General features: G+C 43.2%; 1 protein-coding gene across 3 annotated transcripts; it reads right to left on the reverse strand.

The window, feature by feature from the left end:
- Window positions 1-1424: 1424 nt before the first annotated feature.
- On the reverse strand, window positions 1425-67972 carry LOC109890036 (heterogeneous nuclear ribonucleoprotein L-like). 3 transcript variants are annotated; one of them, XM_020482000.2, is made up of 13 exons: window positions 67587-67972; window positions 26371-26489; window positions 25070-25307; window positions 22137-22222; window positions 21787-21883; window positions 21596-21668; window positions 10150-10224; window positions 9179-9393; window positions 5249-5370; window positions 4849-5050; window positions 4248-4305; window positions 4046-4144; window positions 1425-3458 (listed from the first exon to the last, which is right to left on the reverse strand). In XM_020482000.2, the coding sequence occupies exons 1-13, from the start codon at window positions 67788-67790 to the stop codon at window positions 3403-3405; spliced, it is 1644 nt and encodes a 547-aa protein (XP_020337589.1). In that variant the 5' UTR covers window positions 67791-67972; the 3' UTR covers window positions 1425-3402. The 3 variants fall into 3 exon arrangements, with proteins under 3 accessions (XP_020337589.1, XP_031679571.1, XP_031679570.1); XM_031823711.1 differs by lacking the exon at window positions 67587-67972 and adding an exon at window positions 30445-30588 and having other exon boundaries at window positions 10150-10215; XM_031823710.1 differs by lacking the exon at window positions 67587-67972 and adding an exon at window positions 30445-30587.
- Window positions 67973-144179: the final 76207 nt, after the last annotated feature.

The raw sequence follows: 144179 nt of genomic DNA on the forward strand, positions 1-144179 counted from the left end.
CAGCTGTCCTCAAATAACCCCTCACTTAGCCATAAGAGATTTACTGGACCTGAGAAAAAGACTGCGGTCGGATATCCAGGCAGGTGGCACTGGATCAACACACACACACACACACACGTGATAAACACACACATAGGCCTACGCATGCACAAACACATACGTCCAATTGCCAGGACTACTGAGCCAGGAGATCCCATTTCCATCCCAGAATTAAATGTGACATTTTCAGTTCTCCCAAAGGCCTTTTCCCCGGTGTGAAACATGTTCTTCTGCAGTTATAAAATGTCATATATGTGGCTTTCATGTACAGAGAATCAGAGGTAGCTGTCAGTTTACAGGAGAGCTGTCAAGAGTGACATGTGAGGCTAGAATCATAATGGAGTGGTTAGTGGGAATCGCACCTTTGAAGAGACAAGTATCTCTCTGGGTATCTCTGGGCTCAAGGGCACCTGTTTACATAGATCGGCCTGCCTAACCTAGAAAACTGGGACACAAAGAGCTGGAGGACGTCTGTGCTTATTCTGACTTTCTTATTACAGTCCCTCCCTCTCTGCTCATGTGAAGTCTGTGTAAATTCATATGAGCTACTATCTTCCTCCTTCCTAAATCCTTGCTGTTTTTTTTAATCACCTTCAGTATAGCACTCATAATACTCTGATTAATTGCTGACCATAAGACCCAGTCATGATAAAAACACGCATACAGCCTTAATATGCTAATGAGCCTGTGACCTGCCCTCTGTTCCAAAGAGAAAAGAGAAACGGGTCAGTGGCTAAATAAAGAAAGCCAGGGAACTAGAAAAGGCCCCAGCAGAGAGAGAGAGGTACCCTCCTCGGCTCAGACTGGAGTAATCTGTGTCGCAGCACTGCTATTATTAGTGTCGCAGCCGGCTAGAGAAATATGAGAGACCCACACAGGGAACAGCAACAGGCAGCTGTAAATTTAGAGAGAGGGTCACGAGAGACCAGCGTTCCCCAACAGATTACTGGGCACCAAGGGTGTGTGTAGGAGTGTGCAGCAAAGCTAGAGACGAGGCTGGAGTGTGAAAAAGAGAGAGATAGGAGAGAGAGGTGTTTGTCAGTGTGTGCCCACATGGGTTTGTATAAGTTTGTGTTTTTCTTAGTGTTAAGAGTTGAAAGAGCAAGTCATGTTTGTTATTCAAGTACATGTCACTAGCTGAGCACAGGGAAAATAACTATCACTAATAATGTTACTGTGTGTGTCTCAGTTTCATCCTCGCCTGTCCTGTTCTTTCTCATATCCTCCCAACCAGCTCTCCCATTACAATGTAAAGGGCCTTCTTGTCAAGTCATGAAAAGTAAAGCTTTAGCTGTGGGAAGCTACGTTCCTTTATTGACAATAGGGACTCTGGAAAGCAAAGGCTGCAGTGTTCTATTTGAACAAGTTATGCCCTCAGAGATACATTTGTGTGCAGAGGGATCCTCTGAAGTTTATTTAAGGGAATTCATTGTAGTGTGTTCTCAAAGCTCATAGGGCAGGAGAATGCACAATCAGTAGTGTGCATGAGGATACTATTCTGGTGTCACTCCAGTGACTAACACTGGCACAGATCACAAAACTCCATAAAATCCACCACAAAGCCATAGATACAACGCCATTTAATGACCAGTCAGACATGGAAGTCATGGGATCTACCCACCTGAACATGCGTGTAGTGTCTTACATTTGATGATTTATTTATTTTATTTTATTTTACTAGGCAAGTCAGTTAAGAACAAATTCTTATTTTCAATGACGGCCTAGGAACAGTGGGTTAACTGCCTGTTCAGGGGCAGAACGACAGATTTGTACCATGTCAGCTCAGGGATTCAAACTTGCAACCTTTCGGTTACTAGTTCAACGCTCTAACCACTAGGCTACCCTGCCGCCCCAGGGTAGCCTAGTGATAACATGAACTTAAGCACAAGACTGCTGTTTATGGTAACTCCAGGCTTTTGAAATGGAAGTTGGAATGTGGAACAATTCTGGAATAATAAAATGTAAGAGGATCTGTAGACTGTTGAATGCTTAATGAATGTCACGTTCTCAGGATGCATCCAGAACCAATCAAACCTGATCCTGTGCCTGGAAAAGCCTCCCCTGCAGTAGATACAATAGCAATTTGCTACTTGCAGAAAGGTTGATTAACACCTTAAGGTTTGTACTGTATGTAATTGCTCATGTTATACAATAGTACATACAGAGTAGACCAATGGAATTTGGCTTTAACATGTAATTTCCTTATTTTGCAAGTAAAATGGAATTCCAAGTTTGTTGTGCTAAGAATTTGTAGTCATATTATTTGTTACACTCTTTGACAGGGCTGTTCCCAAATAACCTTAGGTATTTGAGGGATTAGGACATCTGAAAATGTCCATAAATGTTTTAAATATACTAATTAATATCAAAATATTTGCTAATTAATGAGGCAAAGAGCTAGGGGTGATGTATAATGATTCTGGATACAGCCATTTTGTGAACATAAGACATATCGGCGTGTCACTAAACACTAAAACAGTCTGAATGTACAAAACTACTGACACTGAACCAGTGCAGGCGAGCCATGATACTACACTGAACCCAGTACTAACATTCAAACAGTGTGCCCCAAAACACTGACATACTACACAGACCATGGGCTCTTCATGTGTAAACATCGTACAAACACAGTGTCTAAAACGCATCATTAAACGGTCCACTCCAAAGCAAAACACCTGCTGACACAATGACCTCAAATAAGATGAATAATATCACCCGATCCCCTGTCCCAACCCTCTATAGCAGAGCTTTCATTTCAATTATATACACATTTACATGTTACAGTGCGATTTTTAATTCATATTGACACATTGTTCCACTGAAGTACCGACTGAGTTTCTGCTGCTCAGCTAAATAAGGTGAGCATAAATGCAGCACTGTCAACCCATAAATATGGCGACCATTTTGGATAGTCTTTACCAGCATGGATGCATATTGGACGTCCTCTATTCAGTCTTCGAACACAATGCAAAAATTGGCAAGTAATCACATTCTGTCCACAACAAGTCTTTTCAGGGGTCATCTGTTACATTACAGTACCATGCTCAGCCCCAATGGATGCTGGGAAGAGAGGGTGTCGTCTCTCTGTTCTTAGTTCTGATTGGCTCTCTCTATATAGAGACAACTTAAAAACTAACAGAACAGAAAATACTAGAAAATAAGAGGTACAAGAGAAAACCTCTTCAGCAATTTTCCAGTGTTTCACACTTGTGTGTTTCAGTAGTCTTCTCCACTTCAACGGGAGACAGTGAGTCTCAGTGTCTTGTTAGCTCAGTACTCTGTCCCTCCCAGCCCCATCCTTTCTCTCTCTCCATCTCCTACTGGGCTCTGGTCAGTCCTGCTGGTGCCCTGGTCCTGAGTTCCTCAGAGGTGAGAGGAAGTGGAGAAGCACAGCTTCAGGGTGTAGGGGTTAGAGCCATCTGGAAAAGGTCAGACACACTGGGTTACACACCTACTATACACACATATTCCTACACATAACAAACACACATGCTCACATGGCATGCCCACACACATGTTCACCCTGTTGGGGACATTGGCAGGGAGAATTCTGAACACAGCAGCGTTAAGTCTGGTCCCCCCCCTCCCACACACACACACACACACACACACACACCTAGGGCCAGGCTGAAACACCTGTGGAGCCAACCAACAGAGAGGATAAATATTGTGAAAACCAACCACCTGCTTCTAGAACAGACAGCATTGACAGCATTCTCCCCCTTGGATTTTATAACATGTCCCCCATGCTATTTCACTCAGGAATAATAGTGGGGCAATAAGACAGACTAGGCCAGTGCAGTAAAGGGAAAGGGGTAGATTGAATGTAAGATAGGATTTAGTCTTCAGGTCTTCATGTAAATTTGGTCTGAATCCAATTTCTCTGGGCATTTCTCTGACTATGTGACACACTCAGTTATCCCACTGAGAGTGACTACTAACGGTGGAGTGTTTGGTGCTAGAGTGCGGTCACTGTTGAGGAAAGCAAGGCCATCTGGTCACTTACTTGGTATTCTGATCTGGTAGTGGTTTAGGACGGTCAAGACCTCAACCGCGTGCGTCTTGGAGTCAAATTCTAACAACCCAGAGATAGTTTTGGAGGAGGCTGATGACAAGAGAGGACAGTAGACAACTTAAGTATGGCAGTACAGCTAACTCCTTCAACAGCCTAACAAAATAAAAAAAAGTGAACAAAATTATAAACTTACGCTTTGCATCAAACATCTTGAACTTGGTGAAACCCGGCACATCATGCTCTGAGCATAGCTGTAAGAAATCAAACAACAGTCAACAAGGGCAGCTGAAACAGAGCTCATGTTTTTCTAACCACATCCACTAGATGGAGCTCTTTAATAGCGGTCAAACTACAGAGATCATTGACAGTGAATGACTGGTAGATACATCAGTGGTCCGCTTCTTCTATGGAAGTAATTGTTCAGCAAAAGAGTTTAATCTCTTAGGCCTCCTATCCACCAAACATCAGATATCCACCCTCCTTCCAAGATCCAGTTGGCCCTCTGAAATGTAGGGGGAGGGGCTTGTAATAGTGCAGCTCACAGAATGAGAGTCAACGCTAAACCCTACCCCATACAGACCTCAGAAACCCTTCTCTATTCCCCATTCCCCAGAAACCCTGTCATTCCAGCCATAACCTCAGCAGCTGGTACTTTCAGATGGGACGTTGCAGTAGCGCAGCTCACAGGATGGGAGTTAACCATAAACCTTACCTATATCCCCTAGCCTTGACCCACAAACCCTCAGGCTTCTGCTCACATCCTATCGCTACCATTGACATCATTACAGTCCTACCCTCAGTAGCTGGTCCTCTGAGATGCAGGGAGGAACGTTGTAGTAGTGCAACACACAGGAGGGTGGCTGGATGATGTTCTTGGAGGCCTGGCCTTGGCTGGTGAAGCGGTTGTTCCTGGTCATGGCAAAGTCCTTATAGCTGCTGCTGCCGTCCTCCAGTTCAAACACCTGACTGGGTATGACCGCATGCTGCTTGGACACACTGGAGAGAGAAAGAGAGAGAGAGAGAGCGAGAGAGAGAGAGAGAGAGAGAGAGAGAGAGAGAGAGAGAGAGAGAAATGGAGAGGAAGGGAATGGAATACAAAGAATGAGTAAAAAGATACTAGATAATAACATTAATTCCGTGGTTGAATACTGCAGGTGCTAAGATATCCTCTAACATGCTAACAAGGACACTCACCAGACATTAAGCCGCTTGCCAAACACCTTGATGCTGTTGAGGTGAGTGATGGCCCTGTCCACTGCATACTCATCCCCCATCTCTACTAGGGCAGTGCCCGGGACACTCTTCATGAACTTCACCTGCCACACACACAGATTTAGACACATGATGTGCATAGCAAGCCTCAAATACTATATAGCTACATACACCTTTAGCACAGTGGTTCTCAAACCTCTCCTCGGGCCAGCCAGACATTTCACAATTTTGTTTCACCCTGAACTAGCTAACCTGATTGACTTAGTCAAGGGCTTGATAATTAGTTGTCAATTTGAATCAAATCTAATTTTATTAGTCACATGCGCTGAATACAACAGTGAAATGCTTACTTGTAAGCCCCTAACCAACAATGCAGTTTAAAAAATACTAAGACTAAGAAATTAAATAAATAAAAGGAACAAGTAAGTAAATAACTGCAGCAGTAAAATAACAATAGCGAGACTACACCGGTTAGTCGAGGTAATATGTACATGTAGGTTGATTTATTTATTTAATTTAACCTTTATTTAACTAGGCATGTCATTTCAGAACAAATTCTTATTTACAACGACGGCCTAGGAAAAGTGGGTTAACTGCTTTGTTCAGGGGCAGAACAACAGATTTTTACCTTGTCAGCTCAGGGATTCAATCTAGCAACCTTTCAGTTACTGGCCCAACCCTCTAACCACTAGGCTACATGCCGGTAGAGTTATTAAAGTGACTATGCATAGATAATAACAGAGAGTAGCAGCAGCGTAAAAGAGGGGTTGGGGGGGCAATGGAAATAGTCTGGCTTGCCATTTGATTAGATGTTCAGGAGTCTTATGGCTTAGGGGTAGAAGCTGTTTAGAAGCCCCTTGGACATAGACTTGGCGGTCCGGTACCGCTCGCCGTGTGGTAGCAGAGAAAACAGTCTATGACGAGGATGTCTGGAGTATTTGACTATTTTTAGGGCCTTCCTCTGACAACGCCTGGGGTAGAGGTCCTGGATGGCAGGCAGCTTGGCACCAGTGATGTACTGGGCCGTACGCACTACCCTCTGTAGTGCCTTGCGGTCGGAGGCCGAGCAGTTGCCATACCAGGCAGTGATGCAACCAGTCAGGTTGCTCTCGATGTTGCAGCTGTAGAACCTTTTGAGGATCTCAGGACCCATGCCAAATCTTTTTAGTTTCCTGAGGGGGAATAGGTTTTGCCGTGCCCTCTTCACGACTGTCTTGGTGTGTTTGGACCATTGTAGTTTGTTGGTGATGTGGACACCAAGGAACTTGAAGTTCTCAACCTGCTCCACCACAGCCCCGTTGATGAGAATGGGGGCGTGCTCGGTCCTCCTTTTCCTGTAGTCCACAATCATCTCCTTTGTCTTGATCACGTTGAGGGAGAGGTTGTTGTCTCTGACCTCCTCCCTATAGGCTGTCTCGTCGTTGTCGGTGACCAGGCCTACTACTGTTGTGTCATCAGCAAACTTAATGATGGTGTTGGAGTCATGCCTGGCCGTGCAGTCATGAGTGAACAGGGAGTACAGGAGGGGACTGAGTACGCACCCCTGAGGGTACCCTGTTTTGAGGATCAGTGTGGCGGATGTGTTGTTACCTACCCTTACCACCTGGGGGTGGCCCGTCAGGAAGTCCAGGATCCAGTTGCAGAAGGAGGTGTTTAGTCCCAGGGTCCTTAGCTTAGTGATGAGCTTTGAGGGCACTATGGTGTTGAATGCTGAGCTGTGGTCAATGAATAGCATTCTCACATAGGTTTTCCTTTTGTCCAGGTGGGAAAGGACAGTGTGGAGTGCAATAGAGATTGTATCATCTGTGGATTTGTTAAGGCGGTACGCAAATTGGAATGGTTTCTGGGATAATGGTGTTGATGTGAACCATGATCAACTTTTCAAAGCACTTCATGGCTCCATACGTGAGTGCTACGGGTCGGTAGTCATTTAGGCAGGTTACCTTAGTGTTCTTGGGCACAGAGACTATGGTGGTCTGCTTAAAACATTACAGACTCGGACAGGGAGAGGTTGAAAATGTCAGTGAAGACACTTGCCAGTTGGTCAGCGCATGCTCGTAGTACACATCCTGATAATCCGTATAGCCCTGCAGCCTTGTGAATGTTGTCCTGTTTAAAGGTCTTACTCACATCGGGCTGCGGATAGCGTGATCACACAGTCGTCCAGAACAGCTGGTGCTCTCATGCATGTTTCAGTGTTGTTTGCCTCAAAGTGAGCATCAAAGTAGTTTAGCTCGTCTGATAGGCTCGTGTCACTGGGCAGCTCTCGGCTGTGCTTCCCTTTGTAGTCTGTAATGGTTTGTAAGCCCTGCCACACCTGACGAGCATCAGCATCACCAGAGCTGGTGTAGTACAATTCAATCTTAGTCCTGTATTGACACTTGCCTGTTTGATGGTTCATCAGAGGGCATAGTGGGATTTCTTATAAGCTTCCGGGTTAGAGTCCTGCTCCTTGAAAGCGGCAGCTCTAGCCTTTAGCTCAGTGCGGATGATGCCTGTAATCCATGGCTTCTGGTTGGGGTATGTACGTTTGGTCACTGTGGGGACGACGTCATCGATGCACTTATTGATGAAGCCAGTGACTGATGTGGTGTATTCCTCAATGCCATCAGAAGAATCCCGGAACATGTTCCAGTTTGTGATAGCGAAACAGTCCTGTAGCTTAGCATCTGCTTCATCTGACCACTTTTTTTATTGACCGAGTCACTGGTGCTTCCTGCTTTAATTTTTGCCTGTAAGCAGGAATAAGGAGGATGGAATTATGGTCAGTTTTGCCAAATGGAGGGCAAGGGAGAGGTTTGTACACGTCTCTGTGTGTGGAGTAAAGGTGGTCTCAAGTTTTCCCCCCTCTGGTTACACATTTAACATGCCGATATAAATTTTGTAAAGCGGATTTAAGTTTCCCTGCATTAATCTCCCGGCCACTAGGAGCGCCGCCTCTGGATGAGTGTTTTCCTGTTTGCTTATGGAGGAATACAGCTCAATGAGTGCGGTCTTAGTGCCAGCATTGGTTTGTGGTGGTATGTAGACAGCTACAAAAAATACAGATGAAAACTCTCTAGGTAGATTGTGTGGTCTACAGCTTATCATGAGATACTCTACCTCAGGCGAGCAAAACCTTGAGACTTTCTTAGAATTTGTTTACAAATATACATAGTCCGCCCCCCCTGTCTTACCAGACGCAGCTGTTCTATCCTGCTGATACAGTGTATAACCAGCCAGCTGTATGTTGATAATGTCGTTGTTCAGCCACGACTCAGTGAAGCATAAGATATTACAGTTTTTAAATGTCCTGTTGGTAGTTTAATCTTCCTCGTAGGTCATTGTTTTTTTTCTTCCAATGATTGCATGTCAGCTAGTAGAACAGAAGGCAGTGGGGGTTCATTCGATCGCCTACGAATTCTCACGCAAATTATGGGGATTTGGGCCTGTTCCCGGGAAAGCAGTATGTCTTTCACATCGGGCTCGTCGGACTCGTTAAAGAAAAAAAATATTTTGCCAGTTCATGGTGAGTTATCGCTGTTCTGATGTCCAGAAGTTATTTCCGGTCATAGCAACATTATGTACAGAATACGTTTTAAAAAATAAGTTACAAACAACGAAAAAAAATGAGAAAAAGAAAACACAGTTGGTTAGGAGCACGTAAAACATCAACCATCTTCTCCGGCGCCATGAATCAGATGTGCTCTGGAATAGATTATATCCATGGAACAGTTGTGGGTCCCCAGGAGAGAATTGAGAACTACTGCTTTAGCACACCTACTTCAAACAGAAATACTTCAAACAGAATAACACACACTGACAACAACAAAAAATGAATTCATCAAATAAATGTTCATTCACACTCAAACTATCACAAACACACACATGGATGCCCTCAAGTCCCTCCTAAGGTGGATCTCTGCTGCTGACCTTTTCGATGTTGCCATAGAGACAGAAAAGGTTGAAGATGCGGGTGCAGTTCATCTTGGTGGGGTGCAGGCCGCTCACCATGGCGACAGAGCTAGAGCCGTGGTTGTTGTAGGAGGAGCTTTGGGGCAGGGGGTAAGCCACCACCTCTGGGATGTCGTGGGAGCTCAGCTTGTACCTGCTGTTCCCTGGGAGAGGCAGCAGGGGGCAGTGTGACCCTGGAATACAAAACCCAAGGGGAAAGGAGGAGGAGGGGTTACAACTTTCACTTCCACCTGAGTTGTGTTCAGTAGGTGCTTTTACACCTGCATTGCTTGCTGTTTGGGGTTTTAGGCTGGGTTTCTGTACAGCACTTTGAGATATCAGCTGATGTAAGAAGGGCTATATAATTACATTTCATTTGATTTAGGCATGAAACGGGATAAAACATTTTGAAATGGAGGAGGCCAGCTACTACTTTCATATTCTGTTTGATCCTATTTGATCCTACTAAACACAACCCTGATGGTAAAACTAGTCTGGAGGTGGGTTACATATGGGTAGCCTCTGGAGACAAAGCAGGGTGGGAGGTCTGTACTCTCTACTCCTCTCACCTTCAGATAAGGTTGGGAATCTATACCATCCGAGGCATAGAGGTGGTTGGGCAGGGTTTCACCTGAGGAATGGGGAGTGTGGATAATGTAGCAGTCTGTATGGATGGGATGGATAATGTAGCAGTCTGTGTGGTTAGAGTGGATCATTTAGCAGTATGTGTGGATAGAGTGGATAATGTAGCAGTCTGTGTGGATAGAGTGGATACTGTAGCAGTCTGTGTGGATAGAGTGGATAATGTAGCAGTCTGTGTGGATAGAGTGGATAATGTAGCAGTCTGTGTGGATAGAGTGGATAAATGTAGCAGTCTGTGTCTAGAGATGGAGGAAGCCGATACACTAAGTAATATGGTAGTGTTTTGGTGCTGAGAGGCGGGATCTTACCGTATCCATTGTCTCCGTAAGAGGACGGGTGCTCCCCCAGTATGGCCTGCCTGCCCTTCCCACGCTCTGAAACATCAACACATTCACAACATAGGGAGAGAGTATGAGGTAAATGGCTCTGGGCTACAAATTGAAATAGGTGCTATTCACATAGACACACTGATAGAAAGGTCATTGGAAGTAAAGAAGCAGAATAATTAGAGGCGACAGAAACCCTGTGACATTACAGGTGAGTATGAGTACACCGACTGGGGAAACCCACTCTCTGTTGACATCTTACTTTACATTACATGTTCACATAGTAACAGTGCAGGCATAGGGCACAACAGGGCACAATAATGAAGTCAAAGCTACATATGGAAAAAATGCTATTGATTAACACGCATAATAATAATTTTTTGGGGGTGTTTATATTTGTCCTGTTAACACAAGTGTATAATGGAAATGTGCTTCTTGCATATCCCAACTCCCCCTGAGACACCCACAAAGAGTGGGGTCATCATTGTACAGCACCCCTAGAGCAATTAGGGTTAAGTGCCTTGCTCAAGGGCACAGCAACAGATTTTTCACCTTGTCGGCTCCAGTATTCAAACAAGCAACCTTTCAGTTACTGGCCCAACACCTGCCGCTCTATTAGAGCATGCTCCTGGTAATAATTTGCATTAGAAGGACTATAATGCATCCACAGTTGTACCTTTACCATAGTAGTACTTTAAATAGTAGTACTATGTTGTACTAATACACACAGAGAGAAGAAGACGCCAATACATGTTTTAAAAAGTAGGTCCTACTGTTAACCCCAACGGCAATTCACTTTAAAAAAATACAATTTAAATCCTTCACAACCTATAGACAAGGAACAGTAGAGAGAAAACACAAGAATAGAAAGAAACAACATAAAATATCACATTTTAAATCGGGGAAAAACATTGTTACATTTGTAATACAAAGATTGGTGGAGGAACAGTACCTGAATTACATCACTAGCGTGAACAGTCAGCAACCCTCTCACTGAGGTCTTGGCTTTATTGGCACAGGTTGTCTCTTTCAGCACAAGTGCACAACATCAACCTGTGTTACATCATCATACAGTCAGTTCACATCTGCCACAGAATCACAGTGAGATACATGGAGGCACAGGATGGACAAAGAGCAGCTGCAGTCCCATCTCCCACAAGAACAGTCCCAAAGGAGCCCTCAACATGCCTAATAATAGTTCAAATCAAATATTCAAATCAAATGTTATTTGTCACGTGCCACATGCAACAGGTGTAGGTAGACCTTACTGTGAAATGCTGACTTACAAGCCCTTATCCAACAATGCAGTTCAAGAAATAGAGTTAAGAAAAGATTGACTAAATAAAGTCTAATTATCGGCCAAACCCTCCCCTAACAGGACGATGCTGGGACAATTGTGCACCACCCAATGGGAAGTAAAAAATAAAGCTAAAAAATAAAAGCAAAAAGCAACACAAGAAAATGACATAAAATAACGAGACTATATACAGGGGTACCAGTACTGGATTATTGAGAGAGAGAAAGCTCATCAAACAGACAGTGACCTTCAGTCACAAATCAGGGATGTGCAGCAAGGTTCATTGTTTTATCTGCTGTGCAAGCATAAGTCACCTAAACCCCCCCTCCCATCTCACCCTACGGCCCCTCCCATCTCAAGCTACGGCCGCTCCCTCAACAATCAAGTCACGAATACCCTCAAATACCCACAAATCCCCCTATTTCCTCTACTCTCCTCGTCCTCTTGGTAGAAGGGAAAACTATCCATCATTAAGAACTCCCACGGAGAGACTGCAGACCCCTGCTGTACGCTCAGCTTTACACTGAGCAGCTGCCCATCCTCTAGCTTCCAGTTGTTTTGAACAACACGGACCGCGGAACGAGGAAGAGCTCGGTTTGTTGTTTTGGAAAGTTTTGAAAGTTTGGTTACTAGCTAGCTACCTTTTGAGTTTGAGTCCCGCGACACGGTTGGCATCAGTTGATGGGTCTGCTACTATCTGTCCAGGGATCCTGCCAACCAAGGCCGGGTCTGAGGAGCTGCTTGGTGTAGCAGCTAGCCTAAATGATAGCTAGCTGCCTATCAAGCTAGAGGTGTTTTCTTGAGAGTATAAACACAGCCAGCGATGCAGATAGCCATTGTGGCAGAGACCACGGATTGTCCCAGGTTTGTGGCTGTCTAGATCCCTGCTGTTTATTGTTTTCAATCTTCCCTGCGACCTGCCCTGTCTGGAAATGCGAGGAGTAACAGCGTAAACTACATTTTATTCATTTAACTAGGCAAGTCAGTTAAGAACAAATTATTATTTTCAATGATGGTCTAGGAACAGTGGGTTAACTGCCTTGTTCCAGGGAAGAACGATTTTTACCTTGTCAGGGATTCGATCTTGCAACCGTTCGGTTACAAGTCCCAACGCTCGAACCACTAGGCTACCTGCTGGTTACTGGCCCAACGCTCGAACCACTAGGCTACCTGCTGGTTACTGGCCCAACGCTCGTACCACTAGGCTACCTGCTGGTTACTGGCCCAACGCTCGAACCACTAGGCTACCTGCTGGTTACTGGCCCAACGCTCGAACCACTAGGCTACCTGCTAGTTACTGGCCCAACGCTCGAACCACTAGGCTACCTGCTGGTTACTGGCCCAACGCTCGAACCACTAGGCTACCTGCCGCCACATTGGTATCATAACAAAGACCAAAGCCGGTGGGAGTACCGTTGAGGACAGTAGTGTCTCTCTATCACAGGTGAAGGATCTATCTAGTTCCACAAGCAGTTGTTACAACAACAAGAAAATAGCTTCAAGTGTTTTGTCCGAATACTGGTTGATTCAACTAATACAAGAATGGACGACCTGACCAGAGAGGTCCAGATCCTGAAGGACAGTTTGCAGTTCTCCCAGGGTCAGTCCGATGAGTTGAAACAGGAGAATGGCAAGATGACAGCAATCTGTAAGTCATTGAGAGAGGACATCAGATCTGTGTGTGAATCCATGATAACAATGACGGAGAAATCAGACTCGAGGGACAATCAAGGCGGAACAACATGGTTGTGGATGGAATTGCAGAATCTCCACATGAGACCTGGACGGAGTCTGAGGACAAAGTGAGGGAAATGATCTCGGAGAAACTGAAGATGGACCACAGGAAGATTGAGGTGGAGCATGCCCACAGGACTTGGAAAACTCATCCCCGGCCCAGGTAACAGGCCTAGGCCGATAGTGGTAAAGTTCCTGAGGTTGAAGGTACATCTTCCTCAACGAAGACTATCCTAAAGCTGTGCGCCAGAAAAGAAAAGAACGCATCCCAGCCATGAAAACTGCCAGATTGTGTGGGGACATCTGCTATGACAGGCTCATTGTCCACCCTCCCTCCCAAAAGCCTGGAAAGGATGAAAGAGCCAAGCCTGTGGGTTCATAGCTTCAACCCTGCAACACACACACACACACACACACACACACACAAATTGATTCATGGATTGCTGAATGTATATTTATTTTCTTGCTTTGTTTGCTCTTTTACATATCATGTCTATCTCTGATACACTACCCAGGAAGGGGCTGAAAATGGCCCATGTTAATATATGTAGCCTTAGAAATAAGGTTAATCAAATCAATAACTTGCTAACATCAGATAACGTTAATATATTTGCCATTTCTGAGACTCAGATAATTCATTTGATGATACAGCAGTATCAGTACAATTATATAACATCTATAGAAGAGACAGAAATGCTTTTGGGGGAGATGTTGCTTTATATATTCAGAGCCATATCCCTGTAATGCTTAGAGAAGATCTTATGTCAAGTGTTATTGAAGTGTTGTGGTTGCAGGCTCACCTGGCACATCTAAAGCCTTTTATTTCAGGGCATTGCTATAGGCCACCAAGTCCTAGCAGTCAGTATCTAAATAATATGTGTGAAATGCTTGTTAGTGTATATGAAGTAAACAGAAATGTCTACTTTCTTGGGAACCTGAATATTGACTGGTTTTCATCAAGCTGTCTGCTTAAGAGGAAGTTTCTCACTGTTAGCAGTGCCTGTAATCTGGTTCAGGTTATTAATCAACCTACCAGGGTGTTTACAAACACTACAGGAACAAGATCATCCACATGTATTCATCACATTTTTACTAATACTGTAGAACTTTGTTCTAAAGCTGTATCCGTACCCATTGGATGCAGTGATCACAATATAGTGGCTATATCCAGGAAAACCACAGTTCCAACAGCTGGGCCTGAAGTAGTGTATTAAGATTTTGCTGTGACTCTTACGTGGATGATGTTACAAATATTTGTTTGTCTGATGTGATTAAAAAGAAGCATCCAGACGCTGCACTTGATTAATTTATTATTGATTAACATGCACCTGTTAAGAAACTGACTGTTAGAACTGTTAAGGCTCCATGGATTGATGAGGAAACAAAAAACAGTATGGTTGAAAGAGATGGGGGGGGGGCAAAGGAGTGGCTAATAAGTCTGGCTGTACATCTGACTGGCTGACTTACCGCAAATTGAGAAATGATGTGACTAAACTCAACAAAAAGAAGAAGAAACTGTATTATGAATCAAAGATCAATGATATAAAGAATGATGGAAAAAAAACTTTGGAATACTTTAAATTAAATTATGGCCCATCTATCTCTGAAGACCATCCAGTCCCAGCCTTCAGCTCCCCTCAACCCCTCCCATCTATCTCTGAAGACCATCCAGTCCCAGCCTTCAGCTCCCTTCAACCCCTCCCATCTATCTCTGAAGACCATCCAGTCCCAGCCTTCAACTCCCCTCAACCCCTCCCATCTATCTTTGAAGACCATCCAGTCCCAGCCTTCAGCTCCCCTCAACCCCTCCCATCTATCTCTGAAGACCATCCAGTCCCAGCCTTCAGCTCCCCTCAATCCCTCCCATCTATCTTTGAAGACCATCCAGTCCCAGCCTTCAACTCCCCTCAACCTCTCCCATCTATCTTCGAAGACCATCCAGTCCCAGCCTTCAGCTCCCCTCAACCCCTCCCATCTATCTCTGAAGACCATCCAGTCCCAGCCTTCAACTCCCCTCAACCCCTCCCATCCATCTCTGAAGACCATCTAGTTTAATTTCTAGCTGACATATATTTTTCCACTGTGCTGTGATGTTTCACAAATGTTCTGAACCTTTCAATTTTCATAGTATCTACAGATTGTAAAATCAAAGATAAACACCTTTTGCTAAGAGTATTAATATATTATTGATCGATTGACTATGACTTATCAAATCACCCAGCAATGCTATTTGCAGTTAGCTCCAAGTAGAACATTCCTGAACCTGCAACCAAAAACAAGCTGCAGTTGAGGTCGGAAGTTTACATTTAAACTCAGTTTCTCACAATTCCTGACATTTAACCCTAGTAAAAATGATCTGTCTTAGGTCAGTTAGGATCACCACTTTATTTTAAGATTGTGAAATGTCAGAACAATAGTAGAGAGAATGATTTATTTCAGCTTTTATTTCTTTCATCACATTCCCAGTGGGTCAGATGTTACCATACACTCAATTATTATTTGGTAGCATTGTCTTTAAATTGTTTAACTTGGGTCAAACGTTTCGGGTAGCCGTCCACAAGCTTTCTACAATTAGTTGGGTGAATTTTGGCCCATTCCTCCTGACAGAGCTGGTGTAACTGAGTCAGGTTTGCAGGCCTCCTTGTTCGCACACGCTTTTTTAGTTTTGTCCACAAATGTTCTATAGGGTTGAGGTCAGGGCTTTGTGATGGCCCTCCAATACCTTGACTTTGTTGTCCTTAAAAAGCCATTTTGCCTTTGGAAGCATGCTTGGGGTCATTGTCCAATTGGAAGACCCATTAGCGACCAAGCTTTAACTTCCTGACTGATGTCTAGAGATGTTGCTTCAATATATCCATGTCATTTTCCCTCCTCATGATACCTCTATTTTGTGAAGTGCACCAGTCCCTCCTGCAGCAAAGCACCCCGACAACATGATGCTGCCACCATCGCGCTTCACGGTTGGGATGGGGTTCTTCGGCTTGCAAGCCTCCCCCTTTTTCTTCCAAACATAACGATGGTCATTATGGCCAATCAGTTCTATTTTTGTTTCATCAGACCAGAGGACATTTCTCCAAAAAGTACGATCTTTGTCCCCATGTGCTGTTGCAAACCATAGTCTGGCTTTTTTATTGCAGTTCTGGAGCAGTGGCTTCTTCCTTGCTGAGTGGCCTTTCAGGTTAGGTCGAAAAAGGACTTGTTTTACTGCGGATGTAGATAGTTTTGTACCTGTTTCCTCCAGCATCTTCACACGGTCCTTTGCTGTTGTTCTGGGATTGATTTGCACTTTTCGCACCTAAGTACATTCCTCTCTAGGAGACAGCACCAAAGTGCGTTCATCTCTAGGAGACAGAATGAGTCTCCTTCCTGAGCATTATGACAGCTGCGTGGTCCCATGGTGTTTATACTTGTGTACTATTGTTTGTATAGATGAACGTGGTACCTTCAGGCATTTGGAAATTGCTGCCAAAGATGAACCAGACTTGTAGAAGTCTACAAATGTTTTTCTCAGGTCTTGGCTGATTTCTTTTGATATTCCCATGATGTCAAGCAAAGAGGCACTGAGTTTGAAAGTAGGCCTTGAAATACATCCTTAGGTAAACCTCCAATTGACTCAAATGATGTCAATTATCCTATCAGAAGCTTCTAAAGCCATGACATAATTTTCTGGAATTTTCCAATCTGTTTAAAGGCACAGTCAACTTAGTGCATGTAAACTTCTGACCCACTGGAATTGTGATACAGTTAATTATAAGTGAAGTAATCGGTCTGTAAACAATTATTGGAAAAATTACTTGTGTCATGGACAAAGTAGATGTCCTAACCGACTATCGTTTGTTAACAAGAAATGTGTGGAGTGGTTGAAAAACGAGTTTAATGACTCCAACCTAAGTGTATGTAAACTTCCGACTTCAACTGTATATATGGGCAGTACCAAAACCAATGATCTAATTATTCTGTCTCTTCACAGCAAAATCTGCAGAGCTGGGATCGTTTTATCCCCCATATATATAACATTCTATTGGTTGTAAGAATTTTGTATAACAATTGAAATGGAATGTTTTGAATCCGGCTGGTTTTGTGTTTCAGTTCATAAACCATGTGCCATGGAATCGGTACATCTAAAATCTCCCAACTATTTTGCAACCTATATAGTGCAGCTATATAATTTTGTAATTTTGGTCTTTAATGCAGGGCCAACAGACAAGTTCTTTACCTTCTCCCATTTCCACTTGCCTTCCCTTTTTTTGCTGCAGCTGGTTGTAATTTTGGATAGAACAGACATTTCCATATATTTTGGTTATTTGCGTGTGTGACATAACTCCACCATTCCTATTTATGATACAATTTACAAAGATTATACAGTTTCTAAAAATGTTCTTCCAAAAATAATGTTTTTTTTGTCAATTAGTATATTTGAGTTTAACCATAGTATTATTTGAATGATTACTTCATTGGCAAAGCAGGCAAAATGTAGCAGAAAATGCCAATAGCAAACACTGAGCCATCGTACTCATGCATGATAAAAGTAAGAATGAAAGAAAAGCATTGTACGTTTGAATTTTGGGAAGTTAGTGTGGAAGAGTTGGACAAATGATTGTTATTGATCAATAATGACAAACCTCCCGGCATTGACAACTGAGATGGAAAGCTACTGAGGATGGTAGGTGACTCTAAAGCCAATCTTCTCTGTCAAATCTTTAATCTGAGCCTAGAGGAAAGTCTTTGTCCACAGGCCTGGAGGGAAGCCAAAATCATTCCGTTCCCCAAGAGTGGTAAAGTGGCCATTACTGGTTCTAACAGCAGACCTATCATCTTGTTGCCAGCTCTGAGGAAACTGTTGGAAAAAAATGTGTTTGACCAAACACAATGCTATTTCTCTGTAAACAAATTAACAACAGACTTTCAGCATGCTTATAGAGAAGGGCACTCAACATGTACTGTACTGGTACAAATGACTGATGATTGGTTGAAATAAATTGATAAGAAGATTGTGGGAGCTGTACTGTTAGATTTAAGTGCAGCCTTTGATATTATTGACCATAAACTGTTTTTGAGAAAACGTATGTGTTATGGCTTTTTAACCTCTGCCATATAATGGATTCAGAACCATATATCTAATAGAACTCAGAGGGTTTTCTTAAATGGAAGGTTCTCTAATGTCAAACATGTAAAGTGTGGTGTACCGCAGGGCAGCTTTCTAGGCGCTCTACTCATTTCCATTTTTACCAATGACCTGCCTCAGGCATTAAACAAAGCATGTGTGTCCGTGTATGCTGATGATTCAACTATATCCGCATCAGCAACCACAGCTGGTGAAGTCACTGAAACCCTTAACAAAGAGTTGCAGTCTGTTTTGGAATAGGTGGCCAGTAACAAACCGCTCCTGAACATCTCTAAGACTAACAGCATTGTATTTGGTACAAATCATTCCCTAAATTCTCAACCTCAGCTGAATCTGGTAATGAATGGTGTGGCTGTTGAACAAGTTGAGGAGACTAATTTACTTGATGTTACCTTGTATTGTAAACTGTCATGGTCAAAACATATAGATGCAATGGTTGTAAAGATGGGGAGAGGTCTGAGGACTCCACAAAGCAAGTCCTGCAGGCTCTAGTTTTATCTTATCAAGATTATTGTCCAGTCAGATGGTCCAGTGCTGCAAAGAAAGACCTAGTTAATCTGCAGCTGGCCCAGAACAGAGCGGCACTTTTTGCTCTTCATTGTAATCAGAGGGCTAATAAAAAGGTCTACTACAGAGGTAGGATCTTAATTTGATCCCCCTGTTGCAGGAGAAGTTTCCTGCAATGCAGGAAATGTAAAACTTGTACTGTATTTCAGGCTTCTAAAGTTTGTAATTTATCAACCCCTACAAAAAAGCCATTAATTATAATCCACATAATATTTCACATTTGCTATTGCTGCAGGATTATTTTCTTGCTGTAGCAAACTGGCTCAAATGAAGATCTTTGCTGTAGGCTACAGCAATATGAACCCTGCTGCGGTTAAAGCATCTCAGAGGGGACGTGATGTCACAGAGAGCCTCTCTGGCTGGTCCCCTTGGGATGTAAAACAGACACTTTGTTGTTGCAGTTGGTAGAGCATCAAGCACTAACATGTAACACCATGTTTACACCTGTTCCTCAATGCCAGGGAAATGGGTTCTGTATGAGAAGGTGCTGCAGACCAGATGATAGATAGAGTAGAGGTCTGGGTTACTTCATTCTAGCTGATAGAGCTATGACTTATCAGCAGAACTTGACTTGGGCAGGAGCTCACAGGAACTGAGTACTGCTTGAGTTCCTGCAACTCTTCTAGAATATTGGATTAAAAGTATTGGGGAGTTCTGGCACCTAAATAATAAACAGTACCGGTACCCAAAATGAGTACCGACACTATTTCAGTCCAAGTTAAGCACTGTTTTATTAGCTCACTTAAATGGGCTGATATACAATCCAACACCCAGTATAATAAAGGTGTGAGGGTGCTTCAAAGTGAATTAAATATCAGTTCCTCTCAGGTAAGCATGTTACTTAAGCAGTCTGTCCCAAGGTAAGAGCTGTCCACAGAGGACAGTGGAGGAATACATTAGAATGCTGTGAGAACGCCAGAGCAGGAGGCTAACACACTCTCACTGGGGTTTCAAATGAGTTAGCGTCTTGCCTGAGTTTTCTAATTTAGCCACGCAGTAAAGGGAGATGTTCATCGTAAAGTAAACCTCCTAAGCAGGTTACTAATGGCCCCTGGTTAGTCTGAATATATAGATGCACTTTAAGAGACAAGGGGCTATGACATTCACAGAGCTGGGACTTTCAGATGGAGATAGAGAAGTTGGACCTCTGATAGAGGGACTCCAGGTCTCACAGAGCTGGGACTTTTAGATGGAGATAGAGAAGTTGGACCTCTGATAGAGGGACTCCAGGTCTCACAGAGATGGGACTTTACTAGGGAGTTGAGACAATCATAAAAGGAACTGTGACTCTCTTCATCCACACAATGTGCTTCCATTAACAGTGCATGCAATAATTATTATCTAAACATTTGTTTTCTAAACTTTTCTCTCTGCTAAAATAGGCATTGCAACACATTGACATTGTCAGAAATACTAGAATATAAAGTAGAGTTTATAGAATAAGATAGTGTCAATTTTGGTATTTAAGTAGATTACAGAGCATAGGTATGTATCTTATTTAACAGAATACAGGCTTTCTCTACCGGCTTGAAGACAGAGAGAAATGCACTCTCTGTCTCTAATGTTCCCATGTCCAGACTAGAGATTGTATCCACTAATACATCAATATTTCTACTACTGGTCATTTGGTGAGGGGATAGAAAGGGATTTAGCCAGTCAGAGCACTGACTGAATAAGATCAGGATGCAAGCAAGAGAAGAAAATAGGTCCAGTCTAAAAGCAGTCAGTCCTCCAGCCATGAGGTGGCACTGGCGGGTTCTCCTGGGCGTGTTGATGTTGAGGTTGCATGAGGTCAGGGTGAATGAGTAGTCTCTCTCCCTCTCTCTTGAGGTTTGGGTGAAGATGGATGCATGTTGTTGTGCAGGGTCAGCCTGTCGTCCATCCCTCTTTCTCTCTCTCTCTCTCTTTATTTCCATGGGTGGCAGGTGCAGGCTTGTGAGAGACGGATGTGAGAGTGTGTTGCTTGGAGAAGGACGTGCAGTGGGTCGATCTTGTGTTGGCTTGGTTGACTGCAGGTCTGTGGTCCATACTGGTCCTTAAACACCTTCCAATAGGTGCGCTATAGTGACAATGATGATTTCACATAGACAGGGCCATATCTCTGCTCTTTTTTCAAACAGCATCTGTGCTACTGTAACATTCCTCATACAATGATAAAACCACTTCTCCCACATCAGCCTCTGACTCAGTATCTCTCTGTCTCACATTTAGCAACGTTAGCGAGGATATAGAGAAGTATCGCCAAGTATCTGTTTAATTTTAGCTGATGCAGACTAAACTCAAGACAAACAGTCTTTCTCTCACTCTCTCTCTCCTCTCTCTGTCGCTCTCTCTCCTCTCTCTGTCGCTCTCTCTCCTCTCTCTGTCGCTCTCTCTCTCCAACAGCTAAGATCTGACTTATCTACAGCCTGCAGGAATGAAAAGAGAGAAAGAGCCACACATATTTGATATCCTTAATGCTTCTTTCCTGCTGTTCTGTTTGCAGCCTGGACAAATTTGAGTTACTGTGCCAGAGGGAGGAAAACCTGACTCTGCCCTGCAGGCTGAAAACCTGACTCTGCCCTGCAGGCTGAAAACCTGACTCTGCCCTGCAGGCTGCCCATGGACTCTCTGACAGCCCGATATGGCAGGTTTTAGTCCTAACACAGCAGCTTCTACACAATGAGAGTGCTCCATAGCCTACAGAACAAGAAGCAGATTGTTACCTCTTCGGACCAGGTAAGGCTTTGTGTAGTCCCAGCTCTCGTTGTCATTTCTGATCACGTTCAAGCGAGTTGGCTAAAGGGGGGAAACAACAGATATGTTGTTGCATGCTGAGGCTGATCATCAGGAAGTGCTCTGTTGTTTTAAACTAAAGCATTATATATGTGATTGCGTGTGGTGAATATAGACTTACCCTTGCATATTCGATTTTTAAGGTGCAGCAGCCGGCATAGATGTCGGCTCCATTGAGAGCAGCCTTAGCTTTCTGAGCACACTCGATGGACTCAAATGTGAGGAGGGCAAGTTAAGGACAACAGCAAAACAACCAACGAACCTCAAGCCTCAATTCACAATTACAAGTCCCCAGATAGAAGTTATAAAACCTCTAAACCCATCAACAAAAACAAGTCTATGCTTGTTGAATAATTTGACTTGGGGATACCTTTCTTATTGGCTCACCCTCCACCCCTAACACTGATACCCTAACAGACAGACAGACAGACCTGACAATCAGCCTGCCAGACAGACAGACAGAAAGGATATTCCACCATGGCCTGGATGCCGTTGCGTTTGAAGATGACGATGCGCATCACACTGCCGATGGGGTTGCAGACGGTGTAGAGAACGTCCTTGGAGACAACAGAGGGAGACAGAGAATGTTTTAGTCAGCTCTCACCAAGGCTGCAGACGGAAGATAAAAGTTCCAGTCAAATCAAATCCAATTCTATTTGTCACATGTGCCGAATACAACATGTGTAGACCTTACCGAGAAATGCTTACTTTACAAGCCCTTAACCAACAATGCAGTTCAAGAAATAGAGTTAAGAAAATATTTCCTAAATAAACTAAAGTAAGAAAATATCTAAAAGTAACACAAGAAAATTACATAACAACAATGAGACTATATTCAGGTACCAGTACCAGTGTTCCTTGCCTCGAAGCAAGCATAAAAGGCATTTAGCTCGTCTGGTAGGCTCGCCTCACTGGGCAGCTCACGGCTGGGTTTCCCTTTGTAGTCCGTAATAGTTTTCAAGTCCTGCCACATTCCACAAGTGTCAGAGCCGGTGTAGTATAATTCAATCTTAGTCCTATATTCACGCTTTGCCTGTTTGATGGTTCGTCTGAGGGCATGGCGGGATTTCTTATAAGCGTCCGTGTTAGAGTCCCGCTCTTTGAAAGTGGCAGATCTAGCCTTTAGCTCAGTGCGGATGTTGTCTGTAGTCCATGGCTTCTGTTTGGGATATGTACCTATGGTCATTGTGGGGACGACGTCGCCGATGCACTTATTGATGAAGCGGGTGACTGAGGTGGTATACTCTTCAATGCCATTGGATGAATCCGGGAACATATTCCAGTCTGTGCTAGCAAAATTGTACTGTAGCGTAGCATCCGCATCCTCTGACCACTTCCGTGTCTCTCTAAGCAGACTCTGTTTGACTCAATAATAAGACATTTCAACCCTATCCATGACCAGCGTGCATACTTCCTGCTTAAGTTTTTGCTTGTAAGCAGGAATAAGGAGGATAGAATTATGGTCAGATTTGCCAAATGGAAGGCGAGAGAGAGCTTTGTATGCGTCTCTGTGTGTGGAGTAAAAGTGGTCTAGAGTTTTGTTTCCTCTGGTGGAATTAGGCAAAACGGATTTAAGTTTCCCTGCATTAAAGTCCCCGGCCACTAGGCGCGCTGCTTCTGGATGAGCATTTTCTTGTTTGCTTATGGCCTTATAAACCTATCGGTTTGTGGTGGTGAATAGACGGCTACATAGATGAGAACTCTCTTGGTAGACAGTGTGGTCTAGCTTATCATGAGGTATTCTACCTCAGGTGAGCAATACCTCGAGATTACTTTAATATTAGACATTGCGCATCAGCAGTTATTGACAAATAGACACACACCCCGCCCATCATCTTACCAGAAATAGCTGCTCTGTTCTGCCAATGCACGGAGAAGCCAGCCAGCTCTATATTATCCGTGTCGTCGTTTAGCCACATCTTGTGAAACATAAGATATTACAGTTTCAAATGTCCCGTTGGTAGGATAGTCTTAATCGTAGATCGTCTAGTTTGTTTTCCAATGATTGCATGTTGGCCAATAATACGGAGAGTAGTGGTGGTTTACCTACTCGTCTGCAAATTCTCCGTCTTTTCTTCACACGGATGACGGGGATTTGGGCCTTGTCTCAACAAAGTAGTATATCCTTCACGTCGGACTCATTAAAGAAGAAATCGCTGTCCAGTTCGAGGTGAGTAATCGCTGTTCTGATGTCCAGAAGCTCTTTTCGGTCACAAGAGACGGTAGCAGCAACTTTATGTACAAAATGGGTTACAAACAATGCGAAAAAACAAACAAAATAGCACAGTTGGTTAGGAGCCCGTAAAACGGCAGCCATATCCTCCGGTGCCATTACACAATTATACAATAGCGAGAGCAATCTGGATGCAGGAACCTATATGTAATCCATTTTAAAGTTCCATTGGTCTTGATATAAGACACTCTAGTATGGCATTGCATGTCTATCTATAAGACTGAGTGTATATCTATGTGCATACATCTATCAGTCCTTTAGTGTGTGTTCATTCTTCCATAATGCTTGTATGTTCTAGCACAGTGACTGTGTCTCTCTAATCAGACTATGTTTGACTCAATAATAAGACAATTCAACCCTATCCATGACCAGCGTGCATATCTATTGTATTTCCTCTCTGCTCAGCTGGAATTAGACACAGGGAAGCAGTGCTGGATGCTTTCTCAGCCTAGTTGTTCATCCATATCTGAGGAAGACTGATATACGTGAGCTTCCTGGTATTCTAATCATCAGACACATGCTATCTGAACACATCTACAGACGCCCCGCTGAGATCCCTCTCTATCTATCAGCACCTGAGAGGGAGAAAGAGAGAAAGAGAGCAGGGGGAGATGAGAGAGAGAGCAACGGGGAGGGGGGATATGCAAACTCCGGGAGAAATAAACCTTGAAACAGCCCCAGGATGCTTTAAAACACGACTTTCTAAATGCAGCCCGTCGGCTCACATTAGGAGCGAGAGGGAGACAGAGAGAGATAACATTGAGATATAGAGGAGTGAGAGAGCAAGAAAGAGTACAAAAAATGATAATACACAATGCTTTAGATTCATATATTTTTTAAATTTGACTACTGTTAATATGGGCAATAATCAGGGACTCTCGTTAGCTGCTGTTACCATGGTGAGAGAATAGCATACATACAGTACCAGGGGCGTGGCACAGAGCGACTTCATAACTGCCACTGTGGTAATGGTTCTTTGTCGCTCAGTTGATAGAGTATGGTGCTTTTAATGCCTGGATAGTGGGTTTGATTCCTGGGACCACCCGTACGCAAAATGAACGAACACATGACTGTAAGTTGCTTTGGATAAAAGCGTTTGCTAAATGGCATATTATACATATATTTGATCATTGTAATGTATAATACAGTATGTATTTTCAGCACTGATTACCGTGGTGATGGGGTAGAGGGGATTCTGGATAGACAGGAGCAGGACTTTGTTGCCACTGTTGGGGTTGTCTGAGTTGGTGGGGCGAGTGATCCTCTTGCTGGTGGAGTAGTTGAAGAAGGCCTGCTGGCCTGCGATGTAGACGGCCTCGCTACTCCCACACGCCACACACTTATCAGCACTCTCCACCATCTCAAACTCCACCAGCGCCTGCCGCTTAAAGGGCATCATCATCACATAGCTGCCATCAACACAGAACAACAAGGAAGTCCATTAGAATTCAATTGACTGAGTGGAAAATGTGTCCATTACTCTGAATGGACTGAGGGTCAAATTACACCCTATTCCCTGCTGACTACTGTAATGCCATATAGAGAGCACTATTGGGAAGAGGGTCTCTTTGAGATTTCCCCAATAAGAACTCATGTCCTGAACTGACAGAATTTAAACTGCAAGTTTGGATTGTAAAACATTTCCTAGTCAAATTGTGAGGTTTTGGGCAACTGTCAAACAATTCTAGCAGAAAGGAAACTGCTCTATTTACTTCTTGTTTAAATGACCTTCAAAAAATGATCATAGATGCACTGGGCCTAAAGTGGCTCAACACAAAAGGACACAAAACAGAGGAGGGGAGAAACTACTGCTGTGACAATACTGTGGGCAGTGCTGGTCTAATTGGACAGTTACCATAGTTTCTACAGTTACCATGGTACGCTAGATTGTCCCTATGTTGTGGGTTACCCATGCTGTCGTATGCTGTTTCCACAGCTCTCTTAGGGTTGATGGGATGTTAATGAATATTGCACCACATAAGGAGCCTAAGTAACACTGAGATCTCTCTGTTACTCAAGGTCTCTGTGAGGTAGGGGAGAGTGGGGTTCTCTGAGCAATCTTTTCCATTCAGCATCACTCCGTCAAGGGAAACACATTATTCATTCTAACAAAGAAATGTACATATTTTAGGGTGTTGTTTATACCTGGAAATAATCAGAATTCATGTAACCGTTACAGTTTTGAGAACATATCTTGTCCAAAAAACGTGGTCTCTTGGCACAACTTACCCCAGGTATAGGGTAAGTTAAGCCGCCTACACATCTTTGTACTGTATGACATATTACCACTTCTTTTTTAAAACCATTTCTATCTCTTAAATATTTGGTAAAACAACTTTCTGTGCATATTTTCCTATGTTGAACAAAAGGATGGGATAAATGCCTTTTCGTTATTAGGTCTAACAATGAGGAAAACAAGGGGTTAAGGGGTGGGGTGCATATACCACCCAACACATTTGGGTGGATTCTTACCATATGGGTCCAAACTTCTCCAGGGCCTCCACCAGGTCAGCCTCCACCACAGCCTCACACAGCCCCCTGACATGGACGACTGGGGACTGTGCAATCCTGTGGGAGTCCTCCCCACTGTCCTGCAACACACACAAACAACATTGGTTAGAGACTAGAACACACAATACCTGGAATAGCGGCAGAGGTTATGTTGATCATAAATCAACCGTATTAAATCATATAACATCAGAAGTGCAATGTCCTGTATAATACCTATCTAAAATAGGAGTCATTTTGAAAAGAGTGTATGTAGAGGGGAGGTTTCAGGTTGAATAATTTAACTGTATCTAAAAATGGATGACCTCCAGTACAGGTTACCTTTCCCTAACTGGGACTGTACCCCTCTATGTGAGAGCGTTTAAGTACATCTATGAATGAGAGGATGGGTCGCTTCAAGGATTCCCGACTGAAATTTAATTTTTTATTATTTGTCATTTTTACAAATTGTTCTCCCCAATTTGGTGGTATCCAATTGGTAGTTACAGTCTTGTCTCATCGCTGCAACTCCCGTACGGACTCGGGAGAGGCAAAGGTTGAGAGCCGTGCATCCTCCAAAACACGACCCTGCCAAGCCGCACTGCTTCTTGACACTATGCTCGCTTAACCCGGAAGCCAGCCGCACCAATGTGTCAGAGGAAACACCATACACCTGTGTCAGCGTGCACTGTGCCCGGCCCGCCACAGGAGGTGCTAGTGCGCAATGGGACAAGGACATCCCTGCCGGCCAAACCCTCCCCTAACCCGGACGACGCTGTACCAATTGGGCGCCGCCCCATGGGTCTCCCGGTCGCAGCCAGATGCGACAGCCTGGACTCAAACCCACAATCTCTAGTGGCACAGCTAGTCCTGTGATGCAGTGCCTTAGACCACTGCCCCACTCGGGAGGCCCTGACGTGAAGGGTTTGCAAGTCAAGTCTCATTAGTGCCAAGGGTGCAAAAGGGACAGATTTTTGGGGGAGGTGGGCCGGAGATTTGGTTTAAAACTGCTAAATGTTCTCTCAGCCTCATGGCAAAATGTGTAGAATTGCAGGAAATTAGCTGGGCTTGAAACTGCAACATTTTATCTCAGTCTCATGACAAAATGTGTAGAAATGCAGAAAGTTAGCTGGGTGTGGTGGGGGCACCAAATGCATGGGCAAGATAAAAAAAATTGACGAAAAACCATGGCGTGCTCGGAGAATGTCCGATGGGTCTCTATTTCAGGCTTTAGCAACAGAGCGATGTTTACACTAGCTCTGTGATCTAATAGGTGCAGGCTGTAACTGGGTGGGGCTTAGCTGGCTTTCTCTAGCAGTAGTGGGTGGGAATCCATCTCTCTGTGATAATAATATGAATATGGTTACATTCCCATTCAATATATGACATGCAGGAATAATGGCCAAGACCTATGCCCAATGGACAAGGTGCTTGTGGAGCATAGAGTCAGTGGTGGAAAAAGTACTCAATTGTCATACTTGAGTAAAAGTAAAAAGTAAATGTTAAACATCAAACTCATTATATTAAGCAAAACAAAACTATCTTTATTTATAATTGTATTTACGGACGGCCAGGAGCACACTCCAACACTCAGACATAACTTACAAAAAGTAAAAAGTACATTATTTTCTTTAGGAATGTAGTGAAGTAAAAGTAAAAGCTGTCAAAAATATAAATAGTAAAGTACAGTACTTTTAAGTATCTGGAGTACTTTACAGAACTAAGCATAGTGTTAAAGCTCACCCTTCTCTTTCAAACACCTCTCTGTCTGCTGTGGCAATACATGTCCATCCCTATAGTGCAACAAAAACATCCCACTCTGCCCTTTCAGATGTCCTATTCCACTCAGTCTATAAGGGAGAGCCAGGCAGAGAAAGAGGAAAAGAGGCAGAGCGGGTGAGGTTGAAAGTCAACAGACAGCACTAAGAGAGAATGCAAGAAAAGGGGTGAAAAGGGGCCATGCAGATGTTTTTATCTTATTATCAAATCATTTTGGGGTAAAAATGAAGTACCTCATTGTGATTGATTTCAATTAAAATGGTCAAAAAGAAACAGAAAATGCCTCTTAGCAAAGAGCAATTTCTCAAGCAAGAATTTAGCTACGGCTGTCTGGGATTGGTCTGAGTTGAAGTTGGATGGGGAAAATGGAAAAACTGGCAGAGAGGTTTGGAACTCTTTTTTATTGGTCTATTAACTCATTTAATTGTAACTAATTGCACAGTATTACTCCAACCTCACAGTGTGGAAATATACACTGAAAAAATATCTAAACACAACATGTAAAGTGTTGGTCCCATGTTTCATGAGCTGAACTCTAAATCAATTATAATCTCTTGCATATTTGAATCATCTTTATGGAGTCAGATAAATATTTTAATAGGCTAATTGCTTATTCTAGCATGTGAGGTGTATAATACACATATCCAATATTACACCACTACACTGACAGATCATTTGTTTGTTCGACATGGTGGAATCTTTTTGTGTCTGTAAAATGTATTAAATGAAACGCATTTATGCGCAAAGCAAATATTGATATAATAACCATTATATCGAAGTAAACTTGGAGTCATGCAATGGTATGGTATGTGGTCCTTCCACTACGACTCAGCAAACCAAACACTTTATTAGGCTACAGATGAAATAATTTATGATGGACTTCACAGGGTGGTGAAAGTGCAAGGTGATCTTGATGGTCCTTTCCAATAAATATTTAGGGTCTTATTCTGGTGACATGATGATCGATGCGAATAACAAAATACAAGTGAAATGGGTTTCCATCACATTTTCAACTCTACTCATGGGTTTCTCACAAACAAATGTTGCGGTTTATAGAGCGAGTGTGCCCACTCTGGTATGGACATGGGCACTCTAGCAAACAGCTCGCAGACACTGTGGGTATAGCCTACCTGTTATTATCGACAAGAGAACGCGATCATTTTCATTTGTCAAACGGAAGCCAAGCATCGCTGATCATGCCATCAGAATAAGACCCTCGATGTTTATTGGAAAGGAGCATCAAGATCGTCACCTTGCACTTTCACCACCCTGTGAAGTTCATCAGCATGTATTTAATCTGTAGCCTAATAAACATGCTTTCCCGACGAGTCATAGTGGGAGGACCACAAAAGATGTCACCGCGTGACTCCAAGTTGATTTATTATATCAATATTTGCGCATATAAGCAGTTCCACTGACATTTCTCACATAATTTATTTTAACGACACATCAAAATCCCACTTTGTCGTATTTTTTGGGGTCGACGATTGGAAAGTTTACTGACACATTTTCTGTTTCCATCAGGCCTGTCGTGACATTTTTTATCTGAGGTGTACTTTATTTGCATAAAAGGATGGAAACCTGGTTAGAGACAGATATTTGGTGACAATCAGGTAAATAGAATGAGGTGGCTTTAAGATGGAAATAGTGGAAAAACTTTCTCTTTCCTGGGCTTTCTAACTTAGTCGCTCCTCTCCCGTTGTGGGATTTCAACATTCCTCATCACTTCTTAGGGAAATACTAATAACCTAGTGTGCAAGGATCAGTTGGCCACACAAGTGTGTGTGTCTGTATGTGTTTGTGTGTGTAGGCATGGGCAGATGGTTGCGCAAGGTTAAGTGGCAGTCCAATCCATCAGCAGACTCATTTTCCCAGAGTGCTGTTTTTTCAGTGTTTGTTAAAGTGGTGTGTGAGAGTGGCCTAGTGGCCTTGTATTCCAGCTCATTCCTCACTCTAATCCTGAATAATCCTCACTACAGCACAGGTAACCAGGGCTAAAATGAGGTTAAATGACTTCTCAGTCTCTCTACACTACTTTACCTTTCTCTCTCTTCTCTCTCTCAGTTATGAAGTGGTGGTGGACTACACTTCCTTGCTGAGCTGATGTCCTCAGCCTATTGTGTGTGTCAGTGTTTTACTGTCTGTGCTGTTCACGAAGACCCCGACAGTCTCAGAGGGAGGTGACCCCCCTGGCACAGACCGCAGCACCTGCCGTTTAGGGAGAGCAAGGCACCAGTTTGAGCATTGAGAGACAGAATAAATGTTACTTCCCATACATACCTTCACTGTGTGTACTCCTCTCACAACATCCCTGTGTTCTGCTATGCTGCTCTGACTGAGTGTGTTCCTCTCCCCTCTCTGATATTTATAGAACACTGCTGACATTTCAGAGTGGCTGCAGTAAAAATGTAGGCCATACAGGAAAAGGGCTGGTGCAGTGTATTGTGATAGGTGACCAATTAGCTTGCAGTATGGTAGTTGGTACTGGGAGGTGGGCGTGGTGAGTGTATATCTGTCTGATGAAAACCTCATACAAAATGTATTTTTGTATTTATTGAAAGTAGTAACTCCCTCAATGTACTCTGAACTTTCATGTATTCATAACAGATTCTGAAGTTTCAAAATGGTATGTTTGTTATTGGTAAAATATGTGAGTTAGGGACAATATTTTTGTATGTGTGTACATATGTGTGTATGTGTGTACATATGTGTGTATGTGTGTACATATGTGTGTATGTGTGTAGCTGCTAATAAAAAAAACTGCCATCAATGAAATGACTATGTGAAGAGTACTACAGTATGCTAAGAAACCAGGGGTCAACACATGTTTTTCTTATCATATAGCAAACATTTATTGAAATTTCATTGACTTAGAAACACCTTAGTATTATATTAACAATACTGAAAGGTCTGCACGATTGCTGATGTATTCCTAGTTATCTTAGCTATAGAATAGCTTTGGTTATTGCCCGATCTACAAGCTTCAATTGTTTTATTAAAGATAATTACCAGAGTATGAGCAGTAATTAGGAAAGTGGCAATCCCTAATGGTATATTTGAATATATTTCACTTAATATAAAGAATAGGAAAACATGCATTTGATTTGATGACATTCCTTTCAACCTCATCTTGTGTAGTAAGCAACAATCAACTCTAACACCAAAAAATCTAACACAATTTACAATAGCAGTAGCCAGTAGCCAACAGCAAAACAATTCAGCACGCTTATTCAAGTCCAGCATAAACTCAAACATTAAAGGTCAATGTCTGGAAAACATCACACACAGGTCAATGTGATAGCAGAGGGAAAAGGTGTTAGGCCTGTCTTTGGTTTGTTGCCATAGGTCTTCAGTTCAGGTTCTATGGTGATTCTCTGTTAGCAATAGTATCGTACACTGAGCGGCGAGGGTCTTTCTGAAGGGCTGTGTAGGTGTCATCCTGTAGGTCATCATGCTCATCAGGTTCATCCTGTATGTCATTGAACTCAGCAGCGTCAGCGTAGATATGATCTATGCTCTCCTTCTCACACACGTTGAGGCATCCTTACTGACATACTGGACTCTCAGTGTATCTGAGATCACTTTCTCCACGGATTCTCCATTCAGTGTGTAGTAGCTGAGGACTAGAAGAGTTCCAGCAGTCAGGACAGTCGCCACCCCCAGTACAGGAACCAAGACACTGGTCTATCATCTGTGGTCAGGTCCCAGGTACAGTTCTGAGCTCCAATCTCATTCTTAGTCTCACAGAAGTACTGGTCAATGTACCCAAGACTGACACTGGTGTAAATTTGTTTCTCCCTGTAAAACCGTCACTTCAGTTCCGTTCCTTCGGTACCAGGTGTATTTCTCCACTGGTGGGTTGGCATCACTGCTGCAGGTCAGAGTCACTGCACCGCCTTCCAATATTTTATTGACTGTCACAGTGGTGGAACTTGGAGGATATCTCACAATGAGCATAGCTGCAAGGGACCAGTCCTTTTCGAGGACAACCAATGCACAGGAGTAGCTGCCTACATCCTCACTGCTGACTGGGCCAAGGTATATGATACCCCAGTGTTGGTTTGGGCTGTCCTTATAGAAGATGTAGTTAATAGAGTTAAGGTTCAGAAAGCAGGAAGTCTCGAACAAGATCCGGACTTCCTCTCCCTCCATGACAATGTCAGGACTAACGTTTACACGTACATCTGTGACAGACAGAGTGACCTGAAATTGGTCATTGTAGTTCCCCTGTTGTGTTTGAAATCTAAAACTGTACTTGGCTGAGTCCCTCTGTCTCAGCTCTGTGACTTTCAGGGTGCAGTCAGTCTCCTTATCTCCACAGTACTGCACACAAGCTTTATTAAAAAATATATCTTTAAAAATTCACCTTGATTTAACCAGGTAGGCCAGCTGAGAACAAGTTCTCATTTACAACTACGACCTGGCCAAGATGAAGCAAAGCAGTGAGACAAAAACAACAGAGTTACACATGGAATAAACAAACGTACAGTTAATAACACAATAGAACAGTGTGTGCAAATGAGGTAAGATTAGGGAGGTGAGGCAATAAATAGGCCATAGTGGCAAAATAACTACAATATAGCAATTAAACACTGGAGTGATAGATGTGCAGAAGATGAATGTGCAAGTAGAGATACTGGGAGCAAAATAAAGAAGGAGCAAAATAACAATATGGGGATGAGGTATTACAGATGGGATATGTACAGGTGCAATAATCTGTAAACTGCTCTGACAGATGATGCTTAAAGTTAGTGAGGGTGATGAGTCTCCAGCTTCAGTGATTTTTCAGTTTGTTCCAGTCATTGGCAGCAGAGAACTGGAAGGAAAGGCGGCCAAGGGAGGAATTGGCTTTCGGGGTGACCAGTGAAATATACCTGTTGGAGCGCGTGCTACGGGTGGGTGCTGCTATGGTGACCAGTGAGCTGAGATAAGGCGGGGCTTAACCTAGCAAAGATTTAGAGATGACCTGGAGCCAGTGGGTTTGGCGACGAATATGTAGTGAGGGCCAGCCAACGAGAGCATACATGTCGCAGTGGTGGGCAGTATATGGGGCTTTGGTGACAAAATGGATGGCACTGTGACAGACTACATCCAGTTTGCTGAGTAGAGTGTTGGAGGCTATTTTGTAGCATGTTGTGAAATAGGAAGCAGATAATATATTTAATTTTGGATTGGGGATGTGAGTCTGGAAGGAGAGAGTACAGTCTAACCAGACACCTAGGTATTTATAGTTGTCCACATATTCTAAGTCAGAACTGTCCAGAGCAGTGATGCTAGACGGGTAGGCAGGTGCGGGCAGCGATCGGTTGAAGAGCATGCATTTAGTTTTACTTGCATTTAAGAGCATTTTGAGGCCACGGAAGGAGTGTTGGTTGGCATTGAAGCTCGTCTGGAGGTTAGTTAACACAGTGTCCAAAGGGCCAGAAGTATAAAAAATGGTGTTGTCTGCGTAGAGGTGGATCAGAGAATCACCAACAGCAAAAACAACATCATTGACGTACAGTTTAAGTCGGAAGTTTACATACACCTTAGCCAAATACATTTAAACTCAGTTTCTCACAATTCCTGACAATTAATCCTAGTAAAAATGTCCTGTCTTAGTTCAGTAAGGATCACCACTTTATTTTAAGATTATGAAATGTCAGAATAATAGTAGAGAGAATGATTTATTTCAGCCTTAATTTCTTTCATCACATTCCCAGTGGGTCAAGAGTTTACATACACTCAATTAGTATTTGGTAGCATTGCCTTTAAATGGTTTGACTTGGGTCAAACGTTTCAGGTAGCCTTCCACAAGCTTCCCACAATAAGTTGGGTGAATTTTGGCCCATTCCTCCTGACAGAGCTGGTGTAACGGAGTCAGGTTTGTAGGCCTCCTTGCTCACGCACACATTTTCAGTTCTGCCCACAAATATTCTATGGGACTGAGGTCAGGGATGGCCACTCCAATATCTTGACTTTGTTGTCCTGAAGGCATTTTGCCACAGCTTTGGAAGTATGCTTGGGGTCATTGTCAATTTGGAAGACCCATTTACGACCAAGCTTTAACTTCCTGACTGATGTCTTGAGATGTTGCTTCAATATATTCACATAATTTTCCTCCCTCATGATGCCATCTATTTTGTGAAGTGCACCAGTCCCTTCTGCAGCAAAGCACCACCACAACATGATGCTGCCACCGTGCTTCACAGTTGGGATGGGGTTCTTCGGCTTGCAAGCCTCACCCTTTTTCCTCCAAACATAACGATGGCCATTATGGCCAAACAGTCTGAGGTCTGCCATTTGTTTTCTGAGGTCTTGGCTGATTTCTTTTGATTTTCCCATGATGTCAAGCAGAGGCCCTGCGTTTGAGGGTAGGCCTTAAAATACATCCACAGGTACACCTCAAATTGACTCAAATGGTGTCAATTAGCCTATCAGAAGCTTCTAAAGCCATGACATAATTTTTATTTTATTTTCCAAGCTCTTTAAAGGCACAGTGAACTTAGTGTATGTAAACTTCTGACCTAATGGAATTGTGATACAGTGAGTTATAAGTGAAATAATCTGTCTGTAAACAATTGTTGTAAAAATGACTTGTGGCATGCACGAAGTAGATGTCCTTACCGACTTGCCAAAACTATAGTTTGTTAACTTCTATGGGACTGGGGGGCAGTATTGAGAAGCTTGGATGAATAAGGTGCCCAGAGTAAACAGCCTGCTACTCAGGCCCAGTTGCTAATATATGCACATCATTAGTAGATTTGGATAGAAACCACTCTGAAGTTTCTAAACCTGTTTGAATGATGTCTGTGAGTATAACAGAACTCATATGGCAGGCAAAAACCTGAGAAAAAAATCCAACCAGGAAGTGGGAAATCTGAGGTTTGTAGTTTTTCAAGTCATTGCCTATCGAATATACAGTGTCTATGGGGTCATATTGCACTTTCTAAGGCTTCCACTAGATGTCAACAGACTTTAGAACTCTGTTTGATGCTTCTACTGTGAAAGAGGGGGGAATGGGAGCTGAATGAGTCAGAGGTCTGCAAGAGTGGCATGAGCTGATCACGCGCGCTCATGTGAGAGTTAGCTTGCATTCCATTGCATTTCTACAGAAAAAGGAATTCTCCGGTTGGAACATTATTGAAGATTTATGATAAAAAAACATCCTAAAGATTGATTCTATACTTCGTTTGACATGTTTCTACAGACTGTAAAGTGACTTTTCATCTGAACTTTCGCCTGGACCTGCCTGCACATCGTGAGTTTGGATTGTGTACTAAACGTGCGAACAAAAAGGAGGTATTTGGACATAAATGATGGACTTTATCAAACAAATCAAACATTTATTGTAAACTGGGATTCCTGGGAGTGCGTTCTGATGAAGATCAAAGGTAAGTGAATATTTATAATGCTATTTCTCACTTTGTCGACTCCACAACATGGCAGATATCTGTATGGCTTGTTTTGTTGTCTGAGCGCTGTACTCAGATTATTGCATGGTGTGCTTTTTCAGTTAACCTTTTTTGAAATCTGACACAGCGGTTGCATTAAGGAGAAGTGGATCTAAAATTCCATGCATAACATTTGTATCTTTTAGCAATGTTTATTATGAGTATTTCTGTAAATTGATGTGGCTCTCTGCAAAATCACCGGATGTTTTGGAACTACTGAACGTAGCGCGCCAATGTAAACTGAGATTTTTGGATATAAATATGAACTTTATCGAACAAAACATACATGTATTGTGTAACATGAAGTCCTATGAGTGTCATCTGATGAAGATCATCAAAGATTAGTGATTCATTTTCTCTCTATTTCTCCTCTCTTTGGCTGGAAAAATGGCTGTGTTTTTCTGTAACTAGGTACTGACCTAACATAATCGTTTGGTGTGCTTTCATCGTAAAGCCTTTTTGAAATCGTACACTGTGGCTGGATATACAACAAGTTTATCTTTAAAATGGTGTGAAATACTTGTATGTTTGAGTCATTTTAATTATGGGATTTCTGTTGTTTTGAGTTTGGCGCCCTACACTTTCACTGGCTGTTGTTGAGGTGGAACGCTACCGTCCCGAATATCCCAGAGAGCTTAACAAGAAATTTGTGGAGTGGTTGAAAAACTGGTTTTAATGACTCCAACCTAAGTGTATGTTAACTTCCGACTTCAAATGTATACAGAGAAAAGAGCCAGCCCGAGAATTGAACACTGTGCACCCCCATAGAGACTGTCAAAGGTTTGGACAACAGGACCTCCAATTTGACACACTGAACTCTGTCTGAGAAGTAGTTGGTGAACCAGTCATTTGAGAAACCAAGGCTGTTGAGTCTGCCAATAAGAATGCGGTGATTGACAGAGTCGAAAGCCTTGGCCAGGTCGATGAATACAGCTGCACAGTATTGCCTTTTATCGATGGTGGTTTTGATGTCGTTTAAGACCTTGAGCGTGGCTGAAGTGCACCCATGACCAGCTTGGAAACCAAATTGCATAGCGGAGAAGGTACGGTGGGATTCGAAATCTGTTTGTTAATTTGGCTTTCGAAGACCTTAGAAAGACACTGTAAGATAAATATAGATCTGTAACATTTTGGGTCTAGGGTGTCTCCCCCTTTGAAGAGGGGGATGACCAAGGCAACTTTCCAATCTTTGGGGATCTCAGACAATACGATAGAGAGGTTGAGAAGGCTAGTAATAGGGGTTGCAACAATTGCGGCAGATCATTTTAGAAAGAGAGGGTCCAGATTGTCTAGCCCAGCTGATTTGTAGGGGTCCAGATTTTGCAGCTCTTTCAGAACAACAGCTGTCTGGATTTGGGTGAAGTAGAAATGGGGGAGGCTTGAGCAAGTTGCTGTGGGGGGTGCAGAGCTGTTGACCGGGGTAGTGGTAGCCAGGTGGAAAGCATTGCCAGCCTTAGAAAAATGCTTATTGAAATTCTCAATTATAGTGGATTTATCGGTGGGGACAGTGTTTCCTAGCCTCAGTGCAGTGGGCAGCTGGTTGGAAGTGCTCTTATTCTCCATGGACTTTACAGTGTCCCAGAACTTTTTGGAGTTGGTGCTACAGGATACAAATTTCTGTTTGAAAAAGCTAGCCTTTGATTTCCTAACTACCTGTGTATATTGGTTCTTAACTTCCCTGAAAAGTTACATATCGCGGGGCCTATTCGATGCTAATGCAGAACGCCACAGAATGTTTTTGTGCTGGTCAAGGGCAGTCAGGTCTGGAGTGAACCAAGGGCTATATCTGTTCCTGGTTCTATTTTTTTGGGATTGGGGCATGCTTATTTAAGATGGTGAGGAAAGCACTTTTAAAGAATAACCAGGCATCCTCTACTGACTGAATGAGGTCAATATCCTTCCAGGATACCCGGGCCAGGTCAATGAGAAAGGCCTGCTCATACTCCAAGTCTTCAGGCTTCCCCTTGGGATCCACAGTTTTTGACCAGAGAGTCTGTGTGATGGTCTGTCCACTCGGGTATGTGCAAGTGCAAGGCATGTCCACAGATGACCCTGTTATGGCGCAGATTGTCTTGTTTGTGTATCGCACATCCCAACCGTTATCCAGTACACAAAGTGCAGGAGAACAGAGATCATTTACAGCACAGGAGTAGCTGCCAGCATCCGTAATGTTGAATGGGTCTAGGTGCAGGCTAGTATTTAGGGTTTTTGGGTTGATTAGCTGTTGTCCGTTCTTGTACCAGATGTAGGTAGGGTTGAGGTTGTCACTCAGAGTACATTTGGTGCTGCAGGTCAGTGTTACTTTCTGTCCCTCTTTCACAGTGTCTGGATTCTTCCTTACCTTCAGACCTGTGACAAACAGTTGTCCCATATTCGCTGTTCTGCCATCCTGAGTTCTCTGAGTTAACTTATACTCAGCGGAGTCCCTCAGTCTCAAATCACTGATCTTAAGAGTATGGGAATATTGACCGGAACCCCCAACACCACCAGATCTCAAATGTCCTCCATACTCTGGATCTTTAATCAGATCCTCCGGAATGGTTGTGTCCTTCCATTTCTTCCTGTTGTCGTTGTTAAACCAGTAGAATTCTTTAAATTTACTTCCGGTTTCCTGGATTTCCAAATCGCAGGACAATTCTACAGACGATCCTAAGGTGCAAACACTCTCCTTTCTACAAAATAAAACTACCACAACTGCAGCCAGCAGACCTGGTATAAAGAGGAGAAGTCCTACAAACATACTTCCTGCCAACATCCACGGATACCTAAACCTGTACTGGTGGTGCAGTTGAACTAAATTCAAGTGTGAATCAAGTGATGTTATTTCTTAATACTTATAGGAGGGAGTGTACTCTTTTTGTGCAAGTCTAACTTCCTTCCTTTAAGAGATAAAGTTAATATCATGCTTGCTTACATAGTGAAGAGAAATCGAGAAAATGAAAAATGCAAGATATACTGTATATTTTTCTCAGACTATTGATGAAACGATAATGCGTGCGAGATGAAGAGGAATGACTTGAACATTTAAACATGTTAAGTGACAGGGCTACTATGTTCCAGGAGGATTAAAAGGTCTACTATGTTCCAGGAGGATTAAAAGGTCTGCTATGTTCCAGGAGGATTAAAAGGTCTACTATGTTCCAGGAGGATTAAAAGGTCTACTATGTTCAGGAGGATTAAAGGTCTGCTATGTTCCAGGATAATTAAAAGGTCTACTATGTTCCAGGACGATTAAAAGGTCTACTATGTTCCAGGAGGATTAAAAGGTCTACTATGTTCCAGGAGGATTAAAAGGTCTGCTATGTTCCAGGAGGATTAAAAGGTCTACTATGTTCCAGGAGGATTAAAAGGTCTACTATGTTCCAGGAGGATTAAAGGTCTGCTATGTTCCAGGAGAATTAAAAGGTCTACTATGTTCCAGGAGAATTAAAAGGTCTACTATGTTCCAGGAGGATTAAAAGGTCTACTATGTTCCAGGAGGATTAAAAGGTCTACTATGTTCCAGGAGGATTAAAAGGTCTACTATGTTCCAGGAGGATTAAAAGGTCTACTATGTTCCAGGACGATTAAAAGGTCTACTATGTTCCAGGACGATTAAAAGGTCTACTATGTTCCAGGAGGATTAAAAGGTCTACTATGTTCCAGGAGGATTAAAAGGTCTACTATGTTCCAGGAGGATTAAAAGGTCTACTATGTTCCAGGAGGATTAAAAGGTCTACTATGTTCCAGGAGGATTAAAAGGTCTACTATGTTCCAGGACGATTAAAAGGTATACTATGTTCCAGGAGGATTAAAAGGTCTACTATGTTCCAGGACGATTAAAAGGTCTACTATGTTCCAGGACGATTAAAAGGTCTACTATGTTCCAGGACGATTAAAAGGTCTACTATGTTCCAGGAGGATTAAAAGGTCTAGTATGTTCCAGGAGGATTAAAAGGTCTACTATGTTCCAGGACGATTAAAAGGTCTACTATGTTCCAGGACGATTAAAAGGTCTACTATGTTCCAGGACGATTAAAAGGTCTACTATGTTCCAGGACGATTAAAAGGTCTACTATGTTCCAGGACGATTAAAAGGTCTACTATGTTCCAGGACGATTAAAAGGTCTACTATGTTCCAGGACGATTAAAAGGTCTACTATGTTCCAGGAGGATTAAAAGGTCTACTATGTTCCAGGAAGATTAAAAGGTCTACTATGTTCCAGGACGATTAAAAGGTCTACTATGTTCCAGGACGATTAAAAGGCCTACGTAAGTAATACGTGTTTATACATCCACTTCCTCATAATAAACACAATATAACAGATATAGTGTCTGAGATAAGTACAGAATTTACATTCAATTCATGAGTTTAAAAATAACTTACTTTTCACTTCCTGAATTGCATGAGTTGAAAACAGAATTGACCCAACCCTGGTTTGAACCTGTTATACAGTCACATGCACGCACCCTGAACTGCTTCTACCCCCAAGCCATACGTGTAATGAATACTCAGGTAGAAAAAGGTATAGATTCACATGCAGAGTGCAGCAGGTGTTTATTTCACCTTCACAGAAGGCAGGAGTCGTGGTCACCGGACAAGCAATTGTCATACACAGGTAGGCAAACAGGCAGGTGAATCAAAACTAGGAATGAAGGCTATAACTGGTTCTCACAAACGAGCTAGGAAAAGGCTTCGTAGAGTCAAAACAAACAACACCTCACAAACAGAATGAACTGAATTAAATAAGGAGCTGATGAGACCAGGTGAGTAACTAACACAGGTGAAATCAATGAACAAAAATGAAAGACAGGGCTATATTCAAGAACACAAAGAAACAGGGCTACGTTCAAGAACACAACGAAACAGAAAAAGGTTGACTAAGAAAATAAATACAGAACCTTAAAATACGAAGGCTAAGTAGTTAACCAATAGCTACCCAGACATTGACCCCAACTCTTTTGACACATCACATACGCTACTGCTTATTATCTATCCTGTTGCCTAGTCGCTTTACCCCTGCCAATATGTACATATCTATCTCAATTACATCGTACCCCTGCACATTGACTTGGTACTGATACTTCCCCCATTTAGTCGACGGATCGAGTATTTGGTCGGTAGGCTGTTTTTCGACCTAGATTTATTTGATTGTTAGTGTCTATCAATTCCCTATTACATATCACCAGTAATACATTCTGTTAATCCCCATAATTTCTAATCTACAATGTTTGTTTGGTTACAGTAATTTCCCTTAATGCATTCAATATTATTCCAGTCTTTTACTGTTCTCATTGTTGGAGTTGTTTGCAGAGCGCACAACCTATGCTACACTTGTGAGAAACAAGTTTTGGTTTATTTCATTCCATTTACAAGTTTTGTCAATTTATTCAGTGTCTTTTGTTTGGAGAGCTCCTGTCAATGTTGTGTAAGGACACACACCTGATTATGCATGGCAGTAGGCCTAGGCTACCTGGCCTACTTGCAAATGTAAGCATATAAATGTGCCCATTTGGGGATCTGATAGTATTTCACCACCACTAATAAGCTGTGGAGCTTCTCAAAGTATTTTTTAAATATATATTTTTTAAACGTTTCATCTGCACCTCCTTGACTCTCAGTGTCTCCGTTATACCTACCTGATTACTACTTATCCCTTGCACATAGCTTAGCAGTGTCTGTCCGGAGCTCACTGGTGTGGGAAACTCTGAGGGCCCAGAATACTGTCCAACAGTTGCAAGTTTGATAGTGCAAGCACTAGGTCGGACCCAGTTGATAGTTGACACAATGTTTGAAGTTCATTGCAGACAGGTCACGCATAGCCAATGTGATTTATAGGATATTTATTTTCTCCCTGCAGGCAGCAATGTTTTTATTTGTTGGCCTTAGGTAGGCTATTTTTACATATTTTAGTGTGTTACTTTCTATTAAATGTGTTTATTGTATTTTCTATAAAATAAAATAGGAAATAAAACTCTGCATTGTTGGTTAAGGGCTTGTAGGTAAGTATTTCACGGTAAGTATTTCATGGTACCTGTTGTATTCGGTGCATGTGACATAACATTTGATTTGATTTTGATCAAACTTTCAATGGGTGAATTTGATGGTCTGCATGGTCTCCTCAGGCTAGACTCTCTACAACCTGTAGATAGACCAACTAAACATTATGCTGTTCTGGGAATACAAACAGCAGATCAGATTAATACATCTATGTCAGAAAATATATAAAGGCTGATGGGAGAAAGCAACACAGCAGATATGTGTTTGTGGTACTTCGTGGTACTTCAAACACATGGTTTCATGCCATTCCATTCACTCCGTTCCTGCCATTATTATGAGCCGTCTTCCTCTCAGCAGCCTCCACTGGTATATACCGTATACCGGGGTATTTGGAAATAGCCACGGGAGGGTTTTTCAATACCATGAATAACTTGAAACCATTTCTTTGAAGTTGTTCAATACATTTTTATATTTGTAGCTAATTTCTACGTAAATACCTGCAGTCAAATTGTGCAATATGTTAGGAGATAAAGCAGATTGCGTTCTTCGTTTCACCTGTCACATTATTTTACAAGCTTAGTTCCCCAGAACAGTTGAGCCAGTCATGTGTTTGTTCGTAAATAGCATAACGGGAGAAAGCGGGAGCAGGTCCAGCTGTGTATTAGGGGTCGCGTTTTATAATGAAAGTTACGTTTTTTTTCTCCTATAGTTTTCCTTCACATAAAATACATTAATGAAACACATTAGACAGAAAATACTTTCATTTTCATCAGATGACAACAGAAGTGCAACACTAATTGGCTGGCATAAGTAAATTAGCTTACAATGAAAAAGCAAGGTATTTTTAAAAATCAAAAACGATATATGTCCATCATATTTCTACTGTTTATCATAGAAAGAATGTAGCCAGCTACATTTCCTAATGTTTTGCTTAATGTTAATCTAGCATTTTACCTGAGAAAAGTAGTCTGGGTACACCAAGAAAAGTACTGGGGAAAAGTAGTCTGGCTGCACCAAGAAAAGTACTGGAGAAAAGTAGTCTGGCTACACCAAGAAAAGTACTGGAGAAAAGTAGTCTGGCTGCACCAAGAAAAGTACTGGAGAAAAGTAGTCTGGCTACACCAAGAAAAGTACTGGAGAAAAGTAGTGTGGCTACACCAAGAAAAGTACTGGAGAAAAGTAGTCTGGCTACACCAAGAAAAGTACTGGAGAAAAGTAATCTGGCTACACCAAGAAAAGTACTGGAGAAAAGTAGTCTGGCTACTCCAAGAAAAGTACTGGAGAAAAGTAGTCTGGCTACACCAAGAAAAGTACTGGAGAAAAGTAGTCTGGCTACACCAAGAAAAGTACTGGAGAAAAGTAGTCTGGCTACTCCAAGAAAAGTACTGGAGAAAAGTAGTCTGGCTACACCAAGAAAAGTACTGGAGCGAAGAAGTCTGGCTACACCAAGAAAAGTACTGGAGAAAAGTAGTCTGGCTACACCAAGAAAAGTACTGGAGAAAAGTAGTCTGGCTACACCAAGAAAAGTACTGGAGAAAAGTAGCTGTCTGCTGATAGAATGATGGAGAAAAGTAGCTCCACATCAGTCAGAGTGCTGTCTGCTGATAGAATGATGGAGAAAAGTTGCTCCACATCAGTCAAAGTGCTGTCTGCTGATAGAATGATGGAGAAAAGTAGCTCCACATCAGTCAAAGCTCTGTCTGCTGATAGAATGATGGAGAAAAGTAGCTCCACATCAGTCAAAGCGCTGTCTGCTGATAGAATGATGGAGAAAAGTAGCTCCACATCAGTCAAAGCTCTGTCTGCTGATAGAATGATGGAGAAAAGTAGCTCCACATCAGTCAAAGCGCTGTCTGCTGATAGAATGCCCGTTTGTGAATTCTCATCCAGTGGAGAAATGCAACTGAAGCACAAAATGAGTGTGATGCCGAGTAGAAATTACAATCACAAGCATTTTAAATCTGCATTTACAAAACACAGCAAGATGTTTCTAATCTGCTATATATTTTCTTCCTGCATGAAAAACGTAGAATTCTGCTTTAACCCAAACCCATAAATTTAACATATTAGTTATCTCAGTAAGTGGTTGAATAAATAAGGTGACGGGGCATCATATTGTGTTAGCTTTCTGTCGTGTTTGAGTCAAAGCCCTTTGGATGAGTTATTAATTTACTCCTCCCCCCTCTTCTCTGAGCAGACAGGCCTGTTGCCCTAGCGACTCCAGACAGTCACAGCGTGTAGCCTACACATGCTGCTCCAGAGACAGTACTGTTCTTCCTTCAGACAAGCATGCATAGACATTGTGCAAATTAACACATTTTTATAGCCGTCACAGAAATACGCTATTACTTGTTATAATACTGTTAGCATTGCGGTAATAGACGCTCAATAGGCTTTTTTTGCATTTTTGTGTACTAAGCCAGTAATACCAGTATGAAAGAAGGCCGGTATGACAATATGAAAATCTGGATACCACCCAAACATATAAAGTAGTACAGTATTTTTATAATATTATATTACAGCATTTTTAGGAGGAGAGAGTGTGTAACTGTGTTGGGAGCCTGTAGAGGCATTCTGAACATGTACTGGGGGAGTCTGTTAGCATGTTGAGAGTAAGGAGTGATGTTCCTTGGACTGTGAACATCAGCTTTCCAGGCCACGTCCCCTGGGAGAGTGTGTGGCCATGCAAGTGTGTGAGTAAGACGGAATTTGTTCTCAATTTGTGCTCAACATCAGCTTTCCAGGGTTTGCTTCCTAGGGGCTTGAACCTGTTTGTATATGTGTGTGTTTGTGTGAGTGGAGCGAAGCGAGGAGTGGAGAGGAGCTGGAGGAGCAGAGCGGAGCGGAGAGGGAGCGGAGCGAGGAGTGGAGAGGAGCTGGAGGAGCAGAGCGGAGAGGGAGCGGAGCAAGTAGAGCGGAGCGAGGAGTAGAGCGGAGCGAGGAGTAGAGAGGAGCGAGGAGTTGAGTGAAGTCGGAGTGGAGCTGGAGCAAGGAGCGGAGCTGGAGTGGAGCTGGAGTGGAACGAGGAGTAGAGCGGAGCGAGGAGTGGAGCGAAGTTGGAGTGGAGCTGGAGCGAGGAGCGGAGCTGGAGTGGAACGAGGAATAGAGCGGAGCGCGAGTTTCCCAAAGGCTGGAGCGTCGGCCTTCTCAGCTCCAATTTCTCTCAAGTAGCAGTCACTTCACGACCTCAGGACACGACCGGCCCAGCATGCATTTGTAGTCTACTTGTGTGCTGCTATAGACTCTTGCTTTAGCTACTGTCATCTAGTAGGCTAAATATTTTCATAAAGAAACTGAGAAAACACACAGGTGAAAAATCAAGGTGATTTACAAAGATGAGGACCAAGGGCAAGAGAGGGAGTAAAGAATGATTGTGGAATCTGAAAAGACAGGTATCCCGAAAGCATGATGGGGTACTTAGTATGTGTTCATGCTAACAGAAAGGAAGGAGGTCGGTAGCTAGCTAAGTGTGTCATTGTAGCAAAGTATTTATAAACCAAAAAATAATTTTCATTATATTATCTATTTAATAGGCCAACATTGATTTTGGCCCAATAGGCCTGGCATTTTACATCTTTCAAGTAGCTTTCTGTTTTGATAGGGTCATTTTACCTCAAATCCTTTAGGCCTAGCTATAGAAATATAATAAAACGACTACACATCCCTGCTCAGCCTGGCAAGAGCGTCCCAAAGGGTGTTCGGCATCCGCAGTGGTCCTGAAGCGCTGAGAGGGTATTCCACGCTGCTGACCTGCTCTCCAGGCACCATCACATGGGCCTGAATGTCACGACTTCCGCCGAGGTTTGCTCTCCTGCCCGTTCGGGCGGTGCTCGGCGTTCTTCGTCACCGTCCTACTAGCCACTACCGATCCCTTTTCGTGTATCTGTTGGTTTTGTCTGATTGGTTTCACCTGTGTGTTGTTTAGTTAATTAGTGTCTGTATATAATGTAGGTTGTCCCACCCTTGTTTTGTGCGGGATTGTTTATTTGGTCATTCATTTTCGTCTGTCGTGGTTATCGTGTTTTCTTATTCTCCGGTTAGTCTGTTATCCTGTGTTGGATAATTTCACCCTGTGTGTGTTTGGGTTGACCGTGTTTGTTTGTTCACCGGTTAGTCTGTTATCCTATGTTGGATAATTCACCCTGTGTGTGTTTGGGTTGACCGTGTTTGTTTGTTCACCGGTTAGTCTGTTATCCTATGTTGGATAATTTCACCCTGTGTGTGTTTGGGTTGACCGTGTTTGTTTGTTCACCGGAGAATAAACTTTATTATCGCATTCTGCTCTCTGCGCCTGATTCCACCCACCTTGATTAGACGTGACACTGAAACCACAGACTCCGGCCAAACTCATGTTTCTAAGAATGAATTCCTGTAGATGGAGCATAATAAAGCTTTTTTATTTCATTCGTATTTAATTCTAAGTAAATCACAACCTATATGTGTAGTTTATACGCTATGATACAACAAAATGTTGTTTAAATGCCGAGTGCTTAATGTCCCTGCCAGCCTAGTGTGTCGCACTTGCAAATGCTTCACAATGTGTTTGTTTGTCGGCTATAGCCTTGAAATAATAATTAATAATAATAATAAATAATGAATTTTCGTTCCTTCTTAGGCTCCCTGTCTGGCTCCTGACCTATTTACAGTTAGTTTAATACGACATGTAGCCTAGTTGAAATTATAAATGCTTCTTAGTCACCTTTTCCTGTTGTTTATTAAAATACTTTTCATTCAAATTGTACGGTTTGATTTTAAAACTTCAAAACCAAACGTTAGGTCCAGGTAGTCGCAATAATAGATGGGTTTTGGTTCAATTGCGATTTTAATGAATGGAATGAATTCGGAGCGGCTGTTTTTTATTTCTTTGAGCGAGGAGCAGGTTTTTAGCGAAGTGGTTCGAACAGAACGATGAGCAGGATTTACGACCACTCAACTCATCTCACATACTCTGGTGTATATGTGTTTGAGAGTGTGCGAATGGTTGAAACATGATTGCGTGTGTGTGTGTCCCTGTATGTGTTTGAGTGGCGAACATCGACTGTTGAGGCTTTGCTTCCCAGGAGCCCAAACCCCTTCCCCCACCCCCTCTCCCCTAGACGTCTGGGAGGAATATTATATCATCCACAGGACAGATATGTGTAAAATAAAAAACCTTGCTAGTGACAGCCCCTTCATTCCTCACTGAGACATATTCTCAAAGAGACATACTATTCAGTCTACTACAGCACATCATCCCTCTACAATTCCACCTCAGAGTTCCACCAGGCTTCAGTTGAAATGAGACCATTTCATTCTATAACAGACTGCATCCCTGAAAGACATAAGGACTTCACATTGACAGTTGAAATGAGACCATTTCATTCTATAACAGACTGCATCCCTGAAAGATATAAGGACTTCACATTGACGATAAACATCAGTTTCCCACAGAGCTCCATCCATAAAAACAACATTTGAGAATTCTACAGGGATTGTTGCTATGTGACAATGTTAGTCTACCATTCCATTTCACATGACCCTCATTAATCATACAGATTCCTCTCTTTCATATGATCAGCCTTACAGCACTTGGATTAACACACTTAATCCAGGTCGCAATTGTAAATGAGAACTTGTTCTCAACTTGCCTACCTGGTTAAATAAAGGTGAAATCAAATTTGAAAAATGTAAAAAATCCACATGACAGAAATACTGCCTGAATAATGATCATAATTTAGACCAGCCTCGACTATTTTATATGAATAACACCTTCAAATGAAAGATAGAACCTGTGATAATTATTTGAACAAAATGGACTTTGAAGTAATTTGTCATTCTGACTTAAATTATGCCAAAAACACTAACCATTCAATCAACCGAACACTTAAAAGGGTAATGTTTCAGCCCAACCCTGCTCTGACACCTGTGTCGCTGTCTGAGTAGATTAGCAATCAAGTCTCATCAAGTCTGGGACAATAACAGGCCTCTCACTGGCCCTTTCACAAGCATTTATTCTGAGTATACATCAGGCAATGTTTGGCATTTATGAATTTCAGCTGAATTCAGGCCTATTGTTTACTATAGAAGCCAATTACCAGTGTTGTGCTGTTTTGTCTGAGAAGAGTTCTGCCGTTATCTGAACACGGGCATTCATTTTTATGTTTTTTTCCTGATGCTTTCAGGATGCCTCACTAAGGTGTATTATCACACTCATTCTGCTGGGAAACGCTGAGAGGGCAGCTGTGATGAACAGACACACACACACTTGCACACGCAAGGACACAAGCACAGTTGCACACGCACACGTTTAGCTCCACAGCACTGGGGGCAAACACAGGACTTCCATTTGACACCTGCATTTTACCATGTTCAGTCAGACTAGGGCTGTGGCGGTCACACAATTTTGTCAGCCGGTGATTGTCAAGCAAATGGTCTCACGGTAATTGACCATTGATTAACATAAACAGATTTAGCATCTCCTGGCTTCCACACAGTCTAATAAATCCATGTAATATAGCCTACACCTTCACAATAAATCCATTATTTATTTTAGACAGGTCTAAAGAAACATGATATGAAGAAAATGTAGTCTATTTCAGAAGAACAAAATAGCATACATAAGTTGTCCTTATGTTAGGCCCTGATGTGGCTATGCCAAATGGCTGTGGGCTACACTAGTTCATTTAGCAGACAAGATTTGCTTATAATTCTGTGGCATTATTTTATGTTATTTTATAGTATGAAGAATACAATTGAACAAAGCTGAATAAAATATAAATATTTTCTCAATTATTTCAGGGAGTGCGCACATGCAGCTATTCTGTGTTGAGCGGTTAACAAAGAAATAGGTATTCCTATATGCTTAGGTTAGAGTTATTAATGTAACTTTAGTTGTTCTACAAACGGTGGACTATATGTTTAGATTTTTAATACATTGTAAGGCTGCATGATGAGACTCTAATGATGATTTGAAAAAGGTAGCTTGAAAGGCATGAGCTCTGCTTTGTTTTTTGAGCAGGCTGTCCACACTCCAATAGTCTCTCATTCACAATTTGACAATCACTTGATAATGCCTCAAATTTCAATGCGCCGTCACTTTGTGGCCGTAATGCACCCTTTTGCGGACCGGAGTGCTGCATTGTGCCCTTCTCCCCGAGAGTGCTGGCCAATCCGAGGTTCTCCATTCAGTGATTGGGTCTTTCTCAGAGGCTACAAGTGAAGACCGACACATCGGGGACGCAACTGCGCGTGTCCTTATCCAATTCCGAGGTGCATATTGAAGATATTGAAAGAACTGTCCACATTTAATTTTCGGCAGCCAACAAGATGAGGAGGCCTAATGAACAGCAAAAGCACTAGCCTATGTCAATCTACTATCCCTCATAGTACAAAAGCCGACATATTCTAATATTTTTTTAATCTCCCCAATTTCGTGGTATCCAATTGGTAGTTACAGTCTTGCCTCATCACAGCAACTCCCGTAAGGACTCGGGAGAGGTGTAGGTCCAAACTTGAATCTCATGTACTGTTTATGTCTGCCAGTTAGGCTCTACACCTCTTGTAGTGTGGATTCATGTGCTTCATTTTAAGATGTTTGTGATAAAGACCTTATTAAAACATATGGGCTAGGCTACATGAGGGCTACATGAGTGCTAGGCTACATGAGGGCTAGACTACATGAGGGCTACATGAGGGCTAGACTACATGAGGGCTACATGAGGGCTAGGCTACATGAGGGCTAGGCTACATGAGGGCTACATAAGGGCTAGGCTACATGAGGGCTACATGAGTGCTAGGCTACATGAGGGCTAGACTACATGAGGGCTACATGAGGGCTAGGCTACATGAGGGCTAGTCTACATGAGGGCTAGGCTACATGAGGGCTACATGAGGGCTAGGCTACATGAGGGCTAGGCTACATGAGGGCTACATGAGGGCTAGTCTACATGAGGGCTAGGCTACATGAGGGCTACATGAGGGCTACATGAGTGCTAGGCTACATGAGGGCTAGACTACATGAGGGCTACATGAGGGCTAGACTACACGAGGGCTACATGAGGGCTAGACAACATGAGGGCTACATGAGGGCTACATGAGGGCTAGGCTACATGAGGGCTACATGAGGGCTAGACTACATGGGGGATACATGAGGGCTAGGCTACATGAGGGCTACATAAGGGCTCAGATCAGAACAGTTAGCTTAAAATGTTGATAAACTATTAGGCTATTTCTTCACATTATAAGCGCAGCAATGCACACATGGTAGTGGGCTATAAGCGCAAATGTTCCATTAGCAGAAACACCAATATCGAAAGTGACCTCAAACAAAATGATGCATGTAATGCTTTTATTATAAAGCTGCATTTTTATGGTGAAAATGATCTTCCCCAAACTTGAATCTCATGTACTGTTTATGTCTGCCAGTTAGGCTCTACACCTCTTGTAGTGTGGATTCATGTGCTTCATTTTAAGATGTTTGTGATAAAGACCTTATTAAAACATATGGGCTAGGCTACATGAGGGCTACATGAGTGCTAGGCTACATGAGGGCTAGACTACATGAGGGCTACATGAGGGCTAGACTACATGAGGGCTACATGAGGGCTAGGCTACATGAGGGCTAGGCTACATGAGGGCTACATAAGGGCTAGGCTACATGAGGGCTACATGAGTGCTAGGCTACATGAGGGCTAGACTACATGAGGGCTACATGAGGGCTAGGCTACATGAGGGCTAGTCTACATGAGGGCTAGGCTACATGAGGGCTAGGCTACATGAGGGCTACATGAGGGCTAGGCTACATGAGGGCTAGGCTACATGAGGGCTACATGAGGGCTAGTCTACATGAGGGCTAGGCTACATGAGGGCTACATGAGGGCTACATGAGTGCTAGGCTACATGAGGGCTAGACTACATGAGGGCTACATGAGGGCTAGACTACACGAGGGCTACATGAGGGCTAGACAACATGAGGGCTACATGAGGGCTACATGAGGGCTAGGCTACATGAGGGCTACATGAGGGCTAGACTACATGGGGGATACATGAGGGCTAGGCTACATGAGGGCTACATAAGGGCTCAGATCAGAACAGTTAGCTTAAAATGTTGATAAACTATTAGGCTATTTCTTCACATTATAAGCGCAGCAATGCACACATGGTAGTGGGCTATAAGCGCAAATGTTCCATTAGCAGAAACACCAATATCGAAAGTGACCTCAAACGAAATGATGCATGTAATGCTTTTATTATAAAGCTGCATTTTTATGGTGAAAATGATCTTCCCCAAACTTGAATCTCATGTACTGTTTATGTCTGCCAGTTAGGCTCTACACCTCTTGTAGTGTGGATTCATGTGCTTCATTTTAAGATGTTTGTGATAAAGACCTTATTAAAACATATGGGCTAGGCTACATGAGGGCTACATGAGTGCTAGGCTACATGAGGGCTAGACTACATGAGGGCTACATGAGGGCTAGACTACATGAGGGCTACATGAGGGCTAGGCTACATGAGGGCTACATGAGGGCTAGACTACATGGGGGCTACATGAGGGCTACATGAGGGCTACATGAGGGCTAGGCTACATGAGGGCTACATAAGGGCTAGGCTACATGAGGGCTACATGAGTGCTATGCTACATGAGGGCTAGACTACATGAGGGCTACATGAGGGCTAGGCTACATGAGGGCTAGTCTACATGAGGGCTAGGCTACATGAGGGCTATATGAGGGCTAGGCTACATGAGGGCTAGTCTACATGAGGGCTAGGCTACATGAGGGCTACATGAGTGCTAGGCTACATGAGGGCTAGACTACATGAGGGCTACATGAGGGCTAGACTACACGAGGGCTACATGAGGGCTAGACTACATGAGGGCTACATGAGGGCTACATGAGGGCTACATGAGGGCTAGGCTACATTAGGGCTACATGAGGGCTAGACTACATGGGGGCTACATGAGGGCTAGGCTACATGAGGGCTACATGAGGGCTAGGCTACATGAGGGCTACATGAGTGCTAGGCTACATGAGGGCTAGACTACATGAGGGCTACATGAGGGCTAGGCTACATGAGGGCTACATGAGGGCTAGTCTACATGAGGGCTAGGCTAAATGAGGGCTACATGAGGGCTAGGCTACATGAGGGCTAGGCTACATGAGGGCTACATGAGGCCTAGGCTACATGAGGGCTAGGCTACATGAGGGCTAGGCTACATGAGGGCTAGGCTACATGAGGGCTACTTGAGGGCTAGACTACATGAGGGCTACATGAGGGCTAGGCTACATGAGGGCTACATGAGGGCTAGACTACATGAGGGCTACATGAGGGCTAGGCTACATGAGGGCTACATGAGGGCTAGGCTACATGATGGCTACATGAGTGATAGGCTACATGAGGGCTAGACTACATGAGGGCTAGGCTACATGAGGGCTACATGAGGGCTAGGCTACATGAGGGCTAGGCTATATGAGGGCTAGGCTACATGAGGGCTACATGAGGGCTAGGCTACATGAGGGCTAGACTACATGAGGGCTACATGAGGGCTAGACTACATGAGGGCTACATGAGGGCTAGGCTACATGAGGGCTACATGAGGGCTAGACTACATGGGGGCTACATGAGGGCTACATGAGGGCTAGGCTACATGAGGGCTACATAAGGGCTAGGCTACATGAGGGCTACATGAGTGCTAGGCTACATGAGGGCTAGACTACATGAGGGCTACATGAGGGCTAGGCTACATGAGGGCTAGTCTACATGAGGGCTAGGCTACATGAGGGCTACATGAGGGCTAGGCTACATGAGGGCTAGGCTACATGAGGGCTACATGAGGGCTAGTCTACATGAGGGCTAGGCTACATGAGGGCTACATGAGGGCTACATGAGTGCTAGGCTACATGAGGGCTAGACTACATGAGGGCTACATGAGGGCTAGACTACACGAGGGCTACATGAGGGCTAGACAACATGAGGGCTACATGAGGGCTACATGAGGGCTAGGCTACATGAGGGCTACATGAGGGCTAGGCTACATGAGGGCTAGGCTACATGAGGGCTACATGAGGCCTAGGCTACATGAGGGCTAGGCTACATGAGGGCTAGGCTACATGAGGGCTAGGCTACATGAGGGCTACTTGAGGGCTAGACTACATGAGGGCTACATGAGGGCTAGGCTACATGAGGGCTACATGAGGGCTAGACTACATGAGGGCTACATGAGGGCTAGGCTACATGAGGGCTACATGAGGGCTAGACTACATGAGGGCTAGGCTACATGAGGGCTACATGAGGGCTAGGCTACATGAGGGCTAGGCTATATGAGGGCTAGGCTACATGAGGGCTACATGAGGGCTAGGCTACATGAGGGCTAGACTACATGAGGGCTACATGAGGGCTAGACTACATGAGGGCTACATGAGGGCTAGGCTACATGAGGGCTACATGAGGGCTAGACTACATGGGGGCTACATGAGGGCTACATGAGGGCTAGGCTACATGAGGGCTACATAAGGGCTAGGCTACATGAGGGCTACATGAGTGCTAGGCTACATGAGGGCTAGACTACATGAGGGCTACATGAGGGCTAGGCTACATGAGGGCTAGTCTACATGAGGGCTAGGCTACATGAGGGCTACATGAGGGCTAGGCTACATGAGGGCTAGGCTACATGAGGGCTACATGAGGGCTAGTCTACATGAGGGCTAGGCTACATGAGGGCTACATGAGGGCTACATGAGTGCTAGGCTACATGAGGGCTAGACTACATGAGGGCTACATGAGGGCTAGACTACACGAGGGCTACATGAGGGCTAGACAACATGAGGGCTACATGAGGGCTACATGAGGGCTAGGCTACATGAGGGCTACATGAGGGCTAGACTACATGGGGGATACATGAGGGCTAGGCTACATGAGGGCTACATAAGGGCTCAGATCAGAACAGTTAGCTTAAAATGTTGATAAACTATTAGGCTATTTCTTCACATTATAAGCGCAGCAATGCACACATGGTAGTGGGCTATAAGCGCAAATGTTCCATTAGCAGAAACACCAATATCGAAAGTGACCTCAAACAAAATGATGCATGTAATGCTTTTATTATAAAGCTGCATTTTTATGGTGAAAATGATCTTCCCCAAACTTGAATCTCATGTACTGTTTATGTCTGCCAGTTAGGCTCTACACCTCTTGTAGTGTGGATTCATGTGCTTCATTTTAAGATGTTTGTGATAAAGACCTTATTAAAACATATGGGCTAGGCTACATGAGGGCTACATGAGTGCTAGTCTACATGAGGGCTAGGCTACATGAGGGCTAGGCTACATGAGGGCTACATGAGGGCTAGGCTACATGAGGGCTAGGCTACATGAGGGCTACATGAGGGCTAGTCTACATGAGGGCTAGGCTACATGAGGGCTACATGAGGGCTACATGAGTGCTAGGCTACATGAGGGCTAGACTACATGAGGGCTACATGAGGGCTAGACTACACGAGGGCTACATGAGGGCTAGACAACATGAGGGCTACATGAGGGCTACATGAGGGCTAGGCTACATGAGGGCTACATGAGGGCTAGACTACATGGGGGATACATGAGGGCTAGGCTACATGAGGGCTACATAAGGGCTCAGATCAGAACAGTTAGCTTAAAATGTTGATAAACTATTAGGCTATTTCTTCACATTATAAGCGCAGCAATGCACACATGGTAGTGGGCTATAAGCGCAAATGTTCCATTAGCAGAAACACCAATATCGAAAGTGACCTCAAACGAAATGATGCATGTAATGCTTTTATTATAAAGCTGCATTTTTATGGTGAAAATGATCTTCCCCAAACTTGAATCTCATGTACTGTTTATGTCTGCCAGTTAGGCTCTACACCTCTTGTAGTGTGGATTCATGTGCTTCATTTTAAGATGTTTGTGATAAAGACCTTATTAAAACATATGGGCTAGGCTACATGAGGGCTACATGAGTGCTAGGCTACATGAGGGCTAGACTACATGAGGGCTACATGAGGGCTAGACTACATGAGGGCTACATGAGGGCTAGGCTACATGAGGGCTACATGAGGGCTAGACTACATGGGGGCTACATGAGGGCTACATGAGGGCTACATGAGGGCTAGGCTACATGAGGGCTACATAAGGGCTAGGCTACATGAGGGCTACATGAGTGCTATGCTACATGAGGGCTAGACTACATGAGGGCTACATGAGGGCTAGGCTACATGAGGGCTAGTCTACATGAGGGCTAGGCTACATGAGGGCTATATGAGGGCTAGGCTACATGAGGGCTAGTCTACATGAGGGCTAGGCTACATGAGGGCTACATGAGTGCTAGGCTACATGAGGGCTAGACTACATGAGGGCTACATGAGGGCTAGACTACACGAGGGCTACATGAGGGCTAGACTACATGAGGGCTACATGAGGGCTACATGAGGGCTACATGAGGGCTAGGCTACATTAGGGCTACATGAGGGCTAGACTACATGGGGGCTACATGAGGGCTAGGCTACATGAGGGCTACATGAGGGCTAGGCTACATGAGGGCTACATGAGTGCTAGGCTACATGAGGGCTAGACTACATGAGGGCTACATGAGGGCTAGGCTACATGAGGGCTACATGAGGGCTAGTCTACATGAGGGCTAGGCTAAATGAGGGCTACATGAGGGCTAGGCTACATGAGGGCTAGGCTACATGAGGGCTACATGAGGCCTAGGCTACATGAGGGCTAGGCTACATGAGGGCTAGGCTACATGAGGGCTAGGCTACATGAGGGCTACTTGAGGGCTAGACTACATGAGGGCTACATGAGGGCTAGGCTACATGAGGGCTACATGAGGGCTAGACTACATGAGGGCTACATGAGGGCTAGGCTACATGAGGGCTACATGAGGGCTAGGCTACATGATGGCTACATGAGTGATAGGCTACATGAGGGCTAGACTACATGAGGGCTAGGCTACATGAGGGCTACATGAGGGCTAGGCTACATGAGGGCTAGGCTATATGAGGGCTAGGCTACATGAGGGCTACATGAGGGCTAGGCTACATGAGGGCTAGACTACATGAGGGCTACATGAGGGCTAGACTACATGAGGGCTACATGAGGGCTAGGCTACATGAGGGCTACATGAGGGCTAGACTACATGGGGGCTACATGAGGGCTACATGAGGGCTAGGCTACATGAGGGCTACATAAGGGCTAGGCTACATGAGGGCTACATGAGTGCTAGGCTACATGAGGGCTAGACTACATGAGGGCTACATGAGGGCTAGGCTACATGAGGGCTAGTCTACATGAGGGCTAGGCTACATGAGGGCTACATGAGGGCTAGGCTACATGAGGGCTAGGCTACATGAGGGCTACATGAGGGCTAGTCTACATGAGGGCTAGGCTACATGAGGGCTACATGAGTGCTAGGCTACATGAGGGCTAGACTACATGAGGGCTACATGAGGGCTAGACTACACGAGGGCTACATGAGGGCTAGACTACATGAGGGCTACATGAGGGCTACATGAGGGCTAGGCTACATTAGGGCTACATGAGGGCTAGACTACATGGGGGCTACATGAGGGCTAGGCTACATGAGGGCTACATAAGGGCTAGGCTACATGAGGGCTAGGTGAGTGCTAGGCTACATGAGGGCTAGACTACATGAGGGCTAGGCTACATGAGGGCTACATGAGGGCTAGTCTACATGAGGGCTAGGCTAAATGAGGGCTACATGAGGGCTAGGCTACATGAGGGCTAGGCTACATGAGGGCTACATGAGGGCTAGGCTACATGAGGGCTAGGCTACATGAGGGCTAGGCTACATGAGGGCTACACTACATGAGGGCTACTTGAGGGCTAGACTACATGAGGGCTACATGAGGGCTACATGAGGGCTAGGCTACATTAGGGCTACATGAGGGCTAGACTACATGGGGGCTACATGAGGGCTACATAAGGGCTAGGCTACATGAGGGCTACATGAGTGCTAGGCTACATGAGGGCTAGGCTACATGAGGGCTACATGAGGGCTAGTCTACATGAGGGCTAGGCTAAATGAGTGCTACATGAGGGCTAGGCTACATGAGGGCTAGGCTACATGAGGGCTACATGAGGCCTAGGCTACATGAGGGCTAGGCTACATGAGGGCTACATGAGGGCTAGGCTACATGAGGGCTACATGAGGGCTAGACTACATGGGGGCTACATGAGGGCTACATGAGGGCTAGGCTACATGAGGGCTACATAAGGGCTAGGCTACATGAGGGCTACATGAGGGCTAGACTACACGAGGGCTACATGAGGGCTAGACTACATGAGGGCTACATGAGGGCTACATGAGGGCTAGGCTACATTAGGGCTACATGAGGGCTAGACTACATGGGGGCTACATGAGGGCTAGGCTACATGAGGGCTACATAAGGGCTAGGCTACATGAGGGCTAGGTGAGTGCTAGGCTACATGAGGGCTAGACTACATGAGGGCTAGGCTACATGAGGGCTAGGCTACATGAGGGCTACACTACATGAGGGCTACTTGAGGGCTAGACTACATGAGGGCTACATGAGGGCTACATGAGGGCTAGGCTACATTAGGGCTACATGAGGGCTAGACTACATGGGGGCTACATGAGGGCTACATAAGGGCTAGGCTACATGAGGGCTACATGAGTGCTAGGCTACATGAGGGCTAGACTACATGAGGGCTACATGAGGGCTAGGCTACATGAGGGCTACATGAGGGCTAGTCTACATGAGGGCTAGGCTAAATGAGGGCTACATGAGGGCTAGGCTACATGAGGGCTAGGCTACATGAGGGCTACATGAGGCCTAGGCTACATGAGGGCTAGGCTACATGAGGGCTACTTGAGGGCTAGACTACATGAGGGCTACATGAGGGCTAGGCTACATGAGGGCTACATGAGGGCTAGACTACATGAGGGCTACATGAGGGCTAGGCTACATGAGGGCTACATGAGGGCTACATGAGTGATAGGCTACATGAGGGCTAGACTACATGAGGGCTAGGCTACATGAGGGATACATGAGGGCTAGGCTACATGAGGGCTAGGCTATATGAGGGCTAGGCTACATGAGGGCTAGGCTACATGAGGTGTGTGACTATGATTCAAACAAGTCGCAAAAAAAGGCTTTGTTTCTTATGCTGGGCATCATTTACAAGTGATAATATATATTTCACAAGTGATATGCTAATATTGTCACCCATCAGACTATTCTTGATTTAATCTTGTCTTTACATATACTAAATAATATATGTGTGACATTTGTTTTGATTTAGAATGGACCAATTATCATGCACCTGTATCGAAACAGGGGCAGCAGAAAAAATACATGTCATCTATGCAATTAAACAGTGAATGGAGAAGGCTTTTCCACATGGTTATTTTCATGCCAGCCAGGTAGGCTATACTCCTAAAGAGAAGCAATGTGCTTAACATTAGGAACGTTAAGAAATAAATATAGTAGCCCTAGCCTATAGAAAGCTGATGGGATCCTCCTCTTTTTATTATCGGCCATCACTCTGAGGAACAACACTCCCCTCTTACGAGGGGAATGGAGCCTTGTCACTTGAGTGTACATCAATCAAGCTTCTTTCTCCAGCAGTGAGGAGGGAGTAGAGAGAAAAGCCTAGACACACAGATACATAGACACAGACAGAGGACTCCACATCATAAACACAATGAACAGACCAGGCAGCATGTTAGGTCAACTTCAAATCAAATCAAATGTATTTGTCACATACACATGGTTAGCAGATGTTAAAGCGAGTGTAGCGAAACGCTTGTGCTTCTTGTTCCGACAATGCAGTAATAAGCAACGAGTAATCTAACCTAACAATTCCAAAACGACTACCTTATACACACAAGTGTAAAGGGATAAAGAATATGTACATAAAGATATATGAATGAGTGATGGTACAGAGCGGCATAGGCAAGATGCAGTAGATGGTATCGAGTACAGTATATACATATGAGATGAGTAATGTAGGGTATGTAAACAAAGTGGCATAGTTCAAAGTGGCTAGTGATACATGTATTACATAAAGATGCAGTAGATGATATAGGGTACAGTATATACATATACATATGAGATGAGTAATGTAGGGTATGTAAACATTATATTAAGTAGCATTGTTTAAAGTGGCTAGTGATATATTTGACATCAATTTCCATCAATTCCCATTATTAATGTGGCTGGAGTTGAGTCAGTGTGTTGGCAGCAGCCACTCAATGTTAGTGGTGGCTGTTTAACAGTCTGATGGCCTTGAGATAGAAGCTGTTTTTCAGTCTCTCGGTCCCTGCTTTGATGCACCTGTACTGACCTCGCCTTCTGGATGATAGCGGGGTGAACAGGCAGTGGCTCGGGTGGTTGTTGTCCTTGATGATCTTTATGGCCTTCCTGTGACATCGGGTGGTGTAGGTGTCCTGGAGGACAGGTAGTTTGCCCCCGGTGATGCATTGTGCAGACGTCACTACCCTCTGGAGAGCCTTATGGTTGTGGGCGGAGCAGTTGCCGTACCAGGCGGTGATACAGCCCGACAGGATGCTCTCGATTGTGCATCTGTAGAAGTTTGTGAGTGCTTTTGGTGACAAGCCGAATTTCTTCTGCCTCCTGAGGTTGAAGAGGCGCTGCTGCGCCTTCTTCACAACGCTGTCTGTGTGGATGGTCCAATTCAGTTTGTCCGTGATGTGTACGCCGAGGAACTTAAAACTTACTACCCTCTCCACTACTGTCCCATCGATGTGGATAGGGGGGTGCTCCCTCTGCTGTTTCCTGAAGTCCACAATCACCACCTTTGTTTTGTTGACGTTGAGTGTGAGGTTATTTTCCTGACACCACACTGAGGGCCCTCACCTCCTCCCTGTAGGCCATCTCGTCGTTGTTGGTAATCAAGCCTACCACTGTAGTGTCGTCCGCAAACTTGATGATTGAGTTGGGGGCGTGCATGGCCAACGCAGTCATGGGTGATCAGGGAGTACAGGAGAGGGCTCAGAACGCACCCTTGTGGGGCCCCAGTGTTGAGGATCAGCGGGGTGGAGTTGTTGTTACCTACCCTCACCACCTGGGGGGTGGCTCGTCAGGAAGTCCAGTACCCAGTTGCACAGGGTGGGGTCGAGACCCAGGGTCTCGAGCTTGATGACGAGCTTGGAGGCCACTATGGTGTTAAATGCTGAGCTGTAGTCGATGAACAGCATTCTCACATAAGTATTCCTCTTGTCCAGATGGATTAGGGCAGTGTGCAGTGTGGTTGAGATTGCATCGTCTGTGGACCTATTTGGGCGGTAAGCAAATTGGAGTGGGTCTAGGGTGTCAGGTAGGGTGAAGGTGATATGGTCCTTGACTAGTCTCTCAAAGCACTTCATGATGACGGAAGTGAGTGCTACGGGGCGGTAGTCGTTTAGCTCAGTTACCTTAGCTTTCTTGGGAACAGGGACAATGGTGGCCCTCTTGAAGCATGTGGGAACAGCAAACTGGGATAAGGATTGATTGAAATATGTCCGTAAACACACCATCCAGCTGGTCTGCGCCATTAAGAAAGACCAGGAAGGATACCTCCAGAAATACATGTTGTCTGTGAATTGAACAGAGTAATCTGCATAAGGGGTCATTGTGGAGTCGAAGGTTGATGCAAAACTTATAATGATATACTTTCATACACAAACTAATTAAACACACACAAATACACAAACTATGAACACATGCAAATACACAAACAAATTAAACACACACAAATACACAAGCAAATTAAACACACACAAATACACAAACTAATTAAACACACACAAATACACAAACTATGAACACATGCTGGACATACACATATAATCACACAAAATCACAATGTCAGTCAGTGCCTTTATCAATCCTTCTTTTCTACTCGCTGCAATTGCCGTGACTGATGTGAGCAGCTGCAAACCTTGAAGCATGTGATCACATGGTGACGGTCTAAAACACAATAATTGACCAAAACAAGGAGCATTGTTCCTAGTGCTCTAAAGACAGCTTCTACGTAAGACCCAGACTTCTAAAGCGCAGAAATACCTTTAGACTGTTAACTCAATCACATGGAATGAACAAAATGTGAGTAACAGGCATAGAACACTAGAATCATAGCACTCGCACACACATGCACACACGCACCTTCTCAGCATGCACACACACATGCACACACGCACCTTCTCAGCATGCACACGCACTTCCCTACGACACACAACATATACTGAACAATACAAATGCAACATGCAACAATTTCAACAATTTTACTGACTCTGACTCCGTCAGTTGAAATAACCCTCTACATGCTGCTTTTATATTTCTGCTCAGTATAGTTCTACATTAAGGGCATAGGGCAGACCGCACATACACAGTTCACTTCAACACCTCCTAACAAACAGGTTCTCAACAACATTAACATTTAAATCAAACTCATGGAAGACCCCAAGAAGATTAGCTAACTTTACAACGTTAGCTGATGGGGATCCTAACAAAATTATTATTATTTTTTTTTTAAATCAACAGGTTCCTTTGTGGGAGAGCACAGCTAATAAAAGATGGTGAGCACACTTAGTGAAATACAATTACACACACAACACACGCAGTCACCAACACACACACTATACACACACTCAATTCTTTCTCAGTTTGTCAAATAATTCAATTCGCACATCTCCAAAAGAGCCAGTGGGAAATCGAACACATATTTGCACTGTTCTTCTGGCAACAGTGGAAGACTTGAGATGCTGTAGAAGTCAGGAGGTCACTTCACAGCCTAAAGGAGGAAAACTGGAGACATATGAGAACAAAGTTCCCTCTCACATTCTCTCTAACCTAACAGTTGGGGGAGAAGAGGAGAGAGAGGGAGGAAGAAGGGAGGAATGGAAGCTAGAAAGCTGGAGTCTGTCACTGAGTAAATTCCCTGGGAGGAGGTTGTAATGGGAGGCTTTCTACAGAGTGGTCTGTAAGCAGCAGGAGGCTTCACACACACAAACACACTCTGTCAGCACTGCTAGAATTACCTAAGGCAGATCATGCTTTTGCACCACAGAAAGTTTGGAGCGCCTTTATCAAAATAACGTCAGCTTAAAAAGAACAACTTGAAATTGATATCTTTACCTTTATGGTTTTTTTTTTCAACCTTTGACCCTTTGTTGTGCCTTGGATATGACTTAAAATGTTTAATATATTCTGGCACACGAGGTAGGCTACAATATTTACACTGGTAAATAGGCTATTGAGTCAAGGTCATTAGGTCACTTACCTTTTACACACAAACTAAACAAATACACAAAACTACACCACTGAACAAACCATACACACATAACCACATTCACACTACAAAACCAAGCACTCGTGCTCAGCCTTCATCAAAACAGTGCTTACAGTGGAAATCAAACAAGACATCCAACTGCATAAGTTCAAATGTGCTTTAATGTTGTCTTGAAATAATATTGTTTTTCACTAATCTCAGAAATCGGGTTTTGATTTGGAACAGTCTAGTTGTCTCTTCCACAGACTTTCAGACAACTTGAAGAGGTGCTGTGCTTGTCTTCTCTCTTCTCTACTGGGTGCAGAGTGTCTCAACTAGGGATGTGCACGGTTATTCCAATATTCCAATATCTGACGGGTATTAGAATTCGAATTGTCTGACAAATAAAATATTGGCCTATTTTAACACTGAATAAGATTTTTTCTAAATTAAATAAAAATATAAATTTGACAATGTTACATACAAGGATATACCATGACATTTCAAATTATTAATTTAATAAAACTACAAACTTTTCAATGCAGATTTTATGGCGTGTGCCAGCTTGTTGTTTATGTTGGCCAATCGATGCGGCAAAGAGGCTCAATGTGTAGCAAGTGGAGTGGCGTCAGTAATGCAATGTAAGATTAAATACAATTTGTGAATTAAAGGTTAGCGAAATTAGAAGGAGTAGGATACAATGATCAACCAACAGTAGGCTGTTGTTTTATCTGAATGGGGTTGGAGAGAAAACGCAGCATATGGGCCTCAATTAGCCTAGCTAGCTATAGCTGGCTAGCTAGCTAGCTTCTCTAGGCTTCTCCAGTCAAGACAGGCACTGTTATATGGGATGATAGATAACATTGTGGTTGCTACAAGTTAGCTCGTCTTGGCTGTAGCCGGGTTGCCTTGGCTGCATCTCTCTCTCCCCCTCCTTCTGTTCGCTCCCATGCGATCACACGCTGGCCCCTCCGCAGCTGCAGCAATAGAGCGCCAGCCTCTATCCCTCGTGCAGCAGTGCTCATGTTAAAACTTAAGTTAAAAAAACAACATATGTATTTCGAATAACCGGATATCCGACAAAAATTCATGATAGTATTTGAATAGTGAAATTATTTTAAACCCCCCATCCCTAGTCTCAATTTCTGTTTGTTTGTAGCTTAATCTCTCCCTTCGTCAGGAGTCTCTCTTTTCCATCGTCTTCAAAGACGGTTTAATATATAAATACATTCTATGCCACAGGCTCAAACGCCATCTTTAAATGTATTTTTCTAATCATTTAGGTGTGACATTTCGTCATGGACTTGTCTGTCTCTGTCACTATGCCGATGGGGAAACCATTGACTTACTGTATACAAAAATGTTTTATAGCCCCCTCTCTCTAAAACCTCTCTCTCTCTCTTTCTTTATCTCTCGCTGTCTCTCTCTACCTCGTTATCTCTCTCTGTCTCTCTCCCTCTATGTCTTTATCTCTCTCTCTCCAGCCCATGGCTGGTTTTCAGTAGCAGTCCCAGCTGTCATATTACCAGTAGTGATGATTCAGAAGACACTCTGCCCTCTCAGGAGGTCACCCCCAGCCTCAGTCCATTTTATCCTGTCACCCTGCATCACACAGCAGCACCCAGTCCACACACACACACACACAAACCTGGTCTGTCTGCAGTCCATGCTGCCTGCAAGGTCGCTCTCACAAACACATGCGCACGCATGCAGGCACACGCACATACAAACACACTCACACACACAACCAAACACATCAGCAATGAGGAGAAGTCCCAGCACTATCTGCTGCCTGCATACCAGATTAGAAAATTAAAATCAATATGCAATTTCTTAGATATCCACATAACTGTTTATGGTGGGAACCAATCCCATTAAAGCGCATGGCAGGACGGAGAAAAATAAATTGTCATCATGTCGAATTCCAGGTGTTAACCATGCACAAACTCAGCATCAGCATCCAGCACTCAGATATCAGGTAGGCCTATATGCTACCTAATTGGGCAGCCTGGTCTCATAGACTAGACATAAATAGTCAATGTAAATCCTCCGAGACCCAAATTAGTATGATATGTTACGTTTAATGCAAACATCTAGCAACCCAAAGGTTACTCGTTCGAATCTCATCCCGGACAACCAATAACGCGAATGTCTAGCAACCCAGAGGTTGCGTGGTCGAATTTCATCAAGGACAACTTTAGAATTTTAGCTAATTAGCAACTTTGCAACTACTTACTATTTTTTTAGCTACTTTGCAACTATTTAGCAGGTAAGCTAACCCTAAACCAAACTTTTTAGCTAACCCTTCTCCTAACCATAACCATAACCCTTTAACCTAACTCCTACCCTTAACTCTAACCCCTAGCCTAGCTAACGCCACAAATTGTGGCTAAGCGCCAGTATAGAGTCAAAGTAGAGTCGCAATTCAACGGCTCAGACACAAGAGGTATGTGGCAGGGTCTACAGTCAATCACGGATTACAAAAAGAAAACCAGCCCCGTCGCGGACCAGGATCTCTTGCTCCCAGACAGACTAAATAACTTTTTTGCCCGCTTTGAGGACAATACAGTGCCACTGACACGGCCCGCAACCAAAACCTGCGGACTCTCCTTCACTGCAGCCGATGTGAGTAAAACATTTAAACGTGTTAACCCTCGCAAGGCTGCAGGACCAGACGGCATCCCCAGCCGCGTCTTCAGAGCATGCGCAGACCAGGTGGCTGGTGTGTTTACGGACATATTCAATCAACCCTTATCCCAGTCTGCTGTTCCCACATGCTTCAAGAGGGCCACCATTGTCCCTGTTCCCAAGGAAGCTAAGGTAACTGAGCTAAATGACTACCGCCCCGTAGCACTCACTTCCGTCATCATGAAGTGCTTTGTGTCCACCCTACCTGACACCCTAGACCCACTCCAATTTGCTTACCGCCCAAATAGGTCCATCCACAGACGACGCAATCGCAACCACACTGCACACTGCCCTGACCCATCTGGACAAGAGGAATACCTATGTGAGAATGCTGTTCATCGACTACAGCTCAGCATTTAACACCATAGTACCCTCCAAACTCGTCATCAAGCTCAAGACCCTGGGTCTCGACCCCGCCCTGTGCAACTGGGTACTGGACTTCCTGACAGGCCGCCCCCAGGTGGTGAGGGTAGGTAACAACATCTCCACCCCGCTGATCCTCAACACTGGGGACCCACAAGGGTGCATTCTGAGCCCTCTCCTGTACTCCCTGTTCACCCACGACTGTGTGGCCATGAACGCCTCCAACTCAATCATCACGTTTGCAGACGACACTACAGTGGTAGGCTTATTTACCAACAACGACGAGACGGCCTACAGGGAGGAGGTGAGGGCCCTCGGAGTGTGGTGTCTGGAAAATAACCTCACACTCAACGTCAACAAAACAAAGGAGATGATTGTGGACTTCAGGAAACAGCAGAGGGAGCACCCCCCTAACCACATCGACGGGACAGCAGTGGAGAGGGTAGTAAGTTTTAAGTTCCTCGGCATACACATCATGGACAAACTGAATTGGTCCACCCACACAGACAGCGTCGTGAAGAAGGCGCAGCAGCGCCTCTTCAACCTCAGGAGGCTGAAGAAATTCGGCTTGTCACCAAATGCACTCACAAACTTCTACAGATACACAATTGAGAGCATTCTGTCGGGCTGTATCACCGCCTGGTACAGCAACTGCTCCGCCCACAACCATAAGGCTCTCCAGAGGGTAGTGAGGTCTGCACAACGCATCACCGGGGGCAAACTACCTGCCCTCCAGGACACCTACACCACCCAATGTCACAGGAAGGCCATAAAGATCATCAAGGACAACAACCACCAGAGCCCTCTTTATGTACATATTCTTTGTCCCTTCACACTTGTGTCTATAAGGTAGTAGTTTTGGAATTGTTAGGTTAGATTACTCGTTGGTTATTACTGCATTGTCGGAACTAGAAGCACAAGCATTTCGCTACACTCGCATTAACATCTGCTAACCATGTGTATGTGACAAATACATTTGATTTGATTTGATCATACACTTTGCAAATTCGTAACATACAAAATGGATGTTGGACATCCACAAATGAATACATACCATACGAAACATAACATATTATACTAAATGGAGTGTCTCAGATTTTCGTATAGAATAATACAAAATGTTCTGAGTCCAGGTTGAATTGGGATGAATCTGATATGCCTAAAAATAAAAACATTACCTATGAAGCATATTTGGCAAACAGCATCTAATTGAAATGTGGAATCACATTAGCCTATTGTCAGGTGTTCACTGTTCACGTTCTAAGCTACATGTGTGGATGTGTGGACCACTGCGGATGTTCTTGTTGCTCGTCCATTTGATGTAGAAACATTATTTGTGAGAGAGCGCAGATAAGGTGCGTGCTCCACCGCAGGTTGTGACATCAGGCAGCTGAATCTGTCTTGCCGGTGGCAGACTCGTAGCTTTTCCATGGTGATAAGGGGAAAAGCCGATCAACGGACTAAAGATCTGCACTGCCTGAGGTAGCAAAGACCGAAACACTGCATAGCTAATCTAGATAATGCGTTCAATGCCTCCCCAGGCCAGGACCGGTTTATGATAATCTGCGGAGAAAATGTAGCAGAGATACGGACACAGAGCAGGGAGCTGGTTTCGCTTCCCACATTGCTGTTTGTTGTTGATCTCAAAGCAAGGCATGCTGGGCTGTATTCTGCACCCCGCGGAGGTTGAAGTGAGATAAATCAGATCTAAAACAACAGGATTCTCAGTTTCACTGGACAACTCAGTAGACTGGTTTACAATCCAAAGACTCTGTTCCCTCTTTTACACGGCGGGGTCCACTTCTCTTCTGCAGGGTTAAACGTGTTTCTGTAGACTTATTATACGTTTGTAGACTATTTACTTTTAATTATACTAAACTAGTCATGTCATGGTAAAGTCTGTTGCAGGGCATGAGCAGGTCTTCACATAACTCAATTCCAGACATTAGACAACAGAAGTGAAGATGTTCCCATTCGCATCTGTAGCCTATCCAAAGTAAGCAACCCCAAAGACTAGACTATACTCTGACAGTGTAGCACAGTCTACTGACTATGTAAGCATTGCAAATCACGTCATCATGTCAATATGTACTTTTACAAAAAGCAGTGGGTAGAGGACATTTCCTAAATGAATTGCTAATAACAGTGATATTAGGCCAAGTGACATCACTAACTTCACAAATGTCATTCAATATTCGTGACATGTCACTATCATAGCAGGCCTAAAACTACAGTAGTCAATGAGGGTTCAGTATGTTTCAACTCCTCTGTAAAGCACTTGCTTTTTCTGCAGTTTGATGTTATGCATCAATTGTCCAATAAATCAGTTATAATCCATGTAATTTGGATCATATTACAATCCCGTTTAACTTCAACACGTGGGCATCTAGTCTGAACACGATTTACACCTTGTCAGAGTAGAAAATAACTATAGGCTGCCCATACATTGTACGATGTTTACCTGGTGAGGGTACCCTACATGTGAAACAGCCTGTCAATAGACATATTGACTGCAAAGGGCAGACAGGTTATCAAACGCTGACGAACACAATGAATGAATAGCCTATATATAGGCTAGGCTAATATTTCAGTAGCAACACTGTCACCACTGTGTCACCATTGCCAAACAATCCTAGTAATGTTACGAAACATTGTAACAGATCAGATTCAGATATATATTCGATGGCCGCGCTTCCCTACCCGTCTTGCAGGTCCGTATTTCGTTGTGGTCCACAGGGCTTTTTTCTCGGCTCCTACATTCTCTACATCTCCGAGCAGCCCTGCAGACTCCGAGTCTGAGTCCTCTCCCTCCTCCAGCTCCTCGCCCTCCTCCACCTCTGCCGTCTTCAGTCGCTTCGGCGCTCTCCCATACTCCCCTTCCTCGTATTCTTCAACAAGTGACATGGCTCTTCAGATGGACAGCGATTGAACCCTTCTTAATCTGGAGATAGAGCGTGAAGACAGACTAGTGGTGCGTCGAAAGTTCCCTCTCGTTCTTTTTTGTAAATGTCTCTGGCGTAGCGTGCATCAATGAAACCTGAATGTCCTTCTGTAACGCGCCCTCCTCCGCGGTTCTGTACCAGAGAGCTGCCCAGAGAAGGTGAGTGGAGAGAACCCACCCAGCACCTTCGCCATTGGACAGTCTGTGCTTGCTACTTAGGAATACATCTACCGATTGGTCAGTCTTTGTGTGTCAACAGAGAAAGCCTTCGCTCTCCAGTTTCCACTTTATGCAGTAAAGAAGTACGCAGAAATGATTGCCGCTGCTCGAGCTGTCATATCTCCTGCGACATAAATAATGTTTGAATTCGAAAATTGCAACATAATTGTGATACCACTGCAATTGTATTCCTAGCTAAATGTTGCTGACATCACTGATGATTCTTTGGGCCTTTTAAAGATGGGAGAAAATATCTGAAGTCCTGAAACAACTCTCCTGCCCCAAGTTATAGCTGCAGATATGAGAATCTCCTAAAAGTACAGAAGAAGCCATTTTCCCCCAGTTGGGGAGATAACAATCACAACACCATCCACCTCCTTTGGTAGAGCCTTCTACCAAACCACAGAGCCACGGGCACCATCCTGGGACCCCTTTTCAACACTACCAGAAGTGTTGCCACAGCACCTGATAGTTGGTGTTGCACCTGGTCAGGGGTGGAATTTAAGAATTTGGGGAACTGGACAGACCTGACGAAGATCCGGTTTTGGATCGAAACATTGTCTGAAAAGTACTAGCTTTGGGCTAGTTTAATTTCCATATTTGCACCTGATATATGCATACTTTAGTCTATTGTCTGGTTCTCTAAAGTTCCCACTAACATGCTAGACTTGAGTGCATCCAAGAGCTGAGAAGATCCTCCAGCTCAGTGGAACAGCCGTCCGCTCCATATTCTTACAGCCAGTGGTATATTGTTGAGAATCATAACTACAGTCAAGAGAAAGCCTTCCCACGGTACTAGACTAGTAGATGTGACTGAAATATGTTTATCTATCTAACCAAGGTTGTAAATTGGCCGTTGGGCTTCCTGATTCTGCATTATGCTCAGATGAAACACACAATACCCAGTGTCCTCTGCTTAATCAATAGCTCTAAACAAAAGGTTCTGGATTCAGACTCTCTACACTTCAGGCTTGGGTGTGTCAGTTTCACATGTACAGAAACCCAATATTTCCTTACCTTCTCAGTTTTATATGCTGTCCTTGTGCGCTCTAGATTCTTTGCCCACCCAAGTAATACCGGTAGGCTAAACGCACTAGCTTAAAATGACAATCTATGCCTAATGTTCATTCAAAGTCCACCTCTCTTCTTCACAGAGAAAGCCTGGCTGTCCCTGGATGACATGGTAGCTGTGTTTGTTAAAGCTTCAAACGGAGGCCTCCGTCTGATAATCAGGGCTGTGTTGACGCCACGGGAGGCTGCTGAGGGAGGACTGCTAATAACAATGTCTGGAACCAGAAACCATGTATTTGATACCATTCCACTTTTTGCGCTCCAGCCATTACCACAAGCTGGTCCTCCCCAATTAAGTTGCCACCAATCTCCTGTTGTTGAAACCCCTGAGACACTCCCCTATAGACCCTGTTAAAGCGAGAGATATCACCTCATCATCATCTTCCTCTGACCCTACATACAGAGGAACCAAACAACTGGGTGTTTCCTTCATCTCCTCATCATGACCTGAGAGTCAGGTTACACCCCAGCACAAAGGGAAGCATGCGTTGCACTTAAATGTTTTGTATGGCACAGTTTAGTATGACACTGTTTTGTATGGCACAGTTTAGTATGACACTGTTTTGTATGGCACAGTTTAGTATGACACTGTTTTGTATGACACAGTTTAGTATGACACTGTTTTGTATGGCACAGTTTAGTATGACGCTGTTTTGTATGGCACAGTTTAGTATGACACTGTTTTGTATGGCACAGTTTAGTATGACGCTGTTTTGTATGGCACAGTTTAGTATGACGCTGTTTTGTATGGCACAGTTTAGTATGACACTGTTTTGTATGGCACAGTTTAGTATGACGCTGTTTTGTATGGCACAGTTTAGTATGACACTGTTTTGTATGGCACAGTTTAGTATGACACTGTTTTGTATGACACTGTTTTGTATGACACTGTTTTGTATGGCACTGTTTTGTATGGCGCTATTTTGTATGGTGCTGTTTTGTATGGCACTGTTTTGTATGACACGGTTTGGATGGCACTGTTTTGTATGACACTGTTTTGTATGACACGGTTTTGATGGCACTGTTTTGTATGACACGGTTTTGATGGCACTGTTTTGTATGACACTGTTTTGTATGACACGGTTTGTATGGCACTGTTTTGTATGACACGGTTTGGATGGCACTGTTTTGTATGACACGGTTTGGATGGCACTGTTTTGTATGACACGGTTTTGTATGACACGGTTTGGATGGCACTGTTTTGTATGACATGGTTTTGTGTGACACGGTTTGTATGACACTGTTTTGTATGACACTGTTTTGTATGACACGGTTTCTATGACACGGTTTTGATGGCACTGTTTTGCATGACACTGTTTTGTATGACACGGTTTGGATGGCACTGTTTTGTATGCCACTGTTTTGTATGACACGGTTTGGATGGCACTGTTTTGTATGACACGGTTTGGATGGCACTGTTTTGTATGACACGGTTTGGATGGCACTGTTTTGTATGACACGGTTTGGATGGCACTGTTTTGTATGCCACTGTTTTGTATGACACGGTTTGGATGGCACTGTTTTGTATGACACGGTTTGGATGGCACTGTTTTGTATGACACGGTTTGGATGGCACTGTTTTGTATGACACGGTTTTGTATGACACGGTTTCTATAACACGGTTTTGATGGCACTGCCTAAATTGTAGGGGCAGCAGAGTGGAGGCCAGGGGAGCTACCATATAAATGTTGTATGAGGTCTGTACAATTAATTTCTTCTCATTGATGTAGGAGGCGTTGAAAGGATATTCAAGGACTTGCTTCGTCGTTCCTTACTACTACATATAATATGATTAAATTATATATTATATATTATACATTAAAAACCAAAGTCTATCAGAATTCCATTCATTCCAATAAATGGAGGCCCATGGGCGGCGCACAATTGGCACAGCGTCGTCTGGGTTAGGGAGGGTTTGGCTGGCAGGGATATCCTTGTCTCATAATGCACTAGTGACTCCTGTGGTGGGAACAGTGCATGCTGACCGGGTGTATGGTGTTTCCTTAGACACATTGGTGTGGCTGGCTTTTGGGTTGGACGTGTCAAGAAGCAGCTTGGTTGGGTTGTGTTTCGCCTCTCCGTTTGGGAGTTGCAGCAATGAAACTAGACTGTAACTATTGGGGTAAAAAAAATATGGATTTTTTTTTAATCAGCATGAATTATATTGAGCAATAAATCCCCATTTTTATTCCATAGGCTGAGATCTGCACTAGGCAGCTTTCGCAAGAGCGCATTTTTCAATGGCTGTCCGCTGGTTTCAAAAACAATGATTGAAAGGCAGTTTAAACATCTTAAATTCAACCATTATTGGGTTCAAATACATATTTAGATTTGTGACAGCCATCCACAACAACCACAATCCATGAGGCACAAATAGCTAAATGAGAGAGCAGCACTGAGTCACATCAATGCGCTATGTAGATGTCAATAATAGGTGATATCCGTATCGCTGTAGACTAACCCATTGCACCATTGCAAGACATATATTGGACTGTAGCCTACAAAAGTCTATTCCTGCGCTTTTCCCAAACACATTGGTGTGTCATCATAGGGGTGTCTGACTTGTGGTGACTCGCTCAGTTGGAACAAACTTAAATGTGCTCCTTTTTTCAATGCTGATTTGAATGTTATTGAGAAAACAATAAGTGTCAAAGATTTTTTTTTTCTCGCAAACATTGTTTCTGAATTTGAAAGTAATCCTTGAAGTAATCATCTAGTATCTGCAATCTGATCACAATATTTTTGCTGGTAATGTAACACAGTTACTGTTTTTTGTAAACCTTTTACAAACCCTGTCCAGAGTACTCCAGGACCTTAGGGCCTTGAGTTCCTTTGTGTAATCACAATGACACTCTTATCCAGAGTGACTTACAGGAAGAATTAGGGTTAATTGCCTTGCTCAAGGACACACACACTATCCTCGTGCGGACCTAAAAGGTATTCAAAATCCCTAATTGTAACCCTAACCCTTAACCTTAAAATAGCCTTTCTCTTCATGGGGACATGAGGAAGTTCCCCATGAGGGAGAATTTTTCTTATTTTACTATCCTTGTGGGGACATTTGGGGGTTTCATAGAAGAACAAGATCACAAACACACACACACACACACACTCACATATACACAGGGTGAGGACATCTATTGCCTCACTTCCTCTTCAGTGTTAGGTGTTTTTTTTCTCCCAGTTGCAGTTCCTCATTTGAACAGCTTAAACATTATGAGTGAATCTTAATATGTGCGTGCTTAACTTGCATAACTTATATGAGTTTATGCCAATGGGAGATTTGCATATCTCAAGAGCCTTCAATAGCATTTTACATTTACGTAATTTAGCAGACGATACATCCAAAGCAATTTACAGTAGGTAATGAGCGCATACATTTTCGTACTGGTACCCCATGGGAATCAAACCCACAACCCTGGCATTGCAATCTCAGGAAGTGTAACTAGCATGTTTCACACACTTGTTGTAACATCTGCTTCCAACTCCCTCAACACCCTCAAACACCTAGATCTCCTCAACACAGCTCACTCTCCAGATCCCAATCACCTGAATTCTAATCACCTGTTCACACTCCTCCTGTATGTCATTATCACACACTATTTAGTTCTGTTCTTTGCACCCCATCATTGTGAGGTATTGTTTGTTTTGTGACACATGTCTTTCAGAGCGCTGGGTTTCCTGTGATTTACACCTCCCGTGTATGATAGTTTTTGCCTGCCTCAATGACAATGACTTTTTGCTTATTCCCTGTCTGTACTTTAGCCTATCGGATTTCCTGTTATCTACCTATTGCCTGATCTCCCAGACTACCTTACTAGCCTTTCCCTGCCTGTACTGTTGCTCTTTTGGACCCCTGTGTATGACCTTCTGCCTGCCCCTGGACCCAGCTACCTGCCTCCTCCTGTGGTCCTTTGCAATAAACACCTGCTGCGCCCTGTGCTTGAAACCAGCTATCTTTCTCCCCTCGTGTTCATGAGACTTGTTTTGATATCTCGGTCCTAAATGAAGGCAATCAAGCATGAAGTCCTACTTGTTGGGGGTGATTGTGACTGAGTAGTAGCTGTAACCCATGCTCATGTATCACTTACTCCAACCACCAGTTATTATGCTGTGTACTCTGTGGGCCTTTTCCTTACACAATCTCAGTCTCCACTCACCAACAAGACATTCCTTCCCAATCCGCCTGTTGAATGTCTTATCAGGTTGGAAATTAGATTTGTGTGTGGGGACGTGGATAAAGAAGGGTGTGGAGGTGTGTGTGTGTACACGTGTACATGCAAGCAACAAGATTGATATTATTCCTACAACAGACCAACAGGTGGCACACCACCCTCTGACACCCTGTCCAGTAGATCACCACTCTCTGACCCCCCTGTCCAGTAGATCACCACCCTCTGACCCCCCTGTCCAGTAGATCACTACCCTCTGACCCCCTTGTCCAGTAGATCACCACCTCTGACCCCCTGTCCAGTAGATCACCACTCTCTGACCCCCCTGTCCAGTAGATCACCACTCTCTCACCCCCCTGTCCAGTAGATCACTACCCTCTGACCCCCTGTCCAGTAGATCACTACCTTCTGACCCCCTGTCCAGTAGATCACTACCTTCTGACCCCCTGTCCAGTAGATCACTACCTTCTGACCCCCTGTCCAGTAGATCACTACCTTCTGACCCCCTGTCCAGTAGATCACTACCTTCTGACCCCAGTCCAGTAGATCACTACCTTCTGACCCCCCTGTCCAGTAGATCACTACAATCTGACCCCACCGTCCAGTAGATCACTACAATCTGATCCCCCTGTCCAGTAGATCACAACAATCTGATCCCCCTGTCCAGTAGATCAGTACCCCATTATGAGTCAAAACGGTTTTGGACAACAGTGCAACTTGATGTAACGTCTGCTTCCAACTCACACTCTCAAACACGTAGATCCCTTGAACACAGCTCACTTTCCAGCCCACTTTCCAGCTTACACTCTCAAACACATAGATCCACTGAATGCATTTCACTCTCCAGATCCCAATCACCTGAATTCTGATCACCTGTTCACACACGTGTATGTCATTTACACACTCTATTTAGTTCAGTTCTTTGCACCCCATCATTGATACACATTTCTATTCGGAGCTCTGTTTTTTCCCGTATTAGTCCTCCTGTGTATCATAGTTTTGGCCACCCTCACTAACAATGCCTTTTTGCCTATTCCCTGCCTGTACTTTTGCCTATCGGATTTCCTGTCATCAACCTCTTGCCTAATCTCCCGAACTACATTACTAGCCTTTTCTCTGCCTGACTTCTGTAACCGTAAATGCCTTGGGTTCATGCATGTTAACATCAGAAGCCTCCTCCCAAAGTTTGCTTTATTCACTGCTTTAGCGCACTCCGCCAACCCTGATGTACTAGCTATTTCTGAATCCTGGCTTAGGATTCACCAAAAATTCAGAAATTTCCATCCCCCAATTACAACATTTTCTGTCAAGATACAACTGCTAAAGGGGGAGGAGTTGCAATCTATTGTAGAGATAGCCTGCAGAGTTCTGTCCTACTATTCAGGTCTATGCCCAAACAATTCGAGGTACTACTTTTAAAAATCCATCTCTCCAGAAATAATTCTCTCACTGTTGTCGCTTGTTATTGACCCCCCTCAGCTTTCAGCTATGCCCTGGACACCATATGTGAATTGATTGCCCCCCGTCTATCTTCAGAGTTCGTACTGTTAGGTGATCTACACTGGGATATGCTTAACACCCTGACTTATTATCCTGACCAACTTGCCATCTAAATACACCTCATCCCATCAGTAGAGGATGCCTGGTTGTTCTCCTGGCTGGATGCCCACTCTAGCCCGTCCAATGCAGGGAGCTGGAATGTAGCGCACCGGGCTGTGAAAGCGTACTGGAGACACCGTGCGTTTCACCGCATAACATGGTGCCTGACCAGTACCATGCTCCACCAACCTCCCCGTGTGCCTCCCCAAATACATTTTTTGGTGTGGACTCCCGGTCTTCCTTGCCAGCCATGACCCTGTGTAACGCTGGGCCCCTTTACTAGCTGCCTCCGCCTTCCTCGCTGCTTCCACCTGTTCCACAGCAGGCGATCCCTTCCAGCCAGGATCTCCTCCCAAGTCCAGGATCCCTTTCCTTCCAGAATCCCATGTCCATTCTGTCTGCTCCTCCCAGCCATGCCGCTTGGTCCGTTTGCGGTGTGTAGTTCTGTCACGATCGCTGTCTTGAAAATGACCGGACCAGGGTGCAGCGTGGTGAGCGTACATTTTTCTTTATTTCTGTAAATGTCGCCAACAAAACAATAAACAACAAAAACGAAGGCTATACCTGCATCAAACGAAGACAACTACCCACAAATACAAAAGGAAAAAAAGCTGCCTATGTATGATTCCCAATCAGAGACAACGATAGACAGCTATCCCTGATTGAGAACCATACCCAGCCAAAACATAGAAACAAAGAACATAGAGTTTCCCACCGAGTCACACCCTGACCAACCAAAGATAGAGAATAAAAAGATCTCTACAGTCAGGGCGTGACATCACCGACCATCTCGAATCTCACCGTATCTTCTCCGCTACGCAATCCGGTTTCCGAGCTGGTCATAGGTGCACCTCATCCACGCTCATGGTCCTAAACCATATCAGGGCTTGTTGTCCGCACCTCTGGCAGTCTCTATGGGGGTGCCACAGGGTTCAATTCCCGGGACTCTTTTCTCTGTAAATATCAGTGATGTAGCTCTTGCTGCTGGTGATTCTCTGATCCACCTCTACGCAGACAACACCATTCTGTATACATCTGGCCCTTCTTTGGACACCAAACGAGCTTCAATGCCATAAAGCACTCCTTCCGTGGCCTCCAACTGCTCTTAAATGCAAGTAAAACTAAATGCATGCTCTTCAACCGATCGCTGCCTGTCTAGCGTCATTACTCTGGATGGTTCTGACTTAGAATATGTGGACAACTATAAATACCTAGGTGTCTGGCTAGACTGTAAACTCTCTATCCAGACACATATTAATCATCTCCAATCCAAAATTAAATCTAGAATCGGCTTCCTATTTTGCAACAGCCTCCTTCACTCACGCTGCCAAACATACCCTTGTAAAGTAGACTGTCCTACCGATCCTTGACTTCAGCGATGCCATTTACAAAATAGCCTCCAACACTCTACTCAGCAAATTGGATGCAGTCTATCACAGTGCCATCCGTTCTATCATCAAAACCCCATATACTACCCACCAATGCGACCTGTATGCTCTCGTTGTCTGATCCTCGTTACATATTCGTCGCCAAACCCACTGGCTCCAGGTCATCTATAAGTCTTTGCTAGGTAAAGCCCCGCCTTCTCAGCTCACTGGTCACCATAGCAACAGCCACTCGTAGCACGTGCTCTAGCAGGTATATTTCACTGGTTATCCCCAAAGCCAACACCCCCTTTGGCTGCCTTTCCTTCCAGGTCTCTGCTGCTAATGACTGGAACGAATTGCAAAAATCACTGAAGTTGTAGACTCATATCTCCCTCATTAACTTTAAGCGTCAGCTGTCAGAGCAGCTTATCGATCGCTACACAGCCTATCTGTAAATAGCCCATCCAACCAACTACCTACCTCATCCCCATATATATATGTATTTGTATTTCTGCCGATTTTGCACACCAGTATTTGTACTTGCACATCCTCATCTGCACATCTATCCCTCCAGTGTTAATTGCTAAATTGTATTTACGTCACCACTATGGCCTATTTATTGCCTTACCGCCTTACTTCATTTGCACACACTGTATACAGATTTTCAATTGTGTCATTGACTGTGCATTTGTTTTATCCATGTGTAACTCCTTGCTGTTGTTTTTGTTGCACTGCTTTGCTTTATCTTGGCCAGGTCGCAGTTGTAAATAAGAACTTGTTCTCAACTAGCCTACCTGGTTAAATAAAGGTGAAATAAAATAAAATAAAATAAAAAGGATAAACAGAGAGGGAGAGGAGACTTCATTCCCATTTCCTACCCCCTCGCCTAAACAGTGTGAAAGAGGCATGCCACAACAGTGTGAAAGAGGCATGCCACAACAGTGTGAAAGAGGCATGCCACAACAGTGTGAAAGAGGCATGCCACAACAGTGTGAAAGAGGCATGCCACAACAGTGTGAAAGAGGCATGCCACAACAGTGTGAAAGAGGCATGCCACAACAGTGTGAAAGAGGCATGCCACAACAGTGTGAAAGAGACATGCCCCAACAGTGTGAAAGAGGCATGCCACAACAGTGTGAAAGAGGCATGCCACAACAGTGCTCTGAGCTTGAGGGTTGGTTCAAATGCATGACTGCCAGAAGAGTCCAACTCAGATGATAAAGGTTGTAGCCTATTAATTCAAAACAGATCAAATCTTTATTATTCTTATTGCTATTATGGGTATATTGAGTTTTAGAGAGATTTCGCAACAACTTTCTGTTTGTAGTAGTTATTGTTTATTATTTCAGGAAAATGTTTATTTTGAAACTTAGCAAAATAGCCTATTTATTGACAAAAAAACATTTTAACATTATGGCTTAATAGTGCATGAGCAGCAATGATCATTCTATTAGCATTGTTGTCTGTGACACTGTACCTAGTGACCATAGTCACTGCATGGAAATGTTGGAGTGCAAATGCCCCTTGGAGTACGAATGTTCGAGTCACTCATTGGCCACTTAATCCTTTATTTAATTCTAGCAAAGGCATAACTGAATGAACAACAAAGACAGAATGCAACATGACATTTTATTAAATAGTTTGTGGAATGGCTTCATCTCCGAGGGAAGATCCTCAGAGCCAGAGGATGTGATAGTAGCCCTATTTGGGACTGCTGGCATCGAAACTCCCCCCTACTGGGAGAAAGGTGTTCCAATGACGTGCCTTAGCTGGTGGGGAGGTGGGTGGTCGTCAAAAACGGTTGCTAAAACAGTAAAAGACAACAAAGTTAAGTTGACATATAAATAAACTCAGCAAAAATTAACTGTTCTCTCACTGTCAACTGTTTATTTTCAGCAAACTTAACATGTCTAAATGTTTGTATGAACATAGCAAGATTCAACAACTGAACAAGTTCCACAGACATGTGACTAACAGAAATGGAATAATGTGTCCCTGAACAAAGCGGAGGTCAAAATCAAAAGCAACTTTCAGGATCTGGTGTGGCCACCAGCTGCATCAACTACTGCAGTGCATCTCCTCCTCATGGACTGCACCAGATTTGCCAGTTCTTGCTGGGAGATGTTACCCCACTCTTCCACCAAGGCACCTGCAAGTTCCCGGACATTTCTGGGGGGGGGGGGGGGGGGTAGCCCTCACCCTCCGATCCAACAGGTCCCAGACGTGCTCAATGGGATTGAGATCTGGGCTCTTCACTGGCCAAGGCAGAACACTGACATTCCTGTCTTGCAGGAAATGACGCACAGAACGAGCAGTATGGCTGGTGGCATTGTCATGCTGGAGGGTCATGTAAGGATGAGCCTGCAGGAAGGATACCACATGAGGGAGGAGGATGTCTTCCCTGTAACACACTGCGTTGAGATTGCTTGCAATGACAACAATCTCAGTCCGATGATGCGGTGACACACTGCCCCAGACCATGATGCACCCTCTACCTCCAAAATCGATCCGGCTCCAGAGTACAGGCCTCGGTGTAACACTCATTCCTTCGATGATAAACGCGAGTCCGACCATCACCCCTGGTGAGACAAAACCACGACTCGTCAGTACTTTTTGCCAGTCCTGTCTGGTCCAGCGACGGTGGGTTTGTGCCCATAGACGACGTTGTTGCCGGTGATGTCTGGTGAGGAACTGCCTTACAACAGGCCTACAAGCCCTCAGTCCAGCCTCTCTCAGCCTATTGAGGACTGTCTGACCACTGCTGGAGGGATTGTGCGTTCCTGGTGTAACTCGGACAGTTGTTGTTGCCATCCTGTACCTGTCCCACAGGTGTGATGTTCGGATGTATCGCTCCTGTGCAGGTGTTGTTACACGTGGTCTGCCACTGCAAGGAGGAACAGCTGTCTGTCCTGTCTCCCTGTAGTGCCGTCTTAGGCTCACAGTACGGACATTGCAATTTATTGCCCTGGCCACATCTGCAGTCCTCATGCCTCCTTGCAGCATGCCTAAGACACGTTCACACAGATGAGCAGGGACCCTGGGCATCTTTCTTTTGGTGTTTTTCAGAGTCAGTAAAAAGGCCTCTTTAGTGTCCTAAGTTTTCACAACTGTGACCTTAATTGCCTACCGTCTGTAAGCTGTTAGTGTATTAACGACCGTTCCGCAGGTGCATGTTTATTCATTGTTTATGGTTCATTGTGAAGTTATTTGGGTTTTTACGAAATATCTTTGAAAGACAGGGTCCTGAAAAAAGGCTGTTTCTATTTTTTGCTGAGTTTACATCCCAACATTTATGCCCATTGGTAGGAAGAGAGAAAGGTGATAATTGCAAGTGAGCCCTTAGGTTAAACAGCAAGTGTGAGTCATGTGCATTATTATACCGCGCTTATAATGTAAATGGAGTGAATGACCTTCTATACATACTGTATTCTATATACTGTATTATACATGTGACATGCACATTATGGCCCGCTGGACACAATCGTCCCTTGTTTATATTGCCAACAACAGCGGTTGGCCAGAGTGTCTTACATATCCCTGACAAATGGGGAACAAGTCAAAAGAGAGCAGTTAGTATTTTAATAAGTGTGACATCATTTCTGGCCACCAAACATTTCCTCATATATTTTGACTGCGAGGTCGATCTATGAGTAGCGTGGGAGAATTTGGAATCTTCTTTTAGAAATGAGTGCCTATGACCTATAAGGTTAACTGTCAGCCCCAAAACAGAAACTAGTTGAGGTGTATTTTATCTTCATAGTCCTGTGGTTTAAGGTTAGAGTGCAGAGCGCTGACATGATGACCAAGACTTAATATTAGTATACTTAGGATACTTACACAGTGGAGAAAAATATTATTGTCTGTTTATGATTTGACAATAAACAATAATTCCCTCAGAATTATTTAAATTTGAGTTGTTAGGGTATCTGGGTAATGTTTGTGATAATATGCCATATTGCATATACTGTATTCACGACTCTATACCTGGGTCATCAACCAGATTTATTTGTGCAACCATTTTAAAGTTACGTTTTTTTTAATGATGTGATTTAACACACACCATATTTAGTGACAAGCTCTTTTTCTAATACCGTACACAGCACCACCAGTGTGTTGATTTGGTTTCTATAGTAACAGCAGTCATTTTCACACTTCCACCCACCCACTCATCTGCATTCTGAAGAGTTGGCATGGTGCCATTTCTCTAACTGGGAAAACGTTTTCTCTCCTCAACGAATCCTGTCTTAACTTTCATTTATATAAACAATTCCTGATTGGCATGATTTTCTCATTGTTCATGACCAGATAATGTCGCCTCAGCTGTGACAGACAAAAGTGGTATAACACTCACACGGTGATTCGAATGAATAATATACTTTACAAATCCCCAAATCCTGCAATTGGACTGATGCAATAAAAAAGAACAAGAAGGTTCATCTAATCCAATTAAATCCAGCCCAACCATACACACCTCTTCTTCCTCCATGCTAGAAAGATGAACAGTAAAGCAAAAGGACATTTAGCAACCTGTTAAACTCAACACCTCATCTCTCCAAGAGAGAAAAAGGCTTTGGGCCAACATCTGAATTTTAAGTTTTTGAAGGTTGAACGAAGGAGTTACTATAGCAACGCTGCTGCTGAGTATCTGAGCAGATTTTACGAAAAGAGTAGTACTCACTTTGTTCAGATGAGAATGAATCGCTCACAGCTAAAGAAGCACCGAATTGAAATAGTTCACACGTGAGATGAATCCAAAAGTGTGACAGGCGCAGACAGAAACAACACTATTGGGATTTCATTAGCATTCAATGTTGTGCTGAAGAAAGTTAGTTTGACAGGCAACTTATTTGGGATACCACTCTTACCATTGTGCCTATGATGGCACAATGAAACACAACGGAAGTGATGGATTCCACTTACGCTTTACTTCCCTACTGCAGCACGCCAGTAGCAAACTTGCCAGAGTAAATTATTTGAAGGAGTCAATTTATAGAGTATAATGAAGTGATAATGCCCTCGAAGCCGGTGTTCGGAGGATACATTGGCACGGGTGTTGTTAGGCCCGAGACAAAGTCGAAACCGTACCAATATGTCCTCCAAACACCGGCTTCGAGGGCATTATCACTTTTATACACCAGGTTACTAACATACTCAAATAATGATTGACGTATTTTCATTAAAAACATTAATTTGATAAATTTATTCATACTATTTAATCCTTCCACAAGACATAGTCCTGACACAAATATAGGGTTGCTACCCAAGGAGGCTGGTCGTTCGTTCTATCGGTTCGATTGTCAGAGACGCGACCCAGTCGTTCAGTCTTTTTGTTCTGTATATATGGACGCGACCCAGTCGTTCAGTCTTTTTGTTCTGTATATATGGACGCGACCCAGTTGTTCGTTCAAAATGTTCCATTGCCATACTAGCTGGCAATGTTCTTATGCCTTGCTTGCTAGCTAGCTAACTACGGCTAATTTACAGTCATGTCAAACAGTGTAGCCAGAATAACAACAGTCTCTGCATTTGCATTTGTTTAAGCTTTTTTCATTTGACATTTCTTTGTATAAATCCATAAAAATGATGCCAGCTAATTCATGAATTTGGCAAAAAAAAATACCCGAGCCAAGGCCTGCTATCATCCAGAAGGCAAGGACAGTACAGGTGTATCAAAGGTGGGACAGAGAGACTGATAAACAGCTTCTATCTCAAGGCCATCAGACTGTTAAATAGCCATCACTAGCCGGCTACCACCCGGTTACTCAACCCTGCACCTAGAGGCTGCTGCCTTATATACATAGACATGGAATCACTGGTCACTTTAACGATATTTCCATACTGCTTTACTCATTTTATATGTACAGTTGAAGTCAGAAGTTTACATACACTTTAGCCAAATACATTTAACCTCAGTTCTTCATGAATGGTTTACTTCAGCATTTCTTTCTTTCATCACATTCCCAGTGTGTCAGAAGATTACATACACTCAATTAGTATTTGGTACCATTGCCTTTAAATTGTTTAACTTAGGTCAAACATTTTGGGTAGCCTTCCACAAGCTTCCCACAATAAGTTGGGGGAATGTTGGACCATTCTACCATCCCAGCCTATCAGAAGCTTTTAAAGCCATGACATCCTTATCTGGAATTTTCCAAGCTGTTTAAAGGCACAGTCAACTAAGTGTATGTAAACTTGTGACCCACTGGAATTGTGATACAGTGAATTATAAGTGAAGTAACCTGTCTGTAAACAATTGTTGGAAAAATGACTTGAGTCATGTCCTAACTGACTTGCCAAAACTATAGTTTGTTAACAAGAAATGTGTGGAGTGGTGGAAAAACGAGTTAACGACTCCAACCTAAGTGTATGTAAACTTCCCACTTCAACTTTATATAGGGCAGGTAATCAAGGAGGTGATGGAGTCCAGGTGAGTGTCATAATGCTGTGCGTTACAGGGAAGACATCCTCCTCCCTCACGTGGTACCCTTCCTGCAGGCTCATCCTGACATGACCCTCCAGCATGACAATGCCACCAGCCATACTGCTCGTTCTGTGTGTGATTTCCTGCAAGACAGGATCTCAATCCCATTGAGCACGTCTGGGACCTGTTGGATCAGAGGGTGAGGGCTAGGGCCATTCCCCCCAGAAAAGTCCAGGAACTTGCAGGTGCCTTGGTGGAAGAGTGGGGTAGCATCTCACAGCAAGAACTGGCAAATCTGGTGCAGTCCATGAGGAGGAGATGCACTGCAGTAGTTAATGCAGCTGGTGGCCACACCAGATCCAGACTGTTGCCTTTGATTCCCCCCCCCCCCCCCCCCCTTTGTTCAGGGACACATTATTCCATTTCTGTTAGTCACATGTCTCAGTTGTTGAATCTTATGTTCATACAAATATTTACACGTTACATTTGTTGAAAATCAACGCAGTTGACAGCGAGAGGTTGTTTCTTTTATGGTTGAGTTTATTAAAGTTAAAAGCTTCATTTCAACATGGCTCAGAGCCAACTTCATATGATATCACAATGTTTCATGCGGTATAAATTTCAGCTGTAAAAATAGGGGAACAAAGCAATGTGGAGGAAGTTGAAAGAGTCAAATTGGTCCCTGTGTGTCTTTATAAACCCATCACCTCTAATCATATACATCGCCTTCCATGCTGCCAATCATCTGCATCATTTTCATTCCAAAATCATTACCTGTCCATCTCAGATTGGTCCTTGTATATTGCAATATCATCTCTCTGATTTGAGTGTTAACATCTCCTGGTCCGTGTCACTCCATCCCTCCTTTCAGCAAAGAATCAGCTCTGATCAGTGGCTGGGATTCTGATTGGTAACTCGGTGCTTGATGCTGATCCCTGAACCCCCTGTCTCTCCATCAGGCGGTGGAAAAGGTGAAGCGAGTGTCATGACAGTACTCCTCTCAGCAGGGCGTCGGGGAACGAGGCCTGTTCAGAAACATAGGATCACATGGTCAGGGTCACACGTGAAGGACAGGACACAAGAGGCTCACCTTGAAGACAGAAGAAAGGTGTGAAGGCTTTTGGGAGAACTGTGGACAGGCTAAAACTGGTTGCTATGGGCATGCAGCTGTAGATGTGGTTGCTAGGTGGTTAGGAGTGAATACGGAGGTCTCTGTTGGCCCAAAGTGTCACATGACAGACAGCTGCATTGAGTATCTCAATGTGAGGTTCAGTGATTGTGCTGAATGAACAAACACACACAAACAAACGTTCACAGACACACAGTGTTTGTGTTTCCCATCACATGTCGAGGTCAGGTTTAAGGAACTGGAGAAGAACCATCCAAACAGAAGAAAAGAGAAGTTAAAACATGGACTGGCTGGCCTTGTTAAGTCTGAAAAAGACAAGAGGCAGAGTTCAGTTCAAATCTCTCCAAGTGTGTGTGTGTGTGTGTGTGTGTGTGTGTGTGTGTGTGTGTGTGTGTGTGTGTGTGTGTGTGTGTGTGTGTGTGTGTGTGTGTGTGTGTGTGTGTGTGTGTGTGTGTGTGTGTGTGTGTGTGTGTGCGCGCGCGCGTGCGCGTGTGCGTGTGCGTGTGTACCATTCTCTCCAAATCTCCTGTTTTGACACATTCTACCCAGTCTTCCCACCCCCCCTCTTCATTCCTCCCCTCCCCCTGCTTGATCTGACTGCTGTGTTCTCTTGCTCCCATATGGGCGGCAGTTTGATATGTATGCAAATAGAAGTTCTTCTCAATCTGTCATTTGCCTGCACACTTTGTTCTTGAGCTCAATCCAATGCAAATGGCTGTCTCTCTGTGTGGGTCTCTGCCTCTCCTACAGTACAGAAGAGGAGGAGCAGGGGCCAGAGTTGGCGCTAGCCAACACTCTGGATGTGACCCACGTAGTGGCAACACAAAGGGCTGTAATTACCAGGCAGCGCACCCACCAGCAGCCATTAAACTCTCAAGCTGAGAGCACTTTTGCACTGTTTTTGCTATAGCTGTATTCATCAATCTACCAAGGCGGCAATTTATTGAATAATGTAGTAGTGTCCCCTGCCAGAAAGGTATGGATATTGGCTTTCATCTGGAATTGTGTAAATAAATAAATTCAGAATTCATCTGAATTTATGTCTGAGAAGAAACACTTTTTCCCTCCATAAGATCTAGTACACAAAAGTAGAATACCTATATACAAATACGATAACATTAGATGTGAATCCATAAAATGTGAATGAACATTTTCATATTTTAATGTCCAATCAGTTTTTAGAAACAACTACACTAAATATTTAACCTTCTTTATTACTGTACAAGAAATATAATGAAATTAGTGACAGTAAATATGTCACATTGTTATAGCTCTAAATAAACATTTTGGTCACAGCATGCAGTAAATAATGGAAGGCTGATAAAACAATGTCTGAAAGCACCCTGAGTCATATTGCTCATTGTCTCTCATAAGCTGCTTTCTCATTGCTAGTCTTTAAATGCAGGCATGTCTGAGACTCTTGGTGTTATTGACTGGTGCGGTGGTGCGGTGGTTAGAGATTCTGTGATGAGGTCATTCTAGTGTATTTATGGATGTGTGTGCAGGCCTACATGAGTGCTTGTAATTTCCTCTGTTCAAGACAGCCTTATTAGCCATGTTTCAAAAACTCTTCTTGCCAATTCAAATACACACATACAGTTGAAGTCAGAAGATTACATACACTTAGGTTGGAGTCATTAAAACTCGTTTTTCAACCACTCCACAAATTTCTTTGGCAGCATCATGTTGTGGGGGTGCTTTGCTGCAGGATGGACTGGTGCACTTCACGAAATAGATGGCATCATGAGGAACGAAATTTATGTGGATATATTGAAGCAACATCTCAAGACATCAGTCAGGAAGTTAAAGCTTGGTCGCAAATGGGTTTTCCAAATGAACAATGACCCCAAGCACACTTCCAAAGTTGTGGCAAAATGGCTTAAGGACAACAAAGTCAAGGTATTGGAGGGGCCATCACAAAGCCCTGACCTCAATCCTGTAGAACATTTGTGGGCAGAATTGAAAAAGTGTGTGCAAGCAAGGAGGCCTACAAACCTGACTCAGTTACACCAGCTCTGTCAGGAGGAATGGGCCAACATTCACCCAACTTATTGTGGGAAGCTTGTGGAAGGCTACCCGAAACGTTTGACCAAAGTTAAACAATTTAAAGGCTTAAATGCAATGCTACCCAATACTAATTGAGTGTATGTAATCTTTCTCTCTACTATTATTCTGACATTGAACATTCTAAAAATATAGTGGTGATCCTTACTGACCTTAGACAGGGAATCTTTACTGTGATTAAATGTCAAGAATTGTGAAAGACTGAGTTTAAAGGTATTTGGCTAAGGTGTATGTAAACTTCTGACTTCAACTGTACATAAACATTTGGAATCACAGAAATGGGGCTCATAGACCTGTACAGTGTACTGGAACCTTCCCCTGCTCATATTCACACTAATGACACTGTGGGCAAGAGAGGCTGTGAAACTAATCTGCACAACTCTAGCACAGCAAGATGAAAGGAGCAACCGGATTTATGGAAATCAACAACCTCACACAGCCTTCTCCTGCTTAAAAAGTCTCCCAGCCCATAATTACATTTCTCAGTGTTATGATATAGATAGATGGAAAGACAAAGGGAGCCTAGAGAGAAAGATGGAGACAGGTGAGGCAATACAAACAAATATATGTATTGTCACATACACTGTGTATGTGCAGTGAAATGTGTTGTTTTACAGGGTCAGCCGTAGTAGGGCACATCAGATTATTCAACTTGTTGGTTATTCGAACCAGCGACCTTTCGTTTACTGGCACAACGCTAGGCTACCTGCCACCCTGATACTGTGCAGCCCCCAATACCGTGCAGGGCAGTCGAGAAAGAAGAACAGAGAGGAAGGGAGAAACAGTGATGAAAGAGAAAGAGGAAGAGAAAGAGAGAGATGGGAGGAGAGATAAGAGAGTCTAGACAGGAGAATGCGTTACAGTGAGGATAGGAGGAGATGAGGGAGAGGAGGAGAGGAGAGAGAGAGGAGGAGAGGAGAGGAGGAGAGGAGAGAGAGGGGAGAGGAGAGAGAGAGAGGAGGAGGAGAGGAGAGGAGAGGAGAGGAGAGGAGAGGAGAGGAGAGGAGAGAGAGGAGAGGATGAGAGGAGAGGATGAGAGGATGAGAGGATGAGAGGAGAGAGATAGGAGGAGAGAGAGGAGAGGAGAGGAGAGGAGAGGAGAGGAGAGGAGAGGAGAGGAGAGGAGAGGAGAGGAGAGGAGAGGAGAGGAGAGGAGAGGAGAGGAGAGGAGAGGAGAGGAGAGGAGAGGGAGAGAGGAAGGAGAGGAGGAGAGGAGAGAGAGAGGAGGAGAGGAGAGGAGAGAGAGGTAGAGAGGAGGAGAGGAGAGAGAGAGGAGAGGAGAGAGGTAGAGAGGAGGAGAGAGAGAGGAGGAGAGAGAGAGGAGGAGAGGAGGAGGGGAGGGAGAGGAGGGAGAGGAGGGAGAGGAGGCGGGGAGGGAGAGGAGGGAGAGGAGGAGGGAGAGGAGAGGAGGAGAGGAAAGAGCAGGAGAGGCGGTGAGGGGAGAGGAGTATACAGTGAGGAGAGGAGAGAGGAGAGGAAGAGGAGAGGCGGAGAGGAGAGGAGAGGAGAGGAGAGGAGAGGAGAGGAGAGGAGAGGAGAGGAGAGGAGAGGAGAGGAGAGGAGAGGAGAGGAGAGGAGAGGAGAGGAGAGGAGAGGAGAGGAGAGGAGTGGAGAGAGGCGGAGAGGAGAGAGTGGGAGAGGAGGAGAGTAGAAGAAAGGAGAGGAGGAGAGTAGAAGAAAGGAGATGAGTGAAGAGAGGAGGGGAGAGGAGAGAGCAGAGAGGAGGAGAGGAAAGAGCAGGAGAGGGGAGAGGAGTATATAGTGAGGAGAGGAGAGAGGAGAGAAAGAGGAGAGGAAAGGAGTGAAGAGGAGAGGGAAGGAGAGAGTAGGAGAGAAGAGGAGAGGAGAGAGGAGGAGAGGAGAATAGAGGAGAGAGGAGGGGAGAGAGGTGAGAAAGGGAGAGGAGAGGAGGAGCGGAGAGAGGAGGAGAGGAGAAGAGAGGAGGAGAGGAGAAGAAAGGAGAGGAGTGAAGAGAGGAGGGGAGAGGAGAGAGCAAGAGGAGAGGAGAGAGCAAGAGAGGTGGAGAGGGGAGAGGAGTATACAGTGAGGAGAGGAGAGAGGAGAGGAAGAGGAGAGGAAAGGAGGGAAGAGGAGAGGAGAGAGAAGGAGAGGAAATTAGTGAAGAGGAGAGATTAGGAGAGAAGAGGAGAGGAGAGAGGAGGAGAGGAGAATAGAGGAGAGGAGGGGAGAGAGGTGAGAAAGAGAGAGGAGAGGAGGAGCGGAGAGAGGAGAAGAGAGGGGGAGTATAGAGAGGAGGGGAGAAGAGAGGAGGAGAGGAGTATACAGTTCTCAGTAAATCTCATAGCGGGTACTCCCTGAAGTCCCATTATACGTTGATGCTGTGATTACTCAAGCAACAATTACTGCCATAAATCTAATGGAAGCACAGGGGGCCAGCAGAGAGAGGGCCGAAGTGCATTATAACTACAGAGGAGAACTGGACAGTGTGTGTGTGTGTTATACAATATTTCTCAGTGCACCATGTGTCAACCTTACACGTGTCCATGCTCCTTGTATGTGTCCTGTGTCCATGTCTGGAATATATCCTCATGCCGTCTATATTTGCAGTATATGTGATGTGCTGCTGTCTGCAGCACACTCACAACAAAACCCCATCAGATTTAAAGCTTTTTAAATTAAACTAAATCTGGTTCTTTAAAATGAATGATTACTGGGGCGAAGGTGTGCGTGTACAGAGGAAGGGGAAATGTTTCAATAAAACCTATTTTCATGCAGTCCATGAGACAGTCTCTGTACTGTGTGTTGTGTGATAATGTATAGTGGGCTGCTGCACAGCTCAGCCATGCAGTACTGTAACTCTAGCCAAGGGAAGCCAGCTCACTGATAAGCTGATGGAGCCCGATGAATCAAGAGCACAAGATGTCAAAGCACTTTATTACATTGCATGCTACAGGGGTTAGGGGCTCTGGCGACAGTCAATGAGAAAACTCAATACTCAGGGAAAGTACTTGTTGTTGTTGTTACATTGCTTTCTGACTAAAGACTAAATACACATGTGGACACTGAGTTAAATGTCTGTCGATGTACAATAAAGGCTATGTAATACCATAGTTATCTAATGATTAGTTGATGATGAGGTCTGCATTCTCAGGGTCAATTTGAAGAGGAAAAGTGGGGGAGGAATAGTTGAGTTATGCACCCTTAATCAAAGACCGGGACACGCAGGAGCATAGTACACACACACACACACACCTTCCACTGTCTTTCTATTCCCTCTCTTCCTCTCCTTCCATCTGTTAAGTGTTCTCTTCTCCTCCCACACCTCTGACAACAATTGATTTCCCATGATTCCACTGTTGGCCTCATGAAACTGTGCTTTTACAAAATCTCTCTAAACCCCCAGAACCTGTCCTCTGCTCTTAGACAATCTCTCTAAACCCCCAGAACCTATCCTCTGCTCTTAGACAATCTCTCTAAACCCCCAGAACCTGTCCTCTGCTCTTAGACAATCTCTCTAAACCCCCAGAACCTGTCCTCTGCTCTTAGACAATCTCTCTAAACTCCCAGAACCTGTCCTCTGCTCTTAGACAATCTCTCTAAACCCCCAGAACCTATCCTCTGCTCTTAGACAATCTCTCTAAACCCCCAGAACCTGTCCTCTGCTCTTAGACAATCTCTCTAAACCCCCAGAACCTGTCCTCTGCTCTTAGACAATCTCTCTAAACTCCCAGAACCTGTCCTCTGCTCTTAGACAATCTCTCTAAACCCCCAGAACCTGTCCTCTGCTCTTAGACAATCTCTCTAAACCCCCAGAACCTGTCCTCTGCTCTTAGACAATCTCTCTAAACTCCCAGAACCTGTCCTCTGCTCTTAGACAATCTCTCTAAACCCCCAGAACCTATCCTCTGCTCTTAGACAATCTCTCTAAACCCCCAGAACCTGTCCTCTGCTCTTAGACAATCTCTCTAAACCCCCAGAACCTGTCCTCTGCTCTTAGACAATCTCTCTAAACCCCCAGTACCTGTCCTCTGCTCTTAGACAATCTCTCTAACCCCCAGAACCTGTCCTCTGCTCTTAGACAATCTCTCTAAACCCCCAGAACCTGTCCTCTGCTCTTAGACAATCTCTCTAAACTCCCAGAACCTGTCCTCTGCTCTTAGACAATCTCTCTAAACCCCCAGTACCTGTCCTCTGCTCTTAGACAATCTCTCTAAACCCCCAGAACCTGTCCTCTGCTCTTAGACAATCTCTCTAACCCCCAGAACCTGTCCTCTGCTCTTAGACAATCTCTCTAAACCCCCAGTACCTGTCCTCTGCTCTTAGACAATCTCTAACCCCCAGAACCTGTCCTCTGCTCTTAGACAATCTCTCTAAACCCCCAGTACCTGTCCTCTGCTCTTAGACAATCTCTCTAACCCCCAGAACCTGTCCTCTGCTCTTAGACAATCTCTCTAAACCCCCAGTACCTGTCCTCTGCTCTTAGACAATCTCTCTAACCCCCAGAACCTGTCCTCTGCTCTTAGACAATCTCTCTAAACCCCCAGAACCTGTCCTCTGCTCTTAGACAATCTCTAAACCCCAGAACCTGTCCTCTGCTCTTAGACAATCTCTAAACCCCAGAACCTGTCCTCTGCTCTTAGACAATCTCTCTAACCCCCAGAACCTGTCCTCTGCTCTTAGACAATCTCTCTAACCCCCCAGTCTTTACATCAACACTACCTGCACCATGTACTTTAATCACCTCTCTGCACCGACACACAATCTCACCATTATGCTTTTACTGTATATTCACCAACTACAATCTAGTTGCGTAAATTCTAGTCATTAAACATCTATGCTCTCATGTAATACAAGTACTGACACACATCACAGTTTGGTTTAGTTTTACTGTAACTCCAAAGTAAAGTATTACACATAATTGCAAAACAAGTGAGTATGATTCAACATATGAAGGTCTTTAATATTAGTCAGTATAAAACCCTTTGATTTTACTTATTTGAAAAAGATTTGTATGCAACTAAATGGCTGAGCATTTGCAATGTTAGATCAAAGAGAATCGAATGGTCTTCGAGGCTTCATTTCCCAGTAGCAGTCTCATTAATCATTTAGTTAATGGGCACATCATTAACGTCGTACCTTAACAGTAGTGACAAAACAATAGTAGCGAGGTTAATTAGTAAGTCAGTCTTATTAGAGATAATGGGCTGTGAGGAAAAAGCTCAGGGACAATTCAAATATGAGTGTGTGTGTGTGTGTGTGTTAGCAGCCTGCCTTGCAGTTTATATAATGCATGTGGACCCACCAGACCGCCCATCATAAATAGAAGAGAGGTACTGACAGTGTGTAATGTTCCTCATCAATAGAAAGTCAACATCAGCAGTAATTTAGCCCATGGGCCATTTGCAAACCAACTCACTGCGACTGTGACTCAACATTTCCGTAGTTGATTTCCGTGGTTACAGTCTACACATGGTGTTTTTCCACTGAGGATATACACCAGTGTTTTACGCAAAATACTCAGACCTTTCTGTTTCCATCTATGTGGGCCGGCACCGGTGTCTCACTGGGCCATGGCTCAGGCAGACCTGCTCTGACTTAGAGCCAGGGTAGGGACCTGCATACTTTTCATCTGTCATTTACATAACAATGGCTGTGAACATTTAACACTTTATCACAAAGCAACTGTCTTTAATGGTGCAGAGGTTGTTGATTCTGCTTGCTCCAAGTCTTTAATGTCACACTCCTGATGGAGACACAATTGCACCAAGAGTTCACATTCACATAAAACACTGGGGACACACTGGCCTGGGGGTAGGTCTACATGGAAAAGCACCAACAGACTTCTATTTGTGCTCTGGAGTGGCGCAGCGGTCTAAGGCACTGCATCTCAGTGCAAGAGGTGCCACTACAGTCCCTGGTTCAAATCCAGGCTGGATCACATCTGGCTTTGATTGGGAGTCCCATAGGGTGGTGCACAATTGGTCCGGGGTAGGCCGTCATTGTCAATAAGAATTTTTTCTTAACTGACTTGCCTAGTTAAATGAAAATATACTATTATGGACCCATGGCCAAATGATCTGGCTCTCTCCTCTACCACTGATCTACTCCGCCTACCTTACAGGACACCAGGCAGAAGATGTTGTGTTTGGGGTAGGAAGTCCCGTCCTTTCCTTTGAAAGCGCCATCCAGGAAGTTGGCTGTGTAGAACTGGATGCCAGGCTGATTGGTGTTGACCTCCAGAACACGCCCGCTCCCTTAGGAGACACAGACGGAGGGCAGAGATGAGGATAGGGTAGGAGAGAGACACAGTCACTCACTTATCTAAAGTTGTAGCTGGGGCACTGTGCAGTGATCATGCATGTTCAATGTTGATCTGCAGGACCACTACTGATGATTCATAGAGAAACAGCAAGTTAAACAGCAACTATATAGCCCAACATAGCCAGTGAGCATTGAGAGTGCGCTGTGGCCTCACACATCTGCAGGTCATGACAGGCCATAGGCCAATCAGAACAGGCTTCCATGGTCAAGGGGTGTGAGCTCCACAGGTCGGATCTCTCCTATAGGCCGAGCAGGATTAGAGCTGAGTATGTTCATTTTCACATGACAAGGGCTGTGGACCTGGACCAGAGTATGTGAGCAGAGCTGGAGCGGAGTGAGGAGCACATGCATTTGTAGTCTACTTGTGTACTGCTATTGCCTCTTGCTTTAGCTACTGTCATGGAGTTCACATAACATTTTCATAAAGAAACTGATAAAACACACAAGTGCTAAATCAAGGTGACGTACAAAGATGAGGACCAAGAGCAAGAGAGGGAGTGCGGTGATCTAGTGTCCACAACTAAAGAATCATGGTGGAATGTGAAAAGACAGGTATCCTGAAAGCATGATGGTGTACTTACTCAGTGGTGATTTTAGCATGTAAATCTTGGTGGGGCAAACAAACATACCAGCAAAGCCACTACACAACACTTAACAATACATTAATTGCACTATAATGGTGACAGACGGTGCCCACAAACTGTTAGGGCCTACATAAAGCTGTCCCAACACCTGGCTATCAGCGGAGCCTTGTCTGGCAGAGAAACAGTTTACTACTATCTTTTAAGAAACACAAACTATGGCATAAGGGGACGACGAGCAGATAAGAGGCAATTCGTCATTTCGATTTAAGACATTAATGAGCGAGCAACAACGGACGCAGTCATTATAACTATTTGTTCAGCACTTATGAAATGTACAATGACAGAATGACATGGGCCATTCTTACTCTATTCTCCCTGTACACCAAGTCAAAAACGTAGGATAAATAAAGGGGGCATATTAGCAGACAATGAAAGCTTTTACAATATTTGGTGATTACATTTGTCTAAAACAGGCTATAGGCTACATGTGCACCACCAAGTCAGAACAGTAGGCAAAATAGGGACCAAATTATTAGGCATGTGGGCTACTAACAGCTTACTACACAACATACATTTAGTATTACTTTCTTAGCTACAGTATACATATTTCCCTTGCATATTACATCATTTATGCAGCATAAAGTACAATACATTTTTAGACTTGTTGTGCTGTACTCACTTGAACAGGAAGGTGGCGTGGCGGTCCTTCGTGGGCAACAAGGTTGAATCATCATGACGTCGGTGATCTTCAGGTCGGAGCTCTAGAAAGAGGTCTGAGTTCCCAACCTGCAATTCTGAGTTGGATGACTGTTCAAAACATATTTCTCCAGTCAGAGCTCATTTTTTAAAATCTGGAACTCACTGCTGAGCGCGGCAGAGGTCAAACTGGCTTGACAGCATGGCAAATGTTGAATGTGTATCCTTTTAAGCTGGGAAAAGAGACCCTTAAACCCAGACTTGGAAGCACAATCCCCACTCCACTGAATAGCAGTTATTTTCTGTTTAGTGTGTTTTGCACTTGACGGAGCTGTTTTGGTTGTTCTTTTGTTGCTTGTTTGATTGTGTTCAGTTTTACTATTAAAATGAACACTTACCACGCTGCACCTTGGTCCTCACCTTCTTCCACCAACGGCCGTTACACTCATTGTTGAATTTGCGATGTCCAACTTGTTGATGAATGTTTATCTATAATTTATCTTCATTATTTCTCTTTCGATGACAAGGATTAAAAAGGATTTGCCAGTAGATTGTTAACTTGGTTCATGATGATGACCGCTAGCTAAGATTTTGAAAGTTTGATGTTGACATGATCAGTCCAACCAAAGCTACTGTAATTATAACGTGATTTGTCATCCTTTTATCTTTGGCCAATGGCCTTGAGCCTTCTTAGATGGGCACTTCTAATGTAACTCTATGGCAGCACCCAAGGGGCTTGAATTGTCGAGCTCTGCCCTTTGATTTGGCAGTGACTTAGTCCCTATGAGTGACAGAACACTGAGCCAATCACGGCACAAATAGAGAACATTACTCGATCACGGCGCAACTAGAGAACATTACCAACCCCTATACTCTGTATTTTCTGCTGGCTGCCCCACCACCACAGAAAGCAATGAGCTAGGCTGAAAGACCTGCATTTTGGAGCTTCCTTACTCAAGAAAGCAAAAAAGAGACCAAGTTTGTTTGCGGCTTTATTAACTCAAATTATTCTAATATTATATTTTTTTTACGTTGTTTTCAAATTGATATGTGACACGTATTAATGTCACAATAACAGGCAAAACAGGCAACCCCCCTCAATATTAAAAAAATATATATTTGTATTTGTTTTTTTAGCTAACAAGGTGGGGCTCAAAACAGGTGTACTCGCCACTGTACTTACTACATGTACATGCTAACCGAAAGGAACAAGATGGGTAGACAAGTGTGTTATTGTAGCAAAGTATTTATAAACCACAAATCAGATCTCTTAAACGGTTCATTTCTGTTATGTTTCTTCTATTATCTATACAATAGGCCATAATTGATTTTGGCCCAATATGTCTGGCATATTCCCACGTTCAGGGAGATTGGGTTATTTAGATTGGGTTATTTTGCCTAAAAATATTTAGTCCTAACAATAGAAGTGGCCCTGAAGCGCTGAGAGGATATTCCCCGCTGCTGGCCTGCTCTCAAGGCACCATCACATGGGCCTGAAACCACAGACTGGCCATTTCTAAAAATGAATTTAAAAGGCACTAATAAGTCATTATTCGTTTAATTTATATTTAATTCTAAGTAAGTCACATCCTATATGCACAATTTAAAGACTATAATGATTTAATTTAAATGTAATGACTTAATACAACAAAATGTTGTTTAAATGCTGAGCCTAATGTGTCGCTCTTGCAAATGCTTCACAATGTATTTCTTTGTAGGCTATAGCCTTGAAATAATTGAAATAATATAGCCTAAATAATTCACTTTTGTTCCTTCTCATGCTCCCTGTCAGGCTCCTGACCTATTTAGAGTGTTTAAATGCTGTTTAATGTGACATGTAGACTATTTGAAATAATGTGTGCTTCATAATTTCACATTTTCATGTTTATTAAAATAATTTTCATTCAAATCCATATGGTTAAGTTTCAAGACCAAATGGTAGGTTCAGGCTCTTTAGTCAGAAAATAGATTGATGTTGGTTAATTGCAGAGGTGTAAAGTACCTAAGTAAAAATACTTTAAAGTACTAGTACTTTTGCCAACTTTTACTTTCCTACATCTTTCAATGAAAGACTAAATACACATGTGGACACTGAGTTAAATGTCTGTCGATGTACAATAAAGGCTATGTAATACCATAGTTATCTAATGATTAGTTGATGATGAGGTCTGCATTCTCAGGGTCAATTTGAAGAGGAAAAGTGGGGGAGGAATAGTTAAGTTATGCACCCTTAATCAAAGACCGGGACACACACACCACTTTACGTTACTATTTATATTTTTGCCAACTTTTACTTTTACTTCAATACATCCCCTAAAGAAAATAATGTACCTTTTACTTCATACATTTTCCCTGACACCCAAAAGGCTCATTTTAAAAGGAAAATGGTCCAATTCACACACTTATCAAGAGAACTTCCCTGGTCATCTCTACTGCCTCTGATCTGGCGGACTCACTAAACACAAATCTTTTGTTTGTAAATCATGTCTGAGTGTTGGAGTGTGCCCCTGGGTATCCATGAATATGCGTAGTTTCTACTTTTACTTTTGATACCTAAGTACATTTTAGTAATTCCATTTACATTTGATACTTAATTATATTTAAAACCGAATATTTTAGACTTTTACTCAAGTAGTATTTTACTAGGTGACTTTCACTTTTACTTGAGTCATTTTCTGTTAAGGTATCTTTACTTTTACTCAGGTATTACAATTGAGAAGTTTTTCCACCACTGTTAAATTGTGACTAATGAATGGAGCAACTTTTTTCTACCTGTGAGCTAGGAGAGGTTTTGAGGAGCGGTTGGAAGGGACATGGAGCGTCAGAGCACCACTCCATGAGGGATGAGCGGGATTTCCAACTGACCTGGACAATTAACTGGCAAATATTCAACACCAACAGGCTTTAAAATGATTTAGATAGAAAATAGACTGAGAACTAGACACACAGACCAGGTTGAGTACAACAGAGGAGACTGGTGGAAGGAGCTATGGGAGGATGGGCTCATTGGAATGGCTGGAATGGAATCAATGGAACGGAGTCAAACACAGCAAACATATTGAAACCACATTTTTTTTACTCCGTTCCATTGATTCCATTCCAGTCATTCCAATGAGCCCATCCTCCTATAGTTCCTCCCAGAAGCCTCCTCTGCTACATGGTGTGGTAGAGACATCCTCACTCTATTTAAACAGTGATTATATTGGATTCTCAAATCATCTAAAAAAAAACATAATTTGGCTCCAAATTTCCCTTCAGGAAATACCTTATTAGTAACATACCACTGTTTAACAGAGAGTGATATTGGGAGATGGTATGAAGGACAAACAGTCTCTTTCTCCCTGACAGCGTAACTAATGTCAAATCACCTTCTCGGTCTTTTTAAACTCTTAGCAACTCCAAGGCTTCTCAGACAGCCTCCCAAACCACCTCCTCGACAATCCCCTTACAATTTCACAGGCCAAAAATATCACCATGACGAAGATGGCTTCCTTATTAATCCAGAGTCAGGAAATGAAACCAGTAACATGATACAGAGGACTTTTCACACAAAAACACAATCCATTCAGACGGTTAAGTGCAAAACAGTGCTAGGGAACAAGGCTGACGTTGTACATATTACTAACCAATTGTGTTTTTTTGTTCGTTTCTTTGCATTGTTTGTAACTTATTTTTTTACTTATTTTGTACATAATGTTGCTTCTACCGTCTCTTATGACCAAAAATAACTTCTGGACATCAAAACTGTGATTACTCACCACGGACTGGCAGAATCCTTTATTTCCCTTTAACGAGTCCGACGTGCCCGTCGTGAATGATATACTGCTTTCCCAGGAACAGGCCCAGATCCCCGTCATTTGCGTGAAGAGAAGGCAGAGAAAAAGGGTCCAGAGGGGGGGCTGCCTTCTGAGAATTCATAGGCGATCGAGTAAACCCCCACTCCCTTCCATTCTACTAGCAAACATCTTTGGAAAATAAAATCGATAACTTACGCGGAAGATTAAAATACCAACGGGACATTCAAAACTGTAATATATTATGCTTCACTGAGTCGTGGCTGAACGACAACATTATCAACATACAGCTGGCTGGTTATACGCTGTATCGGCAGGATAGGACAGCTGCGTCTGGTAAGACAAGGGGCGGCGGCCTACGTATTTTTCTAAATAACAGCTGGTGCACGACATCTAAGGAAGTCTCGAGGTTTTGCTCTCCTGAGGTAGAGTATCTCATGATAAGCTGTAGTCCACACTATCTACCTATTTTTCTTAGCTGTCTACATACCACCACAGACTGATGCTGGCACTAAGACCGCACTGAATGAGCTGTATTCTGCCATAAGCATACCCAGAGGCAGGGCTCCTAGTGGCCGGGTACTTTAATGCAGGAAAACTTAAATCCGTCTTACCACATTTCTATCAGCATGTTAAATGCGCAACCAGAGGGGGAAAAAAACTCTGGACCACCTTTACTCCACACGCAGAAACATGTACAAAGCTCTACCTCACCCTCAATTCGGAAAATCCGACCACAACTCCATCCCCCTGATTCCTGCTTACAAGCAAAAATTAAAGCAGGAAGCACCCATGACTTGATCAATAAAGAAGTGGTCAGATGAAGCAGATGCTAAGCTACATGACAGTTTTGCTAGCACAGACTGGAATATGTTCTGGGATTTCTCCGATGGCATTGAGGAGTACACCACATCAGCCACTATCTTCATCAATCGATGACATTGTCCCCACGGTAACCGTACATACATACCCCAACCAGAAGCCATGGATTACAGGAAACATCCGCACTGAGCTAAAGGCTAGATAAGCTAAGGACCCTAGGACTAAACACCTCCCTCTGCAACTGGATCCTGGACGTCCTGACGGACCCCCCCCAGGTGGTAAGGGCAGGTAAAAATGATGATCACCGACAAAGGCGAGACAGCCTATAGGGATGAGGTCAGAGACCTGGCCATGTGGTGGCAGGACAACAACCTCTCCCTCAACATGATCAAGACAAAGGAGATGATTGTGGACTACAGGAAAAGAGGACCGAGCATGCCACCATTCTCATCAACGGGGCTGTAGTGGAGCAGGTTGAGCACTTCAAGTTCCTTGGTGTCCACATCACCAACAAACTAACATGGTCCAAACACACCAAGACAGTCGTGAAGAGGGCACGACAAAACCTATTCCCCCTCAGGAGACTGAAAAGATTTGGCATGGGTCCTCAGATCCTCAAAAGGTGCTAGAGCTGCACCATCGAGAGCATCACTGCCTGGTATGGCAACTGCTCGGCCTCCGTCTGCAAGGCACTACAGAGGGTAGTGTGTACAGCCCAGTACATCACTGGGGCTAAGCTCTATACTAGGCGGTGTCAGAGGAAGGCCCTAAAAATGGTTCTCTCCGCTACCGCACGGCAAGCGGTTCCGGAGCGCCAAGTCTAAGGTTCTAAACCACTTCTACCCCCAAACCATAAGACTCCTGAACATCTCATCAAATGGCTACCTGGACTATTTGCATTGCCCCCCCCCTTTTACACCGCTGCTACTCTTTGTTGTTATCATCTATGCATAGTCACTTTAATAACTTTACCTACACGTACATATTACCTCAACTGACCAGTTCCCCCGCACATTGACTCTGTAGCGGTACCTCTCTGTGTATAGTCTCGCTATTGTTATTTTACTGCTGCTCTTTAATTACTTGTTACTTTTATTTCTTATTCTTACTCATATTTTTTTTAAACTGAATTGTTGGTTAGGGGCTCATAAGTAAGCATTTCACTGTAAGGTCTACCTACACCTGTTGTATTCAGCGCATGTGACTAATACAATTTGATTTGATTTAATTTACATGCTTTGGGCCAGTAACTGAAACGTTGCTGGTTCAAATCTATTCTGCCATTGAGCAAGGCTGTTAACCCCCAACAAGAACTGCTCCCCGGGTGCAGTCAACCCCCAACAATAGCTGATCTCTCTCCATTTCAAATAAACAAACACAGAGGCGTCAGCTGGACGGGCTGTATCACCGCCTGGTACGGCAACTGCCCCGCCTACAACCATAAGGATCTGCAGAGGGTAGTGAGGTCTGCACAACGCATCACCGGGGGCAAACTACCTGCCCTCCAGGACACCTACACCACCCCTTGTCACAGGAAGGACAAAAAGATCATCAAGGACAACAACCACCCGAGCCACTGCCTGTTCACCCCGCTATCATCCAGAAGGCGAGGTCAGTACAGGTGCATGAAAGCAGGGTCCGAGAGACTGAAAAACAACTTTTATCTCAAGGCCATCAGACTGTTAAACAGCCATCACTAACATTGAGTGGCTGCTGCCAACGTACTGACTCAAATCTCTAGCCACTTTAATAATTAAAAATTGGATCTAATAAATGTATCACTAGTCACTTTAAACTATGCCACTTTATATAATGTCTACATACACTACACTACTTATCTCAAATGTATATACTGTACTCTATACCATCTAGTGCATCTTGCCTATGTTGTTCAGCCATCGCTCATCCATATTTTTATGTACATATTCTTATTCATTCCTTTAACTTTGTGTGTATGAGGAAGTTGTTGTGAAATTGTTAGATTACCTGTTAGATATTACTGCATTGGCGGAACTAGAAGCACAAGCATTTCGCTACATTCACATTAACATCTGCTAACCATTTGTATGTGACGAATAAAATTTGATTTGGACCAAGCTGAAAATACATCTAGACTCTGGACTAATATTTACTCTAAAGCCCAATTTACTGTCTCCAAACCAACTGTAAAATAAACAGTCATTAACTATGTTGTCTGGACCATTAGGCCGTCCCATGGGGCGGACTGGTAATTGAACTACAATTAATGTGTTTATCTAAAGGTCTACGAGATAGGTTCATCTGAAGTACGTTAATGATTATTCTGAAACTCAACACAGTGACAGTTTGTCACCTTTAGCAGAGAAGAAATATATATATATAGAGAGAAAGAGAGAGAGAGAAACAGAGAGATATGTGGAGAAAAAAGACAGCGATAGAGAAATACATACAGAGGCAGAAACAGAGATAGAGACAGAGAGAGAGAAATATAGACAATGATAGAGATAAATAGAAACGGAGATAGAGATAAAAAAGATACTGAGAGAGAGAGAGAAATAGAGGGAGAGAGAGAGAAATAGAGAGAGAGAGAAAAAGAGAGAGATGAAGAGAGAGAAACAAGGAGAGGCAGAGAGAGAGAAGCAGAGAAATAGAGACAGTGATAGAGAGAAAGAAACAGAGAAAGAGAGAGAAATAGAGACAGAGGGAGAGAAACAGAGAGAAAGAAACAGAGAGAAATAGAGACTGACAGAGAGAGAGAAACAGAGAGAGATAGAGAGAAAAAGAGAGGGATAGACAGAGAAACAGAGAGTGATAGAGCGAGACAGAGAGAGGGATAGACAGAGAGAAACAGAGAGAGATATAGAGAGACTGATAGAGAGACAGAGAAATAAAGACAGATATTGAGAGAGAAGTAGAGATAGAGAGAGAGGAAAATAGACAGTGATAGAGAGAGAAACAGAGACAGTGAAAGAGATAAATAGAGAGAGAGAGAAATAGAAACAGACTCACACTATTTGACACAGAGGTCAAATCTGCTATATGCTGATGACTTCGTACTTCTATTACCAACCAAAGAAGGTCTTCAACAGTACCTTAAACTCAGTTTTTCACAACTCCTGACATTCAATCCTAGTAAAAAGTTAGGATAACCACTGTATTTTAAGACTGTGAAATGTCAGAATAATAGTAGAGAGAATACTTAATTTAAGCTTTAATTTATTTCATCACATTCCCAGTGGGTCAGAAGTTTACTCAAATAGTATTTGGTAGCATTGCCTTTAAATTGTTTAACTTATGTCAAATGTTTCAGGTAGCCTTCCACAAGCTTCCCACAATTAGTTGGGTGAATTTTGGCCCATTCCTCCTGACAGAGCGGGTGTAACTGAGTCAGCTTTGTAGGCCTCGTTGTTCGCACACGCTTTTTCAATTCTGCCCACAAATCGTCTATTGGATTGAGGTTAGGGCTTTGTGATGGCCACTCCAGTACCTTGACTTTCTTGTCCTTAAGCCATTTTGCCACAACTTTGGAAGTATGTTTGGGGTCATTGTCCATTTTTATCAGGGGTTGTTTCTGGCATGCAAGGCCTTGTGTAACAGTTTTTTTTTATCAGGGGTCGTGTCTGTCATGCAAGGCCTTGTGTAACAGGTTTTTATCAGGGGTCGTGTCTGTCATGCAAGGCCTTAACAGGTGTTTTGCCATCTTGACAGCTGACTCTGCCTTGCCATTTGCCTTTGGGTGCCTTGGAGAGGAGGTCACGTAGTTAAACTCCCATTCTGAGGCAAAACGCTTGAACTGTGTGGTGAATTGTGGGTCATTGTCCGTGATGACCTTGTCAGGCTGGCCTTACCTTTCGAACTGTGCCTTGCAGCACTTTATGACCGTCTCTGAAGACAAGTCAGGGAGCAGTTCAATTTCCCAAAAGTCAGAGTAGTGTTTAACGATGAGATGATAGTCTTTCTGTCTGTGGCTGAATAAGTCCATGCTAACGATCTGCCAGACCTTTGTGAGACATCATGGTTTCCTTTTGTTGTTCATAAATGTACTTGTTGCATGTTATACAGCTGCTGAAATAGTCTTTAATTTCTGCCTGCATGTTTGGCCAGTATAATGTTTTGCGTGCTTGGCGGTAGCATGCGTCACCTCCAACGTGACTGGAGTGTATGCGGGTAAGCATCTCTGGATGTAGTGGTTTGGAGGTAATCACCTTCTGACCTCTGAACAAGATGCCATTTTGCATGCTGATCTCGTCTCAAAAGGTCCAGTATTCTCTCACTGTTTCCTCTTTCAGGTCAACCTGTGAGAAGAATGGGCTTCAGTGACTGTAGGTGTTCATCCGTGTCTGTCTATTGCCTGATCTGGGCTAGGCGGCAATCTGTGATGTAGTCTGCCTGATTGATGTGTTTAAAATGTCTTGGTTCCTGCTGTAGGGAACAGATGGCATGTCGCTGATAGGCCATGCCTCCGCCTATACATTGTGCTGTTGCCCTGCTCAGTGTGCTGTAGCTTTGAGTCAGGAGTGTGCTTTGAAGCCTCTTGGGAGCATTGAAGAGAGGTTTACTAGAAATGGAAATTAGTGGTTTGTGATCGGTTTCAATGGTGATCAGCTCATGACTATACAAGTAGTGATGGAAGAGCTGACAGGAGAAGAGGATGCTGAGGCACTCTTTTTCAATTTGCTGATAGTTTTGTTCAGTGGGGGTGAGAGCTCTTGAGGCAAATGCAACGCGCTGGCCTTCCTGCATGAGGCAGCATCCAAGTCCACTTTGGCTGGAGTCGCTCTGGATTGTGACTGGTTTCATAATGTTGTAGTAGCGTAACACTGGCATGAATGAGGCTCCTGAACTGCGTCCTCGTGAGCCAGTTAGACAGAGTGACAACAGAAGAGAACAAGGAGAATCACAGACATACAGACAGACTGCACTCACTCACTCTGAGCTGCACTCACCTCTGAGCTGTCTCTGATAAGCCTAACATTCTTTCCCACAGCAATGGTACCAGAACCAGGGGACCACACTGCCTGTGCTGGGCCCAGCAACATCCTAGTTGTGAACGAATAAACACATGTAAAAAGATCACTGAATAAATGGCTAATAGATGACCATTGGCACATAATACCTTATGAAAGCCTAACTACTGAAATTGCAAATACATGTGCCTAGGTGTCATGCTATATCCTAAGGGTATATCCTAAGGGTAAATTACTATTACATATATAATATAGAGCCAAAATATTATAAAACTGGTGTCAGTGTCTCCCCCCCCTCTTTGTTTTCTCCCTACATCCTTACAGCTGAGATGTCTGTGCTATGCCTAGCATCACTGGGACCAGGGGACCACACTGCTTTTGCTGGACCCAGCAACATCCTAGGGTAACAATTTATTTCAAGGGTACTTAGTAAACTATTTATAAGGCATTTACAAACTGTTTGCTCACTATCACTATTAATCCTTACTCCCACATGTATATATGTTAGTAAGCTAGTTATTTACACATGTATATCAGTGGCAGTCGGTGTCGTTTAAGATGCGGGAGGACGCAGATTCTTTTTTACGAGGATGGCCTTAGTTATATTACAGCATATTAGATGACCGTCATTCATGTTCATTCATCCACTTCAATGTAACATTGATAGGTTTAGGCTACTACATGATACTCAAATTTCCCTGTACCCATCATGTGGTTGCTACAACCTAGTTTATAAATGAAAGTTTACAACGTAGGTTCACACAGGTCGAGAGAAAGATTTGAGGCAACAGTGACACATGGACAGACAGTGACACATTCAATACCTCCTTGCACACTCTTGCTTGCATCTAGCTGATCTAGGCTGTAATCATTTGTCCAACAGTTACAAACAAGAGTTTCTATTGGACAAAATCAGGTATGTTTATCCCCATTTTATTCTGTTTGCTTCCATTAAAGAACAGAATCAGTGGAATTAATACACCCCAGCAAACAGTTCACTTTAATAGCCACCTACAGACGCTTGTTGTATTCCTTCTTGCATCTATGCGCTCTCCTCCTCTCACCCTTTCCCTTCGCGTGTGGACTTCAATGCACAACACATCAGCTGTCTGTGACCAGGCAACAAAACCTTTCCAAGCCAAAGCTTCATATTGTAACCTCTACACACAGCCCACATCGTTGTCACCATATTAGTTAAAGTAACGTGTTAGTAAACCTGCTACAATCATGCAGTAGTGTACAGTCAGTAAGCAGTTTAGCAGTTACATCGGCAGGCCCCGGGGGCAATAAATTAATAACAAACAAAAGCTTACCTTGACTTGGAAGAGTTACAGTGTTGGATAGTCATAGCCAGCTAGCTAACATAGCATCCCTCTGTTTGAGCTGGGTGTTTGAGTAGGCTAAACTAGCTAGCTGCATTTGCTAGCTAAGTACGTTTTTTTGACGAAATACAGCTAGCTCGCTTACTCCTCCATTTTTTTAATAAATGAATTTGTTAAACTGTTAACCCACCTTTTTTCTCTCTCTTTAAGTCTACTACTCACCACATTTTATGCAGTGCTAGCTAGCTGTAGCTTATGCTTTCAATACTAGATTAATTCTGATCCTTTGTCAGCTCATGCTGCAAGAACTCTGATAGGTTGGATGTCCTCCGGAAGTTGTCATAATTATTGTGTAAGTCTATGGAAGGGGGTGAGAACCATGATTCTCCTAGGTCTTGTATTGAAGTCAATGTACACAGAGGAGGACAGAAGCTAGCTGAATGAAATTCATGGATGGTCCTCCACTTTTTCCTCTGAGGAGCCTCCACTGGTGTATATATATATTTCCTTTAACATCCTATGTTGTGTGCTTCTTATTTTACCAGGTACAGCAGGAATGTCGACCAATGGCATGCCCATCTTTTTCTGACAAATTGCACTGGTCTCCCAAATAAATATCACTCACTTTAGGGACTGCAAAGATACTCTACTAATGATTAGTAAATTACTAATAAATGGTTTATTACGGAACCTTAAAATAAGGTGTTACCCATCCCGGTAGTGTTAGAATAAGCACATATATTAGACATCAGAAGAAAATCAGTGAATAAATATCTTATAATATATATAATACCTTATATATAGCCTAACTACATATTTCAAATTAGTGCATTCCAAGTGTTCCCCTTTGCCCACTTTAGATAAGTGTTTAAATATTAGGCGACATATATTTCAAAAGAAGAAAACAGTGAGAGAGAGAAGGAGAAAGAGAGACTGCCAGTTCCTTAGTGTTTTGGCTGTAGCCAATGGCTACATTAAGGAACTGGCAGTCTCTCTCTCTCTCTCCCGCTCTCTGGGCCTGTCTCCCCAATGGGTGGGCTTGGCTGCCAAGTGGGTGGGCCTATGCCCTCTAAGGCCCACCCATGGCTGCACCCTTGCCCAGATTACAGACATATTTATTTATTTCCTTATACTCAGTAAAAACGTAAACATTGTTACATGTTGCGTTTAAATTTCTGTTCAGTATAGTAGTGTAGATGTCAACATGACTACAGTATGACCAACTATCTCACTCAGATGAGTTGAGATGAAACTTTATTAATCCCCAAAGGGATGTAAGGTTATACATAGACAAGTAAAAAGTACAGTACTGGACTAGTGTTCAAAAGAGCAACTCCGGTGGTAGTGCGTGATCAATGCATTTGTGCCATGATGACTGCGACCTGCTGTTGATAAAAGCCTGAATGTCTGTAGGCATGGCCGTGGGCGGGAGACATTTTCTTAACCTTTCTGTAGAGCACCAGGGTGTAATCAGTCTTCCGCTGAGAGCCCTGTTGGGCCATAAGTGCACTGTGTAGAGGGGTACAGTCTATTCTACATGATTACCTTGATTGAGCTGCACTGTAACTTCAGGAAAATACACAGAAAATAAAAATGTGGCCTCATTTTCATTTCATTTTAAATTTATATTTAACCTTTATTTAACTAGGAAAGTCAGTTAAGAAAAAAAATCTTATTTACACCGAGGGCCTACACTGGCCAAACCCGGACGACGCTGGGCCAATTGTGAGCTGCCCTTATTGGACTCCCGGCCGGTTGTGATACAGCCTGGGTTGCAGCAACAAGGTCAACCTTTTTTAAATGAAAAGAATAAGAGTTTTTGAATGTGAATCATTTCAGTAACCAGTAAATGATTACGTTCTTCTGAACAGATGCCACTAGAAAGAGTACCGACCCAAAAGCCTTTCTATAGTTCTGTCCAGATTTGTCAGATGTCTGTCTTTTAGCATATTCAGCTCTGTCTTGCACAGATTTAATAAGACATTAGCGCCCTTGAATTCTGCAACGAATATTTATTTTTTACCCCCTTTTTCTCCCCAATTGTTAGAAGTTACTGTCTCATCTCATCGCTACAACTCCCGCACGGACTCAGGAGAGGCGAAGGTCGAGAGCCATGTGTCATCTGAAACACAACCCAACCAAGCCGCACTGCTTCTTAACACAGCGCGCATCCAACCCGGACGCACCAATGTGTCAGAGGAAACACCGTACACCTAGCGACCTGGTTAGCGTGCACTGCGCCCGGCCCACCACAAGAGTCACTAGTGCACAATGAGACAAGGATATCCCTGCCGGCCAAACCCTCCCTAACCTCGACAACGCTTGGCCAATTGTGCGCCGCCCCATGGGCCTCCCGGGTTGCGACAGAGCCTGGGCTCGAACCCAGAGTCTCTGGTGGCACAGCTAGCACTGTGATGCAGTGCCTTAGACCACTGCGCCACCCGGGAGGCCCTGCAGCAAATATTTAACAACAGAAAGATTGGTCAAGTCAAAAGACGTCCTAGTTTTCTAGCTACAAGTTTTACATCAATATGTTTTGTTTTATGCTTCTTTTTCTTGGAGAAGATCTGTCATGTTTGATATTATAGAGCTCAGAGTTGTAATCAGTCATATTCATCATTCCTTTCCCACCTCGGGGGTCTGACTCTATAACCCATTTGGCGCCAGACTGTTTTCCTGCAAGAACACTGCAATTGCATGATATAAATTATAATTGACATCATCACAACAAATTGCATCACATCATGCATGTTTCATAGGAAGACACACACATGCACACTCACTCACTCACGCATGCGCGCACACACACACACACACACACACACACACACACACACACACACACACACACACACACACAGTTGAAGTCGGAAGTTTACACACACTTAGGTTGGAGTCATTAAAACTTGTTTTTCAAACACTACAAATCTTTGTTAGCAAACTATAGTTTTGGCAAGTCAGTTAGGACATCTACAGTGCCTTGCGAAAGTATTCGGCCCCCTTGAACTTTGTGACCTTTTGCCACATTTCAGGCTTCAAACATAAAGATATAAAACTGTATTTTTTTTGTGAAGAATCAACAACAAGTGGGACACAATCATGAAGTGGAACGACATTTATTGGATATTTCAAACTTTTTTAACAAATCAAAAACTGAAAGATTGGGCGTGCAAAATTATTCATCGCTACAACGTCTCAAGACATCAGTCAGGAAGTTAAAGCTTGTTCGCAACACCGGTTCCAACTCGCCCAACATGACTACAAATTATCTAAAGTTACCTGTAAACTTGGTCCAAACATTTCCTAATCCATCCTTAGGTATCCTAAAACGTAAATAATCTATAAAAATTTAAGGAATACTGTGTTCAATAGCGGATAAAATCAATGTGGAGCCAGATCCAGGTCGCGTGCCTCAAACAAACGAGTTCACTTGGCTTGACACTCATTCTGAATAGCAGCACTTCTTCATTTCTCAAAGGAAAAACATCAACGAATTTCTTAAGACTGTTGACACCTAGTGGAAGCCATTTGAACTGCAAGGATATTTCTATTAAAAAGGGATTGCCATAAACTAATGGAAAACAGATTGAGCTCAAAACATTTTTTCCCTAGATGGATTGTGCTCGCGTTTTCGCCTGCCAAATCAGTTCTGTTATACTCACAGACATTATTTAAACAGTTTTAGAAACTACAGAGTGCTTTCCATCCAAATCTACCAGTAATAAGCATATCCTAGCTTCTGGGCCTGAGTAGCAGGCAGTTTACTTTGGGCATGCTTTTCATCCGGGTGTCAAAATACAGCCCCCTATCCCAAAGAAGTTAAATGTATTTGGCTAAGGTGTATAAGGTAAACTTCCGACTTCAACTGTACATGGATGGACGCTTCTCCCTCTCTGTCACGGATGCCATGGTTGACCTTAGTTGGAAGATGTAATCCGGAGACAGGTGTTTTGTACAACAGTCTTCTGTGTGTTCTCTTTTTGACTGCTTCTGCATATTTGCAATCAAACGCAGAATCTTCTCCATCTCCTTAGCTATCATACTTTAATTCCACTTATTTCAAAACTCTGTCCTCCAGAAAGTGGAGAGCAAAACTTATGCAGTTCTACTATGTGATCTCATTTGAAAAAACAGCGCTAGAAGGATTACCTACACATACTGACTAGCTCATGTTATAGACAGAAGTGTGGTACATGGCAGACCAATCCAAACTCATCTCCAGCATGTCCAGCCCACTCATTATCTCAGCCAATCATGGCTAGCGGGAAAGTTGCTTACTTTTTCTGTGGCTAAACCAACTAGGCTCGTAATTTAACAATTGTATTCATATTTACAGATGGCATACAAGTTTGTTATTTAGGCACGTGAAAGTTCACATGTTCCAGAATGCATTTCTGCCAAAAAGAAAGTAGTGACACATGACTAGTTTCCAGAAACAAGTCACATTTTTGAGTTTGACCATAATATTTGTTTAGTCTTTTCTGGTAGATTAAACTGAAATTGCAACCAACTTTATATGGCTTGTTTTAACTTCTTGGATATAGGGGGCGCTCTTTTAATTTATGGATAAAAAAACGTGCCCGTTTTAAGCGCAATATTTGGTCACGAAAAGATGCTCGACTATGCATATAATTGGCAGCTTTGGAAAGAAAACACTCTAAGGTTTCCAAAACTGCAAAGATATTATCTGTGAGTGCCACAGAACCCATGCTACAGGTGAAACCAAGATGAAACTTCAACCAGGAAATGGGCAGAATTTTTGAAGCTCTGTTTTCCATTGTCTCGTTATATGGCTGTGAATACGCCGGGAATGAGCCTGCCCTTTCTATCGTTTCTCCAAGGTGTCTGCAGCATTGTGACGTATTTGTAGGCATATCATTGGAAGATTGGCCATAAGAGAATACATTTACCAGGGGTCCGCCCGGTGTCCTTTGTCTAAATTGGTGCGTAATCTACAAGCTGCACGCAGTCATCCAGTGATTGAGAGGAGAGAGGAGGCTTTCAACGAACGATATATCATGAAGAGATATGTGAAAAACACCTTGAGGATTGATTCTAAACAACGTTTACCATGTTTCAGTCGATATTATGGAGTTAATTTGGGAAAAAGTTTGGCGTTTTGAAGACTGAATTTTCGTTTTTTTGGTAGCCAAACGTGACGCACCAAACGGAGCAATTTCTCCTAAACAAATAATCTTTCAGGAAAAACTGAGCATTTGCTATCTAACTGAGAGTCTCCTCATTGAAAACATCTGAAGTTCTTCAAAGGTAATGATTTTATTTGAAAGATTTTCTGGTTTTTGTGAAAATGTTGCCTGCTAATGCTAACGCTAAATGCTACGCTAGCTGCGCTAGCTGTTACACAAATGCTTGTTTTGCTATGGTTGAGAAGCATATTATGAAAATCTAAGATGACAGAGTTATTAACAAAAGGCTAAGCTTGAGAGCTAGCATATTAATTTAATTTCATATGCGATTTTCATGAATAGTTAACGTTGTGCTATGCTAATGAGCTGCGGGGATAATTAGACTCCTGGATACAGGTTTTTTTCGTAGCTAAACGTGACGCACCAAACAGAGCGATTTCTCCTAAACAAATCATCTTTCAGGAAAAACTGAGCATTTGCTATCTAACTGAGAGTCTCCTCATTGAAAACATCTGAAGTTCTTCAAAGGTAATGATTTTATTTGAATGATTTTCTGGTTTTTGTGAAAATGTTGCCTGCTAATGCTAACACTACATGCTACGCTAGCTGCGCTAGCTGTTACACAAATGCTTGTTTTGCTATGGTTGAGAAGCATATTTTGAAAATCTGAGATGACAGTGTTGTTAACAAAAGGCTAAGCTTGAGAGCTAGCATATTAATTTCATTTCATTTGCGATTTTCATGAATAGTTAACGTTGCGTTATGGTAATTTGCTTGAGGCTGTATTCACGATCCCGGATCCGGGATGGCTCGACGCAAGAAGTTAAATATAGCGATATTTTGGAGATTTAATTTTAAAAATCAAACGTGAAAGGTTGCAAGCTGAATAAAGGGGAAAAGGCCATTCTTGATCATTGGGGGAGACATTCTTACTAATCTGCTAGATAACCAGTTTGGATTTAAGAATAACCTTTGTATGACTGAAGCCTGAGAGGTCTAATGCTTTAATATTTAATCATTTCTGCCACCTGAATTCATATTCATTCTATAAATAGGCCCGTTTAATTTTGTCTGGCTTGCTGTTCCAAATAAAATGAATATATCTTTTTGCTCATATAATTTATAAAACAAGTTGCTAGGTGTAGGCAAGATCATAAGCAAATAGGTAATCTGGGATATGACTAAAGAGTTAATCAGGGTGATTATTCCACAAATAGACAGGTATTTTCCTTTCCATGGTATTAAGATCTTATCTATTTTTGATAACTTTTTATTAAAATATATGTAGTGAGATTGTAACGGTCGTCGTAGGTGGAAGAAGAGGAGGACCAATGCATATTTTTTAATAACGTAATGAACACTGAACAAAACAAATAAAACGACAAACGAACAGTCCTGTATGGTGCTGAAAAAACACTGAACATAAAATAATCACCCACACCACACAGTCAGTCTGAAGACAAATAATGGTTGTGGAACATGTCCCACGGAACAACGCCCTTTGCCATCATTCTTGTTCCGATCATCAAGGATACAAGCAGTGACATCATGAATTATTCATATCATGTCTCATCCACGCTTTTTTTATTCATACACCCATAGATGTGCCCCGATGTTTCTTCAGGTCAAGTGGATTCCCCAAGAGCACAAAAAATCCTGTATCCACACCAGCTTCTTTGTCTGTGGGTGGTTGTCTTGGATCACAAATTGATCTCATTCTGTAGTAGACATAACCCAAGGCCACACAACGATGAAACTGTGGTCTTATGTTATAGTTTCTTTACTATAATTCAAGAGCTTTCAAGTATATGTTTCTTGTGTAAATATTCTTGGCTCTTGATCTAGTTTAGATTACAGTCTACTACAACTACAACAGTCTAGTAGTTGTAGTGGACTGTTGCCCACATAATACAATTGTCACATGCCCCTTAATACAACAGGTGTAGACCTTACTGTGAAATTCTTGCTTACAAGTCCCCCCTTCCCCAACAATGCAGTTCAAGAAATAATCAAATATTTACTAAATAAACTGAAGTAAAAAAATTATAATCAATCAAATAGAAACACAATACATGTACATAAGAATAATGAGGCTATATACAGGAGGTACCGGTACCGAGTCAATGTGCAGGGGTACTGGTTAGGCGAGGTAATCAGCGTGGAGAGATTTGTTTACAGACGGCTGCAGAGGCCACTGTTGTTCTTTTGAGTCCTTAGCATCTTGCCAAGCCACATGTGTCGCGCCATGACTCAACAGATATCAGACTGATGGCCTGCTAGTTGTAAATAGCAGATAGCACCGGTAGCACCACGATGGAGATGACAAACTGATGGATGAGAAAGAGGCTGGAACAAAAGATGCCACTAACTGTAGACAGTGTTTGACATTGGCTGCTGTCATTGGAGCAAACACGTATTTTTAGAAGCGCTGATGGAGGAATGTGACAGTGTTTGGTTTTCGCCCGGCACAATGGGACCCATGTCATCCAAAAAGTTCTGCTTTTGAATCATCTGTCCATAGAACTTTCTTATAAGGGTATTGATGATCAACCAGGTGCTTCTAGGTGCTTTTGGAAACTTGAGTCAACTTTATCATTGACATGGGTCGCATTAGGCCTTGCGATAACCAAACTCTGCACTCCACAGTAAGCATCCCATACCTACGGTCATGCATGGTGGTAGTGGGCTGATGCTTTTGGGATGCTTTGCTGCTTCAGCACCTCGGGACCCTGCCTTTATAGAAGGAACCATCAATTCTGCTCCGTATCAGAGAATTCTACAGGACAACGTCAGGCCGTCCATCTGTGAGCTGAAGCTGAAGTGCAGCTGAGTCATGCAGCAAGACCATGATCCAAAACACTTAGTGAAGTCTACATGAAAATGGCTAAAAAGCAACTAATGTAAAGTTTTGGAATGGCCTAGTCAAAGTCCAGACCTAATCCCAATTGAGATGTAGTGGCAGGACTTGAAACGAGCAGTTCATGTTTGAAAACCAACAAATGTTACTGAGTTAAAGCAGTTCTGCATGTAAGAGTGGACCAGAATTCCTCCACAGCGATGTGAGAGACTGATCAACAACTACAGGAAGCATTTGGTCACAGTCATTTCAGATAAAGGTGGTACAACCAGTTACTGAGTGTAAAGGGGCAATTACTTTTTCAAATAGGATAATTGGGTGTTGCATAACTTCATTAATTAAATAAATAAAACAAGTATCCATTTTTTGGGTTATTTGTAAACTCTGGTTCCCTTTATCTAATATTAGGTTTTGGTTGAAGATCATTCAGTATCAAAATTATGCACAATTAGAGAATCAGAAAGGGGGCAAATACTTTCTCACGCCACTGTAGATTAGAAAATATGTCTCAATGTGTTATGATACATGTAGTACTATGTCCAATGTACTGTAATGTGCAGTGACATGTAGAGAAATCATGTTGAAGATGTATGGACAGAACCAGCCAATCAATGTAAAGCTCCCAGGCAGTGTAAAGGTGGCAGTGTGAAGTAGACTATTTCTATATTGTTAACTATTATTCTATGTCAGTATTTCATATCAGACATCGTAGTGGGATTGCAGAGTGATTGGTTATTGCCTTAATCCTTCACAGGCATTATGTTGTGTAATACAGATTCCCATTTCCTACTCTATCTCCTGATCAGTATCTCCTACTCAAATCAAATCAAATCACATTTATTTATATAGGTGTACATCAGCTGATATCTCAAAGTGCTGTACAGAAACTCAGCCTAAAACCCCAAACAGCAAGCAATGCAGGTGTAGAGGCACGGTGGCTAGGAAAAACTCCCTATAAAGGCCGAAACCTAGGAAGAAACCTAGAGAGGAACCAGGCTATGTGGGGTGGAAATTCTAGGGACAATTAGGAGGCCTGCGTCTTGTGACCGTAGTGTACGTGTAGGTATGTACGGCAGGACCAAATCAGAGAGATAGGTAGGAGCAAGCCCATGTAATGCTTTGTAGGTTAGCAGTAAAACCTTGAAATCAGCCCTTGCCTTGACAGGCAAGGGCAGTGTAGGGAGGCTAGCACTGGAGTAATATGATCAATTTTTTTTGGTTCTAATCAGGATTCTAGCAGCCGTATTTAGCACTAACTGAAGTTTATTTAGTGCTTTATCCGGGTAGCCGGAAAGTAGAGCATTGCAGTAGTCTAACCTAGAAGTGACAAAAGCATGGATAAATTCTTCTGCATCATTTTTGGACAGAAAGTTTCAGATTTTTGCAATGAAAAATGAAAAAAGCTGTCCTTGAAACAGTCTTGATATGTTCTTCAAAAGAGAGATTAGGGTCCAGAATAACGCCGAGGTCCTTCACAGTTTTATTTGAGACGACTGTACAACCATTAAGATTAATTGTCAGATTCAACAGAAGATCTCTTTGTTTCTTGGGACCTAGAACAAGCATCTCTGTTTTGTCTGAGTTTAAAAGTAGAAAGTTTGCAGCCATCCACTTCCTTATGTCTGAAACATATGCTTCTAGCGAGGGCAATTTTGGGGCTTCACCATGTTTCATTGAAATGTACAGCTGTGTGTCATCCGCATAGCAGTGAAAGTTAACATTATGTTTTCGAATGACATCCCCAAGAGGTAAAATATATAGTGAAAACAATAGTGGTCCTAAAACGGAACCTTGTGGAACACCGACATTTACAGTTGATTTGTCAGAGGACAAACTATTCAGAGACAAACTGATATCTTTCTGACAGATAAGATCTAAACCAGGCCAGAACTTGTCCATGTAGACCAATTTGGGTTTCCAATCTCTCCAAAAGAATGTGGTGATCGATGGTATCAAAAGCAGCACTAAGTAGCACGAGGACAGATGCAGCGCCTCGGTCTGATGCCATTAAAAGGTCATATACCACCTTCACAAGTGCAGTCTCAGTGCTATGATGGGGTCTAAAACCAGACCGAAGCATTTCGTGTACATTGTTTATCTTCAGGAAGGCAGTGAGTTGCTGCGCAACAGCCTTTTCTAAAATGTTTGAGAGGAATGTAAGATTCGATATAGGCTGATAGTTTTTTATATTTTCTGGGTCAAGGTTTGGCTTTTTCAAGAGACTTTATTACTGCCACTTTTAGTGAGTTTGGTACACATCCGGTGGATAGAGAGACGTTTATTATGTTCAACATCGGAGGCCCAAGCACAGGAAGCAGCCCTTTCAGCAGTTTAGTTGGAATAGGGTCCAGTATGCAGCTTGAAGGTTTAGAGGCCATGATTATTTTCAGCATTGTGTCAAGAGCTATAGTACTAAAACACTTGAGTGTCTCTCTTGATCCTAGGTCCTGGCAGAGTTGTGCAGACTCAGGACAACTGAACTTTGAAGGAATACGCAGATTTAAAGAGGAGTCCGTAATTTGCTTTCTAATAACCATGATCTTTTCCTCAAAGAAGTTCATGAATTTATTACTGCTGAAGTGAAAGCCATCCTCTCTTGGGGAATGCTGCTTTTTAGTTAGCTTTGCGACAGTATCAAAAAGGAATTTCGGATTGTTCTTATTTTCCTCAATTAAGTTGGAAAAATAGGATGATCGAGCAGCAGTAATGGCTCTTCGATACTGCACGGTAATGTCTTTCCAAGCTAGTCGGAAGACTTCCAGTTTGGTGTGGCGCCATTTCCATTCCAATTTTCTTGAAGCTTGCTTCAGAGCTCGGGTATTTTCTGTATACCAGGGAGCTAGTTTCTTATGAGAAATGTTTTTAGTTTTTAGGGGCGCAACTGCATCTAGGGTATTGCTCAAGGTTAAATTGAGTTCCTCAGTTAGGTGGTTAACTGATTTTTGTCCTCTGGCGTCCTTGGGTAGACAGAGGGAGTCTGGAAGGAGGCTGATCTCCTGATCCGTATCTCCTGATCCGTATCTCCTGATCAGTATCTCCTAATCAGTATCTCCTGATCCGTATCTTCTGATCCGTATCTCCTGATCAGTACCTCCTACTCAGTATCTCCTGATCAGTATCTCCTACTCAGTATCTCCTGATCTCTTCTGCTGTCAACAGAGAGGTAACAGGGTTATTGAAAGAAAGTGTTTTTAGACTGAACGTTCTGAGTTATAGGGTCTCAGGAGCATGCATGGAGGCTGAGATTGAGTTACTTTTTAGTGTGACCCTACCTGTGCTTTGTTTGATGTTATGGTAACAAGGCACATACACTGTATATACAAAAGTATGTGGACGCACAAGCCTAAGATCACCATGCTCAATGCCAAGCGTCGGCTGTAGTGGTGCCCTACCTCGCTAATGCTCTTGTGGCTGAATTGAAGCTAGTCCCTGCAGCAATGTTCAAAAATATAGTTGAAAGCCTTCCCAGAAGAGTGGAGGCTGTTATAGCAGCAAAGTGGGTGGACCAACTCCATACTAATGCCCATGATTTTGGAATGAGATGTTCAATGAGCAGGTGTCCACATACTTTTGGTAATGTAGTGTATCTCCAGGCTGTGTGTTAATTGTGTGTGTGTGTGCCTGCAGGGCTAAGCTGACATATACAACCGTGAAGTTTTCATCAGCACTCCAACACACTACGTCTGCCTGTGGATGTCTCCATCTTTATAGAAATTATCATTTTTATCACCAAAAAAGTAGAAAAGGGGCAACACTCATTAAAGGAACATATTGATGTTGTAGGTAGGATAATGACATGGTGAGACTAGTTCTTGCACTATCCTAACCCTACCTCTCAGAAGCAACCATTTGTGTGGTAATGTTTACATTGTCCAAGTTAGCCTTTACTCTGTGTGATAATGTTTACACTGTCCAAGTTAGCCTCCAAGTTAGCCTTTACTCTGTGTGATAATGTTTACACTGTCCAAGTTAGCCTTTACTCTGTGTGATAATGTTTACACTGTCCGAGTTAACCTTTACTCTGTGAGATAATGTTTACACTGGTCACGTTAACCTTTGTGTTTCGTCTCTACCCTGCTTCGTCTCTACCCATGTCAACACCCTGAGGTGTTGGCATGTATGTGTGTGTGTGTGCATGCATATGCACGTGCGTGTGTGTGTGTGACCATGTGCCTCAGTTGGTAGAGCATGGTACATGCAACACCAGCGTTGTGGTTTCGATTCCCACGGGGTACAAGTACAAACATGCATTCACTCACTAAGTCGCTTTTGAGTGTCTGCTAAATGAATCAATTGTGACCTTCACACACAGCGCTGTCAAGAAGCTGTGGTTGTCTTCTCTCACAGACAGACCAAACCCATGGGCTCTGGTCTACTTCTGAAATACTGCTCTAATAATGTATGTTCGGCTGCATTTACACAGGCAGTGCAAATCTGCTCTTTATTCCACAAATTGGGATTTTGACCAATTACATCAGATCTTTTCACATCAGATCTTTTTCAAAGCTGATTGGTCAAAAGACTAAATAGTGAAAAAATATCAGAATTGGGCTGTCTGGCCAAATGCAGCCATAGTGTCCGATACATCAGATGGCAGAAATAATGTATCTTCAGACATCACCTTAGTATCAGTGACAGAGTGCTGACTCTCGCACTGTTTCTTTCTTACACATTTTAATATGTAAAAAAACAACTAGTTGGCAAAGCTTTTTTTAGTTTATGGCCTTAAGTCAGCATCAACACACTGATAAGAACCACCTACATTATTAGTTGGGTTGTATTTACAATGGTGTTTGTTCTTCACTGGTTGCCCTTTTCTTGTGACAACAGGTCACAAATCTTGCTGCTGTGATGGCCCACTGTGGAATTTCACCCAGTAGATATGGAAGTTGATCAAAATTGGGTTTGTTTTCGAATTCTTTGTGGATCTGTGTAATCTGAGGGAAATATGTGTCTCTAAAATGGTCATACATTGGGCAGGAGGTTAGGAAGTGCAGCTCAGTTTCCACCTCATTTTGTGGGCAGTGTGCATGTAGCCTGTCTTCTCTTGAGAGCCAGGTCTGCCTACGGTGGCCTTTCTCAATCGCAAGGCTATGCTAACTGAGTCTGTACATAGTCAAAGCTTTCCTTAAGTTTGGGTCAGTCACAGTGGTCAGTTATTCTGCCACTGTGTACTCTGTTTATGGACAAATAGCATTCTAGTTTGCTCTGTTTTTATGTTAATTCTTTCTAATGTGTCAAGTAATTATCTTTTAGTTTTCTCATGATTTGCTTGGGTCTAATTGTGTTGCTGTCTTGGGGCTCTGTGGGGTGTGTTTGTGTTTGTGAACAGAGACCCAGGACCAGCTTGCCTAGGGAACTTTTTTCCAGGTTAATCTCGCCGTAGGTGATGGCTTTGTTATGGAAGGTTTGGGAATCACTTCCTTTTAGGTGGTTATAGAATTTAATGGCTCTTTTCTGGATTTTGATAATTAGTGGGTATCGGCCTAAATCTGCTCTGCATGCATTACTTGGTGTTCTACGTTGTAAACAGAGGATATTTTTGCAGAATTCTGCATGCAGAGTCTCAATTTGCTGTTTGTCCCATTTTGTGAAGTCTTGGTTGGTGAGCGGACCCCAGACCTCACAACCATCAAGTATTATTAGCAAGATCCTAATTGGTATGTTGAATTTAGTTCCTTTTGATAGCATAGAATGCCCTTCTTGCCTTGTCTCTCAGATCATTCACAGCTTTGTGGAAGTTACCTGTGGCGCTGATGTTTAGGCCAAGGTATGTATAGTTTTTTGTGTGCTCTAGGGCAATGGTGTCTAGTTGGAATTTGTATTTGTGGTCCTGGTGACTGGACCTTTTTTGTAAAACCATTATTTTGGTCTTACTGAGATTTACTGTCAGGGCCCAGGTCTGGCAGCATCTGTGCAGAACATATATGTGCTGCTGTATGTGCTGCTGTGTTGGTGACCAAAGCACCAGATCATCAGCAAACAGTAGACATTTGACTTCAGATTCTAGTAGGGTGCTGCAGACTTTTCTAGTGCCCGCACCAATTCGTTGATATATATGTTGAAGAGGGTGGGGCTTAAGCTGCATCCCTGTCTCACCCCACGGCCCTGTGGGAAGACATTTGTGTTTTTTGCCAATTTTAACCGCACACTTGTTGTTTGTGTATATGGATTTCATAATGTGGTATGTTCCTCTCTCCCTCTCTATCTATCTCTCTCTCTTCCTCTTTCTTCCTCTCTGACTTAGGTCACAGTGAGTCTAGACAATACTAGAATGCATGAATAACTCTATAGATTGTTAACAGGATGTGAAAGATTTAAGTAGATTGGTGGGATTCCGGCTGTAATCTTCCATTAGGATTAATCAGCAGAGCGAGAGCAGCTGGGGAGAGCAGAACGACTGAGAAATAATTTAGTAGGGAGTCCAAGTGTTGCTCCATTAGCAATGTCTGCGTGACGTTACACCACAGAAAAACTGATGTGTTAGAGCCACATGGGTAAAATAATGATCTTCCATGATTCCATGATTTCCTAATGATTTGTGCCTAAATTACACAAAAGCAGTCAGCAATTTAAAAAAAAAAAATTGCACAGATCAGTCATTTTCTCTAGGAACGGATACAATATAAGTCAGTTAGGCCTATGGGCTACTGGTTAATGTTGCCAGGTTTGTTTGAATGGTAATACCAGGGGTATTGAGGACAAGTCTTTTTTGGTTTGTCTGTAGGCGGGATGATGGCCATTATAGCAGGGTGGCCGACAGACAGTTTTCTCCTAAATACAGGAGTTGTCTCTTCTTTCTCTATAAATTTCAATTGAATTTCTCTCTTTCTCTGTTTCAGTCAAAGGGCTTTATTGGCATGGGAAACGTATGTTAACATTGCCAAGGCAAGTGAAGCAGATAATATACAAAAGTGAAATAATCAATAAAAATGAACAGTAAACATTACTCTCACAGAAGTTCCAAATGAATAAAGACATTACAAATGTCATATGTACAGTGGGGCAAAAAAAGTATTTAGTCAGCCACCAATTGTGCAAGTTCTCCCACTTAAAAAGTTGAGAGAGGCCTGTAATTTTCATCATAGGTACACTACAACTATGACAGACAAAATTAGAAAAAAAATCCAGAAAATCACATTGTAGGATTTTTAATTAATGTATTTGCAAATTATGGTGGAAAATAAATAGTGGTGTCTAGATGGAATTTGTATTTGTGGTCCTGGTGACTGGACCTTTTTTGGAACACCACTACTTTGGTCTTACTGAGATTTACTGTCAGGGCCCAGGTCTGGCAGAATCTGTGCAGAACATATATGTGCTGCTGTAGGCCCTCCTTGGTTGGTGACAGAAGCGCCAGATCATCAGCAAACAGTAGACATTTGACTTCAGATTCTAGTAGGGTGAGGCCGGGTGCTGCAGACTTTTCTGGCGCCCTCGCCAATTTGTTGATATATACGTTGAAGAGGGTGGGGCTTGAGCTGTATCCCTGTCTCACACCACGGCCCTGTGGGAAGAAATGTGTGTTTTGTCTATTTTAACTACACCCTTGTTGTTTGTGTATATGGATTTTATAATGTCGTATATTTTCCCCCAACACCACTTTCCATCAATTTGTATAGCAGACCCTCATGCCAAATTGAGTCAAATACTTTTTTGAAATCAACAAAGCATGAGAAGACTTCACCTTTTGTTTTGGTTTGTTTGTTTGTCAATTAGGGTGTGCAGGGTGAATGAGTGGTCTGTATACGATAATTTCATTAAAAGACAATTTGATATTTGCTCAGTACATTGTTTTCACTGAGGAAATGTATGAGTCTGCTGTTAATGATAATGCAAAGAATTTTCCCAACGTTGCTGTTTATGCATATCCCACAGTAGTTATTGGGGTCAAATTTGTTTCCACTTTTGGTTCTGGTAGTCTTTAATAGTTGATTCTAAGATTTGTATTTGATCATATATGTTTTTGCTGTTTGGTCTTTGTTATGGAGCCAAAAAGATTGGAGAGGTGGTTTACCCAGACATCTCCATTTTGGATAGATAATTCTTGTGTTTGTTTAGTGTTTTCCAATTTTCCAAGAAGTAGTTAGTCTATGGATTCTTCAATTACATTGAAGTGATTTCTGACGTGCTGTTCCTTCTTTTTCCGTAGCGTATTTCTGTACTGTTTTGTGATTCACCATAGTGAAGGCGTAGATTTTTGCATTCTTCATCAAACCATTTGTCATTGTTGTTCATTTTCTTCGGTTTCTATTTGAGATTTTTAGATTTGATAGGGAAGCTGAGAGGTCAAATATACTGTTAAGATTTTCTATTGCCAAGTTTACACCTACACATATTACAGCGGAACGTTTTATCCAGGAAGTTGTCTAAAAGGGATTGAATTTGTTGCTTAATTGTTTTTGGTAGGTTTCCAAACTACATTCCTTCCATCTATAGCATTTATTAATATTATTCAGTTCCTTTGGCTTTGATGCCTCATGATTGTGTATTGCTCTGTTCAAGTAGACTGTGATTTTGCTGTGGTCTGATAGGGGTGTCAGTGGGCTGACTGTGAACGCTCTGAGAGACTCGGGGTTGAGGTCAGTGATAAAGTAGACTGCAGTACTACTGCCAAGAGATGAGCTACAGGTGTACCTACCATTGGAGTTCCCTCAAAGCCTACCATTGACTATGTACATACCCAGCGGGTGATAGAGCTGCTGGAGTTGTGGCCCATTTTTGTTGGTTACGTTGTCATAGTTGTGCCTAGGGGGGCATATGAGGGAGGGAATGCTGTCAGCTCCAGGCAGGTGTTTGTCCCCCTGTGTGCTGAGGGTGTCAGGTTCTTGTCCGGTTCTGGCATTTAGGTCGCTACATACTAGAACTTGTCCCTGGGCCTAGAAATGATTGATTTCTCCCTCCAGGATGGAGGTTCTAGCGGGGGGATATAGGTAGCACACAGACTAGAACATGTCCCTGGGCCTGGAAATTATTGATTTCCCCCTCCAGGATGGAGAAGCTGTCTTCATTAAAGTATGGGTATTCTACTGGGCGGATATAGGTAGCACACAGACTAGAACCCTCCAGGATGGGTATTCTAGTGGGGGGATTTAGGGAGCACACAGACTAGAACCCTCCAGGATGTTTCTCCGTTAAGATTCATTTTTAAATTTCTAGCCAAATGCAAAATGCTCCTGTTCTGATGAATTTAATGGAATGAGTTTGGTCTGCTCTATATCAAATTCGCAGACCCCCTGAGTCCCTTCCCTGTTTCACACCTGATAGTTTGGTGGATGGGACTACCAGCTCTCTGTAACCTAGAGGGCAACCAGTGGGTCCGTCTCCTCTATACCAGGTTTCTTGTAGGATGACAATAAATGTCTGTATTTCCGATTTCTTTGAAGTCCAGGTTCCTGCTCTTTATGCCAATGTTTCCCTCTCTATATCGCTGTCTCTGTTTCTCTCTATGTATCTCTATCTGTTCCTCTCTCTATCTCTGTTTCTCTCTCTCTCTGTGTATCTATTTCTATCTATGTCTATTTCCCTCTCTATTTCAGTCTCTATGTCTCTCTCTATCTCTGCCTCTATTTCTCTCTACATATGTCTCTGTTTCCCTCTCTCTATCGCTGTCTCTTATTCTCTCTCTAGTTCTCTCTGTATCTATTTCTCCCTACATCTCTGTCTCTGTTTCTCTCTGTTTCTCTCTCTGCCTCTTTCTCTCTCTCTCTCTCTCTCTGCCTCTAGCACTGTGTCTGTTTCTCTCTCTGCCTCTTTCTCTCTCTCTCTCTGCCTCTATCACTGTGTCTGTTTCTCTCTCTTTTTTTCTCTATTTCTCTCTGTTTCTCTCTCCCTGCCTCTCTCTATCACTGTCTCTATTTCTCTCTGTCTCTATTTCTCTCTGTTTCTCTCTCCCTGCCTCTCTCTATCACTGTCTCTATTTCTCTCTGTCTCTATTTCTCTCTGTTTCTCTCTCCCTGCCTCTCTCTATCACTGTCTCTATTTCTCTCTGTCTCTATTTCTCTCTGTTTCTCTCTCCCTGCCTCTCTCTATCACTGTCTCTATTTCTCTCTGTCTCTATTTCTCTCTGTTTCTCTCTCCCTGCCTCTCTCTATCACTGTCTCTATTTCTCTCTGTCTCTATTTCTCTCTGTTTCTCTCTCCCTGCCTCTCTCTATCACTGTCTCTATTTCTCTCTGTCTCTATTTCTCTCTGTTTCTCTCTCCCTGCCTCTCTCTATCACTGTCTCTATTTCTCTCTGTCTCTATTTCTCTCTGTTTCTCTCTCCCTGCCTCTCTCTATCACTGTCTCTATTTCTCTCTCTCTATTTCTCTCTGTTTCTCTCTCCCTGCCTCTATCACTGTCTCTATTTCTCTCTGTCTCTATTTCTCTCTGCTTCTCAAATTCAAGCTGCTTTATTGGCATGAAAAACATTGTGTCAATATTGCCAAAGCAACAATGTATACAATATACATTGTAACAAAATGGTAGTAAATAATAATACAAATTTAAATACAAAAATAACAATATAGTAGGAATGTAATATGAAAAGCTAAACATGGAAAATTAAACTATAACTTATAACTAAATAACTGTCATCTTCACCATTACATCAGTACTATAACTACCATCATCATTACTACTACTACTACTACTACTACTACCATCATCATCATTAAACTGCTATCATTACCATCACCCTACTACCCATTCCACTACTATTTGGAATGATAAACAACAATAATAGAAATAACAATAGTAGCAATAACAATAATAGTAATAATACTAATAATAAGTAGGTTACTATTTACTATGCAGTTGTTATTATTCAGTGTGCCTCAGGCTATAGCAGGCAAATACATATTTGGCTGCAAGAGGAGCCATTGCTCCTTCGCCCATGTGTATTTCAGTTTTTACTCTGGGTTTAATAAGTCAAAAATATGAAAACATATAGTCATTTCTGTGAATAATGAATCACTTGGTGAGGAATATTTCACACAGTAAAGGAGAAAGTGCATCTGTTTTTACCTCCCCTGTCGAGCAGTGACCACATAGACACTCCTCTTTGGGTAGCCATGTCTTTTTATGTCTGCCGGTTTCTATTGTCAATTGGTGGTCACTCCGCCTGCACCTGGCAAGGATCTGTCTGCTTCGTATCTCTGACAGATTAGAGATAATCAGCCAATTCATATTCTCCGTTTAGGGTCAGATAGCGATTTAGTCAGCTTTGGGATTTTGTTTTGTTTTTCCAATGTAAATATGAGTCCTATGATTGGTTCATGATTTTGTTTATTGGAATAAAAAATGGTTGAAGCAGTGCTGATGTCAGCTTGGTTGGTGAGGTCCAACACCAGCTGACTGAGAGGGCTCGTTTCTGGGCTCAGCTTGGTTGGTGAGGTCCAACACCAGCTGACTGAGAGGGCTCGTTTCTGGGCTCAGCTTGGTTGGTGAGGTCCAACACCAGCTGACTGAGAGGGCTCGTTTCTGGGCTCAGCTCTTGGGTTTGAAATGCTTTAAATTGCAGACTTGAATTTAGATGTAGCCAAAAGTTTAATGATATTTTCATTACTGGAGAGCAGCCCCATTCTGCCCTACATGCATTAGTTGGTGTATTTCTCTGGATTTGTAGAATTTTCCGACCAAATTCTGCATGTAGGGCTGCAATTGGATGTTTGTCCCACATATTAAAGTCCAGTTTATTCAAATCAAATCAAATTTATTTATATAGCCCTTCGTACATCAGCTGATATCTCAAAGTGCTGTACAGAAACCCAGCCTAAAACCCCAAACAGCAAGCAATGCAGGTGTAGAAGCACGGTGGCTAGGAAAAACTCCCTAGAAAGGCCAATACCTAGGAAGAAACCAGGCTATGTGGGGTGGCCAGTCCTCTTCTGGCTGTGCCGGGTGGAGATTATAACAGAACATGGTCAAGATGTTCAATGTTCATAAATGACCAGCATGGTCGAATAATAATAAGGCAGAACAGTTGAAACTAGAGCAGCAGCACAGTCAGGTGGAAGTTGAAACTGGAGCAGCAGCATGGCCAGGTAGACTGGGGACAGCAAGGAGTCATCATGTCAGGTAGTCCTGGGGCATGGTCGTAGGGCTCAGGTCAGTTGAAACTGGAACAGCAGCATGGCCAGGTGGACTGGGGACAGCAAGGAGTCATCATGTCAGGTAGTCCTGGGGCATGGTCCTAGGGCTCAGGTCCTCCGAGAGAGAGAAAGAAAGAGAGAAGGAGAGAATTAGAGAACGCACACTTAGATTCACACAGGACACCGAATAGGACAGGAGAAGTACTCCAGATATAACAAACTGACCCCAGCCCCCCGACACAAACTACTGCAGCATAAATACTGTTTATTGAATGGCCCCCCAAACCTCAGTTCCGTAAAGAGCTATTGGTAGGATTACACTGTCAAATATTTGTCCAAATTCTAATTGGGATGTTGATTTTGAATAATTTCATTTATTGCATACAATGCTCTGCAGGCTTTTTCTTTGAGTGCATTCACTGCCATATTAAAGTTTCCCGATGCAGAGAGCTCTCCAAGGTGGCATAGCAGTTCAGACGTCTTTTGTCCTCGTCTTGTCGTGTCCTGTATATATATATATTTACAACTTTTTCACATACATTTTATTTTTATTTTCCATCAACTCATCTTCAAAACACTCTCCTGCAACCCGCCTCACCAATGTATATTTATAAAAAAGTATTATTTACCTCAGATCTGTAATCCTCCAAGAAGCTAGCCAGAAACTCCAAGAAGCTAGCCTGAAACTAGCCAGAAGCTAATCCAGAAGCTAGTTCAGAAGCTAGTTAGCTCCTTTACTGGCAAATCGTTTTGTGGTCATCAGCTATCCTTTAGCTCGAAAATCTATCGCCAGTTCTGTACGGCGCAGCGCGGCTCGGAACGGAACATACCGGACCAATTTTTCTCTCCATGTCCCTGGACATTCATACCCGGATCTCACAGCTAGCTAGCTGCTATCCGTGTGACCATCGGAGCTAGCAAGCTCCGTCAATCACTCCTGAGTTCCATCAATCACACCTGGGCTGCAGTCACCTATCCGGACCCGTTTTACTGCCTTCGCGGAGCCCCACCGGGCCTTCACAACTGGACTGCCGACGTTATCTACCCGAAGGAGTTATTCGGCCGGCTCCTCCGTCGCGACGTTACCTGAACGCCCATCTGCGGCCTGCTAACCGTTAGCTGTCTTACCGGCTGCTATCTGAATAGACAATCGGACAATTTTTTTATTATTATTTTTTTTTAAATTATTTTTTAAATTATTATTATTATATTTTCTTCTTGGGCCTCTATAACTATATCTATTGTTTTTATTTTTGTTGTTGTTGTGTGATTTGGATTAATCCCCTCTACCACACGGAACCCCACTAATCTACTGACGGAACGTAAGGGGTGGCTAACAGACCTCCATCCTATGCTAGCTTGCTACCGATGCCCTGGCTAGCTGTCTAAATCACCAACCAACCTCTCCACTCACCGGACCCTTTTGATCACTCGACTAAGCATGCCTATCCTTAATGTCAATATGTCTTGTCCATTTCTGTTCTGGTTAGTGTTTATTGGCTTATTTCACTGTAGAGCCTCTAGTCCTGCTCACTATACCTTATCCAACCTATTAGTTCCACCACCCACACATGCAATGACATCTCCTGGTTTCAACGATGTTTCTAGAGACAATATCTCTCTCTTCATCACTCAATACCTAGGTTTACCTCCACTGTATTCACATCCTGCCATACATTTGTCTGTACATTATACCTTGATGCTATTTTATCGCCCCCAGAAACCTCCTTTTACTCTATGTTCCAGACGTTCTAGACGACCAATTCTCATAGCTTTTAGCCGTACCCTTATTCTACTCCTCCTATGTTCCTCTGGCGATGTAGAGGTGAATCCAGGCCCTGCAGTGCCTAGCTCCACTCCTATTCCCCAGGCGCTCTCTTTTGACGACTTCTGTAACCGTAATAGCCTTGGTTTCATGCATGTTAACATTAGAAGCCTCCTCCCTAAGTTTGTTCTATTCACTGCTTTAGCACACTCTGCCAACCCGGATGTTCTAGCTGTGTCTGAATCCTGGCTTAGGAAGACCACCAAAAATTCTGAAGTTTTAATTCCAAACTACAACATTTTCAGACAAGATAGAACTGCCAAAGGGGGCGGTGTTGCAATCTACTGCAAAGATAGCCTGCAGAGTTCTGTCCTACTATCCAGGTCTGTACCCAAACAATTTGAACTTCTACTTTTAAAAATCCACCTCTCTAAAAACAAGTCTCTCACCGTTGCCGCCTGCTATAGACCACCCTCTGCCCCCAGCTGTGCTCTGGACACCATATGTGAACTGATTGCCCCCCATCTATCTTCAGAGTTCGTGCTGCTAGGCGACCTAAACTGGAACATGCTTAACACCCCAGCCATCCTACAATCTAAACTTGATGCCCTCAATCTCACACAAGTAATCAATGAACCTACCAGGTACCTCCCCAAAACCTTAAACACGGGCACCCTCATAGATATCATCCTAACCAACTTCCCCTCTAAATACACCTCTGCTGTCTTCAACCAAGATCTCAGCGATCACTGCCTCATTGCCTGCATCCGTAATGGGTCAGCGGTCAAACGACCTCCACTCATCACTGTAAAACGCTCCCTGAAACACTTCTGCGAGCAGGCCTTTCTAATCGACCTGGCCGGGGTATCCTGGAAGGATATTGATCTCATCCCGTCAGTAGAGGATGCCTGGATATTTTTTAAAAATGCCTTCCTAACCATCTTAAATAAACATGCCCCATTCAAGAAATTTAGAACCAGGAACAGATATAGCCCTTGGTTCTCCCCAGACCTGACTGCCCTTAACCAACACAAAAACATCCTATGGCGTTCTGCATTAGCATCGAACAGCCCCCGTGATATGCAGCTGTTCAGGGAAGCTAGAAATCATTATACACAGGCAGTTAGAAAAGCCAAGGCTAGCTTTTTCAAGCAGAAATTTGCTTCCTGCAACACTAACTCAAAAAAGTTCTGGGACACTGTAAAGTCCATGGAGAATAAGAACACCTCCTCCCAGCTGCCCACTGCACTGAAGATAGGAAACACTGTCACCACTGATAAATCCACCATAATTGAGAATTTCAATAAGCATTTTTCTACGGCTGGCCATGCTTTCCACCTGGCTACTCCTACCCCGGACAACAGCACTGCACCCCCAACAGCAACTCGCCCAAGCCTTCCCCATTTCTCCTTCTCCCAAATCCATTCAGCTGATGTTCTGAAAGAGCTGCAAAATCTGGACCCCTACAAATCAGCCGGGCTAGACAATCTGGACCCTTTCTTTCTAAAATTATCTGCCGAAATTGTTGCCACCCCTATTACTAGCCTGTTCAACCTCTCTTTCGTGTCGTCTGAGATTCCCAAAGATTGGAAAGCAGCTGCGGTCATCCCCCTCTTCAAAGGGGGGGACACTCTTGACCCAAACTGCTACAGACCTATATCTATCCTACCGTGCCTTTCTAAGGTCTTCGAAAGCCAAGTCAACAAACAGATTACCGACCATTTCGAATCTCACCATACCTTCTCTGCTATGCAATCTGGTTTCAGAGCTGGTCATGGGTGCACCTCAGCCACGCTCAAGGTCCTAAACGATATCTTAACCGCCATCGATAAGAAACATTACTGTGCTGCCGTATTCATTGATCTGGCCAAGGCTTTCGACTCTGTCAATCACCATATCCTCATCGGCAGACTCGACAGCCTTGGTTTCTCAAATGATTGCCTCGCCTGGTTCAGCAACTACTTCTCTGATAGAGTTCAGTGTGTCAAGTCGGAGGGTCTGCTGTCCGGACCTCTGGCAGTCTCTATGGGGGTGCCACAGGGTTCAATTCTTGGACCGACTCTCTTCTCTGTATACATCAATGAGGTCGCTCTTGCTGCTGGTGAGTCCCTGATCCACCTATACGCAGACGACACCATTCTGTATACTTCCGGCCCTTCTTTGGACACTGTGTTAACAACCCTCCAGGCAAGCTTCAATGCCATACAACTCTCCTTCCGTGGCCTCCAATTGCTCTTAAATACAAGTAAAACTAAATGCATGCTCTTCAACCGATCGCTACCTGCACCTACCCGCCTGTCCAACATCACTACTCTGGACGGCTCTGACTTAGAATACGTGGACAACTACAAATACTTAGGTGTCTGGTTAGACTGTAAACTCTCCTTCCAGACCCATATCAAACATCTCCAATCCAAAGTTAAATCTAGAATTGGCTTCCTATTTCGCAACAAAGCATCCTTCACTCATGCTGCCAAACATACCCTTGTAAAACTGACCATCCTACCAATCCTCGACTTTGGCGATGTCATTTACAAAATAGCCTCCAATACCCTACTCAACAAATTGGATGCAGTCTATCACAGTGCAATCCGTTTTATCACCAAAGCCCCATATACTACCCACCATTGCGACCTGTACGCTCTCGTTGGCTGGCCCTCGCTTCATACTCGTCGCCAAACCCACTGGCTCCATGTCATCTACAAGACCCTGCTAGGTAAAGTCCCCCCTTATCTCAGCTCGCTGGTCACCATAGCATCTCCCACCTGTAGCACACGCTCCAGCAGGTATATCTCTCTAGTCACCCCCAAGACCAATTCTTTCTTTGGCCGCCTCTCCTTCCAGTTCTCTGCTGCCAATGACTGGAACGAACTACAAAAATCTCTGAAACTGGAAACACTTATCTCCCTCACTAGCTTTAAGCACCAACTGTCAGAGCAGCTCACAGATTACTGCACCTGTACATAGCCCACCTAAAATTTAGCCCAAACAACTACCTCTTTCCCAACTGTATTTAATTTTTATTTATTTATTTATTTTGCTCCTTTGCACCCCATTATTTTTTTATTTCTACTTTGCACATTCTTCCATTGCAAAACTACCATTCCAGTGTTTTACTTGCTATATTGTATTTACTTTGCCATCATGGCCTTTTTTTGCCTTTACCTCCCTTCTCACCTCATTTGCTCACATTGTATATAGACTTGTTTATACTGCATTATTGACTGTATGTTTGTTTTTACTCCATGTGTAACTCTGTGTCGTTTTATCTGTCGAACTGCTTTGCTTTATCTTGGCCAGGTCGCAATTGTAAATGAGAACTTGTTCTCAACTTGCCTACCTGGTTAAATAAAGGTAAAATAAATAAATAAATAAATAAATATGGTCAGACCAAGGTATGTGTAATTTTTTGTGTGTTCAATTATGGTGTTGTTCAGGGTGAATTTATATTTGTTTCTGACATGTTTTTGGGGGGGAAAATCATGATTATTTTTTAAAATTTACTGCCAGGGCCCAATTATGGCAATATTGGGCAAGAATATTAATTGCAGCCCCCCTCCCTCCCCTACTTTGTGCAATTTCCACCTGAAGACATACTCAAATATAACAGCCTGTAGCTCAGGAACAGAACCAAGGATATGCATATTCTTGGTACCATTTGAAAGAAAACATTGAGGTTTGTGTAAATGTGAAGTGAATGTAGGAGAACACACAATAGAGCTGGTTTAGATAAAACAATGAAAAAAAATGTATCATTTTTAAAAATGAACAAGATAAAACAAACATTCAGATAGGCTGATGGGGACAATTTCAGTGAAAAATATAAGAGGGCAACAGTACTTGTGCAAAGTTTCAGAATGATAACCTCCAAAATAAGTGTGCTACATGACATTTATCATGAAGTCACCCAGGTGTCCCACACAAGTAGCCCAAATGTACCCAAGTGGCCAAATGGTATACATTTTGAAACACTATATACAAAATACCAAAATGGTATCAATAATTATTGATAAAAAAATATATACACACTTACAAAATAACATGGGTAACTATTTACACTTTCAATATTTGGAAGACCCTCAGTCCTCTATCAAATCAATTTATATAGCCCCAGTCTAAAACCCCAAACAGCAAGCAATGCAGGTGTAGAAGCACGGTGGCTAGGAAAAACTCCCTAGAAAGGCAAAAACCTAGGAAGAAACCAGGCTGAGGGGTGGCAAGTCCTCTTCTGGCTGTGCCGGGTGGAGATCACAGTGGTTGTAGAGTGCAACAGGACAGTACCTCAAGAGTAAAAATGAACAGTTTAGGGTTTCATAGCCGAAGGCAGAACAGTTGAAACTGGAACAGCGGCAAGGCCAGGTGGACTGGGGACAGCAAGGAGTCATCATGCCAGGTAGTCCTGACACATGGTCCTAGGGCTCAGGTCCTCCTCCGAGAGAAAGAGAGAATTAGAGAGCATACTTAAAATTCACACAGGACACCGGATAAGACTCCCATTCGGAGTCAGTGTCACTGTGAAAGAAAATGTTAAGTTAGAATAATTTCACATATGAGCCCTGTTTCAACAGGTATAATAAACATATACATATATATATATATATATATATATAGAGAGAGAAAGGTTGAATATATTATATTATTGCTAGATACTGTCTCTTATATTATGACATTTCAGCTGTATCTGTCTCCATTTCACCTCAGCCATTGATGTGGTCCTGCCCTCTCCTCAACAGCCTCAAATAGGCTATTTCATGTGGGTTGGGGTGGCAGACACATGCAGCTCACATTACATGTTTATATATTGCTTTTAAATTTAAAAAAATGAAAATATATATTTTATATTATTAATTTCAAACAAGGGCATTAGCATGATAAGAACTTACCAGTCCAAAACAATGTCCTCTCCCGTTCAAAAAAATATTCCTCCACAATCGCTAAACGAAACGTCCTACAACAATATGTCTCACCTTCCCAATCAATTTATTCTAAAATTGTGTGTACATCTGTATCTAGACTTAGCTTTCCCTGACTTAGTCACCATAATGATTGATATATAAACAGCTGTATTTGCGTGTTCACCAAACAATGCAGTGCGTAATATGCGTAGCTCCTACCGGTATGAAACTTCAATAGCGAATGACTCCCTTCACGCTGAAGCTTACTACATGGGTTGGTCTTGCAACACATAAACATGGCGTATTGCCGTTTAGCACAGCGGCTATCTACCCAGCTAGATTTCAAGACAATCAGTGGTCATTGGGTTAAAAGACAGTCAATCAACAAAACAGCAGGCAAATCATTGGTGCACAATGTCATGACTTGTTGTCTTCAAATTGAAAGAAACCAGTCAATACGTCCCGCGAAATGGCCATTCTGGGTGTATTGTGTTACAAACAAACCAGTTGATTGCAGTGAAACCAAACATGACTGGAAAAGTCACGTTCTGTGTGGGTTATTTACCTGGAATGTGTCACCGAAAATGGAATGAGACGGAATTCACGACACAAGCGGTTCACAAAATGTTTCGTGTTAGGCTATAAAAACGGATTTTTATCAAACATTGTGTAACAATGAGCATTGGAATTGCAAACAGATGAAGATCGTCAAAGGTAAACGATTTATTTTAATGCAGTTTGTGATTATGTTACGCCTGTGCTGGTAAAATTTTTATGGGGCTCTATGCTCAGATAATTGCATCGTATTCTTTCGCAGCAAATCCTTTTTTAAATCTGACAACGCAGTTGGATTAGCAAGATTCTAGCCTTTCGATACATGTGAGACACTTGTATTTTCATGAATGTTTAATATGACTATTTACATAGAGATCACCGTATGTTGTGGCATTTCAGCCCGCTAGCGGGTTCTGTGCGCAGAGGGGTTAAATGTATTTGGCTAAGGTGTATGTGAACTTCTGACTTCAATTGTATTATTTCTTACATTGTTAGCCCAGAAAATCTTATTACAAACAGCCAGGAAGAACTATTGGATATCAGAGCGACATCAACTTACCAACATTACGACCAGGAATACGACTTTCCCGAAGCGGATCCTCTGTTCGCACCACAACCCAGAGCATTGGATCCGATTCCAGAGGTTGACCCAAAGCATTGTCGCTGCAGAAGAGGTAGACTGAGCGGCCTCCTGGTCATAATTCTGAGTATTTTACTCGCCAATGTCCAGTCTCTAAGTAACAAGGTAGACGAAATTGGGGCAAGGGTTGCTTTCCAGAGAGACATCAGGGATTGTAACATACTGTTTCATGGAAACATGGCTCTCTCGGAGTCAGTACAGCCTCCGGATTCTTTATGACAGAAATAAACATCTCTGGGAAGAAGGGCAAGGGTGTATGCTTCATGATTAACGACTCATGGTGTAATCGTAAGATACAGGAACAAAGTCCTTTTGTTCAACCGACCTAGAATTCCTCACAATCAAATGCCGACCATATTGTCTCCCAAGAGAATTCTTGTCGGTTATTGGCACAGCAGTGTATATCCCCCTTCAAGCCGATACCACGACAGCCCACAAGGAACTGCACACTATGCAAACCATATATCCTGAGGCTGCATTTATTGTAGCTGGGCATTTTAACAAAGCAAATTTGAGAACAATTTGATGCATACAAGGCCCTCCCCTGCCCTCACTTTGGCAAATCTGAACACGACTCCATTTTGCTCCTTCCGTCCTTTTTGCGCCAACCAGGAGGAACTAAAACAGGATGTACCCATGACGAGAACCAGTCAACGCTGGTCTGACCAATCGGAATCCACACTTCAAGATTGTTTTAATCATGCGGACTGGGAAACGTTCCGGGTGGCCTCAGAGAATAATATAGATTTATACGCTGATTCGTTGAGTGAGTTTATAAGGAAGTGCATTGGAGAAGTTGTACCCACTGTGACTATTAAAATCTACCCTAACCAGAAACTGTGGATAGATGGCGGGATTCACGCAAAACTGAAAGTGAGAACCACCGCATTTAAAATGGAAATATGACTTGTAATATGACCAAATACAAAGTGTAGTTATTCCCTCCGCAAGGCAATCAAACAAAATATCGGTATAGGGACAAAGTGGCATCGCAATTCAACAGCTCAGACACAAGACATATGTGGCAGGGTCTACAGGCAATCACGGGCCACTACCAAGGACTATGGGCCCGCCTCTCCTTCTCCGTGGCCGTCGTGAGTAACACATTTAAACGTGTTAACCGTCGCAAGGCTGCCAGCCCCGACGGCATCCCTAGCCGCATCCCGGGGCATGCGTAGACACCTGGCTGGTGTGTTTACGGATATATTAAATCTCTATCTATCCCAGTCTGCTGTTCCCACATGCTTCAAGATGGCCACCATTGCTCCTGTACCCAAGAAGCCAAAGGTAACTGAACTAAGTGACCATCACCCCATAGCACTCACTTCCGTCATCATGTAGTGCTTTGAGAGACTAGTCAAGGATCATGTCACCTCCACCTTACCTGCCACCCTTCAATTTACATACCGCCCTAATAGGTCCACAGATGATGCAGTCGCTGTCACACTGCACATTGCCTTATCCCATCTGGACAAGAGGAATACCTATGTAAGAATGCTGTTCATTGACTACAGCTCAGCATTCAACACCATAGTACCCTCCAAGCTCATCATTAAGCTTCAGGCCTTGGGTCTCAAACGCGCCCTGTGCAATTGGGTCCTGGACTTCCTGATGAGCCGCCCCCAGGTGGTGAAGGTAGGAAACAACATCTCCACTTCGTTGATCCTCAACTCTGGAACCCCACAAGGGTGCGTGCTCAGCCCCCTCCTGTACTCCTTGTTCACTCAGGACTGCATGGCCATACATGCCTCCAACTCGATCATCAAGTTTGCAGATGACACAACAGTAGGGGGCTTGATCACCAACAACACAGCCTACAGGGAGGATGTGAGGGCACTCGGAGTGTGGCGTCAGGAAAACAACCTCTCACTCAAGGTCAACAAAAGAACATGATCGTGGATTTCAGGACAGAGCATAGGGAGCACCCCCCTATCCACAGCGACAGGACAGCAGTGGAGAAGGGGGAAAGTTATAAGTTCCTTGGCATACACATCAAGAACAAACTGAAATGGTCCACTCACACAGACAGCATGGTGAAGAAGGCGCAACAGCACAAACAGAGGCTGCTGCCTACATACAGACTTGAACTCATTGGCCACTTTAATAAATGGATCACTAGTCACTTTAATAATGTCTACAGATCTTGCGTTACTCATCTCATTTGTTTAAACTGTATTTAATACCATATTGCCTATGCCGCTCAGTTTATATATATATATATATATATATAATCCTATTCCATCCCTTTACATTTGTGTGTATAAGGTAGTTGTGGAACTGTTAGATTACTTGTTAGATGTTGCTGCACTGTCAGCACTAGAAACAGGCATTTCTCCACACTCGCATTAACATCTGCGAACCATGTGTATGTATGTGACCAATAAAACTTGATTTTACAGGGTCTAGTTGACATACTGTCTTTAGTCATACACACACACACACACAAAATCATACTGAGATTGTGTTTCAATACTTTTGTGGTTGTTTTTACCTCTCTGAAGCCCCTTAGTCCTCTATGGAGAGCGTTAGGTCCATTACTGATGGCCAGCTGATACTCCTTGTGTCACGTTCGTCTTAAAGAGGAGACCAAAGCACAGCGTGATATGAATACATGTTATATATTTAATGAAGACGGACACTAAACAAACTACCAAAACCAACAAAACAACCGTGCCGCTATACCACAAACGTGCAGACACAGGCAACTAGACATGGACAATAACTCACAGAAGATGGCTGCCTAAATATGGTTCCCAATCAGAGACAACGATACACACCTGCCTCTAATTGAGAACCAATCTAGGCAACCATAGACATATATAAACACCTAGACAGTAAACAACCCCAAAAACCTACAAAACCCCTAGACAGTACAAAAACACATACATCACCCATGTCACACCCTGACCTAACCAAAACAATAAAGAAAACAAAGAATACTCAGGTCAGGGCGTGACACCTTGACCATTAATCTACCTTTGGCGATCCTATTGGCTACAGTGCCGACAACAGCGCGAAAGTACAGGGGTTGGCCAGATAGCCATAAAACAGTTGTTTCTCATTTAACAGTCAAACAGATATCCCACATAAAACGGTCTCCTTGACTCAGTGTTTACCATGCGCATTCATAAAACACTATGCTATAAAATATTTGTAATGAAACTCAAGTAATGATCAGAAAAAGCTCCAGCCACACACCTTACACATTCACAAGCACACTATTTCACTCTCACCTCTCCTTTGCACACACACTCTCTCTCTCTCTCTCTCTCTCTCTCTCTCTCTCTCTCAATTCAAAGGGTTTTATTGGCATGGGAAACATATGTTTACATAGCCAAAGCAAGTGAAATAGATCAAACAAAAGTGAAATGAACAATCTCTCTCTGTCTCTCTCTCACACACACACACACGGTTGGTGTGTGTGTGTGTTAGTTGCCATATCATTTCATCATTCTGTTATCACTTCTTCCCACCTTTCAGTGTAGATGCAATCATCCATTTGTCATTTTCAGATTTCAGAAGTCATTTGTGTCTCCTTGTCACGCCCTGACCTTAGTTATCTTTGTTTTCTTTATTATTTTGGTTAGGTCAGGGTGTGACGAGGGTGTGGCTTGTTCTCCATCCTCCCCTGATTCAGAATATACAATGTGTCACGGCATGCTTGGTTCAATTGCTATTGATAAGAGGAAACCGAATATCCAATATGAAACACATTTGACCTTTGTGCTGAACCTAACTATATACCTACCGGCTCTCTAAAAAGTCAGGTAAACAATACTTTCTTGTGGATCTTTTTTTTCAAATTTCGAGCAGCTGAAGGACAAACCGCCCAGACAACCGGTAGAGTAAGTTTAAATGTGATTGTATTCAAGATTCTGGCTTGTAAGGTACATTTAAACGATTTTGCACACACATTTCTCAGGCTTTATGTACCAATTAATTGTGTATTACAGCATGATTAATCCGACTAGCTGTACCTCACCAAATGAGTTGATAGTACCCAGTGCCGTAGTGCCTCAGATTTTAAAATTCCCACACAGAACTGGTTAATTATCGTCCAAGAGACAATGGACTACAAAAAAACATATGTTAGTAACGAGAAACATTGTTGCAAGTTCCAAATGAAAACCCGTGCGTAGCCTTCTGATTGTTCTGTTTTTATTGCTCCTTGAGTCCTTGTTGTATGATGTATTTATTGACGTCATCAGAACTTTACAGAATATTAGTTGTTTTTTACACTAATTTAACAGGAGCATGAGGTTTGAGTAGTAGGCCTACATATCAGTATATTCATTTGTAAGTAAACTTAAATGCATTTTCACACGATTAAGTAGACCCGCTGTCAATTGAATAATATAAATCTTATTCAGAGATTAAACTGACAGAACACAGAAATTAATCCATCTAATCTACGTCTGGTAAAACGAGGGGAGGGGGTATGTGTCTTTTTGTCCATAACAGCTGGTGCGAGCTATTGCTCGCCTGAGGCAGAGTACTTTATGGTCATCTGTAGACTCCACTATCTATCAAGAGAGTTCTCATCTATATTATTCGTAGCCATCTATTTTCCACCACAGACCGATGCTGGCACTATGACCGCACTCAACCAACTCTTTAAGGCCATAAGCGAAACAAGAAAATGCTCACCCAGAAGCGGTGCTCCTAGTGGCCGGGGACTTTAATGCAGGCAAACTTAAATCAGTGTTACAACTTTTTACAAGAGAAAAAAAACCTCTAGACCACCTTTACTCCACACACAAAGATGCATACAAACCTCTCCCCCGCATTCTATTTGGCAAATCTGACCATAATTAAATCCTCCTGATTCCTGCTTACAAGCCAAAACTAAAGCAAGATGTATCAAAAGTACCCATGCCTTTTATATTCGCTTTGAGGTAAGCAACACTGAAGCATGCACGAGAGCACCAGCTGTTCTGGATGACTGTGTGATAACGCTCTCGGTAGCCGATGTGAGCAAGACCTTTAAACGGGTCAACATTCACAAAGCCGCGGGGCCAGATTGATTACCAGGACGTGTACTTAAAGCATGCGCGGACCAAATGGCAAGTGTCTTCACTGACATTTTCAACCTCTCCCTGACTGAGTCTGTAATACCTACATGTTTCAAGCAGACCACCATAGTCCCTGTGCCCAAGGAAGCGAAGGTAACCTGCCTAAATGATTACCGCCCTGTAGCACTCATGTCGGTAGCCATGAAGTGCTTTGAAAGGCTGGTCATGGCTCACATCAACGGCATCCTCCCGGATACCCTCCACCCACTCCAATTCGCATACCGCCCCAACAGATACACAGATGATGCAATCTCAATCGCACTCCACACTGTCCTTTCACACCTGGACAAAAGGAACACCTATGTGATAATGCTGTTCATTGACTACAGCTCAGCGTTCAACACCATAGTGCCCACAGAGCTCATCACTAAGCTAATGTAACCAGTGCTGTACTGCACCGCTGTAGCTCTGCATTGTGTGTGGTTGATATATGTTCTGCGAATCGTTGTCTCTTTCTACAACAGACACACAATACAAGGGACTGGGATAATTCGAGGAGCTAGCCATCGTTCACACATACAATAGCTAGCTAATACCTTAGCTAGCTCGTAACCACATTACGTTAAATTCAGAATGTTAATATCATCCTAAAAAGTACAATTACAATTGCATCTTAACAATTCCATCCACTTATGAGTAACCTCTAAATATACAACATTATTCATGAACAAAACACTGTGTATGACTTTGTGCTTAAAGGAATCAAACTTTTCTGAAGAAAAAGCGTGCCTACCTCTCATAGTGCATCAGAATGATTTGAGCACGGGCACGCAGGGCAAAACATAAGTACACATTCCCCTATTCCCAGGATGCAGGCATGCATAATAACAAATAAACCTGCTGTATTAATATATGAACCTGGTGAAATTCACAAAGTACTTTAACAACTGTTACACTAAGGACCCTGGGACTTAACACTTCCCTCTGCAACTGGATCCTGGACTTCCTGACAGCCGTCCCCAGGTGGTAAGGGTAGGCAACAACACATTTGTCACGCTGATCCTCAACACTGGGGCCCCTTAGGGGTGTTTACTTACTCCCCTCCTGTACTTCCTGTTCACCCACGACTGCATGGTCAAACACGACTCCATGGTCAAACACGACTCCAACAGTATCATTAAGTTTGCTGACGACACAACAGTGTGATCAGCCTGATCACTGACAATGATGAGACAGCCTATAGGGAGGAGGTCAGAGAACTGGCAGTTTGGTGCCAGGACAACAACCTCTACCTCAATGTGAGCAAGACAAAGGAGCTGATAGTGGACTACAGGAAAAGGCGGGCTGAACAGGCCCCCATTAACATCAACAGGGCTGTAGTGGAGCGGGTCGAGAGTTTCAAGTTCCTTGGTGTCCACATCACCAACAAACTATCATGGTCCAAACACACCAAGACAGTCGTGAAGAGGGGACAACAAAACCATTTCCCATCAGGAGACTGAAAAGATTTTACATGGGTCCTGAGATCCTCACAAAGTTCTACAGCTGAACCATCGAGAGCATCCTGACCGGTTGCATCACCGCCTGGTATGGCAACTTCTCGGCAACTTACCGTAAGGCGCTACAGAGCGTAGTGCGTACGGCCCAGTACACTATGGCCAAGCTTCCTGCCATCCAGGACCTATATAATAGGCGGTGTCAGAGGAAAGCCCATAAATTTGTCAGAGACTCCAGTTACCCAAGTCATAGACTGTTTTCTCTGCTACCACACGGCAAGTGGTACTGGAGAGCCAAGTCTAGGACCAAAAGGCCCCTTAACAGCTTCTACACCCAAGCCATAAGACTGCTGAACAACTAATCAAATGGCCACCGGACTATTACATTGACCCCTCCCTCTATTTGTGTTGTACACTGCTGCTACTCACTGTTTATTCTCTATGCATAGTCACTTCATCTACCTACATGTACAAATTAGCTCAATTGTGTTACTTTTTATTCTTTTAGATTTTTTACTTTAGTTTATTTGGTAAATATTTTCTTAAAACTCTTCTTGAACTGCACTGTTGGTTAAGGGCTTGTAAGTAAGCATTTCACTGTAAGGTCTACGCTTCTTGTATTCAGCGCATGTGACAAATAAAGTTTGATTTTATTTAATCTGTTTACCAAGTTATCTGTTCCTGTAAATGACCTCATCATTCGTTTTTAGTGTGTGCGTGTATGTGTGTGTGTGCGCTTGCATATGCGTCTGCTGGGGTGAGTCCCAGATGCTCTTTTCTGATGGCCATTATGGCAGCACATGTTTTAGGCAGCTGTGCTCTCGCAGGATCTAATCCCATGGTCCGCTGCATCTGCTTGATCTACTTTCCCTGTCGCTCGGCCATGCCTTCAGACATCTCTCCACAAGACATTTACATAGACAAACAGACAGGGTGTTGAAGTGCCGTGAACAACAATGGGTTTTGACATCTCGACATCCACTTTAATGGAGAATCAGATGTCATGCCTGAGGGCCTTTTTTCCTGCCCACGTGACAAAACAGACATGTGCATTTCTACCAATCAACAGCACATGGAGACATTCTGAGAGTGGAGCAGGGTAAGTGGTGTTAAACCTCTACTCCCTTCCTCTCAGCAGCAGTGGTGTTGTGATGGAGAGTCCAAATGGGTTCAATTAAGATAATCATTATTTGAATCAGGTAGCAAACCACTCAAACGGACCAAACTCCTCTCAGACAGCCTTCTTCCTGAGACTGGGAAAGAGAAAAACAACCTTCAGTCAGAGAGCGAGGGAAGACTTATGTCTGAGCCTAAGCATCAGACTGTCAGATAGAGCACTGTCTCTTATTGAACACCAGCTACTAACTGATGGTCATTTAGAAGTATGACAAATCCAATGATTCTCTAGGCATTGTGCTGATAACCTACATTCTCCCATCAAAGAACAGTGTGTGTTTCAAATTCAACTTTTGTTTATTACATGTACTGGATACATGTACATACATTTTCATATGGGTCCCCTGTGGGAATTGAACCTGCGCCCTTAGCTACGCAAGTGCCACGCTTTATCAACTGAGCTACACGGGATACGCATGGTACACTATACACAGTCCGTTTCCTTCTGGACAATGCAACAACACTACGAAATAATACAAGATAAGAATATGAACATCAAGTAAATACAGTGCCTTGCGAAAGTATTCGGCCCCCTTGAACTTTGCGACCTTTTGCCACTTTTCAAGCTTCAAACATAAAGATATAAAACTGTATTTTTTGTGAAGAATCAACAACAAGTGGGACACAATCATGAAGTGGAACAACATTTATTGGATATTTCAAACTTTTTTAACAAATCAAAAACTGAAAAATTGGGCGTGCAAAATTATTCAGCCCCTTTACTTTCAGTGCAGCAAACTCTCTCCAGAAGTTCAGTGAGGATCTCTGAATGATCCAATGTTGACCTAAATGACTAATGATGATAAATACAATCCACCTGTGTGTAATCAAGTCTCCGTATAAATGCACCTGCACTGTGATAGTCTCAGAGGTCCGTTAAAAGCTCAGAGAGCATCATGAAGAACAAGGAACACACCAGGCAGGTCCGAGATACTGTTGTGAAGAAGTTTAAAGCCGGATTTGGATACAAAAAGATTTCCCAAGCTTTAAACATCCCAAGGAGCACTGTGCAAGCGATAATATTGAAATGGAAGGAGTATCAGTCCACTGCAAATCTACCAAGACCTGGCCGTCCCTCTAAACGTTCAGCTCATACAAGGAGAAGACTGATCAGAGATGCAGCCAAGAGGCCCATGATCACTCTGGATGAACTGCAGAGATCTACAGCTGAGGTGGGAGACTCTGTCCATAGGACAACAATCAGTCGTATACTGCACAAATCTGGCCTTTATGGAAGAGTGGCAAGAAGAAAGCCATTTCTTAAAGATATCCATAAAAAGTGTCGTTTAAAGTTTGCCACAAGCCATCTGGGAGACACACCAAACATGTGGAGGAAGGTGCTCTGGTCAGATGAAACCAAAATTGAACTTTTTGGCAACAATGCAAAACGTTATGTTTGGCGTAAAAGCAACACAGCTCATCACCTAGAACACACCATCCCCACTGTCAAACATGGTGGTGGCAGCATCATGGTTTGGGCCTGCTTTTCTTCAGCAGGGACAGGGAAGATGGTTGAAATTGATGGGAAGATGGATGGAGCCAAATACAGGACCATTCTGGAAGAAAACCTGATGGAGTCTGCAAAAGACCTGAGACTGGGACGGAGATTTGTCTTCCACCAAGACAATGATCCAAAACATAAAGCAAAATCTACAATGGAATGGTTCAAAAATAAACATATCCAGGTGTTAGAATGGCCAAGTCAAAGTCCAGACCTGAATCCAATCGAGAATCTGTGGAAAGAACTGAAAACTGCTGTTCACAAATGCTCTCCATCCAACCTCACTGAGCTCGAGCTGTTTTGCAAGGAGGAATGGGAAAAAATGTCAGTCTCTCGATGTGCAAAACTGATAGAGACATACCCCAAGCGACTTACAGCTGTAATCGCAGCAAAAGGTGGCGCTACAAAGTATTAACTTAAGGGGGCTGAATAATTTTGCACGCCCAATTTTTCCGTTTTTGATTTGTTAAAAAAGTTTGAAATATCCAATAAATGTTGTTCCACTTCATGATTGTGTCCCACTTGTTGTTGATTCTTTACAAAAAAATACAGTTTTATATCTTTATGTTTGAAGCCTGAAATGTGGCAAAAGGTCGCAAAGTTCAAGGGGGCCGAATACTTTCGCAAGGCACTGTAGCTCAGTAGAATAGAATAAACATTTTAGCCTGAGCGTAAAATCCGGGAAGACACAATCATAGCTATCATAATAAGTCTGGTGTGTGTCTGTGTGTCTGTCTGTGTGTCTGCCTTTCTCTGTCGGATGTGTGTCTGCCTTTCTCTGTCGGATGTGTGTCTGTAACTACAGATATCTGTATGCGAACCATCAAAGAGAAAACTATTTTTTTAAATGGAGCTATCAGCTGAATCACAGTCTCAGAGTCTGAGCTGCAGCCCCTACCATGATGCAGCCTGCTAATCCACCACTCACTGGCAGACTCAGGGGAGCAGGGACACCTTCATTTTCACTTCATCACATGGATGGAGAATACTAATGTTTTGTGATTCAGCTATACTTATCAACAGGGAAAAAGGAGTCTGAATCACCGCTTCAGAGAAACCAATTAGAGCCTCTGGCAATGGAACTATATGACAGAAAAACGAGTGCCCTTTAGAAAACACAGGCAGCATAGGAATCTGGTGTGCACTCAGAAGACTGCAGTCTCTTTCATATAGGTATCTGATACATAGCAGTAAGCTTATTTCAAATAACTTCATACATACAGGACTGCCAACAGTTCCATTATCAAAATATGTGCCTTCATTAAAACACATGTTCCCCAGAGGTTGAAGTCTCGACTATGTGTGGTTTTGAATGGACTGTCAGGGGAAAGGTTATTACAGCATGAAGGATTCATTCATCAGTACACAGATCTTTTACAGTGTATGTTGAAGCGGTTTTACATTACCATGGGGAAAAACATGTTTTTGCATGTTTTGGTCATAATATTTATTTCAATGGAAATGCATTCACTTGTGAACGAATAACTAAATGCTCCAGTAGTACAGTTCAGGGGTAAATAAAAGCTACCACAGAGTTTAGGTCAATGGCGCCATCTGTTGATAGGATGTGTTCATGACAGAACAACCCCATGGGGTTGTTGCCATGGGCGATCAAGTTCACATTCTGTTTTCATGTCCAATGAGCAGATGTCATGGAGTGCACATGCTCATATCTGAGCTCTAGTAACCTCTTATATTTTTAGGAAAATGACAACTCAAAGACAAACTTTGGAATGCAAGAATTAATTTTTTAAAATGATTTTAAAAAACTATTAATAGAATAAATGATTGATTCATGATTCATAAAAAATCAACAGCAAAAATAGAATTAATAGGGAAAAAAATGTTTAAAGGACGGGAAATGGTGGGATTCTTCTCCTCTTCCTCTTCCTCCTGTCTGGAGGCCACACAGCCGCAGGTGACGCATACCCCTCTTACGAGACTTCTGATCTTTGCCTAATAAGTACAAAAATAAAGTGTTTTTAATACATCATGTGGTGTGTTAGTACATTTATGTCATCTGGACATGCCTGGAGATCCATCTTCACTATACTGTCTGACTGAAACACGTCTCATAACGGAAACCGTTTACCGTTTAAGAACCAAACGGAAGCAAACAGAGCAATAGGAACGAAACAGGGAGGGACCTACCTGAATTTGTCCAATAAAAGATCTCTTATTCGTTGAAAATATTTTTCCGTTTAAGTAAACGGTTTCTGTTGTTAAATGTTTTGTAACAGACAAAACATTTTGCAACAGAATTGGCGTAATCAATACACACCTAAGCACATTTCTTCCGGAATACTCACTCATTGTGAGGGGATCCACAGCCGTGTCCACATCTGGTTTGTAAGAAAGAGCTACGCTCACGTAAAACCGCTAAAATATTTTGTTGCGTTTAATCATTTGATACTGGCCTTGAAATGATCTTAATCATATAAAAAGCTGATTGTAAATGGTTGTGAATATTAAACTGTATACTTGTTTGAACACAGAGGAGCTCATGTGGTTTGTCCTCCATTTGGTCATGGGTGCACCTCAGCCACGCTCAAGGTCCTAAACGATATCTTAACCGCCATCGATAAGAAACATTACTGTGCAGCTGTATTCATTGACCTGGCCAAGGCTTTCGACTCTGTCAATCACCACATCCTCATCGGCAGACTCGACAGCCTTGGTTTCTCAAATGATTGCCTCGCCTGGTTCACCAACTACTTCTCTGATAGAGTTCAGTGTGTCAAATCGGA

This window comes from Oncorhynchus kisutch, linkage group LG4, assembly GCF_002021735.2.
Source record: "Oncorhynchus kisutch isolate 150728-3 linkage group LG4, Okis_V2, whole genome shotgun sequence".
Lineage (NCBI taxonomy): Eukaryota > Metazoa > Chordata > Actinopteri > Salmoniformes > Salmonidae > Oncorhynchus > Oncorhynchus kisutch.

What these genes read in the sequence shown, in the direction of transcription:
- LOC109890036 (XM_020482000.2), bottom strand. Translation starts at nt 67,790, where the DNA reads ATGTCACTTGTTGAAGAATACGAGGAAGGGGAGTATGGGAGAGCGCCG. An exon ending in CCCTCTACCCCATCACCACG is followed by an intron (nt 22,223 to 25,069) that starts GTAATCAGTGCT and finishes GTTGTCTCCAAG; the next exon opens with GACGTTCTCTACACCGTCTG. An exon ending in GGCAAGCGGCTTAATGTCTG is followed by an intron (nt 5,051 to 5,248) that starts GTGAGTGTCCTT and finishes TTCTCTCTCCAG; the next exon opens with TGTGTCCAAGCAGCATGCGG.